At 38.1% G+C, this 108,556-nt stretch overlaps 2 protein-coding genes and 1 pseudogene across 2 annotated transcripts; 2 read left to right on the top strand and 1 right to left on the bottom strand.

Annotated features, from left to right (window-relative positions):
- Positions 1-14,727: 14,727 nt before the first annotated feature.
- LOC139709593 (pyruvate dehydrogenase E1 component subunit alpha, mitochondrial-like) lies at positions 14,728-36,389 on the bottom strand. Its single transcript, XM_071621555.1, has 9 exons — positions 36,223-36,389; positions 30,023-30,088; positions 29,303-29,476; positions 23,036-23,162; positions 21,844-21,935; positions 20,994-21,242; positions 20,002-20,073; positions 18,555-18,731; positions 14,728-16,170 (listed from the first exon to the last, which is right to left on the bottom strand). Exons 1-9 carry the CDS (start codon positions 36,274-36,276, stop codon positions 16,009-16,011), a joined length of 1,173 nt encoding a protein of 390 aa, XP_071477656.1. The 5' UTR covers positions 36,277-36,389; the 3' UTR covers positions 14,728-16,008.
- Positions 36,390-42,933: 6,544 nt separating this feature from the next.
- Positions 42,934-63,796, top strand: LOC139709594 (putative N-acetylated-alpha-linked acidic dipeptidase). The gene is made up of 18 exons (XM_071621556.1): positions 42,934-43,265; positions 45,933-46,101; positions 47,326-47,463; positions 47,669-47,800; positions 50,877-51,063; positions 53,270-53,360; positions 53,736-53,831; positions 54,001-54,086; positions 54,636-54,755; positions 55,906-55,988; positions 56,587-56,650; positions 57,784-57,851; positions 58,820-58,911; positions 59,608-59,698; positions 60,579-60,837; positions 61,313-61,394; positions 61,888-61,977; positions 63,510-63,796. The coding sequence occupies exons 1-18, from the start codon at positions 43,066-43,068 to the stop codon at positions 63,718-63,720; spliced, it is 2,259 nt and encodes a 752-aa protein (XP_071477657.1). The 5' UTR covers positions 42,934-43,065; the 3' UTR covers positions 63,721-63,796.
- A 3,561-nt stretch (positions 63,797-67,357) lies between these two features.
- LOC139709596 (putative N-acetylated-alpha-linked acidic dipeptidase) lies at positions 67,358-90,350 on the top strand (annotated as a pseudogene).
- The last annotated feature ends 18,206 nt before the right edge of the window (positions 90,351-108,556 follow it).

The following is a 108,556-nucleotide window of genomic DNA, read 5'->3' on the forward strand; positions in this document are numbered from 1 at the left end:
CAAGTCTCTTTGTACAGTTTTCCCCCTCTCTCTCTCCCTGTATATACATCACATACGGTATTATAACACACTAAGAAGAAACTAGTCACATCTCAACGAAAGAGGAATAATTTATGTAGAATTATGTTTCACAATATCTCTTTCGTAAATGCCAAGATAACAATGGCAATACGCATAACAGCTGTACGATGTGCAAGCTCGCGCCGCAGTAAACAAAACAACAGACGAAAATCGCCGCTGCTCTCGCATAGAGGCAAATGATAAAAGACCGCACAAACCCTCTTCCAATTTCCATCGCGTCCCTGGATGAAGAATTATTGACCTCGTCCAGATGGGAGGAGAAATGTAACAAAACAGCGAACTTGTCCTATACATGCTTAAGAGCACCCTCCTCTAATGGCTGAACCGACCTATATAATTTTTGCAGACCCTGGCTTTACGGTATTGTATGACGTGAATTTCTGAGGCCATTATCCTCGTCAAGCATCTACTTTAATATGATCATGGTCTCCTGCATATCCATTACACTTTGATTTGCTTAATTTGTCTCTTGCCCAGCAGGTACATGGAGTCTTTTTTTTTTTGGCGTAAAATGATACCACCACCTCTTTTTATTCTGTTATCGAAGAAAATAATGTTGTAAATCTAAGTCAATCGGTTACCTGTTTCCATTGTATTTCCGGTGTTCAATACTCTATAACTTTGTTCAACTGACTTTGTATTACATTCTTGTATGAAAAAAAAAAGGAATGCAGAAATCAAATCAAATCAGTAAAGTCGGCATGGAAGAAGCAAATTAAAATTACAAAGACACATCGACAGACAGATAGAAAAAGCAAGCAAGCAAATAAATAAATAAACAAAGAAGCGCACAATACGAACGGAATTGAGGACAAACTTCACAAGAATTTAGATATGATTTGAGTCTCTTCAGCCAAGTCTTTAATATATTTACATCGAAAAACGTGAGGCTGGCATGGCGTGTCAAATAAGTAGAGAAAATTGACATTGTGCTTTCAAATGGTTCACAATCGGCGTGTTATGATCTGTTGCATTGCAAATTGATTGATGCCCGGAGTCATCGTCGAGTGGTTTGTAGCTATTTGGGTATATAGTCTCTTCCAACGTCTTCAGATACCATTTCTTGTTTCATTTTTGTCTCTTATTGTTGCTTTACTTCCGCTTTCTCTGAGTACGGTCTCTTTTAATTCATGTTGTTGCTGGTCTACAGAGTTCTCTCTACAAGTTCTTCGCATGCATAATATCATTTGCCGGGTTCAATATCGATTGCGTCTGTGTCTATCTCTGTATGAATATAATATGATCATTGGTGGCTGCAACGTCTATCTGCCTGATAACGGTATGTATGTATGTATGTATGTATGTATGTATGTATGTGTGGGTGTATGTATGTATGTGCGTATTTAGGTATGTATGTGTGCTATGTATTTAACCCTAACTAGGCGGGGGGGGGGGGGGGGGGGCTCCGAGGCCCCCCCCCCCCCCCTCGACGTTCCGCGCGATGTATCGCAATCGCAAAAAGCTATCGCCGCGATGTTTCATGACTTTTTTCTTTCGAATCTCGCGCATCTTTTGACACCAAATTTGTGACGCCCGGGCGCGCGGTTCCGAAGTTACGCATAAATATGTACATGCATGTCAGACCAAAAATTGCTCAAAAACGTGAATTCGAGTACAATTTCAATGGATACTGTGCTTACAGGCAAATTTCATAAAAGCATGATTATTTTGGTGTTTTATTGATTAGAATCAATGAATAACATATTTTCATGTTCGGAGCGATGTCGCGGACAAATTTCATCGAAAAAACAATGAAAAACATAAAGTCGAAAAAATTAGGAAATACATAAGAAATTCAAAAAAACCCACTAAAATACTTAACAATTTTTTCTGATATCACAATTTTTTAATTACATTTGCTAAGGACACTAAAAAGAATATTTACACAAAAAAATGTGCCTGTTTTGAGCTTTATGTTGTGATTTATACCAAATAGTCTGATTTCATGCATCATTATGCATAAATTAGCATAATTTAGCATAAATGATAATTTTTTGAAAAATTAACTTCAAGATATTTTAGATTACATCATAGGCAATGTGTGTGCCAATTTTCGTCGCGATCGCGCGGTCGACGGCCGATATCTGGAGGGGGGCCTGGGAGGCCCCCCCCCCCCCCCCGGCTCTATCAACTACCTAAATAGCCCGGCCTAGTTAGGGTTAAGTGTGTATGCACGCAGTATGAATGTATTATAAGTATATTTCTGCCCATGATATATCTTCCGCTGTAAATTCTGAAATGGAATGCTCACATTATGGAGGCAGTGCTCCGACATCAGAGTTCATGACGACATGGCTGTGCAGATGGTGTATTTTTTTTCCGATGCTAATGGCAATGAAATAAATTCAATTCAATTCAATTAGAAATATCCAATGCAACAATTTTGCCAGTTCATTCTCGGGAAAATCATCTAGGCCCTTATTCATGCTCGATTTGACTTCGATGAATAGAGTAAACAAACACAGCGGTACAATATCCATCGAATTCGGAGACGCCCAGCATGTAAGGATGTGAGGGAAATCTAAGTGTTCCCTTCCTTTTCAGAAATGGTGTTATGTTTTATTCATTTCAGTTTATGTAACGGTTAAAGTGACTGTTTTGTGGTGATTGCATCACGAAATCTCGATACCTTATCGTGGTTGCAACGCGTATCATTATCCTCTGAAAACTTGTGAAACTGGAAGATTTATTCCACAGCTTTCATATTTCACATAGATTAAAACTTGTAACACATGGTTTTGATATTTTATTCAATTCTTACGTCCGATTTCATTGCAATTTTTAAGATTCTCTTAGCTTGAATTAACTCGATTCTTTAAATCCGTATAACTAGAACATGGAGTATAGTGGCCCTTTAACTCCCAGTGCTGATCCATAGTGTGTCTCGAGTTGCTCGGCCTAAAACACTAAAACAGGCGAAACTTTATGACCAAGGACAATCAACCTTTTGCTACGACAATTGCTGTTCCTTCCCGCTTGTAACAGGTATAGGCAAACATCGCTGACAACGCACACTTCAGTGACATTTAAATTCTCGCTATCAGCACTGATCAGTATAATTGCCCAATGATCTAAAAAGATGATTTTACAGTCAGGCGAGCTGATCACGATTTTTTTTCTCTTGTTAAATGAAATGAACAGTCAGTTTGCGTTTATTTGTTGCTGTTTTTTTTGGTTGTATTAATATACGATTTGTTGTAGTTACATGGCTTAATCTTAATTGTTCATTTACTCGTTTTTGTTTCCATATCAAGGCATGATAACATTTACAAAATTCAAAATACATTTATTATGCGTCTTGAATGGTGGGATCATAAAGAAGCACACCGGGGCTTGTTGGAAATGATCAAACCTTACAAGCAATCATTTTTACATTCTACGAGGTCAATCATCAAGCAAGTTCCCATGATTAAACAAAGGAAGATACAACGAAAGAAGAAATAAAAAAGACAGACAAGTGACAGAGGAGGAAACATTGCATATTCATACAAAGAATTTTCAGGTACATTTCATAAAACGTGTGTTTTTTCTGATCTATGACGTGTATAAAGCCTTTTAAACCGTCTTTAGTTAAAGTCTTACTGCTTTTTTTCATTGTTGGGAGAAGGGTATTCGAAAGAATATGATACAGGGCTATTACAAATATGAGATTTGCAATGGCCCCTTTGCAAAATATTGACATGTCATCTGCAAATGATAAGTCCCATATATCATTACATGTATTATCAATATTATCATCTAAATTATTTGATGCATGCGGTAAATGAGTACACGCAGCACAAAAGAAAGCAAACGCTTCCATTTTTAGATTTTTCATATATGAGCATAATAAAACAATAAATCATATATCAAATTAAAACAAACTCTATTCTTCTTTAGCCACTTTGGGCTATTAGGATATAACTCAATTTACACATGGATGAACGCATTTTTTCCCTGTTAATGTACAAAAACAAAAATGGTAAGAATGGACAATTTGCAATTGCTGTGTTGATGTCCTTTCACATAAGCAATGGAAACAAAGTGAATAATGATACATAATGACTTAATCATAATGAATTAGAGACAGAGTTGATTAAACTCAAATAATTGAGCGTTCGCTCTCACTCCCTCTCTTTCCCATTTAAAATGAGGGAGAAGGAGAGAGACAGAGAGTTTATATGGAAAATAAAGAAAAAAAAAGTCCAAGCACAGACCTTGTAGTACTCCGCACTTTATTTCTTAATTTCTGATGGGACTCCATTCATGCATATTGAAAAAAATTTGACGATTTGAGAGATATAGCATAATTTGTTAATATAAATCTAATTTCGTAACGAAATGCTGTAGTTTTCTCATCCAGCAATCACGGCGGTGGCGAAATTGTAAAACCTCAACTTTTAAACGGATAGTTCAGTTTTCCTCAAATTTCAGTGATGTGTTCTACTAATATTGCATTCACTCAATCCACGAAATTAAGTATTTCGATTTCATTCTCCTTTACTGCGTTTCACAGTATACTATTACCCGCTCATAGATTTATTTCTGAAGTTTGTGCATATTTGACTCAGTGGCACAGGAGGTGTATTAAGAGGATCCGTTTGCCCCCCTGCTCTTCCAGACCTTGAAGTCAATCATGTCAATGTTAGCTCCAAGTGTGGTCCACATAGTTATCGAACGCTGTCAGTGTAGACACCGTATATAAACTTTTCCGCGTAGGCATCCACTTTGCAACGTATAGGCCTATCTATTGCGAGGATATCGTGATTACGATCCGATTACGATCCGGGATGATCCGTGATGCGATCCGTTAAAGTGTAAACGGGACTTTAGACTGGATCCAAACAAAATAAAAAAAGCTATAACAATAAGAAGAATAAGAATGATTGGTAAAGCAATGAAAAGAGAGAAATTGAAATTGGCGCACAAATAAATTCACTCGTTTCCAGTATGTTAAACTGAAAAGGTCTTACATAACATAGGCCTACATTAATTAGTAAGAACAGACAGAATGACAAAGAATTTGCAATACTATTATGTTTTGCACCAAATCGTACAGTTAAGTTAGCACATGGTTAGTCCTCTGTGCGCTCGATCTCCGCGAAATATTTTGAACGTTCTCATCAAATCTCGGTGAGGAAAAGGAACAAACGAAAGATTGTACCAGCAAATACATGACAATGAAATGGATTCGTGTCTTCATTTTCTTGTTGCCGGGCCAGAACAAAGCACACCAAACTGTAAATGCGCAAAACAAAAACGAAAAATAAGGGACAAAAAAAAAAACAAGGACAGAAAAGAAGTCGCAGACTTAAACAAGTTAACAATTGATTTGTCAAACAGCAAATCACACAAAACAGAGCAATGATTGAAAAATAAAAGAAGAAAAATATACAACTGAAAATGGATGAATTATTTCCCGACGCTCGACCCCAGCGGGCCAATATTACTACCGTACCCCCACATGACATTTCGTATTTCTTCTACCACTCGATACACCATACGTGACTGACATTTACTTTGGACTGTCCCAGGGTACTTTCTGTACATTGTACTTTACTTGGGACTCCTGAGCCGCCAAGTGCGGTGGAATGGGGGAATTAGGCCAGTCTTCCGGCGGCCCTTGATACTGAAGACAAACGGCTAACACAAGAATGGGGGAATCGCTCGTTGAATGCAATTCGGAATATAAGCAATTTTGAGCTGAAACATTTTTGATCTTCTACTTTCGGGTTTGCATTGGACAGTCATTTCACAGGACAGTATTTGCCACGGTAAGGCAACAAAATTCGCAGACCTGAAGTTTTAGTCATTTTCTCGACGAAGAAGAAACGATTTGATCGCTGACTAACTAAATCAATCAAGCAGTTGTTCTTTATTGTCTGTCTTGTTCCTGTAGTGTTATAATCACTTGCTTTGTAAAACGCTGCTCAGTACAGTGTGATTATGCAAGAACTTTTACAGTCACTTCACTTGTACACGGTTCTCAGAATCGACATATATATGTAAATGTATATGCTTACGATACGATATGAAACTAGCATGATATTCATGATGAATAATGATACGATGTACTATGCATAACTACATGTATCTTATATTACGACATGTTACAATCACACAATGATAAGTTAAATCTTTGGAAACTTAAAAGGATGGTATAGTAGATTGGTGGAGATGAGGATCGGGCTTTTAACTTTTTTGCGGGATACCAAGAAACCGCTCATGAAAATAATACAGAGCATACCATCTTATGAAGTGGAATTCAAAGTTTATTAGATAAAAATCAGACTTGGAATGGCTGAGACACCCAAAAAACAAAGAAAACCAAAGCGATCATCGCATAAAAGGTGGGTCCCACCTTTCACTAGGATAGCTCTGTTTTGGGGATATCTAAGCTCTTTTGAAACCAATTTTCATCAAATAAACGTTGAATTCCTCTTGGAATTACATGCTCTTTCTTATTTCATAAGAGGTTTCTCATTATCTCACCAAAAAATGTTGGAAACCTGAGATTGGGTATCAACCAAAACTATACGATTCCTCACCAAACAAAACAAACAAACAAACAAACAAACAAACAAACAAACAAACAAACAAACAAACAAACGAACAAACTTGATTTTGTTGTTGTTGGTTCTTGTGTTTGGCTAGCTAATGCAATACATGTCTCTGTCGTATCCAGAAATTGATGAATAAGGTTCCAATTTTCAAATATACAAAGGTGTGGGCAATCTAACTTAACTGCAAGCAACAGATAAGGATTGTGTGTGAATGTGAGTGCGAGTGTGTGTGCGAATGTGTGTGCCAGCGTGCGTTTGTTTATGTGTGCGTTTTCACGACCAGGAAAGTAGTAGGCCTATAACTATATAGGCAGATGTTTATAATATGTCGGAACATGTGTTGGAATAGTGGGACAAGGTATAGCAGGGGGTAGATTTTGGACATAGGTGCGCAGGGATAATTCTTTGCAGTGTGTTTTTTCCCCCACAATTGATTATGGATTCAACAAAGTTATGTGCTCATTTTGTTTGATTAAACGTTACCACCTGAACCAGTATCAAAATTATGTGAAATATTTTCAGGTATTTTGTTATTGTATTTACTGTAATTGTACATAAAATCAACATCTATAATATCTAGTTTAATTTGTTAACACATTCAAAGTTATCGTATAAATTTAATTTGCATTACATGGAATCAGAAATAGAAATTACCGGGGACTCCCCCCCCCCCCGAAAAAAAATAACATTTTATGTAATATAGGCTACAAGTAATATTGAATACGTCACATGGTATTTTACATATTTGGTATTGATCATGATGCAGTACAAAATGTAATTTTCAATAAAAAGGATAATATTGCGTTGTGATTAATTGTTTGTTCACGCAAAATAAATTTTTAGTTTGTACAGCGATATGATAATTCCTTGCTCCAAACCGCAGAAGTGTAGGATTTTTACCTTTCGCCAAGGAAGCTATCATTATTTTTTGTTTGTTTGGTTGTTTGTTTGTTTGTTTTTGTACACCGATATAATGATTGAAGACCTGAATATAAAAACGACCCAAGTCCAATTTTTGGCCAAATTCAGTTTGACATGGGAAATAGTAGCTTATGCATGGACTCATGATAAATCCTAATTACCCCCGGAAGTGCCTAAAATAAATGAGTTAAATCTTATATGAATGTAAGAATGAAGGACTTGGGTCATTCTTACATTCATATTATAGCGCCCTCTCTCGTCCTTCTCTCATCTCTATAGCAGAATATCATGTATATGAATCAAAGAACGACCCAAGTGCATATGAATCAAAGAACGACCCAAGTCCATCACACAAAATGGCCTCTCCACAATTAATGTAAATGTTAATTGTCATAATAATATATGTGTTAATTTGTACATACAATGTTGCCTTCCCATCACAGTTAAATAGAATATCATTGGACAAATAAAAAAGATATGAAGTTTTTTTAAGTTTACTCGAAATGGTCTTCCATGGACTTGGGTCGTTCTTATATTCGTATACTCAATTCCTTGCTCCAAACCGCAGAAGTGTAGGATTTTTACCTTTCGCCACGGAAGTTATCATTATTTTGTGTGTGTTTGGTTGTTTGTTTGGTTGTTTGTTTTTGCGGCGTTTGCTTGTTTGTCCTTCTGTTAGCTGTGATATTACTCGAGAAGTCGTGAACGAATTCTAATGAATTTGGCTTGACAGATTCGATGTTGTAAAAGGGGCACGGGTATACATGTATAGGCAATGGATGGGATTTTGTACCTGATCCGTAGCAAAGGCACGATACACACAGACAAATACACACGGATCCGCAAACATGCACACACAATCCCATTACTGGCATAATTTTCCATGATACATATTTAATGACAAATACACTTAGTGAGAAGTGTTCTGTGAATGGTTGAATATTAGAGGGATAGTACAGATTTAGATGAGATGAGGTTTGAGGTTTCCAACATTTTTTGATGATGACTTTGAAATATGAAAGAGCATGTAATTATAAGAGGAATTCAAAGTTTATTTGATGAAGATTGGTTTTGAAATGGCCGAGATATCCAAAACAAAGCAATCCTAATAAGGTGGGACCCACCTTTTATTAAGATTGCTTTGTTTTACCTCAACCAATACTATATCATCCCTTTAAACAGTCATGCACAATTTCAATTAATTTGTGCATATAAGGAATAAAAACAATAAACAAACTTTCTAAAGCAGGGCATTGGTGTACTTGGACTACACACATCTTACTCAGAAAAAAAATGACAGAATTCACCTTCATTAATAAGTAACTTAAAAGGCAATGATATTTCTACCACAGTTTTGGCTTGCATTCAAGTTCAGACATAATTATGTACGTCTGTATGCAGGCCCGTAGCCAGGGGGGGGGGGGGGGGGGTGCGTCGGGTGCGTACGCACCCCCCCCCCCCCAAATTCTGAAAGGTCCACTTTTTCATAATAACGGTTTTTAGCAATTCTCAAGATAACAATCCAAATAAATATAAAGACACATTATATGCTACGTAAATGTGGAAGAGTACGTTTAACAATGTTAAAAATAATTGTACGAAACCCTTTTGTTGTATGAACCATCGGATCGTCCCCATGCACACAAACACAAATGTTATGTATCAATTTGTGCGAGCTATTATTATATTGGCACTGCATGCCATGGCCCTTGGCGCGTGTGACCGGTGTTTTTTTTTTTCCACTGGCCGCCCGAGTACGTGCGATTCGTGGATGACATTGAGGTTGACACTTGCATTTTTTCACAGGAACAGAGGTAAGTGGATGAAAATCTAATAGCCTCAAGTTTACATATAATGTGACCCTGCACCTCAAAACAAACAAAAAGTCGCCAGACATGAATTTTTAGTTAAGACCATATTCTGAAAGAGCACAGTTTAAGCTTTAAAATGATGTATAACTCAAATCAAATGGACTCTCCTAAATATTGGAAAGAAAGCACAAACTCAGGAAAAGTGTGAACTGAGAAAAGAGGCTCTTATTAAAGTACAGTGTCTATTCAAGCGCTTAATCTTTACCAAACCGTGCTGGCTGTGCGATGAATGAGACAAAAAAACAGGAAGTAAACCACCAGAGTAACAACAATGAAGGGATTATCAGATTAAACTGAAATTAAGCATGCCTCATTAACACATTCTGTCCATAATCAATGCCAACTTTCAAAGCGGTAACACTATCTTTTCAAAAGTTATAAGTTGAAAGTGAAGAGTGTGGACAAGGTTTTTCAGAAATGAAAAAGGGATTCTAAAGACACACCTAACCACACTATTCTACCAAAAAATGTTCGAGATAAACTGCTAAAAAACACAGTAATTCCTGCCCATTTTATGATACCAAATTTTAGCATAATGTAAAGGAAGACCCTCTCTTTCAGAAAATATGAAAAAGTCAAGTTCGGTTAGGTTGACCCACTTCACTTATTTTCAGTCCTCACGCAAAATCAGTGTGTGCGACTTTATGTTCGTTTTGAGGTGCACGGTCACATATGATAAAAATTAAAGAAATTTCCTCGAAATTACTATAATCGAAAACCTGAGACATTTTATATCTACGTCTCACAAAGATATAGTACATGTACATATAAGTACATGTTGGCATGATAATGCCTGGGGATAGATTATTATGTCAACTATTTTCCATTATGAATGCATGCTCCAATCAAATTGTGAAAAGGTGGTCATGAATTAGCATTTCTTGCGAACGATCAGGAGAGACAAAACAAAATGAAAGGCCTGTCTTACTCCAGTTCTCTATTAGTTATACATTTTCTCATGTTGTGACAGTTCGATTGGTTCTCATTTTGAAGTGAGCCAAAACCTAAGAACATTCTCACTTATAATTTCCAAAGAGTATTATGCAGGCACGCAAACTCAATTTAGTTGTATTTCATTTAAATGTAGTGGGTAAGAGGGTATGAGAGAGAATGCTGAGCTATGAAGTAAAATGGTAAAGTAAAAAGTTTGTCAGATAGTATTACAAAAGCCTGAATATTGCAAGAGCTCCGGAGTAAAAACAGTCAGGGAAAAACCCTATGTATGATAACATTGTGAGAGCGTTAGACTGCATTGTGACGCGTTATTTAATTTACATTCTTTATTCATCTTTTTCATAAAAAACACAGGTAATGAGCCGGATTGGGTTAAAATTCTTACTTACAGCTTTGTAGAAGTCTGAGTCAACAGTATCACACAGTACTTCAAGACGTATTAGTACAAACGATTTCTTGAGCCTGCACCGTTTCAGGCTCTGTTCTGGATACGGCGGTAGAAACTCATTCTTTTTTGTTGTTTATTTTATCATTATTTACTAATCTCTTTTCTAACTTACAGGTAGCGGATTTCTTTGCAGGCCAAATTCGGAAATGTACTGTTGATTATTACTTATACATTTTCTCATGTTGTGACAGTTCTATTGGTTCTCATTTTAAAGTGAGCCAAAACCTAAGAACATTCTCACTTATAATTTCCAAAGAGTATTATGCAGGCACGCAAACTCATTTTAGTTGCATTTCATTTAAATGTAATGGGTAAGAGGGTATGAGAGAGAATGGAAAGTGCTGAGCTATGAAGTAAAATGGTAAAGTAAAAAGTTTGTCAGATAGTATTACAAAAGAAACTCATTCTTTTTTGTTTGTTTATTTTATCATTATTTACTTATCTCTCTTCTAACTTAAACATGTTAAAGGTAGTGGATCTCTTTGCAGCCCAAATTCGAAAATGCTTAGAGACAGCTAGTAACCAAATATGCTACTATAATTATTTTAATAAATAAGAAATAACCATTCCAGTATGTATCTTAGTGTGCACAGTAAGACAGATCAAATCAAATAGGATAACATCTGAGCACTAAGCCTGAGGTCTGAATTTGCACTCAACTTCTTCCAATGGCTAACGGATGTTTAATTTTTGAATTTCGCTGACCTCCAAATTTCACAAAGAAAACCTTCTTAGCATGATGGTTAATATGACATTTTGACTGATATTGGAGATGTTTGCGAATCGAATCTACTACCTTTAATATTATTAAATCTAAAATGATTATTTGAAAGTTCGGAAATGCTGGAAATATCCTACCACAAGGAGGCAAAATATAAATGGTTCACATTTACAATTCATTTTGTTTTAAAAATTTTCTTATTTATTTTCGTTTTTGACAAACTCGCATACCAACGGCTGATATACTGTATAGTAAAGTGAATGTTTCATCTTCCAAACAGCATCCAATGGGATGGAAAACTCCAACTGAAAGGTGGACACCGTGACCATACTCGCTAAAGAAAACGCGTAATAGGGGTCGTTTTTTCTCACGGATCAGATGGAAAGTGTGATGTACGAGCGTATATAATCAAAGGGTATCAAAAAGGCCGAAATTTGGGAAAATGGTATATTGTTCAATCATGATGAAGTACTTCTTTAGGGTGCAGGAAACATTTAAGGAATACTTGTTTTTAAGGCCCCAAAAAATCATATGATCATTACTCGTTTAGGGGCCATTTTGAAAGTCCATGTATGAGCATGGTGTCCACCTTTTAATTGTCGCTACCCCTCCCGGGACAGTATCAAAGGACCGTTTTGTTAATTAACGCAATCCCCCCTTCCTTTAAAAATCCTGGCTTCAGGCCTGCTAACGCGGGTATACAATAGAAAAAATAAAAGTTAAAACAACACCAGGAAAATCACTATTCTCAATTTTGCGGCGCGCTACGCGCGCAGAGTCTCGAACACAATTAAACTTTGCAACTTCCTGGCAAAATGAGTTTTTACTATTTCCTAGATGAAATACCGTAACGCGATTGCATGCAACAGACAAAAATACAAATTTCCTCGAGACTTTAAAACGTCATTAAAACAGTCAAAATTCACAATTTGCGGCGCGCTTCGCGCGCAAATTCTTATACAACTTTTGTAGTTCGGTCGTCCAAAGAATATATATATATATATATATATATATATATATATATATATATATATATATAATCGTGTGTGTGTGTGTGTGTGTGTGTGTGTGTGTGTGTCATCATTGGTATTGGTACCGAAGGTCCATTTTTTTAGTGACCGCACCCCCCTTGAAAAATCCTGGCTACGGGCCTGTGTATGTAGGCCGACGTGTCAGGGGACATTGGAAGACACCTCCTGTTGTGTACATGTGTACAGTATATGTACATGTGTGTATTACTGTATGTGCATACATGTATGTATGGGTATTGTGTACCAAATCTAGGTAACATTAAACTTAAAGGGATTGTACAGTTCTGGTTGAGACCTTATTTCAGGTTTCTAACATTTTTAGATGAGATAATGAAAAATCTCATGAAATATGAAAGAGCATGTAATTCTATGAGGAATTCAACGTTTATTTGACAAAAATTGGTTTTGAAATGGCTGAGATATCCAAAAAAGAGCGATTTTAATAAAGTGTGGGACCCACACTTTGTAACGATCGCTTTGTTTTACTTTGTTTTTGGATGTTTCAGTTATTCCAAACCCGATTTTCATCAAATAAACTTTGAATTCCTTTTAAAATGGTATGCTCTGTGCTATATCATAAGTGTTTTCTTGGTATCTCGCAAAAATTTGAAAGCCCAATTCTCATCTCCACCAATACTGTACTATCCCTTTAAAGGGGATGGCTAGTAACTGATCAGTGGGAATCAGTGGGAATGCTGGGGGATGATTGTTCCAATTCTTGTGGGATTCATTTAAGAGTACATTATACATGTATATCTATTGTTGTGTGAAAATTATTTGCTTCAGAACGGTCTCATATTAAAGTATAAATGTGCAGTTTAATGCCCTGTCACTGTACAGGCATGCTAGCCTGGAAAGATTAAACTGCACATTACTTGAATATGAGACCATTCTATTAAAAGCAAACAACTTTCACACAACAATAGATATACACATTTGTATAATGTACTCTTAAATGAATCCCACAAGGATTGGAACAATCATCCCTCAGCATTGCCACTGACTCCCACTGATCAGTTACTAGCCATCCCCTTTAAATTCAATGATATGCCTGTGTTAAATCCATAATGGTGTGGCACTATGAACAGAAATGATAAAGATATATAATATATATAGAGAGAGTTAAGAAAGAAAGATAGACCCAGTGGGAACACGAGGAAGAAAGAACTAATCACATGTAACTCTGATGCATATCCAATCCTGTATGAACAGGAGTAAGAAAAAAAAACATTAAGCTAGAAAGAATTCTGGCACACATATCTCTGATATTTATTCTATTTTCCACCATATAACAGCAACATTCCGGTAGCTTGTCCATCACAAGGTGCACACATTTCATAGGCTATATTCAGCAATGTGATGTCACACAATACATTGTACATACACAGTTGTATAATGCATCCTGAATATGTAATGAATACAAGCAATGCATTTTGCCCTCCAAACACTGAGAATGGCAAATGAATGCTCCCTCACACTTGTGCATACCAGACTTTTCTCTTGGTTGTCGGAAGGCTTTAATTCCTTCCCATAGATAAGCAGCCTCAGTGCTGGATGGCTCAACACCCATGCCACAACATCATAAGTTTAGTTTCTATAAGTGTTGGGTACACTGAAGACTCATCGTTTAGTCCCATCAATAAAAATTGGTGTATTTGACAGCCACATGTTGACAAATATTGTGGCAATAGCACACTCCTTAAATAAATTCATGCATGTACTGCTGTCGTGGGTAGAATTGACCAATTTAAATGCTATGAATAAAAAGCCAACAAAACAAAACATCTATCGTGTTAAACAGGGAAACCTCAATACAAACAGATTGGATGTTGAACCCCAAATTCTCTTTAATACAACAATGTGTTTTGCAGGTCCCAATGCTTAATATTTCTTTGTTTATGTATCCTAATATAGTGAGAAATCTGACAAAACAAGGTACACAGGTTATATTTGCACTGTTTTTTTAGGTGCTCATTTTTGCTTTAGGTCACGTTCTCCTGCATTACATCCGTCACATTGAACCTTCACAATTTGTAAGTATTGCAGGATTCACCACTTGGTGACAAGGAGGCAGATACAAAAGTGAAGCACAAACCCAAATCCCCCCCCCCCCAAAAAAAAAAAATAGTAATGATAATTTACCCAATCTCTCCAGATATCTAATGGGCTCTGAACAGAGCTTCAAGGAATTTCAGAATCTTTTCAGAAGAAACAAGTAAAATGTGAGTGTGGATGAGATATCATAAGCTGTTGATGATGTTACTTTCATTTATTTTGATATCAATTCCCTTAATTTGTACCCCCAGGGGGAATTTGTGTCCATAATACTATACCTTGGGAACCTTGTTATAACAAGTGGCTTGGGACTAGCAAAATTTCCTTGAAACACTTGAAATCGCGTTACATCAGGGAAAAGACCGAGAGAATGCGAAAGGAATAGGATCATCAAATTGCCTCATTACATCAGGTATTTTGCTACACATGTACATGTATCTGACCTCGTTATAATGAGTTTCCCCCACAGTAATTGATACTGCAGACAGTGTATCGACAGAAATTACCTCTCAGAGAGCTGCCTCATGATTTGATATTTGTCAGTGCAGTTGGTAGGCAATTATTGTAAGTTTTGTGTCAGGTAGATTATTATTATCATCATTAGGTAGATGGCCATGAAATACACTCCTTGTAGTTTCTGTGTCCTGTTCTGTATAATCTAGCTACAACAATACCAAAGATTGTTATAGGAGAAATAAGATGAATTGTTTGAAATAATGCAAATACCCTGTTACATGTGCATACAAATAGTTCCTTAACACCCGAGCTGAATATGTAACACTCATACCCATTTTTATGGTATAAAATAGAACTTTGCACAAAAGGACAGAGTAGATAGAAAGAAAGCTGGATTCTATGATTTTCTATCTGTATGTTTTTCCTCTTTTTTTCTTGCAACTTGCACAATGTACAGCTGTACCATGAAGCGAACATTCTCTCTTGATCTCTACTCATTTCAATCTTTACATATCAATAGTAAATCTCACTACTAAATCTCTTTTCTTGAGAGTAAAATATGACATCTGCAATATCTACAGACATAATTTCCTTCATTTCAACAAAGAATGTCGTAACAAACATTTTGTTCCTGTAATGGGTATTATTACGTCGTAATTCCTCACTCTCGGGAGTAAAAAGCTACTAATATTAGTAGACAGAGATGCAGTAACCCGTCCCCTGAATTTCTCTCCAACAGTATCGCACAGGCTCAGCAAAGGTCAAAATATGTGTATCAACTCCAAGCCCCGCCACCTTTTGAGAGAATTACTTATGATTCTCTCATTTTTCTTTGCTTTGAAATATATTACTCAGAAAGCAATTTCTCTATTTCGTACAGTGACATAAAATAATATCAATAATTTGAAAATTCCATGGCGACATTTTCTCAGTGGGAGTCGTAGTAGGAGAAAGCGTCGGCGCCGCGCACCCGCACGCCATGCGTGTTGGCATAGATGTTGGTGAAGGTTTCGGAGACAGGAAGCTCTGGGTCGGTCTTGGCCTTTGTCATGGCTTCGTCCACAGCAGCCCTGACTGAGGTGTCGATGGCCTGGAGTAGGTGGTTGGTCGAAGGAGGTAGGGGGGCGGAAATCAAACAAGAGAACCATCAACCAACTATCATGAACAACAGCATGCACTGCTTTATGAGGATTATTTTCGAAGTGTCTTCCCTTTTTATTTTGTGAACTGACTATCTTTCTGAAATAAAAAACTGTTTAAACTACATGTATTGTCTACAATTACGCAAATGGTGTGAACACTGTATTCAAGGTGGAAATTCACTAACTCTTTCTTCAGAAAAGGGATAACACTTGATTGTCATTCCATTACTTTTGTTCTCACTTGTGAAATCAACCAAGCACCAAATTGTCTGACAAGTCCCATTTCCCAAAATATCATACTTTGGAAGTACAGTAAACCTCGGATAAGTCGACGTCGAGTGAGTCGAAAATCACTTAACTCGAAGCAAAATAAAAAGTCCCGATTTTTCCCTATGCATTTTCTCTAAGAAATATTTGGATAAGCCGAAGTACGAGAGTCGAATTTCGGCTGTGTCGAAGTAAAACATTCAGTCCCTTTTGTACAAAATACACGTAGTTTACATCACTTGAGCCGAAAAAGCTTTGTCTGGCATTCTCATGACATTTAGAGGAGAACAAAAAAAATCGGCATGTCGCAGAACCCCGTCCCTGGCCTGCATGCTGCAGGTAAGCATGCACACTCACCGTACCGGTATGCACGCATGTCGAATACGTACACATGTATACATGTAGGGTATACACACAGCACATCGATCCATATACTTTATCCATACACACAGCACATCCATACTTTATCCATGTCAAGCCAGAACTCCTTGGTCAACCAATCGCTGCTTTAATATTTTAGTGACAGGCCAAGTGGGCGGAGCTTGTTTGTGCGTGCCTGGCTGGCTGTATAGTTTTGTTCAATGGAGGTGGGATGGGCCTGGGAGAGTGTTTGTCTCAGGGTAGGTTGACAGAGATGGCTACCTACATTGTATGTTGCACCATAGACATAGCATATGCACATTGCCACATTAGCGGAGACATTCTCAGAACTACGTTTAACTACTAGTATTGATACAAATTCCATGTTCAATTTAGAACAAAATAAGAACATTATCTTCAAGAACAGACAAATTTGAATGCAAACACACACACGCACGCAAACACACACACACACACACGTGCATGCAAATGTACTATAATACATGTACATAACTGTGAGTCGAAAAAAAAATCGACTCTCGCGAGAGTCGAATTTCACTTAAGTCGACGCATTTTTGCCAGTCCCGAGAGCTTCGACTCATGCGAGGTTTACTGTATATGGTATATTAAAATGGGCTTGCTTGGAACCACTGAAATTTCCTTGTTATATTAGGAATAAAAATAAGAGTTGTAAAAAACAACTAAATTTTGTACAAAAGCACTCGGAGAGCGCAGGCCTTCGCCAAGCGGCTCATTTCCACCCATGCATGCATGTTGAAAATTGCCCAGTTTCCCAATATCTAAATAGACGCCTCTTGTTACGTCATCAGCTTCCAGCTGTGCCTCTCCTGAACAGAGCATGTGTTATAGTGCACATTTGCAAACCTCAAATATGCGCAGCTCGAACCCCTAAGTTCATTGACACTGTCTGCAAAAAAGATAAAAAATTGTTCAAAAATGCATGAAAATTCCCAAAAATAAAAGACCAAAACGTTCATTGTCTGTTCCTTGTGTCATTACCAATCTTTCCTGCAAGTTTTATTCAAATGCGTTTACAACTTTTTTGAGTAATTTTGCAATCAGATGTAAAAACAAACCAACGCTGAAGAAAACATAATCTCCTGCCTTGGCAGAGGTAATGTAAATGGGACCTGCAAAATTACCTGGTTATATCAGGTATCTCGCTATTTCTGACCTTGTTACAACTAGATTTTACTGTAAGTATTTACTGTAAATATTTCAAAGTAAACACACTCTACGCAACACGTTTTCTTTCTTTTTCCAGCCTCCTGCTCTAAGCACACACAAAGAATAATAAAGGGACTACAAATTGACAACATTAGACAAATTCATGTAGATGTACCCAACAGTCTTTCCAGAAAGCTACAACAGGGTTACACACAAACCCATTTCTTTTTTTTTTGTACTGGTCCGGCCTGTCTGTTAGACCAGTAGGTACACAGTTTTTCCACTTTTTACTGGTCCTTTCATGAAAAAGTTACTGGTCCAACAGGGATTTTTACTGGTCCTGGAACATCGGATCAGTGCCAGTGTGCGGCATTGGGTAAAAATGACAAAATAAGAATCACGATGCTCTTTAATCTTGGCAAAGTCTTGTAAATAAAGCTACTAACCTCACTTAAGAAAAAAAAAGAAGAAAAGATCACAATCATTACAGAGGGATAATTTGTAAGTGAGAACTCACCTTGAGTTCAGCCTCTGTAGCCAGCTCGTTGGTCAAGATGGTTTCTTTCAGCTTGGTGATGGGGTCCTGGGTCTGCCGGATCTCCTGCACCTCCTCCCTGGTCCGGTAGCTGGTGCCGGGGTCGCTCATGCTGTGGCCGTGGTAACGGTACGTCTCCACCTCCATCACAAGAGGGCCCTGGCAGGAAACAAAGAGAGTGACTACTATAAAACCGGAGAATTTTGCATGCATGAAACTTCTACAAATTTTTCGAGGAGCCAAGATTCAAATAAAATGCATGTGAAAGTTTGTTTTTGTTTTTTTTTCTACACGAGACAGTAAACTCCAGTTTAAATTCAAAAGTATTGTGCCAGGAAAAAGATCATTGGCTTGAGTTTGTGTAAGTTTCAGGTGAAGAATGTTTCTGTTTGTTTTTAGTACACTTTCTACAATACCAAAGGTCATAGGCCATGCTCGAGTGCTCAACAGCCAAAAAGACCATACCGTACCACACCATGCGAGATTGGGAATGTTTTTAAAAGTATTCTGTGGAGATAGCATACCTCACAAGTTATTTTGGGACTTGAATAAAGAGGAGCTATGCATTTTGTAGCAATGGGGTCATGCGCCTCGCATGCTTACACTACATACTCTACAGGCATCCCTTATGAAGAATACAGACCACCCAACCTTTCTGACTGAAAAATAGGGATGATTTGGCTCAAAAGTAGGAAAGAAAGAGCAGTTCTCATAGGAGCATACTGCATGTAGTAAAATTATCAATAAAAACAGGAAACTCCTTTTGAAACGAGAGCTGGGAATGGTCAAAGTTCAGATTCTTTCCTCAAAATTCAGAATTGTTGGGAGGTATGAGAATACCAAATCTTTGAATCATATGATGTACATTGGAGTGTGTATTACAAGCATTCTTCTCATGCCAACTTCTGGTACGGTATGGTACACTTTTGGAGTCTGCTGTTGGACGAGTGCAGTATTAAAGGTAAGGTACTCTTTGGGAGCATTCCAGCGCTCATCTGGCATGAGTATGGTACAGAACAGTACACTTTGGGAGAAAAAACACTCATGGACCTTCATCCACATTTTCCTTCTTTTTTTTTTTCAGGGCCAAGAGGATGTCTCACAGTGTGCATTCAGCCATGGACAAGATGATTTGCCCATCTTTACCAAGGTGTACATGTATATCTTAATGGATACTTAATGTTGCTAGGCATGCCAGGGGTGATTATACTTGTAAGGCCCTCTGGCAGAACAGAAGAGGCTAACTTGGAAATTGGAGCCCATTACTGTTATCACACTAATACATTCACATAAAGAAATATTTCTTGTCTATATTAACTTGACACATAATTGATTGAAAATTATTTCATTTTCATTTTTTTTTTTAAAAATCTGGAGTGTATTTACTGGATACTAGTTGAAATTCAATACAAAATTCGAAGTTGATTACCTTCCCCGATATGCAGTAGTCCTTGGCAAAGCGAGTCGCCTCCCGGACAGCCACGACATCCATTCCATCGACCTGTGCCAGGTGTGAGGGAAAAGAGAAAATTCAGCATCCTAATCTACATAATTTAAGATCACAGCCTTTACAGCTCTACCTCAGAAAAGGACTCAGAAAGTGTGTTGCACATTTCAATTTCTACAAGAAAACCCTGTTATAATGGGGGTAATATGGCTGCCGATTTTAAAAAAAGAGACCAGCTAAATACAGCAGTGGAAAATTGGGATCGCAAAACATCACCTTGTTAAAAGTAGTACCTCGTTGTAAGTGAGCTCGCTATAATGGACTTTCACTGTATTGATATGATGCTTTTACTGCGGTAGTTTCACCTACTCACATCTATGCCAGTTATTCTGATGATGATTCACATCACATGATCTAGTGTACATGAGAGTGTGCATTCAAACATTATACACTGTGAACTTGGATACAACTTTGTAGTTTCCTTATTCTGTTCTTTCATCAAGTGGTGCTACATTTCCCACATTTCACAAGAGCTTTATACCTTCAAGGAATGCATAAAGATGTTGCAGGCAGGAGTATTCCTTGTTCTCTCTGTCAAACGTGCCTAGTTTACAATGTGACTCATGTTATTTTTTTAATGAGATACATCATACATACATCTTCCATTTATCTATATCTTCATCTATCCATTCATTTTTCATATCTATCTCTGTTTACCTATGTACAAGTCAGCACACATACAGAAACACACATTGTATGCATTTATTTCAGTTCAGTTTATTTTCATTCAACATAAAATACATGAAAATACAAAGACTATACAACTACAAATGACAAACTTATTTCATTGGAAAAAGTGGACAGCTTGGAATCAAACTACATGTATACAGAAAAAGAAAGGAAAGCTAAAAGAAAATAACCAATAAAGGAAGAAAAAAAGCCTGCTCCCCTCCCCCCAAGGTGTGAACACTCACCCAGATGCCAGGCACGTAGTCCCCCCTGGTGTAGTAGTCTGTGGAGGCCGCGGAACGCTCGACGGCAGTGCCCATGCCGTACTTGTTGTTCTCGCACACAAAGATGCAGGGCAGGTCCCAGAGCTTGGCGATGTTGTAGGTCTCAAAGACCTGCCCCTGGTTGGCGGCACCGTCACCGTACAGCGCCACACACACGTTCTGGGTGTCCATGTACTTCAGTGCCATAGCAATGCCAGCGCCGAGTGGTACCTGTTGGTTAGTGATAGGAACCACACCTGACATCTTGAAATGTGTCACTATTTCCCATCATCTATGTACTTTTTTTTTTTTTTTGTAAACATTTTCAAGTCATAATGCCACTATGGAGAGGACTAGTTGGAAAAGCCAGCAAACTAAAAAGTGTGGTCTACTGCAGTCAACACTAGCACTATTTGGTGAGCAAAAACATTGCACCCAAAAAGATGGTCTTGTACTAATTCCTGCAGAGTATTACTGACTAGCAGCTGATTATGCTCAATTTAAAATACTGTGTGCGTGGCTGTAATATGCATCATTGCTCCAATGGGCTTGAAAACAAACACCATGGTTTCAGATTTCCATCAGGGTAATGCCGTAATAACATCATAGAACACATTCAAGTCTATTGATATGAGATGGATTGTAGTCAACCTGCAAGAAAATATCGACGGGTGAGAATGATAAGAGCCTGAAGTTGCCTCAAACATTATGGCTTTAGTGGCAACTGAATGCCATTATCATTCTCATTATCATTCTCTGTTACGAAAAGTAACAGCCTTGACAATGTATTTCTAATGAGTACAACATGAATCGCATCAAACGACTGACTCACCTGGGCTCCAACGATGCCATTGCCTCCATAAAAGTTCTTGCAGTACATGTGCATCGAGCCTCCTTTTCCCTTGGCACAGCCTGTCCGCCTTCCTGTAATATGCCAATACACACAGATGATCAGGCCATGTAGGTACTACTATGATATATCAAAGGAAGAAAATTGTATGAATCAAATTCATTCGAACACACTGCTGAAAAAAAAAAATATGGCTTGGGCCAGCAAAGATTCAAAATGTAGGCATACCTTTGTTAGCTGACTAGTTTATTGTTTTTGTTTTCTTCTCTTTTTGTTTTCTTAACTTTGGTAAGGTACATCAATGGATTGAGCAGATATCTCATGGGGCTGTCTCATGGCACTGGTGCATACATTATGATCAATTATGGGCTGCATGTGACAAGGGCATGTTCGAAAATTCACGCAGGTAGTCAACAAATTCTCATCCAAGACAAACTCTTTATAAGACACTACAATCAAACCTTCATATGTGACTAACTACACATTTAACTGCCAACTGTTCTAAAATAGCATTTGAAGTGTGCCCGTCTCCTCAGCTTGGGACCTAATTCTCTCAAGAGGGTGGTTTACATGTAACCAGACTTCCAGAACATAATGATCTTTCTGAGAAAAGACACTTTTTTTTAAACATCTTTTGGGTGTATTTAATGATCAATAGATTTTGAATGCATATCATCACTTTGTTTGGAACTATGGCATGTCAGGAAATGAGAAATATATCTTTTTCTACGCTCTGGACAAGTCTGGAATGATGTTGACAGCCAGCATATGACCAGTGCGTATCGTGAAACAAAGAATGAACTTGCTATGTCATGTAGAAAGTTGACAGTAAACAGGTGAAATACTATGAATGCAGCTAATTCATATTGCATGTTTTCTGCAGGGCTTTTTCTTATAAATCACTGTACACAAATGGTAGCTCACTTTGGCAGCAGAAAGGGAAAAATCAGTGACCTTTGACTCCTCCCCATTGGTCCACAGGCCCCCCCCCCCCACCCTAAAATACCTTCCGCAGCCTTTAAATCTGAAGAACTACAAGTCATTGTTGTGAAATCTGCAATTACTGGGACTTACCGTAATTGCAAAATGACCTGAATTGAATTCAATTAACATTGCTCTTCTGTGTTTAAGTGGGTTGAAGCTATCCTTTGCGAGCAGGTTGTGGTCAACTCACCGGTCAGTTCAGCCAGCACGCCGTGGAGGGAGACTCCCCTGAGGTGCGCCCAGCCGTGAGCCCGGTAGGCTGTGATGACCGCATCGTCCGGACTCAGCATGGCATCTATGCCCACTGCACATGCTTCCTGAATCAACACAGAAATAACCAATGGTCAGCTTGGCAGTCATTTATGAGGAACTGCTACAGAAGAGGATAGCTTTGATAGTAATTTAACCCATAGAGAATGGTGTTTGAATTGTCTTCTTAGTCATGTCCATCCATTCAACATTTATGATATAATTCTGATGAATTGATTGAATGCCCCATTACTGAGAAATTCCTTAAGATTTAAAACAAATGCCTACCAATGTCTGGTACATTGTATATGCCTCAAACTGTTGCTGAAAATTCTATGAAATGGAAGATTAAACGAGAACTTACCGTTTGAAGTTTAATATTAATTTTATGAGTAATTGGAGGGTGAGATTACGTCATATATAAGAGATCCCGCTAGTGCGCGCGCCACTCAATATTAGAAGCAAGAATGTGACCACTGATGTAGGAAGATAACGAGAGATTAAGTTACCGTTTGAAATTTGGGGGAGGGTGAGGTGGGACGTAATCTCACCCTCCAATTACTCATAAAATTAATATTAAACTTCAAACGGTAAGTTCTCGTTTAATCTTCCATTTTATATCGTAATTTCGTGAGAGATTACGTCATATATGAGATTTCAAAGCCAGTGGTTACATTCTCGAGGCAACCCCCCCCGAAAAGGGGTAGGAAGCATACCTTACAAGAGGTTCCATTGCAAATCTCATTCAGGTTGAATGCTACAGAGATATTGTGTCTCCAAGAGTTCACAAGTTCAGGCAGTTCAAGACATGTCTGCCCAAATCTTAGGGCTTCACAGTCTATTTTTTGATAATTGTTTCTACAAAGGTTTTCTCAGCAGGACAGGGCTTGTTGTAGTACTTGCGAAAGGTTCTTTCGTTGGCCCAACCGGCTTGCGCAAGTATTTTAGATACTGGGAAATTTCCCTTATTGGCTGCGGAGGTAGACGCTGCCCGAGTAGAGTGCGCCTTGTAGATCTCTGTATCAATACCCGCAGCCTCCAAAACCTCCTTAATCCAGCGAGCGATTGTTTGAGATGATACCCTGTGATACGGTTTCTTGTAGCTAACAAAAAGGTACCGTTCACTAGCTCTGATTCTGCGGGTCCTGCTGATGTATTCCTGCAAGTACCTGACTACACAAAGTCTCCTGTCTGGCGGGTATGCCTGGAGCTTGACACTGTGTGAGTAATTTCCAGGCTTGCTCTGTTTTAGGAGATCATGAAGGTGAAAGGTGACTGCATTATCTCTTAACACCATACCATCCAAGCTTAGATAGTGTAATGATTGAATCCTTTGTGCTGAGATTAATGCAATAATCACACACAATTTAAGCGTCAATTTTTTCAGGTCCAAAATGTGCGCTGGGGACCAAGAACGAAGAAAATTGAAAACAAGGTTAACGTCCCACATTTCCATGTATCTAGGCTTGGGTGGGCGTAGCTGAAAGACTCCCTTCATAAACCTCTGGATAAAGGGATGGTTTCCAACTGTAAACATAGTATCTCGAAGAATCACAAATGAAGATAGAGCACTCCGTGCTAAGTTTATGACACTGTAACCTGCCCCTTTATCGAAGAAAATGTCACTCAGGAATTCCAGGATAGCTTGAACATCCGAGTACAAGTAGTTGCTGCATTTTTTGTCACAAAATGCTTTCCATTTGTTTATGTACACTGCATACTGTTTTTTAGTCCCTTTTCTCCAAGAGGAGGCCATTACAGCAGTTATCCGTGCATTCAATCCCGCATCTCTGAAGGGCTTGCACAGAACCTGCAAGCAAGAAGATCAATCTGAGTGTTTAGTGGGTGAGGAGTGTTAGAAACTGGCAATGTTAGTAAGGATTCACTCCTATGAATAACAAGTGGTTCCTCATTCATCATCCTGTTTAGGAGAGGAAACCATGGCTGGCTTGGCCATTTTGGGACTACTAGTATCCCAGTTGCATTATCAGATTTGATTTTTTGAATGCACTTAGCAACTAAGCAGAAAGGAGGAAATGCGTAAAAGTACCACTTTCCCCAATCGAGAGTAAAGGCATCAACAGCCTTGGCATGTGGGTCGGGCAACCATGTGACATAGTTCTCTACCTGCTTGTTAAGTCTGGAGGCAAATAGGTCTATTTCTGGTGTCCCAAAACGTATAGTTATTTCTTGGAAAACTGTGCGGTCAAGCATCCATTCTGTGCGGTCATTGAAAATTCTAGACATGCGGTCTGCCTCCACATTCAGCTTTCCTGGCAAGTGTGCTGCAGTGACCCAAATTTTACGAGTTTCGCACCACTGCCAAATCTCTCGGGCTGCCCGATCACAGTCAAAGGATTTAATGCCTCCCATGTTGTTAATGTACGCAACAGCAGTACTGTTATCTAGCCGTAACAAAACATGAATGTTTTGTGAATTAGAACAGAAGGACTTGAGTCCCATGCCAGCAGCCAGGGTCTCCAGATAATTAATCTTATTCTCCCTGGCTTTTTGCAGCTCGTCTTCATTCCATCTACCCCCTGTATGGGTGGTATGATCAGATGCCCCCCAGCCTTTGCCACTGGCATCCGTGCACAATTCGAGCATAGGTTTAGGGTGTCGTAAGGGTGAGAAAGTAGACTGCACATTGTCTGTCCACCATTGCAGCTCTTGTTTTGCTTCCAAAGATAGGCTCATTTTTCTGTCAAAATGCCCCTTATTCATTTTGAGTGCTTTGATTTTGTCCCTTTCTAAAGCCCTGTAATAGAGCTGTCCATACTGGACTGCGGGAAATGATGCTACCATTTTCCCGATAATTCTAGCCACCTGCCTGATACTGGGGTTTGCCATTTGCATAAGTTCAGTGCACAAGGACTGTATTTCCTCTGATTTGTTATCAGGCAGTCGAATTGTCATGGCCTGAGTATTGAGAATGAAACCAAGAAATTGTATTTCTTGAGTGGGGCATAGTACTGATTTTTCTGGGTGTACCAAGAACCCAAGTTGTGCAAGGATGCTAGTGGTTTCAAAAACCGTTTGCAATGTTTGATTCTCACTTTCTCCAATAATGAGTACATCGTCAAGGTATCCAATTACTACATGCCCTTGCTCTCTCAGTAATGTGAATACAGGTTTCAGTAGTTTAGTGAATAACCTTGGCGCCGTGCTCAGGCCATTAGGCAGTACTTTGAATTGCCAAAGTTGATTTTTCCAGGAGAACTTTAAGAACTTCCTGCGTGTTGGGTGCACAGGTACTGTATAGTACGCGTCCCGAAGGTCGACTGAAGCTAAGAAGCTATTTTCTGAAATGAGTTCAATAGCAGTATGGATATTTTCCATCTTAAAATGCTGGTACTGGAGATATTTGTTGAGATCAGACAGGTCTAGGATAACGCGTGTACCCCCGTCTTTTTTAGGCCGTGTAAAAATATTAGACACGAATTCTCCAGTTTCCATCTGGCACGGTTCGATTACTCCCTTGTCATGGAGTTTAGAAATTTCAAGATCAATATCAGCCTCTTCGGCTTTATCACACCGAAAAAGGTAAGGGGGTTTAGTTCTAGATGGTGCACCCATCTCTTTACTGAATTCAAGCCTGTAACCACTTACAGCATTTAGCACATGTGGGTCTGAAGTAATTTTGCGCCACTTTGGGAGGAATTGCTTCAGTCGACCTCCTACCATAGGTTCTACATTATTATGACATAGCTTTGCATAATCACTAGAATCAGATGTCATGTTTACCTCGTCAGTTGAACTGGAGGTTATCGTGCTCTCTTCATCCCTGAGCCCTGCTTGCTGCCGCAGTGCGGTTGGTGCTGGCTGGGATGTGTGAAGGTGTGGGGAGCCGACGGCTTCCCCCTCCCCTTGGGGCGCTGGCCTAAAAAAGCATGGCTGGTAGCTCCAGTCCACGGTCCTTTTGCACCTGTAGGCCTAGTGACATCACTTGTACTTGCACGAGAAGTAGTCCAGCCCGCGTCGCGGTACTGTTGGGGCAAATTTGAGCTTCCTGATGTAATCTTGCTCCTGCCCTTGCCATATGCACTCCTGCCATAGTCATATGGGCTGAAACGCTGCTTTTTGTACTGTCTGCTATGCTCACTCCTGAGGACACCCTCAGTTGCTTTTTGTTCATCTCTTATGTCTTTCATTTGACTTCCCAGGTCGTCACCAAAAAGGAATTTGGAGACCGGGGTAGAGGGCTTGCAGAGATGCTGGAATTGATAACCAATGTCTGGTTTCATGAATTCCTTACGCAAGGAATTTAGCTCGAAATTCGCACTGCACAGAAGTGCTAGTGCATCTTGTTGCTGTTCAGTGATATCCTGTGCCGACACTGTATGTATGTAGGCATTGATGCCTCTCGTGAGATTCTTTTGGAGTCTCTGAAATTTGAGGTCTCGTGTCTTTGAAAAGGCAGGTAGCCCATTCCAGATTCTTTGGTTGACTTTCGGCACATCCACCAGCTCACAGTTGCTGGGAATGGGGTATTTAGTGATCGTTTCATCTACCACTTTGGGCTCGAGCTGGTGGGTCAGAAGGTAGGCTGTAGACTTAGCAATTTCTGGGTCAATGGGGGGACCAACTTCCTCAGCCACAGCAAATTTGGCTGCAATGTTTGGCACTTTCTCCACTACAGAAGGGGGAACTTCGCCTTCTTCAATATCAAATTTGTCATCACGACTATCCCCTTGACCTGGTTGGATAATCACAGAGTTTTCATCCATATCTCGGCCCAGAAATGGTGCCGCATATTCATCATCATAATGGCAGTCAGTATCTGCCGAGTCTGAAGGGGAGTATTCAGAACGAGTCCTGATACTCTTTCCATTGCCACCGCCTTCACGGGCTGGTGTCTGCTTTGCCGACTGTGCCTCCACAAATTGAACAACCACAGCTAATTGGCCTTCAAGCTTGCCGAGTCTATCTTCCAAAGTTGAAACTTTAGAGGCCAGTTTGGCAGGTGGTTTCACTGTTTTGTTTGCACCGGTACTACCGCTAGGGTTAGCACTGCTTGTTGTAGTAGTACTATTACTAGTACCTGCCTTGCCGGCTCTAGTAGGCGTTTTACCTTTGGCTGTCGCAGTTTTCTGCTTGCACTCTTGTGCGTGCTGGTCTCCGCGACCCCCGCCGGTGGCTGCCGGGGACGCGACTGCTGTCAGCAGCGGTGGTGCGGCTGCGCCGCCCACGTTTGGAACGTTGGTCGAAGACATAAATTCCGTTGCTGTTCAGCTGAAGAATGATCGTTAAAACCAGAAAAACCTGGCAAAACCTCCCGTTGAGGTAACTTTCGCTATTACGTCGATCCAACTCGAACGAAAACTTTAATATTCAAGTGCAATTCCGGCGAATTTTCCGAGCACAGAAATTCGCGTGTTAGCAAGATGGCGGCGACTAACGAATTGAGTGGCGCGCGCACTAGCGGGATCTCTTATATATGACGTAATCTCTCACGAAATTACGATATAAAATAGATGTATAGTATCCCCATCCCTCCCCTCACCCCCCCCCCACATGAGGTCATATGGCTACGGGTAATTCATATTTCGTCAGGTTAACAATATACCAAAGGAAGCAGCCACATCCATGCATGCTACGTTGTATGTTGATTTGGCTTTACTGCTTTGCTGTGCTTACCATGTTCTCATTATCACAGAATTTCTGTGCACTGTAGATCGTCACTCACATACTTTTCAAGGAAAGTCTGATAATGAAAGTGTTTGAAAGTATTGTGCCTCCTTTCAACAGTGATGTATTACAGTCTCATAATCGAGCATATGCCATTGACACACTAAGTAGCACTTGGAAAACAAATTAACCAGATTAAGCCTCGACAAGGTATGAATTTATACCAAGATTTATATCTCAATCTAAATGACTTTAACAATTTCAACCCAATTCATAGGGATGGTACAGTATTGGTGGAGCTGAAGATTGTACTTTTAAGTTTTTGCATTCTATAAAGAGGAATTCAAAATTTGTTTAATGAAAATCGGTTTTGAGTTGGCTGAGATATTAAAAAACAAAGTAAAACAAAGCGATCTTAATAAAAGGTGGGTCTCATCTTTTATTAGGATCACTTTGTTATGTATATATATATCTTAGCCATTTCATGCCCAATTTTCATCAAAAATGTTGTATTCTTCTTCGAATTACATGATCTTTCATATTTCATTAGAGGTTCCTCGCCTCGTCACAACAATCTGACCTGCCCAGAGTAGAGATGACAAAATCCTCTGATCTCCTTGGACTTGTAGAGGGTGGCGGCAGCAGTCTCCATCCGTCGGATGGTCTGCATCTTGTGGTAGTAGTCCAGTGCCTCATCCTTGCTCAGCATGCTGGTGGTACGCGGACCATCTTCCAACTTGTGGAGCTTGAAATCCTGGCAAATGTGTTAAACTACATGTAGGTGATTTGATATTTCACTTTATTTATAACCCTTTGGATAAAACTAAATGCCTCAACAGCCTGACAAATGCCAAATTATATTTGTCACAGAAGTTTAGAGATTTGACTGAGAGGATACAAACCATACTTCTGATTTGGTACAGGCAGACCTCCCAGCCTTTCTGACTGAAAAGTAGGGATGATTTGGCTCAAAAGTAGGAAAGAAAGAGCAGTTCCCATAGGAGTGTGCTGTAAAATTATCCAGAAAAATAGGAAACTCCTGTTGAAACAAGAGCTGGGAATGGTCAAAATTTAGATTCTTTCCTCCCTATTCAGCATGGTTGGGAGGTCTGTACAGGGATATCAAACACAAAACATATGGAACAATGGCTTACAATTTGTATTGACAACACATTTAAAGCATGACATGCTCTTCTTTCTGATGGAAATGAGGCTCTTTTTGCTGTAGAATCTAATGGTTGTCCTTTTTGTTCACAATAATATTGATCCCATGGGAATAGGTGGTCTATCTTTGACTTACATTTGTGGTCAGCTGTACTTCTGTGTTGAGCTGCCTGCTTGCAGTGTTTGTAATCACAGCCACCCTCTGTATAAATCAAACACATAACACAACAGGATTATCAACAAGTATTATCTATAGGCCAGTCTAGTCACTTCACTATAATCAAACAATGTCAAACTGTAGTTTTACTTAATTTGGTGCATATCTACTGATGAGGAACTTAGACCCTGTTTACAGTGCGGGGCTGGGCCGAGCCGCGGCCGAGCCGCGGCCGAGCCCAGCCTCAATTGCGAGGCCGGGCCCCGCAATTTTGTCCATTTACACTGCCGGGCTCGGCCGCGCTTTTGATTCAAACCTCTAAATATTTTGTCGTAGTGGCGCTCTGCTTGTAAACAAACGCAATTTGGTATTGTCTGGTTTTCAGACCCTTTGCCAAATGAATTCCGTGGCGACGAAGTCGCCGTTCGGGCAAAGGCCTTTGCCGTAGGCCTTTGCCGTAGGAAAGAATCCTTTGCAGGACAAAACCACCTTAAACTATACTAGTTTTCGACGTTGAGGGGGTTAATATCCTGAATAGCAAAAGATACAGGCAGAGGGTTTGGAAGCCAGACTAAAATTGGCCGTGCAATTGGCCGCGCATTTGGCCCAGTTTGCGTTTACACCAAGAAAAGACCGGGCTCGGCCGCGGCTTGGCCGCGGCCGAGACCACCTCCAGAGCGAGGCCAATTGCGAGGCCAATTCTGGCCTCGCATTTGGCCTTTTGCACGTTTACACTGAAGCGGGGCTAGGCACGGCCGCGGCCGAGCCGCGGCCGAGCCTCGCACTGTAAACGGGGTCTGAATGTCCATTTCTCCTTTTGGTTTGCCCTATCTATGACTACACTGAGAAGTCATCACAGCACTTGGCTAATTAGTTGAACATGAACAAGAAGTGAAGAACATGAACTTGAAGGCCCTAGCTCCCCGCTAGGTTCTGTTTTGAAAATAGAATGCAAGTTAAATTTATGATTTGTTTCTTTTCGTGACTTGGGAATTTAATGACTGTCTACCTTCATAAGGATGGAGAGTCCCGCGGCGCTGCAATACCCTGATCTCACTAGACAGTGACTCCGCTAGGATCCTAAAAAATCAACAAAGCGCGGCATATCGTGGCTTGCTTGCTTCAAATTTTTTAAATTGTATCTTGAGCATTTTAGAAGTGTGAAGGGTCACCACCATCGCCATGGTAATCACCCAGTTTTGAACATGTCCAAAACTTCCGTAGCGAGAGCGTGGTGGTTATAGAGCATATATCACAATCTTCTCACGAGTGTATTGAAAGCGGTATATTCGTAGCTCTAATGTTGATGGCAAAACATAAAGCATGACTCAAGCGCATTGAAAACAGCTCCCATTGCCTGTGAAAATGACCACTTTTACAGTAACATTGTATACACAACAGGAACGACCATGAATGACAGAAATTGGTTCACCAGAGTTCACAAGAGTGTAATTTAATTTCACACCAGGTTCTAACTGGTGCAATGTATGATTGAGGGTACCACCTATTATCACCCTGAAGGTCTGCAGCTTGTTTATTTAGTATTAAGTATCAAACAAATTTGCCTAAGTTTTGCCTCAAATATGACGTAAATACTGCAGTTTCGAATATCGTGACCATCCTGTTGGTTCTGAATCTCCGTAGTGAAATAACGCCATTTCAGTGTGTGCGATGCATTTTCTTTGCGCGACTCAAAAAAGTACCTTGACATCGGCACCCCTTCCTCCGTTATAGGTATAAATATGTGAATTTCATAGTCATGCGTCATGTTTGCAATTTACCCTTAAAGCGGATGTGTATTTAACTGAACAGTATTTAGTTTAGAAACTAGTTTGTTTATGAGTTTGTTTTTCGTGTCTTCATCATTATTATTTTATCGCTAATGGCGCTTAATCCCACGCGTACTTTATCATTCTATGCGCAAACACCTATATAATATGCAGGGTGCTGATGGATGTACCCTGGCATACTACGTACCGGTACCGCTTTACATAGTTCTGGAATGGAGTGAAGCCCATTTTCCCCATATACAGTAAATTTAATGGGCAATTGTGCACTTTACGGCCCTATATTATCGGTGCGAGATTTTACCCTAATCGAGCAGTGCGTGCGAATTTGAGTTCCTATCAGGCACCGCGGTCGACAGCGGGTCTTCCGGCACTGTACTGTGTACATGTGTGTGAGATTTCGTGTTGGGATGCATGCATACATGCAGTGTGTGTGAATGTGTCAACGTACGTGTGCGTGATGAAAGCTCTTACGGTACGCCACATGGTTGCTCTAACGCCCTTCCCTGCCTGTGCGGCGTGGCGTGATCGAGCGCGATCGTGAGTTGTGCATTGACTGGCACACAACTGGAACACAACAAGTGGTAAACTTCCGTGCTTCAATCATGATTTTAAACGAATGAATTTAGCGTGATATATCAAGCAGGGTATCACTAATTAAGCCTACTGAGGAGGGCATATGTCCGCTGCGGCCTTGGCTAAATTAATCTGTAAAATAATAATTTAAAAAACACAAAATCTTACAGTATCTCGATTCGTCAGTCTGTATAGTGTTTATTTCGTCTACACAGTCTAGGGCAAGTCCAAGATATCGCGCACCCTACGTATGGGACATTCAGAGATTTCAAACCTCTGAAAAGTAATGAAGGAGCACTTGGATTTTACTGTTTATCATCAGGATGACTAGTATCCCTGAGAAGAACATTGTGTTTAAGTTTGATGTCATTTACCCTTGGGTTAATTATTTTATTGAGAAAAATATGCCAACTTACGTATGGGACCACAGAAAAACTGGATTTATCAAAAAAAGGTTTGACTTGAAAGTTCTCTGAAAGTACCTTATTGATCAAGTTCTGTTAAGAAGTGAAGAAAGGTACAATACTGAAGTATCTTTCAGCAAAGTTTCATTGCAAAAGAATAAAGCATTTTTTCATGAAGTTGGTTTAATTAACGAAGGTACACCTTACGTATGGGACATGGCTCAACTTACGTATGGGACATATTTTTTTAGTGCACAAGTGTATTCATGGGAATGACTTTGAATTTTCCCATAGTGTCATATTCAGTTCCACAAATCATACTACAACATTTAACAAATGAAATAGACTGCTAAGTAGGTGCTTTCCCAGTTCAGGTACCTAACAAAAGCTAAAATAAGACAAATAAAAGTAATTACCAATTTACAATCAAATATCTTAGTTTGGATTCCGTCATGCATTAACACTGTCCTCATGATGTCTATACATGTAGATACGATATATACTGACACTCTATTTCTAGCCCATTTGTAATACTCTGGTCAATATTTTTATCAATTGAAAAAAAAAAATGTGCGAATTCTAGCTTGTGACCTTGATGTAGCTTGTAGCATACATGCACTATGTACCATGACTAATTTGTAGTCTTGATAATTTCAACTGTAAAATCAAATGTCATGTACAGTGTAATTTGCAAATACAGTTTGAAGTGGGTACTTTCAGTAGTTCTAGGCTTACCTTGCAAGTTGTCTAAGTTTTTATAGAGAGCTTTATAATTGTTTGAAATGCAGCACAAAACACAACAACAAGAGTAATTCATTTTGCTCTGTAATCATCATGTTTTGCCATGTGAATTTTAGCTTCTGCAAAATCAATCAAATTTTAATGAAACTTTTAGACTTTAAAAGCCGTGGTAGAACAAAGAGATAGAAGAATGTATGTATATGCTGGCCTTTTTTTCTCAAATTGCATGGCTTCAAGTCTATGAAACCAAAGACCACAAAATTTGTGTTGATACCTTGTACATACATAATACTTGTGAAGTGAAACAGGAAAGATTATCATTTGTATTCAAATCTTAAGAGAAAATGTAATTCTAGATTTGAAACACTTAAATAACTCACTGATCTGAAACTTACAATTGTGATAAATTCTAATAACCTCATTTGATCATACACTACCAGATTGCAATGTATGTTGATAATTGTGTAGATGTGGGGACAAAGTAAGTATGATTTGATGAAGGTGTCTCAGAGCACATCTGTCTCCTCACACACAAAATAGAAAAAAAATGAATTCCCTATTTTTTGTGTAGTTTGTGTTTTTAGCACTCCAACCAGAGAACCAGTATTGATATTGTGGTTCATGGTAAATGTAAACTATAGTCTTCATTTTACCGGATTTTCAGAAATCATGTTCATGACCTTGATAAAGTCATGACATATTCTGAGGGTGTGCAGTTGAAATATTAAACATCATATCAAAATAAAAAGTATTCTCGTAGGGTTTTTCCTTTGCTATCAACTCTAGTAATGACAAAGTTACCTGCTGTCACCTCAAGTGATTTTTCTATTAAGTAGGACCTGTAATGTTGTCATTGATGAGCTCCACAAGCACAATTGTTTTGATTTCCCTTTTGAGGCTGTACAGCCTGTAGTACATGCTGAACAATGTACTGCACCTAAAATGGCACTCAGAGAATCCCATTCTCTTGAACAAAGTCATTTTGTAGAGAGGTACAGTAAAGTTGAAAATGATAACTGAATTAAGAAAATATCCAATATCAAAATGTTAAAGGGAGGAATGCTAATTGAAGACCAGCTGCACAGCCTGTAATGAAAATAAGAAAATAAATTTCTTTATTTTCCTTTCTTAATCATAGAATGACTCAATAATGCTGTTCTTACACTCTCCCTGAGGTCAACTGAATAGGAGAGGCAGATATACATATCCTTCAGAGTAGGTGCAAAGATAACCATTTAACACCAAACAAATGTGAGGACATATAGCATCCATGTCAAAAGGCGGTTTTCCCATTCACTTTGCATGTAATGTCCCATACGTAAGGCATTTGTCCCATACGTAAGCAAACTTTAATTAGTTAAGACGAAGGACTAATTAAATTTCCACATTTAGTTTTGCTAATCTGGAGTTAAAATGAATAAATTAGAACTTCCTGAAGTATGATTGGTCAATGTTAGAAATCTTTAGAGAAAACTTAAAAAAACATACTCAAATCCTTACGTATGGGACACTTCGTTCTGGGAAAGTGCATAATTTGCATTATAATTAATGTGCTGACCTTGTCTTACCAATTGGAAATTATACTAGCTCATACAGGGGTCATGTGACGTCCATAAAGGAACTGGGTCAAGGACAAATTCAACTGATTTTATATGAATATTTTTAATTTGTCCCATACGTAAGGTTTGTTTTTACTTTATGCAAATTAAGGTCATATTTCTTGCATAAATTTGTATAATTCAATATTTTCTTTGCTGGAAATATATAATTTAACTCTTTGGCTACAACATGATATCAATAACTTTTCGATTAAATCAAGATGAATTTTGAGCATCTGAGGGGACATTATCTTGGACTTGCCCTCTACCAGACGCCGTGCGAAGTGTGTAGGGCCTATAGCTACCGATTTACGGGCAGCCACTACATGGACACACACACACACACAAGCGCAAGCCTCGCCCGTGTGGTTGGTTTGCGCAATCAGCTAGCTCCGCAGAGAAGCGCCGTGAGGCGGGCTTTTAGTGACCTTATCACTTGTCAAACAGCGTTCCATACAGCAGGAGAAGCTCGCCAGCTGCTCAGTGCGGAATGGTTTATGGGATATCACCTTAGCACACAGCGAATGAGGTACCAATAATATAGGGCCGTAAAGTGCACAATTGCCATTTAATGTTGGTTGGACATCAGCATCTGACTGAAGAAATTCAATCACGTAACCCAGTATACAGCTGTATAGCTATAGATCCCCCTCTAGCCTGAGATCGTAGCAGGCGCATTTGATTGAACACATTTGTGTAAAAAATTTACACTCGCTCTAAACGGCACTGTCCCTCGATTGTTTTAATCTTGATTTGATAAACTCACTCACTGACACTGTCTTTTCTTTACAATGGATGTAACGTTAGATCTAGATTCTACTTCACTGATTTATTACTTTTGGCAGCACAATTGCCATATTGGCATTGCACGCGGCACTAATAATGCCTGAATCAGTGAATGAAATGAGGAAGTTAACATTTTAAATTTAGGGCCTTTTAAACGTTACACAACATTCTCTAGCAGATACGGTCTACCGTGGCGTTAGCTTTGCCTTTGGTGCTTTGCAAAGCTCGTAATAGTAGACAGCCTAGACTCTGCCCTGAAGCTCTACTAAGAATCTACGTAAACTCACCGGGAAATTCTGCGTGGTGGTTATCCCTAACCGCCTCGCAACATTGGACAACATCTTGAAATCCCTTTATTTATCTTGCGCAGTATAATATCTTCTATCTGCAATCCCTGATCACACACAGAGCTAAAATTTAGCTATTGAGTGCTACGACGATGCATGCTGCGACAACAAAGTAGAGTGGAAGCCACCAAGTACGTAGAACAAACACAAATATACGGCGAAGGGGCTACAGAGTTTTCTATGATCGTGTAGACATTCCAATAGCGAGGTAGCTCGCGATCGCTCGCTCGTAGGGTACTGTACGTCACGCTGACCTTTGACACAAATGAGGTCCAGAGTCACACGCATTACACATGACGCGATGACATCGAGATCGCGAACAAGTTGAAGTTCATTTTCTTCTTCTCCTGTCGTTGTTGTTGCTGCCGAAAAAAACAAACAAACAGAAAGAAGATTGCTGATTCTTCCCGTCCAAGTACGTTGACCTTTTTAATCAACCAACAATAACAAACAAAAAAATTCAAAAACAAAAACAAAAACAAAAAAACACATACACAATTTTAAGAGTATATTGGGGAGATTTGAGATTTTTAGTGTTAGGATTATTGAATCATGTATTTTCAGGGAATATCTTTTTTTTTCTTTTTTTTCTTACAAAAATTAGGTGTTTAACTTTGATCCCTTAAGAAGATAAAGATAAGCATTATTTGAAAAAATTGGCCACAATTTCTTTGTCGAATGTAGTTTATAAATCAGCGTCTGGATGGATCGTGAATCGAATTTAAAAGGCTTCGCCGTTTGTGATAAGTGAAAATCAAAAAGGATAATATTTATCAGGGAGATTTATCTGAGAGAATCCCCGTCGTTTATATAATTTTATTTTATTCACAGATCTAGATGTCAAGGATATTTCAGTACTGTTTTTGATGATTGATTTTGAAAAAAAAAAGCTTTCGATTCAATCTCTCACGCCTTCATTAACAAAAGTAATGTCATTTTTCAATTTTGGTCCCTCAATAATTTCTTGGATAGATATTTTGTATGCTGATTCTTTTTCGTCTGCTCAGATTATTTCTTTTTTTTCCTGAGAGATTCAGGGTAGAAAGGTGTCAAGCAAGGCGACCCTCTTCTTATATATTTTTGTTGTGTAGTACGTGAAGTATTAGATTTGATGATTTCCGGACCTATTCATTTAAAGGGATAAAAATAGATGATATATAATATTATATGTTTCCATTGCTCAATATGCAGATGATACACTATTGACATTTAATGGTAAAGAGAAGGATTCATTTGTAGCGATAAATAATTGTTGATAGATCTGTACCGCTGGTTAAAAAATCAAGGAAAACAAAACAACACTTATATGGATAGGGAAATGCAAGAACTTGTGAAAGAAGATAAAATGTTGTCTGACTGGAATCTTCAGTGGGTTTATGAAGGAGGTTTTAAGTATTTGGGTGTACATTTCTTTGTTGATTTAGAGAGCTGTTCAGTGTAATTATCATGAAAAAAATGGAAGTGATTAGGAAACAAATGAACTCTTGGCATAAACGCTCATTAACGGCGCTTGGTAGATTTGTAGTAATCAAGTCATTGTTGTTTTTAAAATTGAATTATTTGTTTTTGTCTTTCCCAAGTCCTAAAGGTAACTTTTTGAATGAGATATCTATTGTTTTATAGTTTTATATGGGAAAGGAAGCCGGATAAGATAAACAGAATTCAAATGTCTCAGACATCACACGTACACAAGAAGTGGCTGGAGCGCATGAACGATAAATATTTACGCACTGGTTACAGCATTGAAAATATCACGGATTAGGATAGGCGATTGTTATTTACTATATCGGAAAAAGGGTCAGAAAAATTACTGAGTATACTTTACCCCAGAAACATCAATTAGATACATATGAGCCTTGGGAATGATTTTTTTTTTCTTATTTGAACAAATCTCACATATCTGTAATCCTTCTTGGAAAAAAGTATTCGCAGCTCATGGTGATTTACTTTCGGTTTTTGAATATTGTAATTATTTCCAGTGCAACCTTATGTGGAAAAATAATATGCTTTTTGCAGGGAATGTGTTGGTTTTCAAACGAATGTGGTATAAAAAAGGAATAATTCGTTCTGTTAATGATTTGTTGGATGGAAAAAGGAAATTGTATCATTTACTGCTTTTAAGAGGAAATATGATGGTGATGTTAATTTGTAAGATTATTTTGCAATGTGGCAAGCGGTTAAAAAAGCAGGTTGTGATGAGTAACATGGAAAAGTTTTGTCAACTAATTATTCCTGACATTTTAAATTTGGTTATTAAACATCATAAAGGATGTTCGCATAAACATTTATGCTGTTTTGTTAGAAAATAAAATAAGCACCTACATGCATAAAATTTAAAGGATTTTTAAAATGGCAGCAATTAATACAACTTGAGGAAAACAAATGGCAAAATTTTTCGTTGGTCCCGTTCAAGAGCACGGCGCACGGTTTCAGTTTGAATTAATAGTTAATAGAATCTTATATACAAAATAATGTTATGTTGAATAGAATTGGTCTATAAAGTTGAAAGAAAAGAATGTTATGCTTGCGATGTGTATGCTAAGACTTTAATACATTTTTGGGTGAGTGTCAATACCTATGTTGAATGATTGTGGGTAGAAGTAAGAGAATGGATCAATGTTTACTCTGGGTTAGAAATAACATCTACAACGGAAAATAAATTATTTGGTTTGGGGGTATTAATAACTTGGAAGTGAATTTTGTTACTATATCATGCTTGTGAGATATGAAATGTACATTTTGTAAAATAATATATAATTGGGCCTTGCCTTTTTTCTGTTTAACATTAATGACTTGCCTGATGATCTAGCATCTAAGGTTTGCTATTTTGTTATGTGCTTGTAAATAATATTATTTGTAAATAAACTGTATTAGAATGTAAATAACACAGTCTGCAGGAATCTTCAGCTTATTGAAGGAGGCAGACTTAACCAAAAGAAAAAGAAGAGAAAGAAAAAAAAAGAAGAACGAGTGAGCCTAGGAGAATTTGTGAAAGAAATCCATGCATGATGTTTTCATTAGAGTGATAGGTCCTATAATTCGCAACCTCATCATATCTAAAAAGAAAAGGAATGTAATTAAAGCATTTATTATTTACGACCCCCTGTCACTATGTACACAAAAGTATTAAAAAATATGTTAATGGCTTGATCGATCGTGAGTTTACAAGTAGGCCTTTACACATACATACACCCGTCTCACCCCAAAAAAGGGCCTGCTGTTTGTTTGTTGTTGTTGTTGTTTTTTGTCGTACTTTAGCCCAGTAAAAGTGCTGCAATTCGGCCTGTGGATGATGCGATCTATATAACTTTTATATCACAACTTGAAAATGTTGTGAGTCTCATCAAACACATAATTGAAAGACTAGTATGAAATACGTAAATAACATGAATGAATAAATGAATGTTTGTTAATTGGCTTGCTTGTCTTTATGTTATCTGACATATTTTATAGCTGGTCAATATGAGGGCACTGTATAATCATTATATTCTGCAGAGTGCATGCCATCAGCGACTGTCATGAATACATGCTACACGCTTTAATGCTGTACTAACGTGATTTTCAGCACATGATGCGCCATTCTCTGCTTACGTGATCATAATTATAGTCTTTCTTTGTTTTCTTTGAATTATTTTGTATCATTTTGTTTGTTTCTTTTCTTCGATCTGGAAGTTGGAATAGGTTATCACTGTATTCAGCGCATTTATGATTAATCTTATCGCGTACGCGCTTGCAACATCACTCTCCATCCGATAGAGGGCTCTTTCCTGCTTTCATGACATGACGTGTGAAAAAAAAAGTGAAACAGAGGACAAGTTCACCTTCATAGACATGTGAGTTGAGTGATTGCAGCAATATTAGTAGAACACATCAGTGAGAGTTTGAGCAAAATCGGACATTCCGTTAAAAAGTTAGGAATTTTTGAAGTTTCTGCTCAGTCATGGCTGGATGAAAAGACTACTATAGCTTGTGATGTCACATGAGTACAACGATATAAAGAAAGAATAAAGAAAATTCAACATATTTCCATTTTTATCGCATAACAAAAGAACACTCGACTTCTCTTTTTCAGAAGGCATGGGGAATGATATTACCCTTATACGTCAGTAGCAAGTCGAAGAAATGTGCACTTTATTCAAAAAGTAAAGTTTTGTGAAATTATCTTTTTATTTTCCTTATATAGTTGTACGCATGTGACATCATACACTGTAGTAGTCTTCTCTTCCAGCAGTGACTGCGCAGATACTTAAAATATTCATAACTTTTGAACGGATTGTCCAATTTTCCTCAAACTTTCACTGATGTGTTCTACTAATATTGCTGCATTCTCTCAATCCTTATGTATATGAAGGTGGACTTGTCCTTTAAAACTAACCGTGCATGGCAACTGATTGACAAATTGCCCTACATCGATTCATTTCATGAATTTGAATAACCGCGCATGCATTTTTTTCTTTTCTTTTGTAACTGTAATATGTTTATTCATTATTATGCATACTTTTCCGAGATAGCATCTCGTTCGTTATCCAGGGCAAAGAAATACGGGATTACTTGTGGTATCATTGGGAATAAAACTAAACAGAGGCCTATGAAAGGCTACGAGATTTAAAATGAAACTGTGCCTTCCGATGATGTTAATTAGGACACTGATGGAACACCGTTCAGCGTCCATTTGGTAAACAACCTTTACAGCGGTCTCAGAGTGCATTATAAAAGTGGGCGTCAAAGTTTGATGAAGATAGCCTGCTCCATTATCATATGCTCATAAAGTAAGCAGCATTCGAATTCATTTGCCAAAAAACAACAACAACAACAGGACACTTAACGTAAATTAACAAGCCCATTCATAGATGAAGGGCTGGCTCCTTTCTATCAGTGGCGTATCTAGGGAAAACGGCGCCCTGGGCAAGCATGAAAATTGCGCCCCTAATTTCTGAAAAAGTGTTCAATCCCAACCCCATCCCGGTAGGGACTTTTTAAAAAGTCTTCATGATATGCTTTTTCAAGCACTTAAAAAGGGATCTTTTGAGGGTGATTGAAATGTAATGAAGTTAGATAAATTTCGGCGAGCGAGCGCAGCGAGCGAGCCGAAAAATTTTGTATATTTCTGCGTCATCATCACGTTTTGTTCTTATCTCTTTTTGTTTTTTTGGATAAATTTTGGCGAGCGAGCCCAGCGAGCGAACCGAAAATTTTTGTATTTCAGCTTGCAAAACATGGAATTCTTGTAATTTTTTGCTTATTAAATTTTGCAATTCTAATCAAGATATAGTGACGGCCTTACAGATAACGATTCATGCCAACAAACTGAGAACTTGAAAAATTACTCCAAATTAGTACGCACGAGTGAGCCGAAATTTGTATGTTTTCGCGCCATCGCCACGTTTTGTTCCTCATCTCTTTTTTTGGGGGGGGGGGCGGACGAATTTTGGCGAGCGAGCGCAGCGAGCGAGCCGAAAATTTTTGTATTTTAGCTTACAAAACATGGAATTCTTGTCATTTTTTCCTTATTAAATCTTGCAATTCTAATCAAGATATAGTGACGGCCTTATAGATAACGATTTATACCAACAAACTGAGGACTTTAAAAATACTCTAAATTAGTACGCGGGAGTGATCCAAAATTTGTATATTTCCGCGTCATCATCACGTTTTTTTCTTATCTTGTTTGATTTTTTTTTGCCCCCCCTGTATGTTCGACACCAATCTTATTGGCGCCCTCGTTTGATCCAATGGGCGATCGCTTCAGAACAAAAGAAATAAATTGCAGCCGCTGCTCCATGTAACATTAATTTTTGCCTTCTAACGATGGCATGTGTGAACACAATATACATTGTCATTTTGTCCGCGTCATCATCACGTTTTCTTTTTATCTTCTTTTTTATATATATACATTTTAGCGACCGAGCGCAGAGAGCGTGCCGAAATTTCAGCTTACAAAACATGGAATACTTGTGTGAACACAATCAACATTTCCCCCTTCCCGGTCCGGGCGAGTTTTTTTTTTTCTTCTTCTTCTTTTTTTTTCTTCTTTTTTTTTTCTTTTTCTTCTTCGTTTTTTTTTTTCGTTTTTTTTTTGTTTTGTTTTCGGCGCCCCCAAGGAGTGGCGCCCGGGGCGCGTGCCCCCCTTGCCCCCCGCTAGATACGCCACTGCTTTCTATACTGCATGGTTAAAGATAAGACCCGACGTACTAGATGGGCAAACATGGTTAACAACGATAGGATCTCTCTCGAGACGGTAATAAAAAGATTATAGATCGCTTAATCTTTGGACTTTCCGATATCAAAAACATCGGAAACTTCTGTTTCCATAATAGACCAACTGTTGTGTCTCCGATTCTGCTATAAAGCCCACCATTCCTAACGTGTTTCCTCCAGATGAACCATATTCCCCTTTACACGGATATTATATGCCCTACGTACTTCCACGCTAATCTTCGGTTATAGCTTAACGTTAAATGACCTATATACACGAAGAATTTTATTATTGTTGCTAGACAAGATCAGGAACTTCCCAGCTCATTCCTGCCCGATTTGAGCTTTCACAGTTACGATACGCGCCGTCGTTAGATGGTGGATGAAATCAGAGTCGAGATTTAGTGACACACCTTGCATATCTTGCCAGCCGTTATTTCGTTTCGCCTCCCCGACCTCTTACCTGAGCTTTATCATCGCAGCAAGAAGACACATCAAGTTGCCTTGATGAATTTTCACTGATCATTACTACATACATATCTTTTTCTTCTTTTTTTCAATTTGTGACGCTTACAATATCGGTGTGGGATGGATAACCGACGCCTGATCGCGATTGTCGCTGTCGTAACTCTTTCCGTGGGTATCGGTGTCGGCGTGCTGATCGGTTACTTCTCGGCCCCCGACGGCGGGGGAGGGGACTCAAATCCTGAAAACAGACCGGCGGACGAGTCGATATCGGAGCGGATTCTGAGCGAGATTCGAACTGAGAATATTCGCGCCAATCTGAGGTGAGAAGCCGAAGCAAAAAATTGATATGCTTAAAAATCCATGTAGGCTATCATTTACAACTCATGGCGCCTCGAGAGAAAAACTTAAGTATCTCCATAAATGTTGAAACTGTTAATAATAACAATAACATTGTGGCAGTTTTCTGTTTCTGACGATTAAGTTGTCTGATACAATGATGGTTCAACTCTACGTCATGTTTTAGGTGGATGAAAAGAATGAGTATATAACCATGATGAGACGAACTCACTAATCACAACGCCATGAACTCACAGCAATATTTTGGATCGCACTTATGATTTATCCTTTAAGTTATCTTTTCCTGACTATTGCAACACATGCAACAATAATTTTCTGGAAAATCAAAGTGTTTCTGTTTGATTTCATGTCAGAATATGGCATATTAATGTGTACGAGTCAATGGGTCACTCGTGAGGAGATGATATCATCACCACATCATCTTTATGGTCTTAATTCTAATCAATATAACTGTATCACTTAACCACGAGATATATTATTATAAACACCAAGAAAAACAGGCACAGTAGATAGAAACTACAGGTAAAGCAGACCCGTGAGCTACTAAATACATTAGGCAAAAATAAAAAAGCCCTATGAGTTTGACACTATTTTGAATGTTCTCTATAGGCAAAAAGGTCGACGATCTGGACACTATACATATACAAGCCCAGTGATGTTATGTCGAGCTCATGGGTCCTTTTGCCATTAGTTTTGAGCTCGTGGGCCATATTTTGTCTCGTGTCTATATAGCTCGTGGGGTGTCGAGATCGTGACGTGCACCAGAGATTTCAAATGATACGTCGCCGATTTCTTTTCCCACCGTGTCTAAAGGAGAGTATTATAACTATGTCACCTATAACCTCTTTAGAACTGGAATGGCAAATGATTAACCCTGAGATAGATTAGGCGGTGAACCTCCTTGTATATCATGTGGACAAAATCCCTGACCATTGTTGAGGGATCGAAATGAGGGCGGGGTGAGGTTATAACAACCAAAAAGCAAACTAGAACCAAAAAGCAAACTATATAGGGTCATGGCGGATACTGGTCTGGGCTAGTGTCCGAGAAGGCCGGATTATATCGATTTTCCAGCCTAAACTAATACGGTAAGTGATTGTTTAACGATTATATTGAAATTTAGCAATGTACGACATCCTATGCCAAGTTCAACCGCTCTTTAGCTACAAGAATAGCCCCACATCATACCACATAATCCGTATACGGTTTTATTCTTCCTTGTATATAATTCGTTTTATTTGGCAATTCTTTTTTCGGAAATCTGTCATCAATAGAACTTCACTGTGTTCACTAAACACCTACCGTCAGCATATCACACTTGAAAATAATATCTTTCAAGACATGAACATGTGCACAGGTGAATTCAGTTTAACGGATGCACGTCACGAGACCGACACCCACGAGTCATACAGCCCACGAGTCATACAGCTCACAAGTCATACAGAACATGAGTTATACAGCTCACGAGTCGCACAGCCCATTTGTTCGACACTTAGCTAACAAGGCCTACGATATCGACACATTAATCTCCGTGTTGTATCTGTCGAACTCTTGGGCTGTTTTTATCTAGTGCCTATAACTCATGGGCTTTATTTGCCTAGTGTCGAACTTATGGACTGTATGACTCGTGAGCTGTATGACTCGTGGACCTGTTTTCAATGTCGAACTCGTGGGCTGTATGACTCGTGGGTGTCGGTCTTGTGGGATGTCTCCGATTTAACACGTTTCTTTTTCTTTCTTTTTTTTTAGGGGAGGGGAAGGGTCAGTATTCAACAAGTCGGTCATGCAATGGAAACGATACAGGTCATCGATGAATTGCAATCGAGACTTCTACATTAATCACACCCCCTCCCTCTCATTTGCTCACCATTCTTTTAAACAATATCTTCCTCCTTTCTTCCTCCCGCTCCCCTAAATTCGCTCCTCTTTTCCTGCCATGTGTCCATTTCTCGTCCCCCTCCCTCCCCTCCCTCCCTTCCCCTCCCCCTCCCCTCCCCTCCCCTCCCCTCCCCTCCCCTCCCCTCCCCCTCCCTCCTCTCTCCTCTTCTCCCTTACTCTGTCTCCCCTGTCCCAACTCTCACAAAGTTTATACCAATTGCCAATAATTTTTCATTTTTCATTTCAATTTATTTTCATATTTCTCACATATATCACAATAAAGTATATAAATACGAAAATTATACAAAACATAATTTAGATGAGACTTCATCAGAATGTACAGAAGTTTGATTTGGTATAAACACGAGGTCTGTATGTATGCGAATTACACTGTGGTCATAATGCGAAAAAATATAATAATATATTCTTCCACTCCAATGGAGCTTGCTAGTTTCCAGTTTATGAGAAATTATCATTTTGCATTGTTTATCTACCTCAACATGACCATTCTTAAGATGTAACTCTACATATTTTTATCAACATGGTTGACATACTTGTCGTATTTAGTTTTACTTTGATTGTGCGTAAGCTCAGTTCCTTCAAGTGAGAATGTGATACTTAGTAAATTGTTAGTCTGTTTGTGAAGTTTGGGAGTGGAAAATGGAAACGACTGTTTAAAAGAAATCAAATTACACTAAACGAAACATATCCATCAAAATGGGATGTCATGTCACACCATCACGTCATGACAGATATTACGCCAGCAAGCCCCACGTAGCCGGTACGGCGGCCGATCGGGAAGGGGCCGAGCATATCAGACAGACCTGGCTGGAACAAGGCCTGGACTCGGCAAGATTGGTCCCTTACCAGGTCTACCTACAACACAGCCCTTCGGCAGACAATGACGAATTGGCAAACAAGGTACCAAACAGATTTGTTATTGAAGCAAAGGTACTGATAGGGAGTTAGGAAGGAAGAAACGGTCCATCATAACTACATGACTGTAATGGGCATGATGCCTAACACCGTTTTATATTGATATTGACTTCGTATTTATTGATATGGGCATAATTGTTTTCCAAGAAAGATGTGAGCAAAATGTATAAGTGTAAATATATAGTTTTGATTAGAGATGACTAGGAAATAATTGCGAACTGGACAAATACGTCATCTTAGAAATTCAAATGTGACTTATCTGTAGCGAATGATTTTATCTCACGAATGGAATAACAATGATTGATTCTTCTCGTACTGCAGATCTCTGCCCAAAAAAATTCTCCTTAAAGGGAAGGCAAACCCAAAGAGCGATGTGGATTGAGTGAAAGCAGCAACATCAGCAGAACACATCAGAGAAAGTTTGAAGAAAATCGGACAATCGATGCAAAAGTTATGAATTTTTAAAGTCTTGGTGTTGGAACCGCTGGATGATTTCATGATTATTTTTTTTTTCATGAAAATTACATCAACTTGATACTGACCCAGGGTAGCAATAAATCCCCCCTGCTTTCTGAAAAAGGTTAGTCAAGTGCTCTTTCATAATGCTAGAAAAGTGAATTTTTGTTGAATTTTCGTAAGGCTTTGTATTGTTGTCCACTCATACGTCATAACCTCTAGTAGTCTCCTCTTCCAGTGGTTCCAACCCCAAAACTTTAAAATTCATAACTTTTGCATCGATTGTCCGATTTTCTGCAAACTTTCACTGATGTGTTCTACCATTGTTGGTGCTTTCTCTCAATCCACATTGCTCTTTGGGTTTGCGTTCCCTTTAACATGACGGACACAACGAATTCAATACACGGAATCACGTTCCTGTCTTTGCGTTCGTTGATCAACCTCAGTGTTAACATACAGAAAGAATTTTCAAAAGTTCTTTTAACCTTGTCATTGGTACAATTTACTGTGTAAAGCGCATTAATCATCTTTATTGGAAATGCCCTATAAAAGGATTATTTCATTTATCATTATTTTCATGCTCGAAGAAATATAGGTAGTTGCCATTTTTACCCTTTTTTTGTCCTACACACACGAGAGGAACTACTAGTATAAGAGTTAATACTTCAAACGTGACTTTCATTCCGTGATATGTAATTCGTCTTGAATCTCTTTCGATAACCCTTTTAGTGAATGGTTGAACTCTGGTTACAGGTGCAAATCATCGACCCTGTCAATGGAAACGCTGTTTTCACTTCAGCTCTCAGGGAGGATCCATTTGGTGAGGAGGAGCTAACGCAGGACGGCATCCCCGCCCCTTACAGTGCTTATTCCGCTACCGGTGACGTCATGGTCAGTATAAAGATTCATTTCATGTGCACATCAACTCCTTAACGCAAACTATTTTGTGCTATTTCATATCATAGTTGGTGTAGAAACAAGAACAAGAAAATAATACCATGAGAAAGAAACGTACTATATTGGAGAGCATATAAATGTTTCAAATATAAATCTATTCATGTCATCACTATTTTTAATTTCCTGAATGCAAACCCAGGGTGACATAATGTACGTCAACTATGGCCGGGAAGAGGACTATGAATACATCATAAACGAACTGGATCCAAGTGCCAACTTCACCGGCAAAATTGTCCTCTCCAGAATTGGCGGAGCTGGTCGCTCTACAAAAGTTAGTTCTTTTTCAATCACTTTGATATCATGTACAGTAGGACCTCGATTATCCGACCATCGATTATCCGGACTCTCTGTTATCATGGACATAATACACATGGACATTCATCGTATCGTTAATTAATTAATGCACCCGTACATCTCAAAAGCGCCACAAAAACATTTTTAGCATGCTTCACTGCTTTGATCCCATGATCGTCACCGCCAGCAAGCCGGAAGAAGAACAAGACGGAGATTCGAGAAATCTAAAATTATATGCACAGAAGAAAATAACTCACAAAAATCAAGTAAAGTGAATGTGCAGTTGTGGTGTATGTTAGGAAATCATACCTCAAACAATTTCGCTTGGGAGAAGCAGGCAGTTTTTAAAAGAAAGCTAACATTTTGGCAGAATGATTGTCATGTGATCTCAATATTTCAATTTTCTCCAGCTTATTCCAGAGCAAAAAGGGACAGTAATGGTAGAGAACAGGTATATCTTGCCATTAGGCAAGGTCTTATGCGTGTGCGAAAATGTGCGAATCAGCAATTACCCATCTTTTGACACAAAATTTGTCATGATCTCAGGTTTGCTGCTCCTCATCATCTGTATTTCTTAAAAGACATTTCCGTCTGAAAAAGGCACATCAGCGAAACAAGACTGAAATGAGAGAAAAGATTCTTTTGTTAGTGACGATACGTGATCACACAATCGTTATTGTCAAGACACCTGAATGTAATCATGAAGATGCACATAATCACCTGTCGATGACGATCATTACATCAAAGAAAGACTGCAGTGAATAGTCTACGTGTATTAGGTCAATGCTGTTATCAAGACGTCGTCTGATTGACATTTTCTCTTAATGTGTTCGTGTATTTTCAGTGCCAAGTCTTACTTAGAACAGAAACACGTTCAACCATTATCATGTGAATACACAAAGGGACATATAGTATTCCAATCATCGCAGCGGTTGATGGTAATAATGCACGTTTCTCATTCAGCGCATATCACTATGATAGGGAGCTTTAGATTTTAGACGCGCGGACGTTCAAAGGGAAAAACACATGAGCCGGGTTCACACGTACAAGTTAGCGGGATGACGATCGCGATGCTCATCCCGAGTTTTTTTGCGAGCGTCCATACGTACCAAATTAGCGGGATAGCGATCGCGATCGGTATCCCGCTAATTTGGCGAGCGTCCACACGTACCGAATTATCCCGCTAATTGCCGATAGAGATAACAGCAAAGCCTGCAAACTGGGTCACACAGCGCCCTTCTCTATCACTGCCTGCGCGCACTTACATTTGTCCATTGTCTTTTACGCGTCAGTGGTGTGGTTCGCGCGCTGTTGTTGTTGTGCTCCAAAGAGGTGAAGGACCTCTTCGCAGAGGCCTCGCTGTTGTGATGTGCGCATTGCATGATGGGATGTAAAAACTCGAGATTGTAATCCCGACCGTTCACACGTACCAGCGCGGGGCCAATTATCCCGCTAATTGATGAACCAGCGCAAGATTTCTTGGGATTAGCATCGCGATGCTTATCCCGCTAATTTTCGGGTTTTTTCTGTCCACACGTGCAAAAAACTCGGGATGACGATCGCGATGCAAATCTCGAGATTTGTATCCCGCTAATTGGTGTACGTGTGAACCCGGCTATGGTCTGAGCGTGCGCAGTAACTTGACGTGCGCTACTGCGCACACGCAGACCATGTTTTTTCGTTTTTTCCCTTTGAATGTCCGCGCGTCTAAAATCTAAAGCTCCCTAATGACTATGTGATGCGCTCCAACACTTCAGGGGCTTATGAAAAAAAAAATGAATAAAGTAAATCTGTGAACTATGGTTTTAATTAGCATCGAGGATAACGAGTGATCAGTAAAATTTGAGTGTCGTCCTCATCTAAAAAGTAAAAACAGAAACCAAAACAGAAATATGTTACTTTTTATTCAATCATTTGTCATTTATATATTCATTTATCTATTTATTCATTCATTCATTTTATTTCAATTCAATATCTTGTAAACGTAGATATTGCATGAAAACATTATACATCAAGTTATCTTGCCGATACGGACTTATTCGTACAAAAAGGAAAATTATACGCACTTTCACAGGGTCTGTGTGATATTTTTGTGTGTGTGGTTTTTTTTTTTTCCTGTAAAGCGCATCCTGTCCACAGGATGGACATTAGGTCAAAAGCTGCGAATCAGGTCAACGTCAACAAAGAACCAGTTCATTTGTTTCTCTTCATCTTATATGTATATATTTTTTGTTTTGTTTTCATTGCACGCCTAAGCTTGTCAAGATGCGGTACCACGCGTCTATAATACCTGATATCTATAGGTTGGGAAACTCGTTCCTCCTAAACATCATGAGAAGTCACATAAACGATTTGAGACAAGATTCAACAAAAATACCTTTCATACCGCAAACATGTACATGTATATACACTGAGATAAAAAAGATATAGATATAAATGCACACACATACACACACGTACACACACACACACACACACAAACTTCTATACAGGCACAAAACACACACACACACACACACACACACACACACACACACACACACACATTCATATAGAGTGAGAAGAGGAAGCATTCAATCGACGTATAGCTGTATAGTTCAACGTGGTTTTATTGCCAAGCCGGTCAGTCATTTATTCTTTAGACCTTCATCAGGACTGTACAGAAACAAGAAATAAAATAGCTCACTGGTAAAGGCATACGCAGTCAAACCTGCCTTAGCGGCCACCAACTTCATTCTTATTAATTGGAAAGGTTTTGTTTTGCTCTGTCTGTAAAATGTATAACTAAAAATGTTTAACTTACCCATTTTACAATCAAACTATTCCTGCACAGAACATCACCACTATTATGTCTATTTGCGAATGAAATATATCTACAAACAACTTGCTGGTCCGGTATAATTTTGTGATGCTGTTCAGAAAGTTCTGTAAAATGTTCAAGTAATATTCTCTAACGAAAAGGATATCAAGTATAGTCTTCTGCATAATATATCCCCAAAATAAAGAAGAAAGATGCCTTTAACTCAAAGGAAAATGAATGGATTTATCAACAGGTCGCTGCCGCACAGAAATACGGCGCTGTTGCGATGCTGGTTTACGCCGACCCTGGCGACTATTCCGTCCCTCCGGATGTGGGTCTCCCCTATCCCGATGGTAGATTCCTACCCGACACAGCTGTGCAGGTCGGATCCATCAACAAATACAAAGGAGATCCCTTAACTCTGGGCTATCCCGCTAAAGGTAAATACCCTCTGTCTATTTTCTCTGCCTATATGGAGCTAGCATTAAGAAAACACTATTCTCATAATAAGCTTATTTGTTTGTTTGTTTTTTTCTTAGAGGAAATACACCAGGTTAGGCTGACAATTTCTGTCTCCTTATTAAAGGGTGTGTACAGTTCTGGTCGAGGTGAAGATTTAGCTTTTAACGTTTTGTGAGATATTCAGAAACCACTCTATGAGATGTTAAAGAGCATGCAGTTCTAAGGGGTATCAAAAGTTTATTCGATGAAAATCGGTTTGGAAATGGCTGAGATATCCAAAAACAAGGTGAAACAAAGAGACACTAATAAAGTTGGGGCATGTCGCCTTTTATTATTAGCTCTTTTTTGGCTATCTCGGCCATTTGAAAACCAATTTTCATCAAACAAACGTTGAATCCTTCTTAAAATTACATGCTCTTTCATATTTCATAAGAGGCTTTTCATTATCTCACTTAGGAATGTTCAAAACATGAATCCCTACCTCAACCAATACTGTACAGTCCCTTTAAACTATTATTTCCCATTGATTCGCATGCTCTTCTGCAAACAAACTGGTAATGCATTTTTGGCCAAAAAGGCATTACAAGTTTGTTTCTTTAAATCACATGTATATAATGGATCATGTATTCTCTCTCTCTCTCTCTCTCTCTCTCTCTATATATATATATATATATATATATATAATATATAATATTTGTGTGTGTAGGTAAATAATGTACGTGTGTTTTATGTATTGTATGCTTGTGTTCGTGTATGGTTGTTTGCACGTATTTTGTGCACATTCATTTGTACGTGTTTGCATGATTTTTATTATCTCCACCTGTTTGTTTGTTTGTTTGTGTGTGTGCAGAATAACTCACAAGTTGTGAACACATTTTAATGAAACTTGCAGGAAAACTTGATAATTACACAAGGAACAGATGGTTAAATTTTTGGTAGTGATCCGGAAATGTTTATGGATTTTTGAATGATTTTTGAAAATCTTTTTGCAGATATGGTCAATGAACTTTGGAGTTCAAGCTGTGCGAATTTAAAGTTTGCATACGCGCTCTAAAGCACGTGCTCTGCTCGGGCGAGGCGCCGCGCAGCTGGAAGCTGATGAGGTTAACAAAAGGCTCCTATAATTGGGAAATTAGGTCCTGGATTCAATGCCCCATACACGGCGATGTAAGTTTTGTCTCAGGCAGCATTATTGTTACATACCGTGTGCATGCTACAAAAATATGTAAATGATTGATAGTCATATCCCTCTGTGATATAATCTTCGTCATGTGATCACCATCGTCCCTCGTCTGATTGTCAATTAAGGGTTAAATTTGCTCTAAAGCACGTGCTCTCCTCGGACGAGGCGCCGCGCGGCTGGAACCTTATGAGGTTAACAAAAGGCTCCTATAGTTGGGAAATTGGACGATTTTCAGCATGTGTGTATGGGTGGAAATTACTAGTAGCTGCTTGGTGAAGGTCTGCGCTCTTAGAGTGCTTTTGTAGTTTGTATATTTCTTGTTATTTAATCATCATCATTATTGTTATATTATGTGATCACATTGTGAGATATAAACAAAAAATATAAATAAACAACGATTATTCAGTGTTCTATACCAAGTAGTGGAAGTAATATTAGTAGCCATGATTATAAACAACTCGTCGCAAAAAATTAACATGAAGGAAAAAATGTCTCCCAAAATCTCTCCTGATTGTCATAAAAAACAACAACAAATGCCTCTCTGACAGAAAAATCAGTTTCCTATTGAAAATCATAATGACATGTATACATTTTACTGACGTATTGCTGTGGTATTTTGTTCCAGATTATTAGCGATTTTCTGTTGTTAAAAAATGATTTACACGTTTATAGAATAGATATCTCCGACACATCAGGTAAATGTGCTTACGGTCCATAACATTGATAAATTTTGCAAACAATAATTACTTCAACATTGGTAGTACTAAAAATGATCTCATAATGCAAAAGGGTATTATATATACAGTCATGACGAAAACATTTCCTATTGTAGATAACAACAGCACAAGAAACAACAAGAACTAACATTCTTCATCTTGTAGCTACATTGTTCGTAGAATTGTAGAAAACATTGATTTTTGATATTTGGGTTTAAGAGGAAAAAATCTCAATTGAAAACAAAAGATATACAATTTCTCTTCTGAATTATTCTCCCATAAAAGAATTTGCCCACCGGAGACTGCTAAACGAGACTGATCTACCCAAGATTCCAGTCCAGCCAATCAGCTTTCGAGATGCCTTGACTCTGCTCAGGTAAACCTTTCTGTGACGAAATTTGATAGTATATATTGTGACAGTTTTATGCGCATGCGCAGCGGACACCATATTGGTGATGACTGGTGATGACGATGGAAATGAAAAGATGAACACGAGTTTTAAGATTTAATGATTTTAAACTAAATGAGCAAAAGTTGAAACACTATATCTTCGCATCAACAATAAGTTCATTTTCACTTTCGATTCCTCAACACTATACTTTCGACTGACATGCATAATTGACAGCTTGTCTGAGTTTTTTAAGTATAAGGCGTTGTGAATGTAAGATCATTCGTGATATGCTGTCGTAGCCGTAATATTCATAATTGATTGCCCAAGCATCTGTTTCTCTAAAACTGTTGCTGGTTTCAGTGCCATGGCCGGTCCATCCCCCAGAGAAGATTGGAGAGGCGGACTAAACAGCACCTATCCAGTGGGTCCTGGATTCAACGCCCCATACGTAGGAATGTAAGTTTTGTCTCAGGCAGCATTATTGTTATATACCGTATGTATGCTACTAAAATATGTAAATGATTGATAGTCGTATCCTTCTGTGATATATTATACTCTTCGTCGCAGTCTTGTGATCACCATCGTCAGGTTCTCGTCTGATTTGCTCTTTGTGCCTCCTCTATAGGAAGACACGTCTGGTTGTAAATTCTGTGTCCGGCTTATACTGGACCTACAACACAGTGGGCATCATACGTGGTGAGATTGAACCAGGTGAGTGTTTCCATGGCAACGAAGGAGAGATCTCAAATTTTGTAATGGTGAGGTGACATTCTTAGATTTATTACACCTGCCATGCCTGCATTTGTAATTGTATCCATCCTACAGTCCAAAAGACTGCAATCGATACAGAGTATAGGCCTATACGTAGTAATACAAATGACAATGAATGAAGCTCAACATGGAAATCTGTTTAAAGTTCCACGAACGGGGCAATTCCGTTAATAAAGATACTTTATCAAGAATTAACACGACATGATAAACGGCTTCACAAAATAGGCCTATCCATCCTGAATTGGCATCTCTGCACCTTTCAAATCTACAGTAACACACCTAGTTGGTAAATACAATTGTAGGAGAAATATTGGTCCCCATCGACACATTAGTAGCTCTGGGTCTCTTAAAACAAGCAATCTGGAGAGATTTTCGACCTTATCACGTGCAGCATATACGTGCTATGTACAATATGTATTCAGTTATCGCGTCATAACTAAATGCTAGTCATAGCTCTATCTAACTCTCCTTTCGCTGATCCCGAATCAGATCGTTACGTGCTCATTGGAAACCATCGTGATGCATGGGTTCTTGGATCCGTGGACCCGACCAGCGGAACGGCATGTCTCATGGAGATATCACGTGTGTTCGGCATGCTGAAAAAAGAAGGTGAGGGTTTTTCTTCACATAATGCCAAGAGGATCAATTCGATAACTGATTTTGTCTGGGTTGAATTATGTAACCATCATCCATCATCAATGACAGACTGTCGGTTATGAGTTTGTGTTGTTGGTCTTCAACTGCTAAATACATGCACGCGCGTATTATTAATAATGAGCTAACAAAGGAAAACCGGAGATCTCGGGTTCGAATCCCGAAGGAAACTCATTTTCTTTGCTCAAAGTTGTCCCTATATCATTAGTGTGTGTGTGTGTGTGGGGGTGTGTGTGTCTTACACTCTAAAATCGTTGGATTGAAAAGTAATCTAATAAGACCAAGAGGAGGGACAAATCCATATAAAATTACAATTTTTAGTCTAATTGATTTAGAAATTAAATCCATTAGATTTGAAATTAATAATCTTATTTGGATTTGTCCCCCTCATGGTCTATTAGGTTACTTTTAAATCCAACGAATTTAGAGTGTATGAGGTTATGAGTAGGCCTTCTAAAATATAAGATAAGGTGAAGTGTGGATCGAACATGCTTACATTATTGTACATGAAGACTTTCATAGTCCTACAGGCGTCAGATAAAAAGAGGGCATTTTCTATAAATGACGGATATCAGAATCTCTCAGATCAGATCATCGCAGCATCGGTAAGGAATCGGGGCCTATTTCGTCTGTTCCAGGGCCCTGTTTTATGAAGAGTTAAATTGATTATAAAGTTGATTTTTTATGATAAGCTTATGGCAGCCTGTGTGTTAAGGAAATTTAGAATCGATCTTATCTTTTGAAAAAACAGGACCCTGGGCAGTCAAAAAGTATATGGAAATTACTATTTGTGCTCTTCATAGCCGTACTGCATAATAACTTTGCGCATGCCTTACCGGGGGCCCGTTTCATAAAACTTGTCATCAGTGACAACTGCCACAGTTCTATGACAAATTTGCTCTCAGCCAGTCAGATGCAAGGATTTCAGTAGCCTGTCACAGATGACAAGTTTTATGAAACGGACCCTTCTCTCTTCCTCTGTCTGTTCGCCTGATGTCTGTATTTCTTTCTCCTCTCTCTCTATTTTCCATTCTTTCTCTCCCCTCTCGTTATGTCATTCTCTCCACCCCCCTCTCTGGTAACTACATGTGACAATCACTACAAGGTTGGCGCCCAAGACGTACTCTGATGTTTCTCTCGTTTGGGTCGGAAGAGTTCGGGATGATTGGCTCTATTGAGTGGACTGAGGTTAGTTTATCAGGACTGAATTCCCAGGATTACTTATTTTAGGGATAATGACCATGAATTTGGAGCACCAACCATAGCACTCTTTTCGCATTCACCTATGCCAATGCCTACGATATCATCAACCTTATAGGCCCCTATATAGATTTAATGCATGACCATTCTGCATGCTTCCCATTATTAAAGCAGTAAGTTCTTACAATTCCTGTATGTGTGTGTGTGTGTGTGTGTGTGTGCTTGTGCGAGAGTGTATGCGTGTGTGTCATTTTGGATTTTTCTTGATTTGGTTGGTTTTATGTAAAAATTTGACACACTCTACTTTCATTATTTTGTATATGTCTGAATTAATACAGTACATAGACGTTCATCACGTACAGAGTCAGAGGGTGGAATTACGCGTGTTCTTTGTGTAATACTGGTGGTTTGTTTCTGCATAACTTGTATGGTAAGAAATATGATCAATAAAGGACATAAAATAGTGTCAATCAAAACATTTGATGATTACAAGCACGAGTTATGATTTCCAATAATCAATGTATTTGATGACATTCTATAAGATTCCTTTCTGTAAGTAATTCCTTTAACATTGATTTCTTTGCAGGAGTTCAACCGGATTCTCGCCGATAGAGCAGTGGCTTATCTCAATCTCGACATTGCAGTTTTGGGTTTGTTTAATACGTTTTCTGGATAAGTTAAAGGGATTGTATAGTTTTGGTTGAGACCTAATTTCCAGGTTACTAACATTTCTTGGTGAGATAATGAGAAACCTTTTATGAAATATTAAAGAGCATGTAATTCCATGAGGAATTCAACGTTTATTTGATGAAAATTGGTTTTGAAATGGCTATCAGATATCCAAAACAGAGCGATTCTAATAAAATGTTGGACCGACCTTTCAATACGGTCTCTTTGTTTTACTTTGTTTTTGGATGTTTCGGCCATGCCAAAACCGATTTTACTCAAATAAACTTTAAATTCCTCTAACAATAGTATGCTCTGTACTATTTCATAAGTGTTTTTTTTGGTATCTCGCCAAAAATTGAAAGCCCAATTTTCATCTCCACCAATACTGTACCATCCCTTCAAGCCCACAGTATCCTTGCTTTTTTTTCTGTCATGTTAACAAACATCAATTTGAAAAATATGTATCAGAAGACACTTTAAAAGAATTCGTGGAAGCATGGATGAAAGCAGATAGGTGGTAGAAAGTGTTGTGACGTAGAAAATGTTTTGGAGAGGCAAGCGATCACATAGATAATGTAACAGGTTTGGTTTGAAACCACGAATACATTCTTTTAACTCGTTAATTACCGCTTAATTATCTAAGTGTGTAAGAACATTTGTAGTTTTCATAAAATTATGTTCTGTGGAAGAAATTGAATTTAAAAAGCAATAAACATTTGAATTGAATTGCATTGACTTACCCATGCCCCACTGGAAACAAACTGATTGTTCTTGGACAGTCTGTGGGAATCTGGTTGGGAAGAGATCAAGGTACAGAAAAATAGATGCAATATGCTTCAAACTGATAGATAGCGTCATTAAATAAAGTTTTCTAATTATGAATTTTTAGCCTTTATTTTCAAAAACGTACCACACGAAAAGTAGGAAGGTGGTAACCGAGGACACACAAACAAATTAGGTTGAAGTTCAGTGAACTTATTTTAAAGTTTCATAGCGCATTTTTAACCCTGCTGCCCGATTATCGTTTCTTTTCTTTGTAAGGAAGGGATATCATATTATTATTAAGTTCTCACACACATTTGCTTACATCTTTATCCTGTTGGGTCACCTCCAGACAACTTCTACTTCCGGGCATCGGCCACGCCCCATCTTAGACCGGTTGTATACGAAGCCACCAGTAAGGTAACACCAGTCGTTCACTATTAGGACACTATTTAACAAAAGGTTATTGAGCTATCTCTCCTATCTCTCCCACGCTTGCTCTCACTTTCTTTTTCTTTACATATTGTTTAATGAGTGCATATAACTGTGTATGTCTGTCTTATCTGGTATTCAATCTCATTTACGTTTGATATATATATATATATATACACATTCCAAAAGTAAACAGTATGATTTATTAATAAACATATATGTTTACAGATTTGTATTTCTGATACAATACGCATTTAGGGCCTATTTGGTGTTTAGCAGGAATTGTAGGATTACCTTTCTATCTCTCTTTCTCTCTCTCTCCCTCTCTCTCTCGTCGAGTCATATTTGCAAGGGCGTAGTAAAAGAATCATTATTATTACAGAAAATTCATGAATTTAATATCTATGAATCATTAAAAGCTGTTTCAACTCTTCGTTGATAGAATAACTGTGTTCTGGGCGTTGATTTCAGTGTTCATTCTTGGTACTGCGAGGATATACATGAAAATTGGACCTTTCGTCGATTTCTTCTCATTGTCTCACTTCCGAAATTTTCCCAATTTGAAGACAATTTTTGCCGCAAAAGATGTCCCTGAAATTGAAATCATTATTATTATCATTACTTTTATTATTATTATTATTATTATTATTATTATTATTATCATTATTATCATTATTATTATCATTATCATCATTATTATTATTATTATTATTATTATCATTATTATTATTATCATCATCATTATCATTATTATTGTTATTATTATCATTATCTTTATTCTTCATACGTAAAAGGAGTATAATGAGCATTTTGTTTTCCACTCCATTAAAAGAAATATCGTCAACAGATTATGGCAGTCTCTGTTGATACAGCTGTTGGTGTTATGATGGTATTCATATTTGATGTTGCTGTATTGCTGTAGTTATTAATGGACTATTATCTCATTGATATCTTAGGTTGAGGACCCAGACCCATCAGATACGAGAAGAACTGTGTATGACACCTTGCGGGAACGCCAGCCGGATTCGGAAAACCCTGATCTACCAACGTAGGTGTTTATTCGTAACATTCATAATCCCATCAAGTGTTGCGTACACTGATGAGCGTCTCAGAAGACTGCAATCGCAAAGATTTGTTGTTGTTTTTTTATCCATAAACTGTAATTACACAAAATGGAATTTATCAAAAACACGCACAAATCTGTTTGATGGGCACTCAAAGCAAACTCGCATCCTACCCCTAATAAGAAGGAATATTTTGAGGTATTCATCTTTCTACAAGCCGACATGATAACGGACGAATCGTTACACCCTTTTTGACGTGCTCGTCTTTAGATGAATCAAGCTTAGAAATGTACCAAATATAAGTCACATTTATTAATTGTGGAAGTGTGCATATACTTTTGTTTGTGTTTGTGTGTGTGCGTAAGTGTGTATAAAGACGTGATGATGAGATAATGATCAAGTAGTGTTTATGAATTCAAGGACACACGTTGTATTGATTTTGATGTGATTAATTAATTGTCAATAATACAACTGATTTATATATCATTGAACAAAACTTGAAGAAAGAATACAAAAAGAGAGAGAAGCTAATTAGTGTTTATGCATCAAATTGCCACCTTTTACGTATCAGTTTAAGAGGAGATCAATGCATTAAACAGAAGCAAAGAATGCACTTCCCATGAAACATAGTAATAATTTCGTCACCATACCTCTTGTCACAATATTTATCTCTCACGCAGCGTGCTAAGGATTGGCTCTGGGTCCGACTACGAAGGCTTCGAAAAACGAGTGGGAGTTTCCTGTATAAGTGGCTACTACTACTATGATAGGGTGAGGTGACGCCTAACAAGTTAGTGATTAGGAAGAGTGTCCATATTTCAGGAATGTAATGATAAGGAATGTGCAAAAACAAGACTATATACCAGGTTGTTGTTTTTTTAAATTTAGATATTAGAGAGATAATGTTATGAAAAGCAAAGGGAGATATCAAAATGCAACTCATAATTTTGATGACATGTCTTTAAAAATGTGTTTATTTTGTAACGAGTTTAAAATTCAAACAGACTTGATTTTTACTCTATTTGATGATGACCTTATTTAAAAAAAGGTCAAAACTGCGTTTATCAGTTTTTGCATTCAACCTCTTCTTGTGTTGAAATGCACAAGTGCAGCGTGGTGAAAAATTAATATAAAGCTATACGAAAAAGGTTCAACCATATTATAAAGTTGCAAAGGATATCGACAAAAATAAAATCAGACTGAACAGACAAACTGCAGAGTGATTCATACATCATTGACACTTATGACATTAATATCCATGTCCCGTCTTTGTGACACAATGTATCCTTCTCTCAGTCACTTCTGTATAATTACGCCTTTCTCTGCCAGTGTTGGTATCTAACAAGAAAAAAACAACAACCATGTATATGTTGAATTTTGAGGTATCATTCCATTTATTTCATTCCATAAGGCGGTAACGGTATACATGAAAAAAAAATCACAGTAACATCTGGAAATGTATAGTAGCATAAGGAATATTTATTTCACATTTACTGGTATCTTGTAAAGGATACTAAACAGATTATTCCTTCTTCTTCAGAGTGAATGATGATAGGACGTTCACTCTTGAAAGAGATTTTTTTGTTTTTTTTTATGCTATACATTACAATCGTAATAAACTATCGATTTGAAACCGATCATACCACTGCAGGACACGTTGCAGCTGAGCTTCTACTCCCTGTATCACACGGCGTACGAGACGGTGAGACTTATGGAAACCTACATCGATCAGGAGTACAAGTTCCACCAAGCGATCTCTCGAACTTTCGGAGAAATGGCGCGAATCTTGGCCGATTCCCTCGTGTTGCCGTTAGACGTAACTCTCTACGCCAGTGATCTTCGTGGAATGTATTTACGGCTCAACGACAGCTCTCAAGCTAAAAATATGGCGGACCATGGCATTTCAATGGGTAAAATAAAGATATCGAGGGAAGCTCGCTCTCTCTTTCGAATAAAAACGTTAATATATTAATTTGATTGAGAGAAGGAAAGCCTATTGGCACAATTGAATGAGTGATGACGTGCATAAGAACTGTGGGCTTCACTGTATATTTAAGGAGAAATGACATTATCATGGAAGTTATGCAAATAAGCAAATTTAAAATCATTGTCTTTTCCTGTTTACGTGTGTTGCGTAATGTCAAGAGAATGTAGTGTCCTATATGAAATGCATGTGAGAAGTAAGAAATATAAGAAAGTAAGAAAAAGAAATCCAGCAAAGAAAATCAAAAGAACGTTAATTGAATCCTGCATAGAGCCTTCTGCATCAGTGTATAGCACTGTTTAGCGAACAGTGCAGTACTCATCACATGGTTTAGTCAGAATGGATCAAAAAGCCATCTGAATCGCAGTGTTTCTCCTGATTAATTTGACCTTTTTTTTCAGAGCCTCTGGAAAGAGCAGTCTTCGAATTTTCAGATGTCTGCGATGACTTCCAGAATCGACTGTCATCAGTGGATACTGCGAGGTAAAATTTCGAGAAGAATCTAGAAATATTAGCTGCAAAAAGAGATAGAGAGAAAGAGAAAGAAAGATTAAAATTGCGATTCACAATGGCACTCTGAATGACATAATATGTATTTCATATTCGTATTAGATAGAGACATCATGACCTACCCCACAAAGGGATAAACATATAAAATCATCAAATTGAATACATTCACGAATAAAAACAAGATCACAACGATATTTAATGATCACTACATTTAGAAGTTAACAAAAAATTTAATTCCAACTTTTTTTTCATTCCCCCCCCCAAAAAAAAAAAGTTATCCAAGCAACAATAAGGATGAATCTTTATCATGTATAGAAATTCATTTATGCGTCTAATTATGCATTATTCCAATGCAAACAAGAGAAAAGATACAGTGAGAGATACATGTATATAAGAGCTAAACTGATATAATGAGTTGTCTTGAAACTTTTTTTTTCTGTTTTTTTTTTCCTGCTGTCTCCACAAGCACTCTTGCCGTGAGACAAGTCAATGACCAGCTGATGCTTCTCGACAAGGCTTTTCTCGGGGATCTACCCGGAGTGGACCGGCTGGACAGGTAGGTTTATACAGACAAATATGTCTGCACCTGGTGGCTATTAAAGTGAGGAGTGAGGGATAGAGACGAGGTTACCTTGTGGTGGTTGAACATTGTTAAACACTATAGAGGCTCAATCTTAAACACTGTAGAACTTTGCTGTCTTTTCCCTCTGTATGGTGATATTAATGATTAATGCATTCTGCGACCGCCGTTTTAAAGATGCCTTCAACAACCTCTGGACTGAATTTGAAGCCCCCCCCCCCCCTCAAAAAATAATAGAAATAAAAAATGAAAAAATAAAGAAATAGAGAAATAGATGAAAGGCTTCCCACAACGTCTTGCAACTTTCAGGGTTAACATCACTAAAGTTTTAGCTTTATACCAAACACGAAAAATACCGAATCCTTGGTCTATATCCATGCATGTATATCTGCACGTATAATATTCATCATTGGTAGGGCCGTGATGGGTTGCAGACACGTTTGCTCTGAGTGTTTTATCCTAAGAGTCTATGATGTCACATTTGTGTATCAGATAATGTCGTATATTCATAATTCAGCCAAAGAAAGGTATAGTTGTGCATTTAGCTCTAATTGGAATGAGTCAAAAACACAGATAAACTGCAGTACTTCATTCAGAGTATATGTATATCATTCTGTTTGTCATTTTTTTTCGTGTAAGAATATAATGATTATGTCAACACACATACATACACACACACACACATACATGTATTATCATAAATATATATAAGTATATACATATATATGTATAAATGTATATGTATATATATATATATATATATATATATATATACATACATACATATAATGATTATTACCATAATATTGACATCAAAGTGCTTTAAAAAAACTTTAACAATGAAATATGATTACTGCGCATGTAATAATTCATTCCAAGGCTAGACTCTTTTTCACCTCGACACGATATTGGGAATCTGTTCTGAAAAAAAAAAATCACGATATCACTTCTTTTTATATCGAACTTAAATAAAACCTAATAATGGGCTTTTACAACACAACATTATTTTATGTATGTCTTTTATAACAAAGTTTGATCCTGACAACTAGAAAGCTTGCTCGATTCTTGCCCGATTGGCGGCAACAGGCAATGTGAGCAAACTGGAAGCGTGAATGAATTGAAATGTGTCTGGAAGTTAGACGCGATTTGAATTTAGATATACGCCATTTTACATGCCATCCCTCCTTCCTATTTTTTCTATGTGTATTATGTACGAGGGCTGCCCGCCAATCAAGCCACGCTTAAGCTGTATAGCCCTACTGTATTATTCATTGCACGGTTGTATTACTGAAACGTTTCTGCTGTACATTATGTAAAGGCATGAAGATGAAAAATTTTGTAAACAACTGATGTTTATGTATATGACTTATGTATGGCTCCAATTATGTACATGTATGTTCATGTACAATGATAATACAGGATCAAATCAAATCAAATCAAATCAAATCAAACCATTATAAGTCGAGCACAGTACACAGGCATAATTTCATTGGATTTACTTTCATCAGGCACTTGGCATTCTCATCGCGTGCTACATCCTCTCGGAGCGACGAGGTGGTCCCGTCGGGAGTGTTTCCGGGAATCATTGATGCTCTTCAAGACATCGACGACGATCCCGACCAGTACGGTCGATGGAAGGTTGTCGCCCAGCAAGTCGCTCAGCTCACCCATGCCTTTGAGGCTGGTAGCGCCGTTCTCAGGGATGTCACCAAATTCTGATGTTTGAATGTTGAACTCATTTCTGACTGACCAGGATTGGACATTGTATCAAACAACAACAACAACAACAACAACAACAACAACAACAACAACAATATGAAGAGTTTGTTTGCAAAAACCGATAAGTCCATTTTCGAAAATTTTGAAGTACGGTCTCTGTCATAAAATACAAAATAATACCTTTTGAATGATATATCAGGTAAGGTACATTTTTGAACTTATGGTCAAAAGAAGCAAAAATTTTCTTATTATTCTCTTTATTTTTCTTGACCTTTAATCGCAAATATCTCCATTTAACAAATATGGACTTATCGGTTTTTTTTGCAAATAAACTCTTCATATAGACACAAACAAACATCAGAGATTGACATATCTCATAGAGACAGCTGGTCTCAGATGTTAGAATTTCTCTTGTTTTGCGTCACAGATTGAACAATGTGCCGAAACGTAGGCCTTTCTGTAGGTAGGCCTATACATAGAACTTGAATTCATGAACGTTTCACAAAATAACTTTAAGTCCTTTTATCACTTCCTAATGTGTGGAAGTGAAAGTCGAAATTGAGGTATGCCTATAGCAGCGATCGACACTAACGGTGGCCCGGTGGAAAAATGAAAGTCGGGCCATCAAATTAGAAAAAAAAGGCAAATTCGATGGCCCGCCTCGGGCCACCAAATTTTGTTGAAAAAAATGTCAATAAATTCGTAACTTATTTCCCTGGAAATGCATAAATGCATGCATAAATTAATGGTACCCATTGTCTCTACTATGACATATCTTCCTTAGCCTTATAGGCTTAGGCTAGTTGATCGTTTGACTTTAGGAAGTACACTGCCCTCCTGAAATACCTCAAGTGGCTATCAGATGTTCATATTGTCAGTTTAAAAACTTCAAAAGGACATAAAAGTAACTTTAACAAAAGCGTCTTTTGTGTTTTTAGAAATAGAAATGTGTTCTTCGAGCTTCTTAATTATTTGCATGTCATTTATCTATATGTTTAGATGTTGCAACCCATGTACCTGCCAATCAATATTTATACTTAGTCTTCACCTCTCACCATTCAGCAGTTAAGTTTGTCTAAAGGATAGATGAAAAGGACTGAATGAGTGCCTGAGAGTGAGTGTTGCGAGTTTGTTGAGGCTTAAGAACCCTATGTAAATGAGTAGATAGGTCCAGCTTCCAATTCTTACTACGATAAAACTTAGATATTTGATTCATCTAATAGATAACAGGACTTATAGGGTTTTTTATTTTTTATTTTTTTTTTTGGGGGGGGGGGGCACCGAAAAAAAGTTAGTGTGGAGCCCTGCCTATAGGTAAATGTGAAAGTTTTTGAATTAGTGTCACCATTTGTAGTACTGTCTCGATTTCCAATTATCCCCTTTAACGATGTGTCGATCGATTTGTAAAGATCCTGAATGGCATATCTCCTTTGGTTTTTGTTTTTGTTGCTCTATCTGATGATGGCCTTTGTATACTTCAATTGTATAAGTGACACTTAATCCATTTTTTGATCAAGCTCTTTATTTGCGTATGTTATCAATTAAAAAGAAGCTATCATATTTTCTAACATTTCAAAGTATATAAATATGATTATTGTTTGATATTACTCTGTTTATCGAAATCAACTTGACCGCGGAATGGAGTTACAACTGTACAGCATTTGAATGAATTATAAAATCTTGCAACCAAACTTAAGGGTTGAAGTGATTGTCAAAGTGATCAGATCTGTATACAATGTACGCTGATGAAAACTTACTTTAGAATATTCAAATCTTATGGCACTTTTGAAACTTTGGACATGTTGGCAACGTCACGAGACAAAGATGGTATACAAAGAATTGCTCTGCATGATGGCTGCTCATGATGCGATCTAAACTTATATGTCAAAACTTGAAAATGTTGTGTGAGTGTCATCAAACACTTTAGTAAAAGACTAGTACGAAATACGTAAAAAATATGAATGAATGGATGATTGTTTGTTAATTTGCTTGCTTGTCTTCATATTATCAGACGTTACAATTCAATTCAATTAAATTCATTATTTTTCATTCTAATTTTCTTCCTGCAAAACATAACACAAAGTAAATCCGGAATTCTATCCTAAACATACATACATTACAAAGTACAAAAAGTAAACGATAGTCAACAAACTAATAGAGATAAAATATGTATAATACATACCGGAAAATACAAAGTTATGTTTGGAAGGGAAGAAAGAGAACTGAGAGGTGCACTATTAAAAAAGCAATGCTTGTAGATTGTGGACCAATCTAGAATTTCTTCAAAAATTACTTACTGTACATAAGACAAAAATAATTAAGATAAATCGGAACAAACAACAGAGACACAACAACATGACCTGAGTAAATTGAGGAAGATACGATTGAAAGGAATTGGGCAAAAACAAAATAAAAAAAGAAAGGAAAGAAAGAGAGACCCAGAATGCCTACATGCTGAACATTGAGTACACTGTATATGTATAGGTTCTGCAGAGTGCTATTAACGACTGTCATAAATACATGCTATTCTCTTTAATGATGTGCGTAATATACCGCAGATGATGGGTCGTTCTCTACTTACGTCTTATAGAACGTAGTCTGCTTTTGCTAATCTATTCCATTCAGTGACGTCACAAATATCAAACGTGTTCGGTGACTTTCGGTAGTTTTCCAAATAGAGAAAGGAAAGTGGTATTCTCCTCGCTTTATATAGCACAAATCTTTTCCGTGAGGTCGTTAGTTATGCTAACTGGGGCTGACTTCTACTGTATTTTGCAGTTTCATGAAATATTATCATCATTCATTATCTTTAAACGTACAGTTTAGCACCCCTACAGCGGTCTCAGAGTGCATTATAAAAGTGGCCGTTAAAGTTGAACGAAGATAGCCTGCGTCCTATACAGCTGTACACAAGTTTTTCGTAGGAAACAAACATTTGAATACTAACCTAAAACAACAACAAGAACACAGATGTACATTACTATAAGGTCCATTTATGGATCTGAATTTCTGACCCATGATATTGAACTCCTATATAAATATTATACTTCATGGTTAAAGATAAGACCCGACGTGAAATTGGGCAAACATGGTTAAAATCGATATGATCTCTCTCGAGACGGTAATAAAAAAGATTATAGACCGCTTAATCTTTGGACTTGCCGATATCAACAAGATTGAGAACCCTGCTTTTCACAGCAAATCAACCAGTGTTGCGTCTTTGATCCTGTGGTAAAGTAAACCGTTCCTTAAGTGTTTCCTGAACCATATTTCCCCTTGAAATAATATAGGCCATCCATACTTCCACGCTATAACCCTGGGCTACATCTCAACGCCAAATGTCCTTTATACACGAAGAGTTTAATTACATGTACGATTACTAGACAAGATCAAGAACTGTCATTCCTACCCGATGTGAGCTTTCACAGTTTCGATAGGCCCCGTCGGCAAACGGTGGATGAAATCAGGGTCGAGATAAAACTAGTGACGAACAAAACGCACCTCGCCAGCTGATTTTTCACCGACTTCTTACTGAGCTTCACCATTGCAACAAGAAGACATGATTTTCAAGTTGCTTTGATAAATTTTCAGTGATCACTACATTCTGAATATTAACTCATAACGATATCGGTGTGGGATGGATAACCGACGCCTGATCGCGATCGTCGCTGTCGTAACGCTTTGCGTAGGTATCGGTGTCGGCGTGCTGATAGGTTACTTCTCGGCTCCCAGCGGCAGTGGAGGGGACTCAAATCCTGAAAACAGACCGGCGGACGAGTCGATATCGGAGCGGATTCTGAGCGAGATTCGAACTGAAAATATTCGCTCCAACCTGAGGTGAGAAGTCGAAGGAAAAAAATAGTATGCCTAAACATCAATGTAAGCTACTATCTAAAATTTCTGGTTTTCATTTCAGCACCATTCTGTAACTCTTCATATTTATCATTATGATTGACACGTTGCCTAGCTATTGTATTTGTTTTTACTTTGATAGTGCGTTTGCACAAGTTCCTGCAAGTCTTAATGTGATGCATAGTAATTGTTACTTTGTTTGTAAGGTTTGGAAAGAAATCAAATTGCAGTATAAGACAAACCGAATCTATCAACGTGGGATGACTGTCGCAACATAGTAGCTCCATAATGGTCGCATCATCGCATATCATGACAGATATTACGCTAGGAAGCCCCACGTGGCCGGTACGGCGGCCGATCGGGAAGGGGCCGAGCATATCAGGCAGACCTGGCTAGAACAAGGCCTGGACTCGGCAAGATTGGTCCCTTACCAGGTCTACCTACAACACAGCCCTTTGGCAGACAATGACGAACTGGCAAACAAGGTATCAGACTGATTTGTTATTGAAGTCAAAGGGAACGACTGTCCAAACTGATTATATTCCGTAAAGGGCCAGATGTATTATCTTTTTATTTGATTTTGACTTTAAATTTTGTTTGCTTTTAATTGCTTTCGTAGAACGATATTAGCAAAAGAATTCAAGTACAATAATATTTTATTTTTCTATTTGATTTCTTCACTATTATCATTATCATCATTTTACAAAAGGTGACGAGGAAATTTGATCTTAATTCATATAACTTCATCTGAGACTTTTAAATATGTTTTATGCATTAGCCATTTACTTTACTCTCGAATAGGATTACAATAACTGATCCTTCTTGTATAATATATGACTCTGCCAAGAACATTCTTCATGACAGACACAAATTAGTATTGACAAGTTTCTGCTTTGGGGTCGATGATTCAACAATTTGAGGTTTTTGAACGTGTTTTATTGATATGGAGTTAATGGATATGGTGTTATGTGATTACATTATTTTTTCCCGAAAGAAGTATAGGCTGTTGCAATGTTTACCATTTTCGTATCCTACACGTACCGAGAGCAGAACGCGCTCGCTCTCTCTCTCTCACTCTCTCTACAAACGATGCTTTCATTTTATGTTATATTTTGTAACCCATATTGAATCCTTTTTGATAACCCTTTTTGTGAATGGTTGAACCCTGATTACAGGTGCAAATCATCGACCCTGCCAATGGAAATGCCGTTTTCACGTCAGCTCTCAGGGAGGATCCATTTGGGGAGAGGAGCTAACGCAGGACGGCATCCCCGCCCCGTACAGTGCTTATTCCGCTACCGGTGACGTCATGGTCAGTATAGAGATTCATTTTATGTACAGAGTAACTTAATTGTTACAGCAAACTATGTCTTTGCGTTGTGGCATAGTTGTTCGAACAAAAACGAAAATAATATCGCAAAACTCCCCACTATATCATATCATAATATTATGTTGAAGATAGAATTAGCAAATTATCATGGGCAAAAGTGCCTACTTCATAGTCAAAAGTGCCTACTTTATAGTCAACACGTTATCATTTCATATCTAGTATTAACTTCATGGCCAGTGTATTCACCTTGAAGTAAAATAGTTTTTGAACGAAAATATACATCCTCTCGACTATGATATTGGTCACGTTCAGGGATATATAACTCCCTTGTTTTCTGAAGGAGGTATTTCATGAGCTCTTTCATATAACAAATTGAATAATGCGGAATTCCTTTTATATTAATCGTTCCCATATTGAGACAGCACGTTGATAGTTTGTAGTCTTCTTAGCTAACTATGATTGCACAGGGTCTTAATCAAAGTTATAGAACTCCGTAACTTCTGAACGGATCACCTAACTTCTCTCAAACCACACTGATATGTTCTGCTAATGTGATGTCGGCATGCACTGAGTCCACATAAATTTGGGTAGATTTCCTTTACACGTAGGACCTATACACAATCATGATCAAGTTTGGGTTGCTGCAAGCCTGCATGGTCATTGCAAAACAGGAAAAAAAATGGACAGACAAAAATGGTGTGGGGGATGGTACCAGTAGTTCTATATGGGTGATCACAATAGGAAAGGATGAAGAGGCGCGATTCAGAGTATTCTTTAGTGGGTATGCATTCCATTACTTGACTTTGCTTCTCAGCGACACCTCTCTGATCCTTTGTGACGTCATGTAGATAATGTTTCAATGGTAAATCTATTCATGTCATCACTGTTTCTATTTTCCTAAATGCAAACCCAGGGTGACATAATGTACGTCAACTATGGTCGAGAAGAGGACTATGAATACATCATAAACGAGCTGGATCCAGGTGCCAACTTCACCGGCAAAATCGTTCTCTCCAGAATTGGTGGAACTGATCACTTTATAAAAGTTAGTTTCAGTAATTTAATATTTGATTTCAGTTTTTGTTTTTCTGTCATTAAGATATGATGGATTTTCAGCCAGCTCTTTTTCGTAACTGAATACAATACAATGACAATTAGGCTGACGACGGTAATGATGGTATGTAACAATAACAGCAACGATAACACCGACAAAAATGATGATAATTATACTGATTGCAATTTTCTTTTAACTGATTGATTTTCTTTTAACTATGTAAAGCAAGAAATAGCAAAGAAATATTAAAGATATATAAGAATAAAGAAATATAAGATATTACCTAAAAATATGAACGAAAACATAACAAATCATCGGAACGCTTCCGATGGGAAATTACTCACATACAAAAAGGAAAATGTCGCATTTTCACAGGCTTTGTGTGATCCTTTTTTCTCCTCTACACCGCGTCCTATCTTTAAACAGACATTTGCACTACAAATTCAGCGAATTATGTCAACGAGAAACAAAGAACCAGTTCATTTACGTCTCTTCATCTTCATTGTATATCTTTGTCTTTGTTTTGTTTTCAATGCATAGCGCCCTATATATACGGGAATATTATCGTGCAGATTAAGATGATAAGAAAATATAGGATATATATAGGATCCTCTAAATACATGGATGTTTCTTATTAGGTAACAAGTGAAGTATAACGGGAAAGCTTTTATTTTGCATTATCTGTTAAATCTTTAAAATACCACTTAACCCGTTGTACTCCCATTATGATAATGCTATATATATATATATACACACTCAGCAAAAAAAGTAAGTTCCCAACTAACATTTTTGGATATATCTCAAAAAGTATTTTACGGATGTTCATAATTCGAACGGGAATGGATAGGGAATTTCATTACTCATAACATGAATGGCATATCATTGCCACCAGATATCATTATTGGTGTAAAAAAATCGCATTTTATGTCAAAATGCATGGGAAAAAAAGTTGCACTTTAGGCCATAGAGAGCATATTGTATACATTTCCTATGTAAGTTATCAAATGATCTTTTTAAATTGTGTAATTCTCAGGAATTTCTTCAGGTACAATGTGCTTCCCTATTAAACAGATGTTATGCATACTTTTTGAACAATAGGCCTTCTCAATATGAAAATATTGGTAGAAACCATGTGATTTGTAATTCCAATTCAGGTTGATCACATTAATGTGCCTGTGGGCATTTTGCATCATGCCCTCAAGTTGTAGATCAGTTTGCTGAGGGAAATGGCATCGAACGTATGGAGTGGCCTGCAAGATCCCCTGACTGTAATCCAGTAGAGAATCTTTGGGATATCATTAAGTGGAAAGCGAGCAAGAAGTTGAAAGATGACACTTCACTGCAAGAATTTCAGCGCATCTTGCAGAGAGCATAGACCAACATTGAGCAGCGCCAAGTACAAACTTAAGTTAACAGTTTGAGGAGGAGATGGCGGCTGGTCATTGCGGGTGGTGGACATATCAATTATCAAATACTTCACTATATGCTCATGAAAAGAAAGAGATAGAGAAATATGCAATAACCCATGCTTAAATGTTCAGAATCATGAGTGATTGTTTGATTATTTGTGTAAAAGTCATTGCCAATCACTAAAGTGCAACTTTTGTTTCCATGCATTTTGACATAAAATCCATTTTTTCACACCAATAATGATATCTGGTGGCAATGATTTTCCACTCATGTTATGAGTAATAAAATTCTTTATCCATTTCCGTTTGAATTACGAAAATCGGTTGAATACTTTTTGAGATATATCCACAAATGCTAGGGGGGAACTTACTTTTTTTGCTGAGTGTATATATATATTATTCATACGATATGAATGATTATTATGTCTATTCGTGTGCATATTTACGAAACACTTTAGACCATGATATTTGTGACGCTGTTTAGGAAATTGTGTGAAATGTTCAAGTAACATTCTTTTACAGAAACAATATCATAAAGTTCTCCGCATGTTATCATAAGGTAAAGAAGACAGATATCGCTGACTTACAGAAAAAAGAATGGATTCATCAACAGGTCGATGTTGCAGAGAAATATGGCATTGCTGCGATGCTGTTTTATGCCGACCCTGGCGACTATTCCGTCCCACCTGATGTAGGTCTCCCTTATCCGGATGGTAAATTTCTACCCGACACTGCTGTGCAGGTCGGCTCCATCAGCAGGTACTTTGGAGATCCCTTAACCCTGGGCTATCCTGCTAAAGGTAAATGCCTTCTCTAATATAATTATGTGTGTGAGTGTGAATGTATAATGTATTGGTGTTCGTATGTTTTTGTGTTTTATATCATTATCATAATCATTATCATGATAATCATTGTTTTCATTATAATCATCACATACCATCGTTTTTTCCATTATCATAATCATTGTTATCATATGGTGTGTTGTAAACAAAAAAAAAAGGTTAATGATAATTATTCAATGAATTTATAGCAGGAAAATAAATAACTCGACGCAAGAATTTATTAATGTGAATAAAAAAAAAAAACATGTTCCCCCAAATCTTTCCTGTCGTTACGAAGGTACTGAATATCGTACATTTTACTAAAGGAATACGGTTAATTACGATTATTGTGATATTTTGTGTTATTTAAACAATAAACGCAATCGTCAACCTGGATTATACGCTGCATAACCATAGACACATTTTGCAAACAATAAAGAATTCAACATACGTTAATTAAGTCCCTATCATAGAGATCAAAATAACACCAGAAACAACAAGAACTAATATTCTTCATGTTCTTGAAATCTTGTAACTATCCTCATAGATATGTGGTGATAGGGGACGAACACATCGATTTCCGAAATTTGTGTTTTTGAAACATCTCTATTAAGCTGTTAAACAAAAAGAAAATAATAATACCAATATAACTATTCTCCCACAAAAGATTTTGCACACCGGAGACTGCTAAATGAGACGGACCTGCCCAAGATTCCAGTCCAGCCAATCAGCTTTCGAGATGCTTTCACTTTGCTCAGGTAAAGGTAAACCTTTCTGTGGCGAAAATAGTACATTATCGAATTTTCATGCGCATCCGCGGAGAGTACCGTGGTAGTAATGGCGATGAAAATGAAAAGATAAACACAAGTTGTAAGATTTTATATTACATTTTTCATTCAATCAGCAAAATTTCAACCGATATTTTGACGTATATATATTATAATTATACATGATATGGTATGCATCATGTGCATTTTGCAACGTATACTACCAGTATGTTACTCGGGTGACAGGAAATATTTGTAAGCGTATTACAGGTCCCTGTTTCGGTATGTTATCACTTATCCTCTTCGTCTTGCTGATTTATATTCATTCATTTCAATAATTTTGTCATAATATGTTGTTTGATAAGACCTCAACGTTATGATCTTGGGACCTGTGTACAATACAAACTTTGTTGCAGCTTTAGTAGGTTCCTCACATTTTGTTTGTTCGTTCCTATTCATTTTCGCTTCTCAAATCAAATCAAACGCTTACAAATGAAAAATGAATATCATCAATTTTACAAATTTAAGCCAAACATAACGAAATGACAAAAGAGCAATACAAAACAAAAGTGCAGTTTATACTACATGCATAACAAAAATCTTTGTAAAACATTTATAGTTACATATGATTGTACAATTGTATTTTCTCTTGATTACGAAGTTGTATCCTGTCTTATGTTCTGTTGATTAATTCTATTAGTATATACTTTTGTTGAAATGCGGAACGATAAATCAAAAAGTAAAAATAAGTTTTAAAAAAAGTCGATTCGTTTACATTGTACTTCGACAGATATCTTGCCGTAGGCTTTCACCTAAGAAATTGACAACGACTAACAAAATGAGGATTAATATATAACTGCTTTCAAAAACCCAGAAAAACAGACACGTTGGTTTCGACCGATCAGTGGTAGCAAGAAGTACGGCATGTGTAGCTCTTACGCACTCAACCACAATTGCACGGTATGTCGACTCACGGTATAGGTGACTAATATAGCAAGAAGCTCCTTGGATACGCTAGCGACGTTTTAGATAACATGAAAAAAAGAGTAAAAATGAACAAAAAGAGTGGGAAATAAAAGTGACAGTTTGGTTCCCTTTTAAAATTTCTTTCCCTTCCAATGACTTTAATTCTACAAATCTGTCCAAGAGAAACGTGGGTTAAAATAACATCTAAATTTCTTATCTATGGGTCCATCAGAGTCTTACCTCTGTGTTTACAATGTCCCTATTTCTGCCGTTTGGGTGTTATACCACCAAATTGGTTGACTAGCACCAATTCCATCATCCCACAATGTTGTTCTTGATCGTTGTATAAGGTCTGTGAATGTTAGGTCATTTTGTGCTGTGCTGTCGCAGCTGTAATATGTATTAGTCCATGGGCCGAGAGCCGAAAGATGGGTTATTGGTACCACCAGAGGTGGCAAAACTTTTTTGGTGTCATTTTGTTTGTCGGGCATAGATATGCTTATCAAGCTTTGATAGCATTTCCAAATGAGTAGCTTAGTCATAATAAATGAATTTTTAACCAATTTGGTCTCGTTTTTATATCCCAATACTTCTGAATCGAAACTAACCGCTATACAAATACGAGCACTGCCTTCCGTATGTCCACAGGTGTTCTGTTGTAAACGCGGTGCGCTTAGTCTTTATTCAAGGCAGCGAAGGGAATATCCAAAGGGTTATGATGTCCACAGCTGTCACGAGGTGCGCTTAGTCTTTATCTAGACCAATGTACCGCTATCATATCTATCTAAAGTTCCTACAAACGGGATTATCTATACTATTTTTATACCACCCTCTCAACAATACATCAGTTTTAAACAAAAATCACTCTGTTCATTCACAACATTATCAATTATAATGTATTGTAGTGTACCGGTACATTGTTTTTGCATAATCTTTAATTGTTGGATAAAAATAAAGCGACATTGGCGTGGTAATAGCGTTTTCACCGTAGCGTTTTCACCGGAAAATGATAAATAATTGAAAAATACGCTAAAATTCACGAGAAATTGCTTTGTTGTTGTTGTTGTTTTTAGATAAAGGGATATACACTGTATTATAAGCTTTGGATATTCCCTTCGCCGTCTTGAATATTAGACTAAGCGCTGTGGACATCATAACCCTTGGATATTCCCTTCGTTGCCTTGAATAAAGGCTAAGCGCACCGCGTTTACAACAGAACACCTGTGAACATAAAGAAGACAGTGCTCTTCTTTGTATAGCGGTTGGTCTTGATTCAGGAGTACAGGGATATAACAACGAGACCAAATTGGTTTAAAATTCATTTATTATGACTAAGCTACTCATTTGGAAATGCTATCATAGCTTGATAAGCATATCTATGCCCGAAAAACAAATGACACCAAAAAGGTATTGCCACCTCAGATGGTACCAATATCTGGCCTGGCCCATGGACTATATGTTTAATTGCCCAAGCATCTGTTTCTCCAAACTGTTGCCGGTTTCAGTGCCATGGCCGGTCCATCCCCTAAAGAAGATTGGAGAGGCGGACTAAACAGCACCTATCCAGTGGGTCCTGGATTCAGTGCCCCATACACGAGAATGTAAGTTTTTGTCCCATGCGGAATTATCATTATTATTATCATTATTATTATTATTATTACTATTATTGTTATTATCATTATTATAATGATAATTTCCCTCGGGGATTTCAGAGCTTGCACATGTACATGGGCAAACACAAAACATATCTAATTCAGCGTAACAAAATTAAGATCAATTATAACACAGAGACAAAGCACAAAATAATGAGAGAAAAAAATATTGTTACGTATCACGTGTAGCCGGCTTATGCTAAAACAATATGCAAATAATTATGATTATTATCCATACAGAGAATTTTTAGAGCCCAAATACAAGTGTTATTTTGTCGACGCACCTCATAACCTCCGACCCACTTAGACAGTTTGTTGAACTCGACCAATATTTTTTGCCGAGGCGACCAATATTTAAAATATTGGACGACAAGAGGGGGATTCCCCAAAGTTTTTATAAACTGCACCGTGATTGGTTGAGATTTACGAGATGACCCGAAATATGAAGTAAAAACGTCTGTGATTGGTCAATTACGAATTAACTAAGATATCGTTTTTTTCTAAAATTATGTGTTTATATTGTGTTACTAGACTTGTTTCAAGAACAGAAGATTTGTTTTGGCCTAGTTCAACGTTGATCTAAGTTTGCTTTGGAATGTACATCAAAATACATAGATCACTGTTTAATCTGGGAATGAAGTGGATTAACTTGCACTGAAGAGTGTACCATACCCCATGTCAGGATCAAGTACAGTAGGAGACCATACAGCACTCAGAGACAGAAAGGGTAAGTGAAAATATTCTTTGCTAAAATCCTCTGTAGGATAATAATGATAATATTGGGTGTCCTATTTTCGGTCAATACAAGGAAATATTGGACTCTCTAAGCAAAATATTGGACTCGTCTTCGACTCGTCCAATATTTGTGCATAGCTCGTCCAATATTTCCTTGTATTAACCTCAAGGCCATCCAATATTATATAATTGTGTACCTCTGTGATATACTTTTTGTGGCAGTCTTGTGATCCCGTTATTGTCAACAGAATAGTTAAATTTGGTTGTTTGTGCGTTTTCTGTAGGAGGACTCGCGTGGTTGTAAATTCTGTTTCCGACTTATACTGGACCTACAACACAGTGGGAATCATTCGTGGTGAGATTGAGCCAGGTGAGTGTTTCCATGGAAACGAAGGAGGACTTTGGAGAGCTCAAATGCATGAATAAAAACCGTATCCCAACTTAATCCATCATAATATGACCAGGTGACGTTTTTAGATGTATTACACGTGCAATAGTCTTGTAGAGTTAAAAACATCATTTCAAATATTTTATCATCTTCGAAGTTCACGGGATCAAACATTATTGAAATATCCATCGGGGAAATCAAAAGTTACTCTTGGTGACAGGGCATTTTTGTACGCTGCACCAAAATTATGGAATAATCTCCCTTTGTTTGTAAGACAAGCAGTTACAATTAATGAGTTTAAGGCCAGGTTAAAAAGTCATCTCTTGAAGTAATGTATTTTCTGTTTGAATTTCTTGTATGCATGTCATTTTGTAATGCGCAGTAGAGTATATCATTATAGTAGCTGCACAATATAAATGTCCTTTATTATTATTATTATTAATAGTTATTGCAATCACCATAAAGGCAGACTTAAAACATAACGATACAGATAGGCCTTTATGTATACAATAGATAATGTCGCTTCTAAAGGCTTAACAATATTGACCCTGTTCGAAAGTTCCACGAACAGGACAAATTAATTGATAAAGAATACAATAAAGAAGTTACTCGGCATGACTAAAAGCTTCACAAAATTTCCACCCTGAAGTGACATCTCTGTGCACTTTTCAACTGGCGGAAAGGTTGGTCTCCATCGAGACGTCAGTACTTCTTGGTCGCTTAAAACAAACAATTTGGAGAGATTTTCAACCTCATTACACACAACATACCTTCTATAACTAATGGTCGTCATACCTATTTATCATCTACCTTTCCTTTCGCTGATCCCGAGTCAGATCGTTACGTGCTCATTGGAAACCATCGCGATGCGTGGGTTCTTGGATCCGTGGACCCGACCAGCGGAACGGCGTGTCTCATGGAAATATCACGTGTGTTCGGCATGTTGAAGAAAGAAGGTGAGTGTTTTGTCTGGGTATCATCCATCATCGATGACAAACTGGTTTATCAGTTTGTGTTGTTTGTCATAGACTCGGGTCTTCAGCTCCTAAACGCACGTATCATGAATAATAGTATAGGTTTTCCCGGCCAATTTCGCACTTTTGTCAGTCCATTTGATAAAAGGTTCATTCAATTTAGCGAAAATCCTCGTCACTGCACATTCTGTCATTCAAAATTGCAAGTTGGTCGTTCAATTTAGCATTTCGATCAATGAAATTTGCACATGTGCCATTCGAATTCGTAAAACTAGCATTCAAATTGGCACGTGCTCTTCAGTCATTCAAATTCGCCAACACTGGCCGAAAGGGGTATTTCAGTCATTCAATTTCGCGTATGGGCAGTCAAATTCCTAACATGTTCATTCAAATTAACGTCATGTTATTTCTCTTCTGAAAAGGTGATAACATTTAAACGCGTATTTCTATGTGACTTTTTGTTTCATCCACGCACTGTTAAGCAGTAAAAGTATCATACTTTTTACCATACATAACTCGGGTTTGTTGTTCTGTAACGCCCCTTTTCTTTCATACATGTCATTTTAGGCCTACATGTACCAATACTAACTTCATCTTCTTACAGTCATGACAGCACAAATTAGATACAGACGTATTTGTCAAGAAGACAGAAAAAGAATTATAGAAACATTTGATGATCATAACCTTGACTTCCTAGAACTGGCCGACACACTCGGAATAAAGCACTCAACGGCCAGATAAGTTGTGGCCACATGATGCACTAAATCTTCGGACTGGAAGAATCACTAAGCACATTGAAGAAAAAAAAAAAAACCTGTTGCCAAAATCTTTCAAATAAGTACGAAAATATGAAATGTAATGACGCTTGCAAAACAGTAACTGTGGTGACAAAAAAAAATAAAGAAAGAACCAAAGCATAAACATGCGTGCTAAATTGACTGCAAAAGATGTTAAATTGGATGCCCAAAAATGAATTTGAATGAACGAGTGCGGCATGTCCGTGATCACGTGACTATATCATTCTAAATTGAATGAACGAATAACGAAATGGTGCTAGTTTTACGAATTTCAATTGAAAAAGTGTTAATTAGAATGACGCTAAAGGTAATTTGAATGCTCCAAAATGAATTTGAATGAAGAGATCATAAAATTGAACTACCGAACATGTCATCTACGCTAAATTTTGCTAAATTGAATGCAGCAATTAGGAATTGGACTGACACAAGTGCGAAATTGGCCGGGAAAACCTATATTATGAATGATATCATTATCAGCCATGTTCATTAATCCAATTTAGTTCAACATAATATCATACATTACATATAAACATACATAAAGATAAGCCAATCACAATGAATGGATGACATGGCAGCATAAGAATGCATGGGTTGGGCTCAAGGAAGCAGAACATAAGAAGGAAGCATGCATAAATTTTTATTAAGAAAGCAGTATTGTAGTGCAATTACATTGCCATATTTCTGAAATATGTAAGCCTCTATGTCAGATATCTTTCAGTATAATCCCATTTTGGTTTTTCAGAATATTAGTTTCCCTGCTCAAGGACCACAGTAAAATCCAGAAATCCATCCACGGACCTGTCGATTTATATTATACTACAAGATGAGAAATTATGAAACTCGTTTGGAGTTCTCCTTAAAACATTACTGTGTACAGTAGCTCATTGGTAATCGAGTGTTCTCGCTTTCTCTCTTTCTATTTTGTCTATCTGTCTGTCTGTTTTATCTTTATTTTCTCTTTCGATTTCCCTTATGACTCCTTATGCCCCTCTTGCTGTCATTCTCTACCTGACAACTATACGATATGACAAACACCACAAGGTTGGCGTCCGAGACGTACTCTGATGTTCCTCTCTTTTGGGGCGGAAGAGTTCGGGTTGATTGGCTCTATTGAGTGGACTGAGGTGAGTCAATCAGGACTGAATCGAGTCCCTGCATGGTTATACACTAATTTGCATATCGTATAGGTATTGTCATAGGCGAATTTAGAGCATCGTCCACATAGCGCGGAAAGAGTCTCGGATTCGCTTTCACCTATATAATTCCAATGCTTACGATACCATCAACTTCAGACTCCTTGTACCGTATGCCCCCAAAGAGTTACACTTGGACTTTCTACAACCAGTGGCGGATCCAGAGGGGGGCGCAACCGGCGCACGTCCCCCTTTATTTTTCGTTAAAAACAAAAGAAATAATTTTAATGAAATGAAACCCGGAAGTGGCACCAGAACTTTTAGTCAAGGCCCCCTTTTACAGAATTCTGGATCCGCCCCTGACAACGATATCCTTAAAATAGAGATTCGGTGAAACTGCAATTTCTGGGTATGAAACAATAACAATACCTACATCCTACATGAAAACCACATTCGATTTGCTTCAGTGGTCACAGAGAAACGAGAATCTTTGCAAAGCATGTCGCAAGTCCTTTTCCTCCAAGTTTTGTAAGGAGACGCGTTGTCTCGTAAATATGAAGTTGTTAATTGTGTTCTCTCACTAAAATAACTTCCAAATAGTGACTGTCTTCTTCTTTTCATTTCTAACTAAAGGAATTAAAAATGAATTATAACAAACGGATGAAGATATTTGCGTTTGGCAAACATTAGTAAGGTGTGAAAATTAATGATCAAATAAAGTTATAAGACTCACTGAAGACAGAACTGAGGTCTTCACCTGAACCGTGTCTACCATTCTTATCTGTCATACCATGCAGTCCTATGAGGGACAAAAGGCAATCCTAACATCATAATAAACCTCCGTAAGTGAGTTGACCTACGTGCTAGCCTATATTGAGGGATTATATCCACCGAGAATCATAGGCTTTTTGTCTTGACGTGATTCGTTTTTTGCCATTCGTTTCGGTACCACTTTGGTACACTCCCTTGATGATTCTATAAGCTTGTGTTTAGAAGAATACTTGGTCGATCAAGCCAGATGGTGATTACAAGCACGAGTTGTGATGTCCAATTATAGTCAATGTCTTTGATGTCACTCTATCAGATTCCATTCTGCAAGTAATTCCTTCAACATTGATTGTCTTCACACAGGAGTTCAACCGAATTCTCGCCGACAGAGCTGTGGCATATCTCAATCTCGACATCGCAGTTTTTGGTATGTTTTCTTTGCGTGTTTAGTCACCCCACTGCATTTCCTTGTTTTCCTTTTGTCCTCAGGTTAACAAGCATTGATTTGAAAAAATAAGTATCAGAAGTGACTTAAAAAATCATGAAAGCATGGATAAAGGCAAACAGGTTCTAAAAAGCGTTATGCTATAGGAAGGATTATTGAGAGGATTGCGATCATAAAGATAAAGTAACAGGTTTGGTTTGAAACCACGAACACAAAATCAATTAGTTACTTACCTCTAATGCTATATTAAACAGCGAATCTAAGTGCATAAGATCATTTGTAATTTTTATATGTTCTCTGGACGAAAACTGAGTTTAACTGAATTGCAGTGACTAACCCATGACCAACTAGAAACAAACTCATAGGTCTTGGACAGTCTGTGAGAATCTCACAGGGAACAGGTTAAGGTACAGGGCGATAGATGCAACAAGCTTCAAAATAATGAATAGCATTATTAAATTAAGTTTTCCAGTTGATTTTAACACTTGTTTGGCCTCTATTTTGAAAAAAAGGACCACACAAAAAGAAGGAAGGCGGTAACAGAGGAGACACAAACAAAGTAGGTTGAAATCAGTCAGTTTGTTTTAATGTTTCTTAGCGGAGTTTTACCACGCGCTGCCCGTCATTAATCTTTTTAACAATGGGTATAAAATCACGTAAAGTTTTCACACACATTTGCTCACATACTTTATTCGCCTGCTGATGCCGCTCCAGACACCTTCTATCTCCGGGCATATGCCACGCCCCATCTCAGACCGGTTGTGTACGAAGCCGCCAGTAAGGTAAACTAGTCATTTCATATTGATTTAGGGCGTCATCGAAGAAGGTAACCGTATATCCCCCTCTCTATCTATCTATGTCTGTGTGTGGGTATCTGTGTCTGTCATTTATTATTCAATCTCATTCTAGCTTTATTACTATACAAATAGTAAAATAATTATGCACATAAGTACTCAGTATGGTTATCAATATTTATCATGATTATGTTTGCACGTTCATATACTTGTGATATAATACGCACAATCATCTTCGCTGTCTATAGCAGCAGTCGCTTTTTATTGTCAAGTCATATCTTCAAATCGGATAGGATATAAGAAATATTTACGCCCATCAAAGAAATCACTGTATTTCTTCTTCTGTGAATCATAAAAAAAGCATTTAGTAGGAAAGATAAAACGTTGACAAACAAAACTAATGTGCCCTGTGCATTGATTTTCGCGTTCATTCTTTTCGCGGCGAGGAAACAGGATAATATTCTCTATCGCTTCGTCTCTTTGAATGTTTCATTTTTGAGATCCCAAGTCTAAACGCTTTTATTTTTGTCCATGAATGATATGTCTCATAAATTGAAAATACAATGTTCTATGTATACATACAACAGTACTTTGGATTGAAATCATTCAACGTAATGAGAGTAAAAAGAGCATTATTCACATTTTTTCCATACACTGCGTTCAATGAAACGGTTAATATCGTCAACACACGACAGCCGTTGTTGATGCTGTAGTGCTTTTTAAAATGATATCTTGTGTTGATACTTCTTTTCTTGCTGTTGTTGTTCTTGTGCTATATTTCTTAGGTTGAGGACCCAGACCCATCCGATACGAGAAGGACTGTGTACGACACCATGCGAGAACGCCGGCCCGATTCGGAAAACCCTGATCTCCCCGCGTGAGTTGTTGTTTTTTTTTCAATGACAACAATTTTAATCGTAACCATGGTAGCACGAAGGTTGAAATAAACTCAGTGTTTATTGATTGACAAATTGCCCTACATCGACGTAAATAAGCACTGAATTCTCATAAATTTGAATAAAGCTCAATATTGCATACACTGATGACTACGCGTCCGTTGAATCAAAAATGCATAAAGTTACTCTTTTGTGTACTTAAATTACTAGTACTAATTTACAGAATATATCAAAAGCTAATGTCCCGAAAACAACTATAAAGCTTATCATAAAGGGACAAAAAGATATTTGAAGGGCACCCCATCCTTCTCCCATCCCAAAAGGAAATCTTGAGGTATTTATCTTTCTTCATAAGCGGACATGATATGCCCTTGTTAAAAATAGGAGATACCTTTTACAGACCTCCCAAAATGCAGCAAAACATTAAATATGAACCTCAGGGGACTTGCTTAGGCCACTGCTTCGAAATTTAGAAGTCAACCGTTATCTAAAATTTGAATAATGCACAAAACTCAACTACTCAGTAGTTCTGTGTGTCAGCCACACTTAAGCCTTTTTGTTGCATTCTTCTGTATTTGTGATCTATAAACACAAATCTAAAAGTACTAGAGTTGATGTAGTAACTAATAGAGTGTGTGGTAAGAATGTATATAGAAATGTTTGTAAGTGTTGACGAACTTTCTTCACAAAATATACATGATGGACACACATGCAGTATATGGGTCTGCAAAGGTAGCCTAGTAATGTACTGGAATTTACGGTGAGCCCCGAAAACAATTCATTTCAAAATCTAACCGTCAAAAAAATGTACTAAATGTTACCTTCCACTTTCAATACTTTATGGGAGTTTCTGAAATGATATTCTCTTCAACATACCACTGTATTTATACAACTCTTCATTTAAGGCGTGCAAATGGGATTCCCTACCTTTAATGTACTTGCCTTATTTGAATGAAATTCTAAAAATGGATCCAAAATATGAGCGAATAGGAAATCAAAAGAAAGAAAGGAAAAACCACAGTTATCAATTGTGAAAGTGCGTATTATACCTGTGTTTATGCGTGGGTGTATGTGTACAGCCATGTAAGGCATGCTGATCATTAGCCTTAATGAGTTAAGGACAGAACGCTGCACTTGTTTTCCTGTATTAACTATTGATTGTCAACGATTCGATTGATTCATACATCACTGAACAAACTTAAGGGAAGAACACTAAAAGAGTTAGCGAGAGAGAGAGAGAGAGAGAGAGAGGGAGAGAGAGAGAGAGAGAGAGAGAGAGAAGCTGAGTGCTTATACATTGAATTGGCACTTTTTACTTATCAGTCTAAGAAGAGATTGCATAAAGCGACAACAATTAAGGGTACACTTTCCTTGAACAATAGTCGTGATTTCGTCACCATACCTCAATATCTATCTCTCACAAAGCGTGTATAATATTGGTGCTGGGTCCGACTACGTGGGCTTCGAGAAACGAGTGGGAGTACCCTGCATAGATGGCTTCTACTTCTATGATAGGGTAAGGTTACGTCTATCAAATGATTTTAAAGAGTCTCCCTATTCTATAAGGGGTGTTATATTGTGAGGAGCATTCCAAAACATATATATCAGTTTTGTATGAATCGATCTACTAGAGTATTGTGTACTGAGAATCAAAGAAGATATATACTGTTAACATATATATATATATACTGTATGTTATATATATATATATATTTTTTTTTTTCATTTTATTTATTAGGTTCCCCACACAGATCATACAGTTTATTGTTTACAACATCCATCAATAACAATGTGGAGTAACACATAAATTATAAGTTATAAGTTCAGTATATATACAAAGAGCATTTACATAGCAGAAAATCAATTGAAAATCAATTGAAATCATTCTAAAGGGCATGACCATGAAGGCCGAGCTGAGCAGGGCAATCCATTTGTTTATCTTCAGTTGTATTTTCCAGGTGTATTGTATTATTGTTATTTTGTGATTTTACGGTGAATAAACAAACAAAGAAATAAACAAACAAACCGCTCCTGAAAGACAACCCAAACAACTTATCCTTCGCTCTACGCACATGCAAACACACACACACACACATACACAAAATCACTCATGACAACCCATCCTCGGCAGTCCACACAAAAACTGCAATTTGACACATAAAGTCGGGTTGGACAAACACACAGTGACACACACAGTGACACACACACACACACACACACACACACACACACATATATATATATATATATATATAATATTATAGTATTATAACTATGTCTATATATATCTTTTTTCTTAAAAAGACGACATAAAAACGACGTAATTACATCCGGTGACACGAAAAAACGAGAAACTTCACACAAAGCTGTGACTTTCTGCATTTGATGTCAATCTGTTTTTTCAAATTACCTGCGACCCACACCTCTTACAATGTCTTAAGTACTTAATATTACAGGTGTAACATGCAAAAGCAATCACTGAAAAAGTTATACATACCAATCGTAACAGTTTATCGATTTGAAACCGGTCATGCTACTGCAGGACACGTTGCAGCTGTTCTTCTATTCCCTGTATCACACGGCGTACGAGACGGCGAGACTCGTCGAAACCTACATCGATCCGGAGTACAAGTTCCACCAAGCGATCTCTAGAACTTTCGGAGAAATGGCGCGAATCATGGCCGATTCCCTCGTGTTGCCGTTTGACGTAACTCTCTACGCCAGTGATCTTCGAGGAATGTATTTACGTCTCAACGACAGCTCTCAAGCTCAAGATATGGCGGAACATGGCATTTCAATGGGTAAAATTCATCCAAGGAAATATAAGCTCTCTTTCGAAAAAGAAAATGAAGAGCTAACAACAAACCATTAAATTGCAGTTGGAGGAGCAGTGGTAATTATACTTTGGGTCTTAGAATGAAAGACATGGTGACGGTGCATTAAAATCATGATTAGGAGAAATGACATAATTATCGCTGTGAAGGTTATGGAAGTATAATACAGACTTCGAATCATCTCCCCCCCCCCCCCTGTCAAAGTGCCCCCTGTAAACGTGTGTTGCGTAATCTTTCTTAGTGTTGAACAATATGTTGGAAATGAAGATTTTAAACGGGCAATCATGAAAAATCAAAAACAAGCAAGGAAAAATAATGTTACTTATTTAGAATTCGCACTTTATAATTTGCTAAACTTCATAAAGCCTTCTGCATTATATTGCTTTGGGTTAGCAATTCGATGCAGTGCACACAAGTTGTATAGTTTAGTTGGATAGCACGAGATGTATGCATCGCAGTGTTTTTTCTCGAATGATGAAACAACTATACTGTTCATCCGTCTGGAGCATATGGTTTGTTTGTTTTACTTATTTGTATTGAGACGAATCTGCTGTATCCCAAGGTATTTTTGTCTTTTCTGTATGTTTTTCAGATTTTGGTCCTATCTTTGCATCCATACTCCTTATTTCGATCTTTACACTCGGTTCAAAACTGGGACCTAACTCTTCATAATTACTTCTTTAGCATGAAAAATGCACAGAGCCATAGTTAAAAAGATTGACCGCCATATATCTGTTTGTAATCATTTATAGTGCATAACTTTACTTTGTTGTATCTGTCGATACTTTTTTTTTATCATTGAGAAATAAGTAAAAACTTGAAATTGAAATTGAAATTGATTTGAATTCTTTTTTCAGAGTCTCTGGAAAGAGCAGTCTTCGAATTTTCAGATGTCTGCGATGACTTCCAGAATCGACTGTCTTCAGTGGATACCACGAGGTAAAACTTTAAAGAGGAATTCAGAAATATTCAATTCAATTCAATTCAATTCAATTCAATTCAACTGTATTGTCCGTTACTGGAAATTTGTTTTGCTTGCATGCATTCTGTTTACATCGATACATTATACGTATACAAAGCACACGTAAAACCTAGATACATAGACGTGGTAGACATACAAAAGATATACAGCAATACAATATCACTATCATTGTCAAAAATACATATATCATTATAAAAATATTAATATATACGAGTCAACATTGTATTGGATGTGGTGTGCATATAATATATACGGGTGCATAAATATGTGTCAATTGATAATAACTACATGTATATAAGAAATTTAAACAATACAAATGAATGCATGTTTATGTAAATAAATTGTAGGAAAATAATTATGAGGGGTAAACAGATAAAGAGAGATAAAGAGAGAGTGAGCGAAAAGCTACAAATATGCGATGTGACAAATGAAAAAGAAGTCTGTGTAAGAATAGCTATTAAGCTATCGTAAGGTGGAATTAAAAATTCAGTTAAGCATTCAAGGTAATAGACTATATGGATATAATACCTGTAGTTTTGCCCATTTGGTTGATCCATGAACGTTTTCATTTTGACTTTTTTTTCGATCCCCTTCAAAGCTTATTAAGCAGTCTGTGAAGGTATTCATGTGTGCATAATAGGCAATGTGTCATAATTCATATGCAGTGAGTGTATACACTCTAAATTCGTTGGATTAATCTAATAGACCTTGAGGAAGGACAAATCCACATAAGATGACAATTTTTAGTCCAATTGATTTAAAAATCAAATCAATTAGATTTTAAATTACTTCTGTATCAGGGAATCACAATCTTCAAGCCACTGGCTTTTTCATGATTATCCTTGCCATCTGATTATTGTACAAATATTGGCTATATTGCTTTTATGAAATCAATGAATTGAATTGAATTGAATTGAATTAAATTGAAATTAATAGACTTATTTGAATTTGTCCCTCCTCATGGTCTACTAAATTGATCCAACGAATTTAGAGTGTATAGAGTGAGACATAATCATCATAGGAGCCAAAGTATAAAAGTGGGTGTTCTCTAAACGTTTTATCTTTTTCCTGCTGTCTCCTACAAGCACTCTTGCCGTGAGACAAGTCAATGACCAGCTGATGCTTCTCGACAAGGCTTTTCTCGGGGATCTTCCCGGAAAAGACCGGCTAGACAGGTAAAGATGAACCGTCCACACCCCCTGCCCACGTATGGTATAGATGACTACTTAGAGGGAATTAAGGGTATACAACGAAATTCCCTTGGTGTTGTCTTGCGTTTGTACCAATAAGAATGGACTAAGTTTGATGAACATTCCAGTGGCTCAATTTCAAATATTTCAGTACATGTACTTTGCTCTCTGAACTAATTAATGATATTCAAAATCCTGACACATTTAGTCCATGGACGTCGTTTCGAGCTTGCCTTTAAGAAACTTTGGGCGGAGTTTGCCCACAAACCAAAACTTAACAACAATAACTAACCCCCCTTATATCTTGCTAATTTCAGAATGGATATTGACAATAGAAACGGTGTACTTTTACACCAAACACGAAAGATAGCGAATATTTAGTTCACAGTTCAAGATGCAAAACTTGAGTATGTGTTTGTGTGTGTGTGTGTGTGTGTGTGTGTGTGTGTGTGTGTGTGTGTTTGTGTGACGTGGTCAGTTCGGGTCACTGAAATCTTTAAGTCTAAAATTTTAGTGGTTCGAAAAAAAATATTATGTATAATATAGCGGCCCGAAAAAAAGTACAAGTTACAATCCACATTCAATCTTAATAGAACCAACAAAACGTTTTTTTTTTTTTTTTGTTGGCCAATTTTAGTTGTTCCGGGCCACTGCTAATGTCGATCCAATATATTTATACTATTCATATTCATATTCATATTCATGTCATTAGTATCAATCTATTATGTATATTCATAATCTTAACATACACCATTTGTCTCCATGGGTTGGAGACACGTTTGCTCTACCTATAGGCAACTGATTTCGTTATTTTGTAGTCCAAACTCCTGCTCAAAGTCCCCAATATCAGCTGTGGACGAGCGTGTTCAGTGACGTCATGAATATCACTAATTAGCCATCATAGAAACCATGACACTGTATGAGGTAGTTCTGCATTTAGATCTATAATATAGGTTTTCCCGGCCAATTTCGCACTTTTGTCAGTCCATTTGATAAAAGGTTCATTCAATTTAGCGAAAATCCTCGTCACTGCATATTCTGTCATTCAAAATTGCAAGTTGGTCGTTCAATTTAGTATTTCGATCAAAGAAATTCGCACATGTGCCATTCGAATTCGTAAAACGAGCATTCAAATTGGCACGTGCTCTTCAGTCATTCAAATTCGCCAACACTGGTCGAAAGGGGTATTTCAGTCATTCAATTTCGCGTATGGGCAGTCAAATTCCTAACATGTTCATTCAAATTAACGTCATGTTATTTCTTTTTTGAAAAGGTGATAAAATCTAAACGTGCATTTCCGTGTGACTTTTTGTTTCATCCACGCACTGTTAAGCAGTAAAAGTATTATATTCTTTACCATATATAACTCGAGTTTGTTGTTCTGTAACGCCCATTTTCTTTCATACATGTCATTTTAGGCCTACATGTACCAATACTACAGATTAACTTCATCTTCTTACAGTCATGACAGCACAAGTTAGATACAGACGTATTTCTCAAGAAGACAGAAAAAGAATTATAGAAACATTTGATGATCATAACCTTGACTTTCTAGAACTGGCCGACACACTCGGAATAAAGCACTCAACGGCCAGATAAGTTGTGGCCACATGATGCACTATATCTTCGGACTGGAAGAATCACTAATCACTAAGCACATTGAAAAAAAAAAAACTGTTGCCAAAATCTCTAAAATAAGTACAAAAATATGAAATGTAATGACGCTTGCAAAACAATATCTATGTTGACAAAAAATAAAGAAAGAACCAAAGCATAAACATGCGTGCTAAATTGACTGCAAAAGATGTTAAATTGGATGCCCAAAAATGAATTTGAATGAACGAGTGCGGCATGTCCGTGATCACGTGACTATATCATTCTAAATTGAATGAACGAATAACGAAATGGTGCTTGTTTTACGAATTTCAATTGAAAAAGTGTTAATTAGAATGAGGCTAAAGGTAATTTGAATGCTCCAAAATTAATTTGAATGAAGAGATCATAAAATTGAACTACCGAACATGTCATCTACGCTAAATTTTGCTAAATTGAATGCAGCAATTAGGAATTGGACTGACAAAAGTGCGATATTGGCCGAGAAAACCTATACTGTAAGTGAAATGATCACAGATGAAATAGAGTGCTTCATAATTTCTGTGTCTTCATTCTGGCAGTCATATATTTCTTTCTTTTTCAGAAAAGAATTATTACAATCAAAAAATTTTGTCAAAATGATAATGTTTCAAAACAAAAATGAAAAGAGAAATAATGGCTTGACATCTAGCCAATGCCTTATATGTTTTTATCCTTGGGACCATGTTTTCTTTAGTTCCAAAAAGTTCCAATATCGTCTCATTTTATATCGAACGCCATGATATGCATTTACAAAAAAAAAAATGATAAAAAATTTATGATTGCTTTTATAAGAACGATCGAACCTGACGACTAAAAAGCTTACTAAATTCTTGTCTGATACAGCAACTGTATACAGATATAGCAATGAATGCAATAAGTTGATTCAAGTAATTGAAAATAATTATTAATGTGTATTTCTACTTCTAGCTACAGGTCACTTAAATTTCGACACGCTCGTGAATAGGCATAATTAAAGTAGATCTATAACTTTCAACAGGCACTTGGCGTTCTCGCCTCGCGAAACATCCTCTCGGAGCGACGAGGTGGTCCCGTCGGGAGTGTTCCCGGGAATCATTGATGCTCTCCAAGATATCGACGACGATCCCGACCAGTACGGTCGATGGAAGGTTGTCGCCCAGCAAGTCGCTCAGCTCACCCACGCCTTTGAGGCTGGTAGCTCCGTTCTCAGGGATGTCACCAAATTTTGATGAAGATTGTTTAACTACTGTATTCCCTCACTGCAAAGGATTTTGAAAAACATGTATACTTAATATATATATATATATATATATATATATATATATATACATATACATCAAAAAAGAAACCCATTGAAGAATTACCATAATCATGTTAGAAGGAACTGGTTAAAGATGCATGGTATACCTCTTGTGGATTATGCTTCTACTCCCGCGGGGAAAAAATATTAGGATACAAAACATGTCACTTCCGTGTAGCGGTTTTACTATTGATTGTATATTATTGTTGATCAATCTTCAGCTGGCATGTCTTAAATATGTCATTTAAAGTCATTGTCTAACGACATTTTCAGGTTGAAGAAAAAATATATCTGAGTTGTTTCGTCCTGTAACATGCTACCTGTTTGTTTGACATTGTGTGAAAGTGTAACTACAGCTGTATACATGTGCAATGATCAGGTATCAAGTGCCTTGATTCATCTTTGTTATGGAAGCGTACTTTCGAGACAATGATTACCATGTTTCAGCATTTCATCCATTTAAGCTCATATACAGCTCAGTCGCAAAAAGTTCAACATTTAATTCTCTTTCTGTTTCTCTCTCTTACCTTAGAGAACATTACATCGTATCACATCTTTAACGTTGATAATTATGATTTATAGTCATAGGGCCTACAAAAAAATATCACTTGACCATCTATTATTTTGCAATCAAAGGTCTGGCAATAACAACCCGAGAAAAGTTATGTCTTCATGATCACTTACATTATGGATATAATCAGATAATATACAGGCATACCTGGTTTCCTGGTTGGAAATAAAGAAACATATTCGCAAACCACACTACATAAATAGATATACACAGGACCAGGAAAATCTTCTGGCAACGACGAAATCTAGTTGTGCATCTTAGCCCCCCCCCCCCCCACGTGTTCTTTAAAAAAAAGATGTTCACCTGTGTATGAATATTATAGTAGAATTAAATTTTGCAAAATAGAGATAATGAAGCAGCTGTATACCTGTTTATAACGTGGTCCCATCGTCCAGAGAAGTGTGGATATCAAACGACGAGAAGCGTCGATAGACAATCGTGATGAAACAGGAATATGTTCGACCTTGTTTTAAATGTGTAAGTTTATTAGGCCTACCTATGTATTCTCGTGGCGCCATCGTCCAATGAAAACGTGAGGATATCAAACGACGAAAAACGTCAGTAGGGGCCTACATGAGGATTTAAGTGTATCGAGGTCTAGCGACATGATCTACATTAGATGGGAATGTATTGACAAATCAATAGAGATATCACAAACAGGCACACATATTACTTGAAAGGTTGACATTTACCGAGTTTCATGAAAGGCGCAGGTACAATATCAAATTCTATCGGCCTTGTTATATGCGTGTACAGGCCTATATTTCTGACAGTCATCTTGAATGAACGTTTTAGACAAAAAGATGTCCGTTATTTTGCTGATGTGTAATTCACTGATATACCGTATTTTATGGCTTACATCGCATAATACGTAACTATACAATGTAAGACCTATTGGCCTTTAATTGCGTCATCTTGTAGTTTATGTAAGTACTGTACTCGTACTAGATGTATACACCGACACTCCATCAGCGTACAGAAATTAACTGAAGATGAAGTATGCATTTTTAGAATCAAGTGCACCCTCTTCACCTGCAGTTTATGAGGGATCAAAATGGGTCTTTTTGAAGTGTACTGCATTTCTGCTTCTCGGTAGACTGAAGTGCACAAATTTTGTTTGAGATTGGAATGTATGTGGATAGTTTATTGCAAAGCGGTGCAATTAATGCAGGCCTACTTGCAATACGATACATTTCAAGAATTTATAAGCGGCAGTGCGCAAAATAGGTCTACAATAATTATTAATGTAGGCTTACAGAGCATATCATTATCTTGAATAAATACAATGTTATTTTGTTTTTGTGGGTGACAAAATGAACATATGCTGTATTATAATATACAATGTTGATTGTACGTGCAATTTGATCCTGGTTGGCTTTTTTTTTTCCGAGTGTTGTCCGTGTTGCTGACAGAATGTATGAATGTTTAATGTATTATGATAGTGTACGCACGTGTCAAACACGGAATACGCCCTTTCATATACGGTGACACGACATCTGCTCCTGCGACATTATTGCTCCGGTGTGATTTTTGTTTTCTTTTCCAAGGACTTAGGGTTAGGGTTAGGGTTAGGGTTAGGGTTTTTTTTTTTTTGGGGGGGGGGGGGGATAGAGTTTAGGGTTTAGTTTGATGTGAAGATTTTGTTAGGATTAGGCTTATGCCAGTGGGTGTATAATTTATGTTTGGCTTACTGGCTTGCAGATATATTTCATGGGAACATTATTGTCACGGAAGCAAGAAATAATGTCATGGAGCCATAATAATACATCTTGTATATATTAAACCTGAATTCATCATCTATCTTAGTCTCTACAAAGACTACTCTAAAACCTCACTTTCCCGTACACACACACACACACACACACAAACACAAACGTACATACTAACATTCGGGAAGGTCTGTGAAACCATTTCCTTTTCATGCATTTTTTAACTGAAGTTCGATGGTTTTGATTTTCTTAAAACAGAGCTCACACAGTAGAAACTTGGGATACAATAGATTCGGCAGTCTTGTATGTAAGAGCAGCTAGAAGTAGGCAACTACTGAATGTTAATCTTTGCACTGGGTAAGGTAACAGTACATACAGGCTTTCTTTGCTATACACTATGCATGAACGAAGCTGAAACAAAAGAATAAAGCAAATCTAACGAAGGGGTCCGTTACATTTTGAATTCGTTACATGTAGGCGCCACTTCTCAACAATAAATTGTTCATGTACATTGTACAGCAAACATGGAAAGTACAGTCAAACCTGTCTATAGCGGCCACACAAGAGACGAAAAGGTGAGCATCACAGACAGGTGGCCGCCACTGACAGGGTTGTTGACATGGCTTTTTTTGTAGGGAATTCTTTTAGTGGCCGTAAACGGCAGGTGGCCGATATAGACGGGTGACCGGTCAGGCAAATTTGACTGTACATTGTACGTACACTTTTTTCGTTACACCTTATCTCTTTACACCAAGATTCTAGTGTAGCCGTCAGCAAATTCAGTGATGAGCAAACAAGCATGTCATACTGTACATGTACAATGGAAAGTCGATATAATGAAAGAGATCTAACAAAATACTTCATACAGTATCAACAATGCATTTTTCAAGTTTTAATTTTCTCGTCTCGTTTTCAACATATACATGTAGTACAGTACTTTATAAACTCTTTTAACATATAATTTACAAAACTGCAAATACCTAGTACATGTAGGGGTACATGTAAGATGTATGTAGAAAACACATTTCTTCCACATGTATTTTTATCATTTATCTCACACATGTAACCGTCACTTAAACGCATGACACATGATAAAGCTTTGATCAGCTGCAATCACATACAATGTAAGAGAAATTTATCAGTGCAAAACGTGTACAGCTGTACACGTAATTGCAGTTGATAGGATTATGTACTTGCACATGGTTTAGGTGTGTGTGTTTTTTTTTTAATACCGGTAGACTGTAATTTCAAGTCAACCTGACCGCAGATTTTTTTTTTCTTCAAATCTTTACTTTTAAAATACTGTACTTCAGTTTTGGTATGTGCTGCATTGGTAGGGTTGTGACATGAAATCAACTCACCAAATCCAACTACAGCTGTACACTTGTATGTAACTGGACAATGATTAAAACCTAACAGCAATGGGCTTGGGACAGCAGACATGGAGGAACTGACATACTTTGCACCCCCAAATCCATTCAGAAATACACAAGAGTAGACTTTATCTTTTGGTGGTTCGTTTGTTGTTAGATTTACCAACTGCAATAAATGCAGAGGAGACAATTAAAGCATAAAGATAAAGTGTACATGAATCATTGTACACCTTGTATACCGGTAAACGATATGTAAAAATGAAAAAAAAATGTACTGTACTTGTTTCTAAAAAAAACACACCAAGTGCCTTTATTTCTGGTGTATTTGTTGTTTTGTTTATTTGCTTTTTTTTCCGCTATACTGAACAAACACATGTACATGTACATAATGTTGTACAATATCTGGTACTGTAAGCAACACATCCCTCTACATATGACCTCTTTATGGATGTCTTCACTGTTTCGTGTTCACTATTACCCACAGCCTGATGTCCCTCATACAAACCAAACATGAATACAGCCCGAGACAGCGGGATGAACATTCTTCATAATGACAACATACAAACACAGGGTCTGCAAACATAAAATGAACATAGAGTGTGGCATAGCAACAGCTGATATCATGAAATATGCCATCGCATAGCCATACCGATGTGTTGGCTCAGTGAGTAGAGCGGCTGCCCTCACAATCGGGAGGTCGTGGGTTCAAACCCCGGCCGCGTCATACCAAAAGACATTAAAAGATGGGAGTTGCTGCTACCTTGTTTGCCGTTCAACAGTTGAAAAGGTTAGAGCAACGTTGATCTGGCGCTGCTCAGTGGCTGCAGGGCCCACGATCAATTGGGCAAAATGAATTTCCATTCTCGGACAATAAAATTTGGAGTTTATATCCAAAACAATTATTATTAAAAGGTTAAGTCAAACAGACTACAGCAGACAGGCATGATTCTAACTTAGATGCTTACTTTACAAAATGCTGTGATAATACAGACCTCCCAACCTTTCTGACTGAAAAATAGGGATGATTTGGCTCAAAAGCAGGAAAGAAAGAGCAGTTTCCATTGGAGTGTCCGAAATTATCAAAAAAAATAGGAAACTCCTCTGGAAACAAGAGCTAGGAATGGTGGAAATTCAGATTCTTTCCTCCAAATTCAGAATGCTTGGAGGTCTGATAATGCAGACAACTGTTCTTTTAGCATCAACTCTCATCCAACACCAGCCAATTTAGTGCATTGTATCATTTCCATAAATTGTATTATGGTTAACAAGTGTATAAGCTCAAGCATACACTAAATGAGTTATCAGTGCAGCAGTTTACACAAATTATATGCAATAGCAACAAAGGCTTTCTTCTACTTCTTGTTTTTCTTCCTTTATCTTCTCTGCAATCTATCTACACAACATATTGGCTTAACCACTTGGCACAAGACACTCTAAAAAAAAAACAAAAAAAAAAACACACACACACAAAAACTACAGTGTTTGTTACTGAAATGATATACATCTATTTGACAAATTTATTCAAACGACTGCTCACACCATTCAAACTGCACTGGAAAGAGACAGAACACCTGTGTGTGATACAGGCGACCCCAGTTGTAGCAAAGTCGAGCAGTTTTCTTTTGTTACATCAAAATTTTATTAGCCAAACAATTAAGTATATGGAGGCCAATAATTTTGGGACCCAAGTTTTACTTTGTGGTAACGAGAGATTCGTTTTAAGCATGTGCCACAGTATGATATAACAGGAGTGCATTGTATCTTACTCTTGGGTACATGCAACAGGGGCATCACCAGCATGATCTAGGCCACATCAAATACATGTACTGTCACTCATGTCATAATTGAATGCTGCGATGCACGGCAGTGGATGTACACCAAATCACTCTCATACCGCACTACATGTATTTGACAACTTCACTTTCCATTAAGTGTCCATACTACAACATTTAAGTGAATTATTCAAACACCTGCTTAACATACACTAAATCATACTTTGATTCGGCATCATTAATAAAAAAAAAAAAGGCAAGACATTGCAGCACTTGCAGTGTATTTCAAGACAGTACAGAAGTAGTCTGCAGCAAGAACTGTAAGACTATTTCTACGTGCAAAGCTAGGCGGTACAGCTGTATTCATGTCATTGCACTTGTGTGTGTGCATTCTTCAAGTCACACAGGTCACAGCAATATACAATGGACCGAAAGTCGACCAATGGTCTGATAGATCGATGTGAGTTTGTAAGCTTGAAGTCAAATCACTTTTTAAAAAAATGAAACACTGCACTAAGACTAATATGAGTGTGTGTGGGTTTCAGTGAATAATCGTATGTGTGCATGTATCTACGCGGGTTCATAAGCTTTTCGCTGTAAACTGCACCAAATTCTTTGAGGACATTTGTGAGTGTGTTTCATGTGGGGAGGGTGAGTATGTGCATTGACTATATGTGTTTAATGTTTTTATGGAATTCAATGAAGTCTTCTGTCTATCAGACCTTGGGTCAAGCAGGATTTCCCCAGGTGACATGCCATCACTGACTTCTCTGCATTCCAAAAAGAACATTACTTTTGAATAGCGAATGCAAATGATTGGATGCTCAAAAGGCCCAGTTGAAGGCTTTCATATTTTGAAAGATGTGAATTTAAAAAAAAATGAAAATAAAACAAAAACATGATAATCATTAAAGGAATGGTATAGTATTAGCTGGGATGAGGATTCAGCTTTTAATTTTTTTGCGAGATACATGTACAATTGTACTTAAAAACCATTTATGAAATGTCAAAGAGCATAGAATTCCAGAGGAATTTTAAGTTTAACCAAACAAAAACAAAACAAAACAAAGTAAAACAAAGCAATCCTAATATAAAAGGTGGATCCTATCTTTTCTTCAGATTGCATTGTTGAGATATTTCAGCCATTTCAAAACCAACTTTCATGAAAAAAAAACAACTTAAAATTCCTCTTAGAAATATATGACCTTTCATATTTCAGAAGAGGTTTCTCATTATCTCACACATAAAGAAAATTGAAACCTGAAGTCCCATCTCGATCAAAACTATACACTGTACCATCTCTTTAAAAGAAAGTAGTTGTAGTACGTATGTAAGGTACAGTGTATCAAAAAAAACCCAAACAAACAAACAAACTAAACTAAAAATGTCGCTATGGTGACTGGTATGCCTCCTCCGTAAGGCACTTACACTTGAGCTTTGACCTTTTGAACTTTGAATTTTTGGCAGGAAATTTCCCAGAGAATCTCCAAAAGGTATACATGCAAGCATTGCATAAATATGAGGGAAATAGTAAAAATTTCAGTTGACCTTGACCTTTGACCCCTGAATTCCCTAGATAATCCCTGCCAGTCGGTACATGCATATGCACCAAGTTCTATGAAGATACCTTGAACCATTTGTGAGATATGGAGAAAAAGTGAAAATTTAACATTTTCACCTGACCTTTAACCTTTTCACCTTTGACCTCATGACCTGAAACTCTCCCAGGAGAATCTTTATTTGGTAGTAGGGATACACTAAGTTTCAAGAAAATACCTTCATGCATTGCACAAATGTGGGGGAATAGTGAAATTTTCAAGCATTTGACCTTGACCTTTTTACCTTTGACCTCTTGCCGATTTCACTCAAAAACTACTACATTGCCCCTTCTTACGTCATTCTTGGACCAAGTTTGGTGAAATTTGCTTCATCCTGTCTCGAGTTATCGCAGAAAAAGATAAATTTTAGGATTTGACCTTCGCCTTTGACCTTTGACCTCCAACCGATTTCACTCAAAAACTCATCAAGTGATTACCCCATCATATGTCATCCTTGGACAAAGTTTGGTGAAATTTGCTTAATCCAGTCTTGAGTTATCGCATAAACGGATACAATTTCATGATATGACCTTGACCTTTGACCTCTGGTCGATTTCACCCAAAATATAATCAAGTAATTGTCCCATCATATATCATACTTGAACCAAGGTTGGTAAAATTCCACTCAATATTACTCAAGTTAACACGTAAACAAATGGGGACAGAGGTACAGACGTACGGACAACGCGAAAACATAATGCCTCTGGCACCCTTCGGGCGGAGGCATGCAAACAAAATAAAACAACGAAACGCTGGTAAGGACACTTTACAGGAGGAGGAGAGAATATTGTTTCATATGAGGCAGGGCTCGACACTAACGGTGGCCCGGGGCCACCAAAAACGCATGTCGGGCCACTAAAATTTCAAAAACGAAGAATGTGGTGGCCTGATCAGGCCACCACAAAAGGTCGGATGTTTGCCTTTGGGCCACCAAAAATAAAAGTTAGTGTGGAGCCCTGTATAAGGTCTTACGTAATGAAGAAAGCGTGTACAGGCGACTCCTTAAATAGATAGTTTTTTTTTCTTTCCTAACAAAATATTATCACAATTTAACTATAGTCGAACAATTAAGTATATAAAGATAATCACAGACAATAATTTTAGGCCCTGAATTTTTACTTTGTTGCAATGTGAGTTTCGTTCCAACTGTGTTGTTATAACAGGAGTACACTGAAGTAGACTGAGCACTGTCATAAAAAAAAAAGGCCAGTCATTATTTCATCGGCATAATACTTCAAACAATAAATAAATCATCATTCCTGGCCAAATGTTCTCTCTGTAAGTTTGGCACATAGGACTGACAAGACAGACAACAACCAGAAATTAGGACTTTCTTCCTTCAGTTACCCTCCTTGCTTTCCGGTAAGACTCATGCCTCCTCTCCTTCTCCTCCAGCCTTGCAGTCATCTTGCGATGTTCGTCTCTCTGCTTCCCTTCATTCCTCCTCCTCACCTCCTGCTGCCTTCTGAAATTCTCTCGCCGCCTGTCCTCCCGCTTCTCCTCTTCCATCTTCCTCCTATCTAGCCTCCTGCACTCCTCTTCGCTCACTTGCTGCCTCCTCCCTGGTCTCTTTGTTTCTTTGTCCATTTGAATCATCTCTCGTTTTATTTCAATTTGCCGAAGTTCCATCTCCAGAAGTCTTTTCTTTCTCTCTAGCATCCTCTCATCATCAGCTTTTGAGTTTTCCTTCCTGCTGTAGATGGGGTCCCTGGTAATCGCGCTCCTCTTTCGCTTCTTTCCGTGTCTGTTTCTGTCAGTGCCATGTAACCTGTGCATACCCCTCTCTGACTTGTGTTTATCTTCCGCACAATGCGGTCTTTCAGCCCTTCTGGCATCAGAGCTTCCTTGTTTTGAATTCCTCGCCCGCCCCAATTTATGGCGCAAGTCGTCTACAGCCATAATCTGAGCTTCTGGTCTGTCTTCTTGAGAGTCGTCATCACTGACGATTTCTCCTTCTGATATCTCCCCTTCTGACAGACAACTTCTCTTGTCGATGTCATCCATGGCATCCCTTGTAGAAATGCTGGCTTCATCTCCATTCACAGGACTTGCTTCTTTACCTCTGGTTTCAGCGCTGACCTCCGCATTAACGCCATCTTTTTCAGGTAAATTGTCACCTCCGCTATCTCTATTGCTGGGATGTTCTCCAGCATTCACACCAGAGCCACAATCTGCAGACTGCTTTTCATCTTTATCTGCATAGCTTCCTTCTCCATTTTCACAACCGGCAGCATCATCGAAACCACCCTGATCGATCTCTGCACTCTCGTGTACATCCCCTTCTTCATCAGAAGTCATGACCTGGTGATCAGAATGTGTATGTTCTTCCTCTTCATATATGTCTTCTTCGAAGTCCAGCTCGGATTCAGAGGTATCTGTACAACTGCCAGTGAGATAATTCTCTCTACTGTGGATTGGGTTTGCTTTACTTTTGCCTGATTCACTTCTTTCTTCCTCATCTTGTACACCTTCTACATCTTGTTGAATACATGATTCACTCAACATTCCTGTGTCGACGATTTCCCCCGTGAGACTCTGATCACCTTTAACAGAGGCACATTCCTTTCCTAGGATAGGATCTCTTTCCTGCACGCTTGATGTGTCTGACAAAACTACACTTTTGATACCACCTTCATCAACACTGCATTCTACTACATGGTCTGGTTTTTCTTCTTCCAGCAAGGTACTTTCTTCATCTGCTGTAACATCTGTGAGTTCTCTTTCTTCTTGTGAACTGGAAGATTCAGTGTGCCTGAAAAATTTATTCTTGTAGTCTGCTGGGGCTCTCTCACCAATTAATACAGGATTCAAATGGTCACTTTTGATAGCTCCTGGTACACAATGATGGCCTTTCACTGCACTCTCATTTTCTATTTCAGAATTCTCTATTTGGACAATCACATCTTCATCAAGACTAACAACATGCTCCTGTTGGCTCTGTTCTACCTCACGACTTTCACCAGGCTTTAAAATTTCTGATTCCAGTGAGCTATGCTGCCTACAATCATCTGTTGCTCCTGAAACCATGGTTTGTCCACACACTGATGGAATACAGGCATCTGTGCCAATGGAGTCATCGAGTCTAGTCACAGAAATTTCTTTCGGCTGTTCCTGAGAGTCTACTTGAGTAGAGGAGTCATAGATGTCTGGGTTGGTCCAGTGTAGGGTTGACGTCTGACAGGAAATGACACTAAGATCACTTGCCTCATGCTGTTTCACAATGATCTCCTCATCAGCCTCGTCCACATCTGGTTCTTCCATCATCTGCCGGCTGTCTGTGTGCGAGAAATCAAAATCTCCAGCTATGACTGACATCACATCATCATTATCCCGTAAACCTTTCTGATTATCACTCTTGCAGTCCAGGGCTGTCTTGTGATCCCTCCTCAAAGAGGTCAGCTCAACACAATCCTTCTTGTCAATTTCATCACAACTTGAAACCCTGTCATCACTGTCGGGGGAAGGAGATTCCACACTGCTTTGACTGTCATTACAAGCTGTGAGGCGAGTCTCTTGAGGTATTCTGAACTGTGGTTCTGCTGGTTGTCCAATGCAGGGTACACTCACAGAATGTCCATCCATCAGGGCAGGATCTGCAGGAGTATCAAAGGAAACAGCTGCCACTAAACAAGATATATCCCTTTCACGTAGCCCACTGCAGTCTTGGAATGTGCCTATCTCCTCCACTGGGGCATCGTCTGCTATTTCCATTGCAGCATGGATCTCATTAATAGGACACTCACTGTTCTCCCCTTTGACTGTGCCTGCAGAAGTTAGGGTGTTCTCACTGCAGTCGACCGATTCTACAGTACATACACTTGTATCTGTGACTGTGGAGTCAGAGTCAATGCGAAGATCTTCATAAAGAATGCCTCTGACTATGCTGGTTTCTGCTCCTGTATTAACATTGGACAGATTGCTCTCCTGGTTGATATTAGGTCTTTGACTATTTGACCCTTCATCTCTGTTTTTGTCACCTTCCGTGCCATGTGCATCATCTGCTTCTTTCAATTTCATGTCTACGAGGGGATTATCACCTTCCACTCCTTCAGAATGTGCCTCACTACTTTCACATGTCACTGCATCATGTGGCATCCTGTCTGCATCTTCAGTGTTCTTGGACTGAAAACTGCCCTGCCTAGATGACCCACCTTCGTTTTCTTTTGTTGCAATATTACCATTCTTATCTCTCTCACCACTGTTTGACTGGATTCTTTGACTTGTTTCCTCCTGAGAATCAAGTGCAGCATTGGAGTGTTTCTCCACTGTCATGCCAGTTTGGTGTTTTTGATCAATGCACTTTGAGGAATGGCCAAAGTTCACTGCAACAGGTACACTGGTTCCCTTTTCATCTTTACTCACGTTACTTGTGCCCTCTAACTTGGGAGAGTTTTGCTGCTTGGGTTCCCTATGGTGCTTCTCTAGTGTCATGCTAATTTTGGGTTTCTGATCATTGCACTTTGCACTTGATGAATGGTCAAAGTACACTGCATCAGGAGCACTGGCTTTCTTTAGAGTTTTTCTTCTGTTCTTTGTATCCTCTAACTTGAGAGAATATTGCTGCTTGGGTTCCCTTGGGTGCGCTGATCGTGCTCCACATTCCTTGCCATGGTAAGCTTCATCTTCCCCACTACTGATAATTTCTCCTTCGGACAATTCATTCTCTTCCTTCTCAGAGTAGGATCCCCTAGCACATTCAACGGACGTGTTGAGTGATGGTGCAAAAAGTGGGGATTCAGACTGGACTTGCAGCATTGACAGAGCTGAGATGTCACTAAGAGTTGAATCAATTGACTCACTCACACTGTTCTGTAAGACAGTCACTTTACTCGATGTGCACTCAATCGTCGACTTGGTCCCACAAGCTAGAACTGTGTGACCTTCTTCATAAGTAAACAGCTCATCACTAACACTAACTCGATTTTCTTGCTCTCCACTGGGTTCTTCACAAACTACAAAATCATCCCCAATACTTTCCTTATGTTTTTTAAGCCGGCTCTTGTCACTGTGATCAGACGATGATTCCACTCGTTTCCTCTTCCACCTGTCACCTGACTTCTCTTTGGCTTTACTTTGATCAACACGCCTTCCCTCAGGAAGAGAACTTTCTGAAGATTTCTGACCCGCCTCTCCCTCTTCACTCATTTCATGACCAGCCGTATATTCCTTAATAGCTCTTTCCCTGTGCTCACTTGCTGATGAAGACCTATGGCATCTGCGCAAGGTAGCTCTGGCCTTGGTGATAGCCTCTTTGGCAATGCTAGATAATCTCTCTCTTGAGAATTCTCGTTTTCTCTCGCTAATTCTTTGACTGGTATTCCGAGACTTTCTAGTTTTCTTAGGTTTACTTTCCCGCGGGAATGATCCACCTTTATCTCTGTCCCTCACAGGGATACTTGATCTCCTTTTTTCTCTACTTCTCTTATCATCTTTTTCATGCTGTGGCATTTTGGATGCGCTGCCAGAAGGTTTGTTTGTGCTTGCCTTGGTTTCATTACCTTTATGTGCTGGCAAACCACTCCTACTTGACTTACTCTTGCTCTCATCGTAGAGTTCTCTATGCCCTCTACCTTCAGCCCTTCTATTGACTGTCTCTTCTCTACCTCTGGGCCTTCTGGTTGACAGAAGAGCTGATGAACTTTCTCTGTGGCTATCATTTGATGATCGCTCCCTTGAATTTTGCCTTGCAGGGGACCCATCTCTTAATTTAGTATGGGTTTTCCTTCCTGGTGACCTGCTTCCAGATTTTCTATCCCCTAAACCACTCCTAGAAGAACGGTGACAAGATTGCGATGAATTGTTGGGTGACAGACGTCTAGATGGGTCTTCTGGTGACACATTTCTGGATCTTTTTAAGCGGTCACCTGATGATCTCTCCTTGGATTTCCTTGTGGGTGATGGCTCTCTTTCTTTACTTCGAGACTTCCTTCCTGGTGACTTGCTATGAGATTTCCTGTCTGGAGAACTTTTCGAGGACTTGTAATGACAATGTGAAGGTTTGTCTTGTGGCAAATGCTTTGAAACATTTTCTGGTGATTCATTTCTAAGAAATGGTTCCCTTGGGTGAATGTTCTGTGATTTCTCTTCAAACTTACTCTTGGTTGACCTGTGCTCCAACTGATCTTGTCTACTTGGAAAGTCTTTCTTTTTATCAAGTTTATGTCTTAAATCATTAGATTGTGAGACACTTTTCAATTCTTTTGGAGCTGAATTGTCATTGAGCGTTTGGCTCTCAACACCTGCTTCCACAACTGAATCGCTCTTTTTCACGGACATACCTTCAGCCTGACAAACATCTGTCTTCACACTCTTTTCTCCTGTAGGTTGCTTCTCACTGCCCACATCTCTGACAAAAGTGTCATCTTGCTTTGCTATTCCTTTACTGACTTCCACGCCAATCCGGATTGGAGTAATGTTGCTTGAATCACCAGGAGAGATCGACTCAGTTTGCCTTATGGGTCTGTTCTCTTTCGAGCGTTGCCTCTTGACAAAAAGAGTTTCTGCACTGGACCTTGGTAAACTGGCATTTCTCCTGTTTCTGCTCTTATTCATGGCTACAGTGCTCTCCTCCCTTGCTCTTAACTTCTCCTGCCCAGTGGCATCCTCGTGTGGTGAGGTATGGGGAAAGCCATTTTGACGTTGCAGTTGTTGTCCTGACCCTCTCTTGTGCCTTGGTAATCTCCTACCCCTAGGCCTTCTTGTGGGTTCATCTAAATCAGTTTTTCCTCCAGGAGTTTGTCTGTAATACAGAGAGATAAGCAGTAGGAAAACACAGTGATTACACAATACCTGGACACACCTAATTCTTCATTAACTCTTGTGAATCTAATTATGCCAGTATCAATATCAATATCAAGTAAAGGTGTAATCTCATTGATAAGCTCTTGCATTATCATATTGATAACAAACATAACTATCAGTTTCACCACACAACTGCATAACCCCTCCTCATACCTACCCACAGAAAACGGGAAATAGGACTAATGGTGACTACTAACTCTGCCCCATATTGTGCCCTGAGAGATCAATTTTAATAGGTTATGACCTGTGGAACCAAGTACTCTATACATTGTACATGTATTCATTTCTGCTTATTATCTGCTGTTAGTGCTGTTACCAGGCTAACAAATTTTTCAACATCCATGAAATAAGCTTTGAACATTAACCCCTCAAACCAACATTTAGGCCACATTTCATTTGAAAATCTCTTATACTGGAAAGTTTTTTTTTTTCTTCCAAGTGTCCTTCCAGGTGTCCTTCCTGTGTCACAGTCATAGTAGAGCAATTTCTACCATTATCAAAATTGTGACTTGCCCAACAATACTAAGACTATGATGAACACTCAATTTCAACTGAATTTTTCACTACAGCAATAGGACTGTTGTGCACAGCCGGCTGGGGTGCCACACTTCTCATGCAACCACCATATCCGTCATAGGAACATGGCTTATCATTTTACATTTTGAGGAAGCATATTGATCTTGATTGCTGACTTATGATTAACTTTTGACCCTCATCTACACAATGAAAATGTTTGTTTCTATCTAAAAAAGCAAGCAACATTACTACTCGATTTATACTGCAGAATTTATGACAAGAAAATGACACGTCAGCTAAATTTTAGTGTCCTTTCCCACCATTTTCCTTATTTCTATCCTCCATACGCTAGCTGAAGTCATGGCTGAAGAGTGCCAATCAAATCAGAGTACAATGACCTTTGACCTTAAGCATTAACCTTTACTCCTGTTACGTTCATGCATGCAAACGTTTATTTATCCCACCCTGTCCACTAATTTACATCATCACTGTGTATTCCTGGCTTACATAATGACTTTCGAAAATACGTAGCGGAACAAGCATTTATAGCGTCTCTGCATGGGCGAACGCATCACATCATTGTGTGTTCGCTTAGTGTGTCACGCACAGTTTCCGAGGGGAACTTGCGTTATTGTAATACAATAATCTGAAATTGAATAACTATTTGTTTTATTGTTCACATAGCTTTCCAGTATATGACGAGTACTCACCAAACACAATATATATGCGTGGCTTCCTTGTTTTCGTTATATATTGTATTTGTTTGGTTATAACGAAATTCCGTTATAACGAAAATAAACTGCCGGTCCCGAGCATTTCGTTATAACAGGAGTGCACTGTATTGAGAGACACACCTCTTCACTTGTGAATCCTTAGCAGGATAATTTTGCAAGAATGTGGTAATTAGAGATAATTATACATACATTATACAGTGTACCCTTCAGACAAGAGACCCGGGCGTCTTGCACTCACACAAGAGTATTGCAAATTCACCTTCCATGCATTCTTGCAGCCTCATACCTCAGAACAATGCATGCTTGGAGGGTGGGGGGGGGGGGGGGCAGCTCTGAGAGCTGGGGACAAGGTGACCACTTGCAATATTCCATCACACTGGCAAAAATACCTGCCATAATATACACCAGAAAGCTTGGCTATGCAGTTTGAAATAACAAAGCAACACAAAGCAAAGCAAAAGCTAGTAGTAGTATCAAAGCTCTACACTTCTGATTCTAGAGAAAAATATTTTTGAATATTCCTTAATTTGGGAGGTATGGGCCCCCTGGGGTCCCCAAGGGGATCATGGTGCCCATTCAAACAAGTTGAAATCCTATCCCCCCTAGGAAAGTCACTCGTCAAGTTTGGGTGAAAATCCATCACGTTGTTTTCAAGACAAAGATGAAAATGTACAATTTAAGCTTGCATTTGGATCCCCCAGGCTCAGGGGGGAAGGGCACCCCTGATTGAAGGGGGGCACCCCTGATTCCACCATGAACAAACTAGAAACAACAGTCATCAATGTACATATGTGTACTGCCTAGACGTCTGGTTCTAGAGAAGAAGATTTTTTTAAGATTCCTTGACTTGGGGGCCCCAAGGTGGGCTGGTGCCAGTTTGAATGGATTGAGATCTTATCCCCATACAGATGCTACCTGCCAAGTTTGATGAAAATTCATTATGTCGTTTTCAAGAAAAGGATGAAAGTGTACAATATAGGCCCCCATTTGGACCCCTCTACACCCCCTCCCCAGGATGCCATGGGGGGGGGGGGGGCACCCCTTATTCTGCCACGAACAAACTTTAAAATAGAGTCATCAATGTACTAAGTCATGGTATTAAACTTAGCTCCATCACTTCTGGGTCTAGAAAAGAAGATTTTTATTTTAACCCTAACTAGGCCGGGGGGGGGGGGGGGGGGGGGGGGGCCTTTTTTCTTTCAAGTCTCCCGCATCTTTTGACACCAAATTTGCGGTGCCCGGTGTGCGCGGTTCCGAAGTTGCGCATAAATATGCACGTGCATGTCAGACCCAAAATTGCTCAAAAACGTGAATTTGTGTACTATTTCAATGCAAACTGTGTTTACAGGCAAATTTCATAAAAGCATGATTATTTCGGGGGTTTATTGATTAAGATCAATTAATAATGCATTTTCTTGTTCGGAACAATGTCACGGACAAATTTCATCGAAAAAACAATGAAAAACATAAAGTCGAAAAAACAAAGAAATACATAAGAAATTCAAAAAACAATAAAATACTTAGGAAATTTTTTCTGATTGTGCAATTTTTTTCTTACATTTGCTAAGGACACTAAAAAGAATATTTACACCAAAAATGTGCCTGTTTTGAGCTTTATTTAGTGATTTATACCAAATTGTCTCATTTCATGCATCATTATGCATAAATTAGCATGATTTAGTGTAAATGATAATTTTTGAAAAAATTAACTTCATGACACTTTAGATTACATCATAGGCAATGTGTGTGCCAATTTTCGTCGCGATCGCGCGTGGTCGAGATCCGGAGGGGGGGCCTGGGAGGCCCCCCCCCCCCCCCCGGCTCTATCATCTACCTAGAAATAGCCCGGCCTAGTTAGGGTTAAAGATTCCTTAAAGGACAAGTTCACCTTCATAGACATGTGGGTTGAGTGAATGCAGCACAATAGTAGAACACATCAGTGAGAGTTTGAGGAAAATTGGACAATCCGTTGTAAAGTTATGAATTTTTGGAGTTTCTGCTCAGTCACGGCTGGATGAGAAGACTACTACATGTATACCTTGTGATGTCATGTGTGTACAACGATATAAAGAAAGAATAAAGAAAATTAAACATATTTTCATTTTTCTTGCATAACTCGAGTACTCGACTTCTCTCTTTCAGAAGGCAGGGGCAATAATATTACCCTCAACATGCGTCAGTAACAAGTCAAAGAAATGTAGACTTTATTAAAAAAAGTAAGGTTTTGTGAAATTCTCTTTTTTATTTTCCTTATATCGTTGTATGCATGTGACATCATACACTGTGGTAGTCTTTTCATCCAGCAGTGACTGCGCAGAAAATTCAAAAAATCATAACTTTTGAATGGATTGTCTGATTTTTTCCAGACTTTTTGTGATGTGTCCTACTAATATTGTTGCATTCACTCAATCCACATGTGTATGAAGGTGGACTTGTCCTTTATTTATTTATTTATTTTTATTTATTTTTTTTTTTGGGGGGGGGGTGAGGGGTTGGGGCCTCCTGTCCCCCCCCCCCCCCCCCCCCCCCCCCAAATGAGGCACGGTGCCCATTTGAACGGATTGAGATCTTATTCCCCTAGGTATGCTACCTGCCAAGTTTGGTGAAAATTGGTCATGTGGTTATCAAAAAGATGAAAATGTAAAAAAATTACATACAATGCATGACCGACGCCAGACGAAGAGTGATTGCAATACCTCAGGTGAGCTAAAAATTTACCAAACAGGTGTTTACTGATACACATTCTGCTGTTAAATTCCTAAACACTCTCCCCTTGTACTGCCTACTTTGGCAAAAGCATGTATCTTGAGATATGCCTTTCTGTCCGGTTATCAAGCACTCTACCCATGTATCGATCAATTTACAAAAGGGTGCTTTTACAAATGTGTTATACGTCATTTAATTCCTTTACATTTACTAAGGTAAATAACTGATATCTCAGCCATTACAACAGAAACAAAAAAACATCATGGCACAGTTTAGTGATTGTGAGTGCCTTTAGAAAACATGACTTGATATTACTCACAGTTCTCTTAGTTCTTTCAGTTCTCTCTCCTTTCGC

Source organism: Diadema antillarum, unplaced genomic scaffold (assembly GCF_040938485.1).
Source record: "Diadema antillarum isolate AM-2024a unplaced genomic scaffold, OU_Dant_1.0 seq00001453_RagTag, whole genome shotgun sequence".
Taxonomy (NCBI): domain Eukaryota; kingdom Metazoa; phylum Echinodermata; class Echinoidea; order Diadematoida; family Diadematidae; genus Diadema; species Diadema antillarum.

Coding starts and splice junctions, on each gene's coding strand:
- LOC139709593 (XM_071621555.1), bottom strand. CDS start 36,276: ATGTTGTCCAATGTTGCGAGGCGGTTAGGGATAACCACCACGCAGAAT. Junction 21,243..21,843: donor ATGGCATCGTTGGAGCCCAG/GTGAGTCAGTCG, acceptor ACTAACCAACAG/GTACCACTCGGCGCTGGCAT. Junction 18,732..20,001: donor ACTACTGCATATCGGGGAAG/GTAATCAACTTC, acceptor GTTTCCTGCCAG/GGCCCTCTTGTGATGGAGGT.
- LOC139709594 (XM_071621556.1), top strand. CDS start 43,066: ATGGATAACCGACGCCTGATCGCGATTGTCGCTGTCGTAACTCTTTCC. Junction 43,266..45,932: donor AATATTCGCGCCAATCTGAG/GTGAGAAGCCGA, acceptor ACGTCATGACAG/ATATTACGCCAGCAAGCCCC. Junction 59,699..60,578: donor GCTACTACTACTATGATAGG/GTGAGGTGACGC, acceptor ATACCACTGCAG/GACACGTTGCAGCTGAGCTT.